Source organism: Salarias fasciatus, chromosome 4 (assembly GCF_902148845.1).
Source record: "Salarias fasciatus chromosome 4, fSalaFa1.1, whole genome shotgun sequence".
In the NCBI taxonomy this organism is placed as follows: domain Eukaryota; kingdom Metazoa; phylum Chordata; class Actinopteri; order Blenniiformes; family Blenniidae; genus Salarias; species Salarias fasciatus.
This window is the reverse complement of record NC_043748.1, coordinates 745,056-883,988: the sequence shown is the minus strand read 5'-3', so window position 1 is coordinate 883,988 and position 138,933 is coordinate 745,056. Positions and strand designations below refer to the sequence as shown.

The 138,933-nt window shown below is 48.4% G+C and overlaps 8 protein-coding genes across 13 annotated transcripts; 3 read left to right on the top strand and 5 right to left on the bottom strand.

Moving 5' to 3' along the window:
• Window positions 1–26,903: 26,903 nt before the first annotated feature.
• Window positions 26,904–36,873, bottom strand: eftud2 (elongation factor Tu GTP binding domain containing 2). The gene is made up of 28 exons (XM_030090179.1): window positions 36,747–36,873; window positions 35,862–35,977; window positions 35,602–35,764; window positions 34,920–34,998; window positions 34,677–34,752; window positions 34,400–34,465; window positions 34,273–34,308; window positions 34,071–34,161; window positions 33,698–33,780; window positions 33,442–33,608; window positions 33,237–33,361; window positions 33,084–33,147; window positions 32,904–32,994; window positions 32,639–32,774; window positions 32,324–32,451; window positions 32,020–32,213; window positions 31,830–31,941; window positions 31,593–31,733; window positions 31,402–31,503; window positions 31,184–31,266; window positions 30,920–31,006; window positions 30,214–30,340; window positions 29,475–29,562; window positions 29,282–29,400; window positions 28,987–29,081; window positions 28,750–28,903; window positions 27,269–27,376; window positions 26,904–27,132 (listed from the first exon to the last, which is right to left on the bottom strand). The coding sequence occupies exons 2-28, from the start codon at window positions 35,964–35,966 to the stop codon at window positions 27,037–27,039; spliced, it is 2,916 nt and encodes a 971-aa protein (XP_029946039.1). The 5' UTR covers window positions 35,967–35,977; window positions 36,747–36,873; the 3' UTR covers window positions 26,904–27,036.
• A 1,877-nt stretch (window positions 36,874–38,750) lies between these two features.
• phospho1 (phosphoethanolamine/phosphocholine phosphatase 1) lies at window positions 38,751–40,855 on the bottom strand. 5 transcript variants are annotated; one of them, XM_030090609.1, is made up of 3 exons: window positions 40,731–40,855; window positions 40,310–40,375; window positions 38,751–39,998 (listed from the first exon to the last, which is right to left on the bottom strand). In XM_030090609.1, exon 3 carries the CDS (start codon window positions 39,910–39,912, stop codon window positions 39,070–39,072), a length of 843 nt encoding a protein of 280 aa, XP_029946469.1. In that variant the 5' UTR covers window positions 39,913–39,998; window positions 40,310–40,375; window positions 40,731–40,855; the 3' UTR covers window positions 38,751–39,069. The 5 variants fall into 5 exon arrangements, with proteins under 5 accessions (XP_029946469.1, XP_029946472.1, XP_029946470.1 ...); XM_030090612.1 differs by having other exon boundaries at window positions 38,751–39,863; XM_030090610.1 differs by having other exon boundaries at window positions 40,310–40,521; window positions 40,731–40,821.
• A 2,041-nt stretch (window positions 40,856–42,896) lies between these two features.
• On the bottom strand, window positions 42,897–60,295 carry znf652 (zinc finger protein 652). Its single transcript, XM_030088912.1, has 6 exons — window positions 60,013–60,295; window positions 54,107–55,603; window positions 50,668–50,815; window positions 49,739–49,854; window positions 47,291–47,435; window positions 42,897–45,962 (listed from the first exon to the last, which is right to left on the bottom strand). Exons 2-6 carry the CDS (start codon window positions 55,160–55,162, stop codon window positions 45,331–45,333), a joined length of 2,097 nt encoding a protein of 698 aa, XP_029944772.1. The 5' UTR covers window positions 55,163–55,603; window positions 60,013–60,295; the 3' UTR covers window positions 42,897–45,330.
• Window positions 60,296–63,186: 2,891 nt separating this feature from the next.
• On the bottom strand, window positions 63,187–67,036 carry phb (prohibitin). 2 transcript variants are annotated; one of them, XM_030088921.1, is made up of 7 exons: window positions 66,933–67,036; window positions 66,343–66,436; window positions 65,446–65,607; window positions 64,737–64,879; window positions 64,412–64,528; window positions 64,222–64,317; window positions 63,187–64,133 (listed from the first exon to the last, which is right to left on the bottom strand). In XM_030088921.1, the coding sequence occupies exons 1-7, from the start codon at window positions 67,005–67,007 to the stop codon at window positions 63,921–63,923; spliced, it is 900 nt and encodes a 299-aa protein (XP_029944781.1). In that variant the 5' UTR covers window positions 67,008–67,036; the 3' UTR covers window positions 63,187–63,920. The 2 variants fall into 2 exon arrangements, with proteins under 2 accessions (XP_029944781.1, XP_029944779.1); XM_030088919.1 differs by having other exon boundaries at window positions 66,343–66,439; window positions 66,933–66,958.
• A 425-nt stretch (window positions 67,037–67,461) lies between these two features.
• LOC115386640 (uncharacterized) lies at window positions 67,462–70,503 on the top strand. Its single transcript, XM_030089041.1, has 5 exons — window positions 67,462–67,561; window positions 68,368–68,551; window positions 69,252–69,355; window positions 69,444–70,166; window positions 70,459–70,503. Exons 2-5 carry the CDS (start codon window positions 68,368–68,370, stop codon window positions 70,501–70,503), a joined length of 1,056 nt encoding a protein of 351 aa, XP_029944901.1. The 5' UTR covers window positions 67,462–67,561.
• LOC115386553 (uncharacterized) lies at window positions 70,153–73,127 on the top strand. Its single transcript, XM_030088913.1, has 3 exons — window positions 70,153–72,161; window positions 72,337–72,545; window positions 72,626–73,127. Exons 1-3 carry the CDS (start codon window positions 70,608–70,610, stop codon window positions 72,696–72,698), a joined length of 1,836 nt encoding a protein of 611 aa, XP_029944773.1. The 5' UTR covers window positions 70,153–70,607; the 3' UTR covers window positions 72,699–73,127.
• Window positions 73,128–75,154: 2,027 nt separating this feature from the next.
• vat1 (vesicle amine transport 1) lies at window positions 75,155–102,489 on the bottom strand. The gene is made up of 6 exons (XM_030088914.1): window positions 101,994–102,489; window positions 96,244–96,451; window positions 85,963–86,133; window positions 84,963–85,052; window positions 82,587–82,828; window positions 75,155–78,497 (listed from the first exon to the last, which is right to left on the bottom strand). Exons 1-6 carry the CDS (start codon window positions 102,414–102,416, stop codon window positions 78,225–78,227), a joined length of 1,407 nt encoding a protein of 468 aa, XP_029944774.1. The 5' UTR covers window positions 102,417–102,489; the 3' UTR covers window positions 75,155–78,224.
• A 5,399-nt stretch (window positions 102,490–107,888) lies between these two features.
• Window positions 107,889–136,865, top strand: rnd2 (Rho family GTPase 2). Its single transcript, XM_030088922.1, has 5 exons — window positions 107,889–108,235; window positions 108,616–108,703; window positions 130,011–130,120; window positions 132,447–132,581; window positions 135,690–136,865. Exons 1-5 carry the CDS (start codon window positions 108,134–108,136, stop codon window positions 135,957–135,959), a joined length of 705 nt encoding a protein of 234 aa, XP_029944782.1. The 5' UTR covers window positions 107,889–108,133; the 3' UTR covers window positions 135,960–136,865.
• The last annotated feature ends 2,068 nt before the right edge of the window (window positions 136,866–138,933 follow it).

The following is a 138,933-nucleotide window of genomic DNA, read 5'->3' as shown; positions in this document are numbered from 1 at the left end:
CTCTGCAATCAAAGATCAGGAGTTTTCCAATCATCACACATCGTCAGTGAAATGTCACCGTAATCCAGTTCCTCCGAAAGAAAGAAAGAACAGGTGAAGAACTGATGGGAAAGCTCCGGTTTAGACTCCGGCTGCCTTTAAGAGAAGAATATTTAAAGCTTCAGACAGACAGCAGGGGGTGCAGCTCAGCGGTACAGCGTTTAACTGCAGATCAAGAGGTTCCCCGGTTCAACTCCGGGTGCTGCTTCCATTATAACGGAGTTTTAAAATGAAATACCGAGAACAATGATCTGATCGTGAAATTTACCCGTCGAGTCGACGTAACAACTGTAACGGGGTCACTTCACTGGATTCGAGCATTTCTTTATCGCTGGTTAATCTATATTTTTCTTTGTTGTCACTAATCATTTCATGCTTTACTGGAAAAAAAAAATTGCATGTAATGTTAAAAAGCTTTTTTTTTTCTGAAACGTGTAGATAAGAGCTGATCTGAAGAAGGAACCTAATACGAAGATAGACATCAGAATAAAAGCAGCAGGAAGGAGAGAAGAACCTGTAGATTCATTTTACTCTCATAGTAAAGCTTCGTATAAAACCTCTGATGGGCGAGGCGGACAGGGATGGGGGGATGGGGGGGGATGGGGGGTGGGGAGGGATTTATTTGTGTACTTGCTGTCTGTCCGGAGCGGAAACCTGCAGACTTTCAGAGCCGACTCCAGTACAGTTTGACACCTGTGGCTGAAGTGTTACACAACGTCCTGCGCTGGATGCCAGGAAGCAGCGCTGCTTATTTAACTCAGATCTCCGATACAGCAAGCCTGCTTCAAACAATCCCTCCGCAAATTCAACATCTCGCAGCGGCAACGGCGATCATCGTCACCCGAAAGCTGCCATGCTCGTGACAGAGGAGCGACGGACCGGACGCCCTCCCCTCAAACCTGGTGGCAAAACCTGCCGTCCGCAGACAGAAAATAGAAACAGAATAACATGCAAAGTAGATTCCGAGGTGAATAAGACATATCTGAGCAGCAGTGTGGAAGAGGATAAGCAGACGTGAGATTTCCCTGATAAAGTTACTGTCCCGCCTGGACGGCAGCAGAAAGCCGTCACTGTAAAAAGAGGAGTCATCGGCGTAACTGTGGCTCTGGAGCAAAAAAAAAAAAAAAAATCATGTATTTAAAAAATATGAATGAATTAGTAATTCTCTTATTCATTCTGCATTTCTGTGCATTTCTTTTTTATGTAGCAAATATTGATTTAGTATTTTTTTATCTACTGACTCAAATAATTTTACAAACATCTGAACTCAGGTCCTGTTGATCTGCTTCACCGCTGACCTTTAACCCCAGCAACTCACTTCTCCAATTACCTCTCAACATATGTGCAGTCAACTTAAATATACTGTATATATGGTAATACATATGCATGCATGATATGGATGAATTAATTGGATATTTAAGCTAAATAGAGCACACTGGAATTGAATGCACGGTAAAAACTGTGTTTTGCATTCATGAACAAACAAACAAACCATATGATGCATAAAATGTATGATCTGCTGAGGAAGTTTGATAATAATTATGTTATATTCTACTGTGTGAAGAAGTCTTCTGCATAGTAAAAACACCATTGATGTTGTTTAAATCTTTTATCTGCAGTGTTTAAAAGAAATCATTACAGTGTGTGAATGTTGGCAACAAGCACACACTCATTAACATAAAAACACACACACACACACACACACAGGGCTGAGACGTCCAGAGGCTCGCAGCGTTTGATTAGTTAAATATTTGAGACTGAGACCGACGGAGGCTGCCTGCTTCCCTCAGAGGCTTCGATTCATCGTCAAACGACGGCTGAAGCCTCAGCAGTGTGTAACGTTTGATATGAGAGGCCAAAGCTAAGTGGTGAAACGTCCTCGTGTGACCTTCACTGACCTTCCAGTATAAAACGTGTGGTTTAGTTTCGTCCTCTGGCAGCACAGAGAGAGGCTTTAGGATTTATATGAAGCATTCGAACTGCGGATGCTCGTTTAAAAAGTAGTGTAGTTACTTTACATTGTCTGCACATTTGCTGCAATGCATCAGTTTGTGAGGAAGATGCTCTAAAATTTGTATTTTGTCTCTTATTGAAGGGGAAGGTAAAGTTGAATGTTAGTGTGATTATAAATATCTGAGTAAAACAGAATGGAGATGGGTTTTTTTTCTCAGTTTTTGGCAACAAATCATGAAAAAGTCAAGATAAAATGAAATAATTTCTATTTAACTAAAAGAAATAGTTAAATTAATGTAGAGAAAGACACTGTAGATGTTAAGGGTAAAAGAGTGGATGGTCTGTGCACTAAGAAGCTTCAAAACATGTGTTGTTTAAGGACCACCACTTCACCATCAGGGCTTTTGATTTGAAAATACAGGAAGTTAGGCATTAAACCAGAATTTATTTGACATGAGACAAACTGCATACGTGAGTGAGAGTCCGATGATTTATTGTTCCAGGAGGAACAACAGCGATGCTTCATGGGAAGAGACAGCAGCTCTGTCCTCCAGTCAGACTCACATGTAATTAGCAGCATTACAGGAGGAGCATCAGCTCGCGCTCTTCGACCGGAGCGTTAACGAAGCATTTAGCCCCTCCAACACACGAACATGTGAGGCCGGCTTGGTCATTAAAGCTCTCATCCCGCCCGGATCAGATTGCCATCTGTAATTAGCGTGGAGGAGAGGAGCGAACCTGAGGTGAGCGGAGGATACGGCGAGCACGTGCGGGTTACCGCACAGCGGCCTGCGTGCCAGGAAACACACAGCCATCGTCTCCTCGGGCTCACCTGCAAACGCAGAGGCTCATTAGAGGAAGGAAGGAGGAAGAGGAGGAGGAGGAGGAGTCTGCACATCTGTGTATGAATGAAGCCGATATCAGCGTGGGATGCATTGTGCACGTTGTTATTATTATGAATTAGACATCAAATGTCCCAGTAACCACGTTAAAGGCCTTTGGTAAATCAGAATGTGTTCCCGGGGGTGGAGGCAGACAGCCACTGCCAGTGTGTGTGTGTGTGTGTGTGTGTGTGTGTGTGTGTGTGTGGATTTACATGTGTGTGTTTGTGTGCACCTATGTGAGTCAGACTGAGAGTGACTCAGAATTAGATGTTTCTTGTTGTGTCTCCAGGCATGGATAGAGCCTGTGTGTGTGTGTGTGTGTGTGTGTGTGTGTGTGTGTGTGTGTGTGTGTGTGTGTGTGTGTGTGTGTGGGTATACGGTGCATGTGGAGCACCTTTGCCATGGGTGACAGGTTTAGAGGGCGTCCTAGATGTGTGTGTGTGTGTGCGCGCCTGCGTACTGTACATGTGTGTTATTCTTATTCATATTATTCAGACTCTCCGGGGAAGTGGCCAGTCGTTGGTTACAGTGTGTGTTCGCTTGTCTGACAGATCCGCTCTCCCGAGGCGACGGCTGCTGCTAAACATCACACACACCTGGATGCACAGCGTGAGCCTCCCTCCCCACGCCGCCGCCAACAACAACAACAACAACAACACACACTCGATGTTCCTCTTCACAGGTGACCGAACGTCTCGAGTCCGGGTTGCAGGAAGGGAGCAGAGGGACGGGAGGAAGGAAGCCTTCCTGATGTAACTCTCCAAATATCTCATAAATACCACGGCCGGTCCCGAAATAATCGGCAACTCTGTGTTTATGCCACGGCGAGTGAGGAATGGAAAAGGACGTTTGGGTCCGATTGCATAAGTGAATGGAAAATGGCTCCACAGCCGCCTGGATGTAAGAACTGAACGCAGGGCAGAGCGATAAAACTGGAACAGAGTTTAGATGCACGTCAACAATCAGCTCAGCGGGAGAGACGCTGGGATCTAACCAGTAAACACTGTCATCCAGCATAAAGCATGCATCTCATTCTGGATAGTTTTGCATGCTTGTTGACTTTCAACTTCAGCAGAGACACTTGGATCCATTAAAAAGAAGACCAGAGTTTAAGCGTGAGGATAGAAATAAAGTTTCAGGGACACAATAAATCAGAAATAAATGTGGTTGATAATAATCAGCAGTTTCTGATCACAAATAAGTTTTAATCAGAAACATTAGTAGTGAGCAAAACCTTCATAAAAACTAAAAAACATGGAGGATCTTTGTTGACTTCAGAGAAAATGTCCATTTTAGCATTTAAACTGGTGCTCAATTTAATATTTTCTGGATTCTTTGTTCAATTTAACTTTTTCTGGGTAAACTTAAAAAAAAATCAAACTACATAGTGTTTGTATATTAACTCATAAATGTAATTTCTATAAGATTTTTTTTTAGATGATTGTTTCATGTGATGGTGTTTGAACAATCATATCTGCTTTAAATTATGAAATGACTGAAATGAAGAACCGTTCCTCTTGAAACGTCCAAGAATTTCAGAGAAATAACAGAATCTGGTGGTTAAAATGGCTGCCAAGTAATATTTATTTACCTGGATCTGTTGGATCCATTAACAGGGAAAACATGTTCATATCAGTACTGTATGTTCAATGACACGTTAGAAAAAACGTCTCTCAATGGAATTTTTGAATGGTTAAAAAATGCTAATTACAGCATTTCTTAGCAGCTATTTCACTTTTGTTTGTTTGTTTGTTTTGTTCTAATTAGTGGTGAGTTCTGCGGTCTGGACAGAGGGGCGTGCTGTTGGTGGCCCGGGCCCCGGCCTCACTGACGGACTCCGCTAACCCACTTATGCAGCTGGATTTGCATCCAGTGAATCCAAGCGGAAGATTTAAATGGCATCAGTCTTGCTATTAAAGCAAAGCAAAACATCAGACAAACAGGGAGGAGCAGCTCTCTCTGCCTCTGTGCGTGTGTGCGTGTGTGCGTGTGTGTGTGTGTGTGTGTGTGTGTGTGTGTGTGTGTGCAGTGCTGTCCCTCGCCTCTGCTCAGTGTGTGCAGCAGCTGCAGCGCGGAGCCTCAGTCCACACTGTAGGGGCCATTCTGCTGTCTGAAAGACTGATAGATACAAAGAGGAGAATGGTGATGAGAGATGACTCCGAAGATTGCGCTGATGCTGCGTTTCAAACATCCCCCCCCCCACCCCCCTCCGTTTCCCTCCGTCTCCCTCCCCCGCCGCCGCAATTCAACATTAACACAACGGGCAAAACAAAAAAAAAAGCATGCTTCCAGGTCAAGGCCCTAAAATAAGCAGCGGCACGCCGCTTCTGGATGAGGGGATCACGAGTGGAGCGGCCATGTGAGTCTATGCTGATTTCACAGCTCCTGACCAGAGGGTGGGCAAATCTTGACTGGATTTGGAGGCGAGCTGTGCCCACCTCCTCCCTCCCCCCCTCACGCTTTATCATCTTCTGCTTGCCACACAGGGGAGGAAAAAAAAAAAAAAAAAAAAAAAAAGGAAAGGGAAGGGAGAACGGGCCTCCAGATGCTGACCCACGCCCGATGCACACATATGTTCCAGAGGAAAACCCTGCAAGCGAGGCAATCAATTCTCACACTCTATAGAAACAAACAGCCATGCATGCACACAGAGGCAGCTCCACATGCGCGGCACCCCCAGTCTAATGAGGCCCGATCGGAGCCGGAGCATGAATGGAGGGGTCTGTTTCGGCCCGTGGCGGCGAGCGGCGAGCGGAGGCACAGCTCGCGTGCAGCAGCGTCCCATTCATGGGCTGCATCCAGAAAAATGGAGCTGGCTCTCCAGAGTTACAGAGAGAGGGACGTCTCGGTGTCTCACCCCCCCCCCCCCCCCCCCCCCCCCCCGCCCCCTCCACGCTCCCTGTAGGCCTCCCACCCCCCGCAAATCCCAGCGCAGCCTCACCCATCCCCCCTCTCCATCCTCCTCCTCCGTCAGGCAGCGTACGGACCGACTCCCGCTCCTCACACATCGCATCCCGCTGCGCCCGCTCGCCAATTATCAGCTGGAGGTCATGTGGAGCGTTTACCACATAATTCAAACCCAAACATCCTGATGAAAAGAGAAGGAGAAGAAGAAGAAGTCGGTTCTGACTCAGAGCTTAAATTTGACCTTGATCTCTTCAGGTATTGTGACGCTTCAGCTGGAATCGAGCGCTTTAGTCTTTCTGTTATCTGGATTTTAGCCAATTATTCTACCTAAAAGAAAACTCTCCACTTCGCTGGAGTCCAGATAAATCTCTCCTTCTACCAATGACAGCTCTGGAAATGACCCTGTTATGTCCTCCAGTCTTTTAATCACAGTATACACACTCCTAAAAAATAACACTCTGTGTTAACACTAACTGATATTTTGACATCTATAGTTTGAAATCCTGATTCGTCGCCTCTCCAGTAAAGACCAGTAAAGCTTCAGAGGAACCAGTTCGTCTCTTCTTTTTGTTTTTGGGGAACAGCGTCACTCGTTTCACAGAAGCACAATAACATAAGCATGTCCATTAAAACTCTTCTATACTGTGAAAGTCTATATAAATAGAGATTTAAAACCAAAAACCAAACCGTCACACTTTTCAGAAATAATTGTTTCTGTTTTTCTTCTTAGGAGAGAAAGAATGAACTGTATAATAAAATCTTATCTTCACAAGGAAACCTCAGCCTCTCTTTTCTCATTTATCTGGAATCTATTTGTTTATTCCAGCCTTTTCCTTTCCTATCTTCTTTATTTTTAAGTTATTCCATATACATGCTATCTGATCTGTCCTTATGTGTTTGTGTTTTTCTGATAATGTTAAACTTCCAATATGGCAGACAAAACCGCTTCCTCTGCCTCATTAAATAAGAAATGTTGGTATTAACTACAGATCCCACTCAGCCGTCGTCCTTTTTCAAAAACTTTATAATTTTGTAGAAATCATTGAAATCCATGCAGATGGAGCTGATAATCCTACTTGTCATTATATTAGATTATGTTGTGATTTAGTGTGCGACACCTGAAATCCACACAATCCACAGGATATTCTTCCTAAATCAGCCTTAAAGCCTTTATTGATCCAATCACCAGATGTGATCACTTCCTCATTTTCCCAATGAATCATGTTATAAATTAACAGAGCTGAGAGACCACACTTGTTCTCATATAGCAACATGAACACGGTTGTGTTGGAAAAGCTGCCACTTCAGAACACAAGGTCAAAGGACTACTGGTTTATTTCAAGAAATCTGACCAAATATGAATATTTTCTTCATTTAATAAGCATAGTTCTGAATTTTGTTGCACATAACTGGACAGTGGAGTCTGAAACATGTCAAGGAGACTTTATGATGCATTACAGAGAGGAACATAAACCCTGTTTAGACACAATTTTAAGCTTTAAAAAACAAAAATATGCAAGATTTTGATCAAGTTTCACATGTTTCATTAGAAGTAAAGGGACATAAATGTAGTAATTTTGTCCTCAGAAAGCTTCAGGTAAACATTATGCTGGGAACAGAGAGTCTGACGGTGGAGCAGAGGAAGCCGGGTCGATCAGCGGAGTCCGGCTGGAATCCTGACAGGTTTGTGACTCGGTATCGATCCGTGCTGGCCGAGCTTCACCCTCCTCCTCCGCCTCTGAACACACCGTGTCTCTAAGCTGAGAAAATAAACGCTCAAAGGCACCAAATTGGGGCGTATTGTCAGGACAAGCATCCAGAAATGACTGAGGAGCCACTTGAGCGCCGTCCCGCACCGAGCTGGTGTTTGTGTTAGCGAGTATCCAAGGCCGCCGCGCCGCCTCCTGTTTTCCACTGTTTTAGAGTGAAAACTCAAAGTCAAAGCTCCGCCGTTCAAACGCCTCGCCGAGCGCCAGCCAGCAAACCGGAGGGAAAGGGTTAAGGAAGCCTTCAGCTGAGCGCAGACAGGGATATAAAAAGAAGGAGCAATTAAAGTGTGTTTGGTGTTAAGTTTGAGCCGGCGGCGAGACGCCTTCAGGTCTTCCTGGAACGCGCCGCCGGTTTCTAATGAGGCCAAAACGGCGCTGTTTAATGTCGATCGGCGGCTTTAAAACTTCACATCGTTAGTTTTTGTGTGGCCCCAGTGGCACACACACACACACACACACACACACACACACACACACACACACACACACACACACACACACTCCGTCTCGCGTCTCTTCAGCATTGCACAGAGACGCACAATTCCCTCACTTATTGATGAGATTGATTCCAGGTTCTCGGAGGAACTTCTGTACTCGGAGCTGATTAAAGAACTGATTTATGACGGACTGTGGATAATTACCCTCCCTGCTACATTAGAGGGGGGGGGGGGGGGGGGGGGGGGGGGGGGGGGGGGGGGCATCAGGGAGACGAGGCCAAAAGACCAGTGTTTAAAGCGGGACGGTGGGCAGCAGATGAAGGGACATAAGAGCATTCAGAGGCTCCTGGATCCGCTGGAGCTCGGCATCTCGGCCAAAGCAAACCTCAGAACTGCCAACCGGACTCAAACCCTCCCCCCCTTTTCCCTTTGTCAGAGCTGCCTCTGTCAACATATGCAAGACAAACACACATAAACACGGAACATAAATCTCAAACACGCCCCGGAGCGCGCCAGACAAAGCACCGAGGCTAATGAGCGCCTGATTAACAGCCGTCCCATTAAACACCTGACGTCTCGCTGCCGCAACTCCCGTAACCCCGGTGAGACCGGCACCCGGAGCGCGGCGAGTCGCGCTCGTCTATTCAGGGTGTGACAATGAGTCAATCAGCCCCGAACACGCATGACTTCCTCCAGAAATTAATTAGCATTGTGTAATGAAATGTGGCTTCCGCCCCGCGGCGCCCGGCTCTTTAAATCAGACATCTTGGAGGAGCGACCGTCAACCTCAGGATCCTCCTTTGCTCCAGTTGCTGCAGCTCCTCGCACACACATACTACACACATACACACACACACACACACACACACATGCTGCCAGGAAGGAGAGCGCACAGAGGCCAAATGCCACTGCCAGCCGCAGTTGAATTTGTTTATTCCAGATAAGTAGAGACATCCTTGCCATCGCAATGACTGAACGCTGAGAAGATGGTTTTGGCTGCGTTCGTGCATGCGGGGGGAGGAGGAGGGGGGGTGGATGGAGGGGTGGGGGGGTGGGGGGGGGTCTGTGCTTTCAGGGCTCACCGCGGCATGAATCTGCATGCCTTCGTGCACACGCGCGCACGCAGCGAGACGCATGAGTACGTGCAAGAGCAGCTCCGGCGTTATCGCGGAGGCCTCAGTGGGGTTAAATTGATGATATGACCTCCTCCACCCCCCCCCCCCTCCACCCCCCCGACCCCCCCACCCCCTCCAGTCATCTCCATGAATCTGCTCGTTGGCATGAATAATTCAGGTTGCACCACCTGTGGTGTGTGTTCTGTCTGCTCCGATGAACCATCTACCGTCAACTTCCTGTTTCTGCCGAAAACTTCAAGATTCCTCATGCCTCTGGACGGATTGAAGCCTCTGATCGATATCGGAGAGAAGAAGAGCGACTCGATCGTACAGAAGTGGGTTAATTCATCTGAGCGCCGGTTTGTTTGCTGCCTTGAGGGAATATTTCTCCTCGTACTTGGAAGCGTTTGGGCGAAGCGTCGAGCTCAAGGACGCTGCAGCAGATCCTTCGTATTGGCGAATAAAACACACAGTCGCACTGACACACACACACACACACACACAAACATCGACACTGACCCCGTTTCTCCTGACACGCCCACAGGGACATCACTCATCTTTATCTCCGGCCATGACTGACAGCGGACGAGGCTCTCCCGAGTTAATATACTTTAATAAGTGTCCGTCGGCGCGCGGCGTCCGTCACTCTCACCCCGGACTCCGCCGCTCGGCCGCCAGCCGGTTCAAGGTTTATCAGACGACTGTAAAGAGGGGAGAGTTGAGACGGAGTTCATCCATCACCGAGACATGAGGGTAAAGTCGTCCGCATTCAGAGGTGAGAGTCCAGAGCTGACAGGCCGGCGGCCGGCGTCTTCTGAACCGGCTCCACAGATTCCCACGACGTTCACCACCATTAACCACCAACTCTCATTAGAGGGTAAACAGATGGTCGCCGGATATTTTTTTCTACTAATTGCCTAAATTTAAAAAAAAAAAAACTCCTGAAAGCTCCCATCAACAGTGTTTCATGTTGATAATAATTCACTGAAGACGGTGAACATCCAGCAAAATGCGTCAGTTTGAGACATTTGGCACAAAAACACAACAACAAAACATTACTGCTGTTTGAATTATATCGATTTTATTCTGAAATCCCAGCATTTCAAGTTTGCCTCTTTAGAAAAATTGTGAGTCGCTGCAGAGTAGACTTTTGTGCATTCAGTCAAGAGACGTGTTTGAAATGAGTTTAAATCAGCTGAACTCCTCATTAGTGGAACTCCGCTACTGACAGGAAGAAATACATGTTTCTGTCATTTGCATGCAGAAACAGCCCAACAGCAGAGTTTCACATTTAACCCATTAATTCAAGACAAACGCTGTTGTTTACTTCTATTGTTCATCATGTCAACAATCATTTCCAGTGGGTTTTTTTTCATATTCTGTGTTTATTATGCACAACAGCATTGTCTATTGTTTACTACATGACCTGCTAGTGGTTTTTAGTGTCTGAATCTGGAAAATTTCAATGTCTAATTCAGGGTTTCCCAACCCTGGTCCTCGGGGAACACTAGCCTGCATGTTTTGGATGTTTCCCTCTTCCAGCACACCTGATTCACATGACCAGCTCGTCATCAAGCTCTGCAGAAGCCTGATAACAATCCTGATCATTGGCACACAGTCTGCGTTTGGATCAACATTCTGACCAAGCTTCACGCTCTCTCTGTTGAAACGTGTCGTCCGTCGACCGTTCTGCGGACCGAACCGTCGTTCCAGGAGATGAGAAACCGGCCGGAGATGAAACGGAGACGCAAAGACGGAGAGGAGGCAAGTCGGCGTGCGGCGCTGCCCACGTCGAGGACCGGTTCACAGCTGCAGGAGCCAAATCCAGCAGATGGCGAGTGAATGGAAACGGAACTGAGCGATCAGATTCCCCACAAAACACTCTGAGGACGCAGAGGAGAAGCCAGTGAAAAGGACTGGAGGAGCAGAGGAGGGAGGAAAGGAGCCCTGCTGCAGCGGCACGCCGCCGCCGCCGCCGCCGCCCGCGGTCACACTTGTTCCAATACAACTTTAATCATCCAGTCCTGCTCGCCATGTCAACTGACAGGTCTGCTTGTGCAAAAAATTGGATTTTTTTTTCTTTTGTTCTCATGCTGAGATTACATCTAAAGCCCAGAAATGAAAGGAACCGCGCTCTCAACGCCGCCTGGACGCCGTCGAGACGCAACAGAGGAGGAGATTCAAATAACCACACGGGACCCGCGTTGGACAAACAGCGTTAGCGTGAAGTAAATGTAGGAAGATGCAGTGTGGAAAGCGGCGTGCCGCCCGGGGCGGGCCCCGCAGGCCGCCGCTCGGCGTGTGACGGCGGTCTAATGAAATCCCCTCCATCACACTGAGGCCCACACGACGCCCTGATTACATTTCCCTGCATCAGGATGCAAACAGAGCAAAAAGCCTCCGTCGGTTCAGGGCGACGTACGGCTGCCATGGCCTCATAATGAAAAATCTGAGTTATGACCGTCAGATGTTTTGACTTACCCATTTGTGCAGCTGGAGCTTTTATTTTGAAGGTTTTGCTCTTTCACTACATGATTTTCTTGTTTGTTTCCCTCCACTAGTCAAACCAGGTGAACAGCTTCACAACCAGTATCATCAACAGTGATAGCAAAAGCGTATAAACTCACTTCTTCTTTTTTAATTGTGTTTGAACCCATCCATGAAGAGTTCACGGAGGAAAAACCGCCGGAAACTCGGCATTAATCAGCAGCAGTGGCGGCGCTGTGCGGATGACACAGTGGGACGTGTGATACATACTTTACGTGACAAATTATGCGCTCGCGTTTCATTTAAGTGTCACATTCGCCGCCGGAAGCCACGAAAAAAGAGAAACCCTCTTTTTCTCGTGTCTTAAACTTGCTGCTTCACATCACTTCGGGACGTTTTCATGAGTAATGAAACGAGACGGAGCGGCGGCGGCGACAGAGAACATCGCATGTCAGGTTAAACACCTGAAAGAGCCAGAAAAACATCCTCCACACCAACAAATCTCATAAAAACAACCACTCTGTTAATGCTAATATGAGTGGATTTCTTCTGAATGCTCCCAGGAGCGGCTCTAATCTGATGTTTGATCACTTTAGTGGAGATCGGCCTTTTTTTATTGGAGCTAAAACTCTGGAAGCGCCGAGCTTTAATGACGGATCCAGGCAGAGACGCATCCAGGGAGGGAAAGGTCGGCTTGTTGAGCTGCATCGTAATCAGCTCCACTCCTTCCCGTCCAGAATCACAAGCGTTAAACTGCACCCGGACTATTGATTACCACGTGTGAGTCGAGTCTAACCTTTGTTCAGAGAGAATCGGCCATGTGTGACGCTGTAGGTTTATCTTTTGATGCAATACGACGCAAAGAAAAAGCTGTAATTAACTGATCCACCGTGACGGAGGTGCAAAATGTTTGCAATACCAATAGAGCATAATATCAACAGAATACAAAATGATACTGATATGATACAACAGAGCTGCACTACTTCTGTATTGTTCTTCTGTACATCAGTCTATTTATCCATATTTATCTAAATGATTTGAGTACATCTGTATATTTATCGACAATTAATACTTATCCATATAATATGCACCTTCATGTGAGATATACAAGTATAAAAACATAGTAGTTATATGGTTTTCCGTTGCAGCTTTTGTTTCAGATGGAGCTCTCAGTTGATTGTAATATCCAGAAAAGGCATTTTTTGGGGGAATTAACTGTGATTAATCAGTTTTATTGTATCTTCTGGAGTATTTTTGCATTTTAGATTTAAGTTAGAAAGTGAAAAGCTGAGTCAAAACTAAAATAAAGAAAACTGTAAAGTGGCTGTAATTTAAACTTAAATGACTTTGGTGATATTTGAAGTGTAATTTACATAAGTTGTATTTAGCTGTTAGGAAATGTTTTAAAAATGAAACATGCCATTACTACACTGAAACTGAAGCATTTTTTTAAATGAGCATTTGACAAATTTCTTATTAAAGGGGCTGTATCATGCTTTTTTAGCTAGTCCCTAGCTTTGGCATTAACATGGTAATCGTTTATTTGTGGCGCTAAGGAAAAGTCATTTTGTGTGAAATAAAAGATCTTCTGGGGTTAATTCTGAAACCCGGAAGAGAAAACGCTCTGTTTCACTGAAAATCCCGCCTCTCCCCCTGTGGACTTTGACTGACAGCTACTTCAACCAATCGGAGCTTCAAAACAAACACGTCATGCGTTAGCTTCTCTAAGGGTTAGCTTTAGCTCTTTAGCTTTAGCTTCTCTACACGCAAGGACACGCGAAAATGTCTTTTCCTGTTAGAAACTCCCCAAGCGCAGACCCTTCAGAAACTTCAGACTCTTCAGACTCTTGCTCTTGCTTGATTGTTGCTTTCAGACGATGGTTAAAGTTTATCTCCGTCATCGGAGATACAAAAAGCGGCAACGCCGGGTGGGTCTGGGGACAAGCCAATACAAACTGCGTGCAGGGGGCGTTGGTTACTGCTATGACTGACAACGCACTTCAGCCAGTCAGCGCTTCAAAACAAATACGTCATCAAAATGTGTTAGCTTCTCTAAGAGTTAGCTTTAGCTCTTTAGCTTTAGCTTCTCTACACGTAAAGACACGCAAAAACATCTTTTTCTGTTAGAAACTCACCAGGCGCAGCCTCTTGTTCTTGCTTGATTGATGTAATACTTGGTATTTTGGCTGTAACTTTACTTATTGCAGCTTTCAGACGATGATTAAAGTCCGTAATCTCCGCTACGCACGGTGATGACGTCACTTCCGGTTTAGCAGCCGAAATTCGCCCAAAAAAATTTAAGAACAAAAAGCGGCAACGCTGATTGGCTCGGCCGTTTCATGGAAGAGCCGCATTCTCTTTCCATTGGCTTGTCCCCAGACCCACCCCAGATACTAAATCCAAATGTGGATGTGGAGTGGGCAGGGCTGGTTCACGAGGCCAGGGCTGCCTCTCTGAGCAGCAGAAAAACCAGGAAAGCTCAAACACGCAGGCACGAAGGAAAAAAACACTTTGGGGGTGTTTTTGGTGAGTACATAACTATATAACAAGGTTAAAACACACAAAAAGTGCATTTTGCATGATACAGCCCCTTTAAGACTGAATGGACAAGACAGGACAAGAACAGTACGGGTGCCTCAGAGGGACAAAATAACATTTTTCTTTTGTAATTGAGATGACTTCATTGTTTATCAGGCAAATTAATTCAATTATTGTGCTGCGATGCAACAACCTGCAATCAACTCCATCATGATGAATATCCCAACTATTCTGTTTTTTTCAACAATTTCACTAAAGACGAGTCAGAGGCCTTCAGATCGGCCTCGATCCAGACGATGCAGTGTTTTTATGATAACGCTGTGTTTTCTCCTCCCTCCTCCCACGCAGCTCTCCTGCTCCGAGCCAACACAGAACTCACAACGAGAACGTCAACCTTTGGACTGAGCCTCAAACCGACAGATTTGGTGTCGGGCGTGTGAACGTCGTGTCTGTCTGCACATCAGCAGAGGGACACGTCCCGGGAGGACGAACCCAGGACGGTCCAGAGCGGCGCAGGCGGAGAGCCGGGAGGAGGCTGAGGGCTCCTGACTGGAGCCGTGACGGAACCCAGGAGTTGTTCTACCGTGCCGGCAAAGAAGCCGCCGCCGCCGCTACACGCCATCGCTACGTCATTGTCATTCTCCCAACAGAACACGAGCTAATCTTTTCACTTCACTCTGAGAGTCCAGCACAAGCGAGAGGCCCGAACCAACAATCAGCAGGAAACACAAACAGCGCTCGGCTATTTAAAGTGGGGCCTGAAGCATTTCTGTCAAGTGAATCATTTTTTCTTCCTTTTTTTTTTGTGTGTTTTGTTTCAGACACGGGGTCTGAAAGCGTTAGCCCGTAAGGTTAACATCGCGGCTACAATAGCAGCATCTGCGGCGGCCGGGAGGCCTCTCTGCTCCCCATCACACCACGGCGGTCCTCGGGCCTCCTGGTCATGGAAACCCACTCATGTATGAATGTTACTGCGTTTCAACACGAATCCGGGAGGAGAGGCGGCGAGGAGAGGACAGAAGAGGACGGGACGGGACGGTCGGTGGTGGAACAGGAAATAGAAGGTCTTGCTTTCATGGCTTTAATGGTAACAGGCTGCAGTTAAACCTGTGTGTCGCAATGAGGATCTGGGAAGCTGGACCGGAAATAAACAGGCTTTTTATTCAATACGACATTTTTCTAAATGTTTCACGGTTTTTACATCAACTCAAAACTCAATTTCAGACCAGCTGTGACAGAATATTACAGGATCCTGGCTTAAATACATTTAACATATTTGAAAATATGGTGGAAATAGCCTGACGTCATTAGCTTAGCGTTAGCTTAGCCTATATACTGTACCAGCGTTCCTCTCATTTGCATGAAAATAAAAATCAGAAACAAGCAGCACTTCATCTCTTACCCTTTGTGAGTTAATTAGTTATTTTTGTCCAGATGTTTTTGCTCCGTCAACTCTTTTTTCCCTTCATGTAAACACTCCCAACTCTACCGTGGGGATTCCTCAAATCACAACCAAACCCGGTTTAAAGACGTTCCTGTTTGGCTGAAGGCGCAGTTATTGATCAGGTCTGATCCACACCTGAAACACCGTGACTCCTGTCTCCGCTGCTCGCTGAATCCAGACTGAGCCGGACCAGATCTTCCTATAGCCCCAGCGTAACGCAGCCTCAGGTACGGACCTCCACAGGAAGCAGTATAAACACGGAGCGTGACCCTGGAGCATCTTAGCGTCTGGAGGAACATGTTGTATATGGAACAGCGGCTAAAAATAACCCCGGTGTCAGCTCGCCTCTTCCTCCCCTTTCATTAGTCCGGCCCACTCGTACGTGGCGGCCTGAATGAAACCACGAAGAGCCACCCCCCCGGTTTACATTTCAAAACAGAGCGCATGCACCGAAGAGACAGCGCCGCCGGGCTCGGACGCGTCAACACCAGTCAGTCCCGGCGTCGGCGAAGGTGGGAGTGAGGTGAAGGAGGACAGGAAATGGTCACGGCCCTCTGCTTTGATCACGACCTAAATCACCAGCTCTGAGGCCGAGCGGCGGAGGCAGTGATCTCTGGGAAAACCAGGAACGTAGCATCAGTCGACACTGTAGCCATGAGCCTTCAGGTGGATTTCAGACTTATTTTTGTGTATTTTCTCTCCTCCGCGGTCCAGATTTCCCCACAAGTCGCCCGGTGTGTGTGTGGCGGCGACGAGGTGGCGGGGTGTCGGCCGCCGCTCAGCTCCGCCCGTGACGGAGAGCGAGGGGGACGGGGACACGGCCGTGTGTTTGCTGCGATAGCGGCGGCGGGGCCGGCGCCGCCTGTGCCGACGCTGTTTTTCGCGGCGTCACATGGAGGAACAGCAGGCTTGTGTAACCTGTGTGTGGGCGGACTGCTGGAAACCGCTGCCAGCGAAACGCACAACCGAAGTCCTGGTCCGGAGAGACCGGTTATCCAAACTACAATAATTGAATCTCCCGAGAGTCTCCGGCTTGAAACTTGAGTTTGTGTCGCTTTGTTCTGACCGAAACAAGCCGCTGATATGAAGCGTGCGGACGGCTTCTGTCGCCGCCGCTGCCGGGACGTTCCTCCCATCTGACGCTTTCACGTTTTGGCTGCTTGCTGTGAAAGAAAGCATGTGTGGTGTGAGAGCTGTGTGTGCGTGATGTTCTGCGAGCTCAGCGACAGAGGGGGGGGGGGGGGGGGGGGGGGAGGTGGAGGCGGCTGGGGGGGCTTTCCTCATGCTTCCGTGCACGAGACCAGGGGTCAGCAAACTGCTGCTCCTCTGTCGTTTCTCACTGAAGCTTCAAAAACACTTCATGTAAAGGAACATTTTTAATGCTTTTCCTGTGATGGCGCTAGAAAGGTAAATAGTAATGGAAACATAAATACAACAGACGGAATAAAAGAAGGAGGAACAGGTGAAGAGTCGAGGCGCGTGGACGGCAGTCAAAAGGCTGAAAGTGTTTTCTGCCTCTGAAAAGCGGAGAAACCGTCTCTGTGGGTCGTGAAGGTCGCAGACTGAAGCAGGATCGTCAAACCGACGCTTCAGAGCCGGCGGGCGACGAGCGGCGTCCAGCAGGTAGGGGGTCACCCGGGCGGGTCCGGAGCGGCGCCGGGGCCCGGGACACGAGGGGCACCGGGGGAACGGCGGCGTGGCTCCGTCACGTTGCGGCTCTGCCCCTCTGCTGACCCGAGGGAAGTGGCATAAGACCTGTCACCCCGAATCACGGCGCCGGCCGCGCGACATGGAGATGTGTCAGCGTGCGCACGTTGGCGAGCCTGACGTATCGCTCGGCAACGCGCGCGCACGGCGCCGACTGGAGCGTAAACAGCCGGGCGCGCGTCCGAGCGGATCCCCGGCGCCGAGCCCTGACATTCCCCGTGGGAAGGAGCCCGGCGACGGTTCCACCGCCCGCACCGCCGCAGCCTGGCTCAAAGTGATGCGGGATTTCAACCACGCACAGCTCCGTTTCTGCAGCCCCGCCCCCCCAAAACCCTGCTGCTATGGATATTTATTACTGACAGTTTTATTTTTTTATATACCAGAAATAACATAAAATCAGTATTTCACTACTTGTTTATTGTAATATATAGAATTTTACTCTGATTTGAATACTTTGCTGCATGTACAATTTTTTAAACCCATAATTTGAATAATTGCTGAAACCTTTTAATCAACATCTTTTTGTAAAAAACTTTTATGAATACATTTTTTGTCAAAGTTTCTCATTGGGTTTGAACCCTTTGGAACGTATTCAGTACAAAACTAGTAAAGTTTATGATTCACATTACAACTAAACACAGTTAAAATAGACATAATGTACCTAAATTTGAAGGAACCGTCAGAAGCAGCTCAAAAAGAGGCGAAATCTCCGGAATATACAGACTGATTATGTCCAAATCATTAGAAAGCTCGCTGGAAAGGTCGAATGCATGGAGAAGTAAATCTACTGAGAGGGAGGAAGGATGTTTTTGGGAATGTCTGGAATGAGGACAGAGTGATCTGATCGGAGGAAACTGACAAATTCAAGCCTTGAACTGAAAAATGTCTCGGATTATTCTTGTTCTTTTGGTCTGACAGGGTGTAAAGCTCCACGTCTCAGACTGCTCAAGCCTTCATATTTACTTAAAAATGTTAAAAAAAAAAAAAATTCTAATTAATAATAAAATTATAATCTGAATTGATTTGGAGAAGTTCTTTACAAAGTAGTGTTTCATAACTGCTGTATACTTTAACTTGTAATGAAAGTTTAGCAATACGACAGCCATGTCTTACTTCAGGAAACAATATATTGGCAAATTTTACCAGTTTAGTCTCTAAATTATCAGATTATTACAAAAATAACACAAACATTTCATTGATATTAGCACGAAATGGACAAATTCCATAATTTTTTACCATTAAATTGGTTCAAAATAACGTTTTCCTCATTATTTGATTTCATCTCTACATGATGAAAGATATTCTGACTGCATTACAGCAGCAGATCCACATGAATCACGGCGTTCAGGATTCCCTCTGCAAGACGCTCTCAGACACTGTTTATTTGTTTTTTTTTGGGGGGGGGGGGTTGCAGAGTTGGGAGGTCTGCTGTGGCATCAGGGCGACACGTGCACCCGGCTGGGGGGGGGTCGGGGTCGACTGCAGGGCTCGGCTTCCTGAGGAGTCATCCTGAGTCAGAGGGAGGAGGAGCAGCACCCCCATCTACACCCCCAACCCCACCAGCTCCACCCCCCCCCCACCCCACCACCCCAAATAGCTCGCTCTTGTGTAATACACAAGGTCTCCCTTAAAATGTGAACAACACGAAGGTCACTTCCTGGTGGTTTTCTAGCAGTTATATGTTTCCACAGTAGTTCACCTCCGTCTAATAGTTGAGAAGCTGTATAACATGAAAAACTCCGATCATCTGACGTGGAACAGACCATCCAGAAGCTCATCGACTTGCTAAAGGAGGGGAAACACATGAAGGTCGGGATCTCATCTCATTTCATGGCTCGCACCGTGACGCCCGCAGCCTCCGGGTTTAATGACGATCTAATTAAAACACTTCTAATCTTTACACTTATCTGAAGACACCCGGGGCTCTCCTCTGCAGACAATTATTTTCATATCAGCGTCGTGGAACGCATTCCGCTGGATTTTCACTCAATCTCTGAAACTCGTTCCCAGGACTCCACCGGGCCAGAGTCGCCGCCACTCGACCCTGCAACACCTCTGGTCGCCCGGTGATTCCAAACCGAGCGGAGCGCCTTCCCCCGGCCGTCGCTTCAAAGTCCTTCACTGGCAAAAACGGGGGGGGGGGGGGGGGAAGGCAGCAAGGCGGCGCGGAGCGGACAGGATCCAGACTGGCTGGCAGGCACAAAGACACAGTTTCCCCTCGGTGCGCCGCTCTCGGAGGATTAGGCCTGGCAGCGTGCGCACGTCTGCTCAGCGAGATACAGCCGTAATACCTTGATGTTTCGCGGAGCGGCGGGGGATCTCCCGCCGCCGTCGCTCGCCAGTCGCTCTGGCGGTATCGTCACATGTTGATGGTTCCGCGCTGCACGGCACCTGCTCTTCCCAGAGCGCACGTGGGGACGGTTTGCTGGTTTTTTTGGGGGGGAAATGTTGAAGCTGAAAAGCATCAAATGTGCCTCTGACTGCACTGGCTCCACATCACACACTCCGAACGGGGGAAACAGGAAGCGAGCGGCTGGATTCATTCAGAGCAGCTGCCTGTAAAGCAGTGACTGACTTAAACACGAGCCGCAGACGTCTCACAGTAATGGCAAACAGCTGATTTCACTGCCAGTGATTAACAGAAGAACCAGAGCAATAAAAGGCACCAAGGTGGATCGTTTGACTCGCTCCGAGTTCCGGTGACGCTCAGATCTCAGAGGAAACCAAATGAGGGTGTTCAGAGCAGCAGAACTGCTGTTTACGACTGGAGCCTTCACCGAGGGCAACGTGTTCATCAAACCGCGTCTTTCTGAAGGTTTTACCTCTCCAGGAGTCTCTGAGAGGCTGCAGGACGATCTGATTAACAAAACCTCCACCGGAGCGCCGCTCTGGCTTTTAACTGTACAGCGAAGGAGGACCGGGATAATAAATTCCACCATGTACAGCGGTATTGATTTCCCATGTCTGGCCGCTCATTAGGAATTCAATAGCAGAGCGTTTAAGCCGAAGTGTCCTCAGGTCCATTATGGAGCTCTGCAGCAGGAGAACCGAAAAGACCGATACCAACGAGCCACCTGGAACCCAGTTAGCTTCTGAACTGTAACACAAATGGACTCAACAACTTTCTTTTGGTTTTTCCACTGGAGGTCATCAGACAGGTTTGGCTTTTCCAAACATGTTTTCTTTTAAAAAAAACTCAATAAAAATTGATAACTGAAGAGCAAATGTATTATTTATTCAACAATGGCACACTTTTAAAAAGGAATCAGGAGTTCTGCTGTTTGCTGTCACCTGTGAAGCAGGTCAGAGGTCGTTACTCTTCACGTCCAGTGAGACTGCATATTAAAATACTGTTACTGAACTGGATTGATTCCAATTTCCATCGTGGAATTGCACTTTTTCTTCCATTTGGCAGCTTTTAAATCCTATTTTCTGCACATTTAGAGCATGAAAATGATCTATAAAAGTGGTAGTTCTCCAAATTAGACAAACATTAACAGCTGAATTGTCCAGAATGCATGCATGCAAACATTTGAAGAAGCAGAGTGGGGTTTTATTTCGGTCAATATGTTCAGTTGATTCCTAAATTATCGAGAAACTTTCTCCACAAAATGTGACTTTGGTCCATTTTCAGCAACATTTAAGAGAATTGTTTCTTTGAAGTTCAGGTTTGATTGGAAATCCAGACGCTTTTCATTCAGCTTTATTGTTTAGCTGGTTTCCATTGACTGATCAGTTTCTTCTGTTTTCCTCACATCCAGAAATCTACTGACTCTGCAGCTACGGGGGAAGAATTCACATTTCTTCTGCTTTTCTCAGACGCCTTCTGGTCATTTCCTCAGCATCCATCCACAATTCATCACTTATATCTGCCAGATTATGAGGGTTTTTTTGGTGGCCAAAAGCTGATTTCCAATTAAAAAAAAAAGCGGAGAGGGGTATTTGTCATGATATCAGGAAGTGAAGGAGCGTTTTCCGGCTGCCAGACCGAATCTGCTCCTCATCTCTCTCTGGGGCTCGACTTCCCCTCCTCCCATATTGATATAAGGTCTTCCCCCCAGTGCACGGGCAGTGGAATAATGGCCTGAGGGGGGAGCGCTGGCCGCTCGGAGGGGGGTCCAAGGTTAACTGGATGGGAGGAGAAAAAGTTCATTAACTCTACAGCTGAGAGATATCCAAACAGCATCTCATCTGGAAGACGGAGCGGAAGGCAAATGGAGGCTGGTCGTGCTTCAGCTGGCGGCTCACCAGCCAGCGAACTCACAATAAATACCCAGCGTCCATATGCCATGCAAACAGAAAGCACCGCTCGGGAGAACAGATCTGGCAGCAGCCCAAATCCATCACCGCCGCCGTGCACGTAGTATACGGGCGGATTTTCTGGAGAAACTCATTACGCAGACTCACACTGGAGCCATTGTTGGAGGGAAACGGACAAATGCTCCACACGGCGTGGCGGATTTCAAAGACTTCCAACACAATGGAGCGCTTTCCCGTCAGGTGATCCGCTTTCAGTGAAATGAAGAGATAATCATTGATCCAGGGACACTCTGCATGTGTGTGTGTGTGTGTGTGTGTGTGGGATCAATAGTTGAAGCTGTTGTGCAGATGCAGAAGGATTTTCCTATAAGCTGGGACATCATTAGGAAAGACAGCAGAACTAACGAGGGTTGTTACGTTTTGCAGGTTTTCTGTGCAAGAAGCAAGACTTAATTGGCCAATTATGTATCTAACAGTCAACCTCAAACACGCAGTCATTCATATTTGGGATCTGAATATTCATGGCAGAGTGGAGCTGCTTCATTGTGATTAATTCACCATTAAAAATCTGCATAATTCAACACTGCTGGTTTAAATCCAACACGGGGAGCCTGCAGCTCCATCACGATTGTTATTCTCCTGTATTTTCCTGATAAATGTGGAGCTTCCAGGCCCGCCAGTCCTGATGCGAGCAGCAGCTGCTGGAGGAGAGTCCCTGCGCCGCCCGGCGGCTCCGCCTTCCTGCTCCAATCAGCGCAGAACAAAAGGTTTTTGGGCTTCAGCCGCTGAAACGCCGCCGCACGAGCCCTCCTCCTCCTCCTCCTCCTCCTCCTCCTCCTCCTCCTGCACATGCCTCCAAACTGACGGTCAATGATCAGCGCGTGTCAATCAGGCGCGCCCACGTCGCCGCTCCTCTTCCCAATAAATAAATAAATTAATAAATAAATAAAAAAAACGCACCAGAAGTTGATCTCTTGTTGCGCGCTGCGTGGCCTTGACCCACGTGTTACACACACACACACACACACACACACACACACACACGAGCGGTGTCAGGCTGATGTGAGGAGGGGAACGCGCGTTACGGTGCCAAACGGTGCGTCCGCGACCCCCGACCATCCTCCTCCTCCTCATCCTCGCGCCTCCTCGCAGCCTCCTCGCGAACAAAGATGTGATGAATGAAGCCGTGGTACTCACCGCTGCGCGAGTCTGTGAGGATGCCTTAAGGTGTAAGATGGTCCTGTTCTCTCGGGGGGTCGCGTTGGACTTGGGGAGGTCCAAACTTGAATCCGGCCGCGTGAGGAAGACGAGGGTGAGGATGAGGGTGAAGCTTCACTGCCGCGGTCTCATTCTCCTCGTGGCATCACTCCGAGCCGTGTGCGTGTGTGTGTGTGCGTGTATGTGCATGTGTGTATTGTGTGCGTGTGTGTGTGTGCGTGTCCATGCCAGCCGCGCTATTCTTCCGCCTCCGACCGAGCCGCGTCGGCTCTACTCCTGCTGCGCTGCTGCGTAAAGCCGGTGCCAATGTCCGCGCGGGCCCGTTCCGTGACGCCGAGGAGGGACAGCGGTCTGCTCATGGTGGCGCGCGGCGACGCCGCTCCGGGACCGGGGACAGCTGCGGAGCTCGGCGGGCTCGGAGGGTGTCTGCATATCAGAGGCTGGAGAGGAAAATGTCAGCCGCTCGCTCACACGTGCCATTTGGCTCCGGCGCTGCCTCATCCCGCCGATCTGTTGATCCTGCTCCTCCTCCTGCTCTTCCTCCTCCTCCTCCTCCTCCTCCTCCTCCTCCTCGCCTCCGTGAGGGTCGCTCCGTCTCTCCGGTGACTGACAGCTGGGTTTTTTCTTCCGGGCGTCCGCCGCGCGACAAGCAGCGAGGAGCGGGGATGCTGCGCGTACGCGTCCTTGGCGGTGCGCGCACCCGACAGGTCACACATCCATCCCGGGGTCGGTAAACATCCAGGGTGGGGTGGGGGGGGGGGGGGGGGGGGGGGGGGGGGGGTCAGCATCAGCTGATCAGTCACCAGCCACGTCTGAAGCAGGAAGAGGCTGAACGCGTTTTATTAGAAATGTCGCCTCTATGGACAAGTTCCAATTAATGCCATTTTTATATCTTACCTCGTGAAGGGACCCTGCAGGGGGCCTCTTTTGGCCCATGAGCCATACCTTTGACATCCATACCGAGGAAAGACTGGTCCTTCCTGGTTTTGTCCTCCGTTCAACAACAAGAGTCGTTTTTGGTCTTTACAGAGAACAGAGGTGACCTCGAACTGAAACGTGTGTTTCGCTGTTTCTATCAGCAGTGCAGTACTATCAGTGTTATTATTTTAGCTATCTTATTATTTTAGTCAAATTTGTGATTTTCTTAACTGTTTATTCTTTTAGCATTACTTTTGATTGTTCAAGAATTCCCCTTCACGTATAAAATCCAGTGAAGGTGGATTTTAAAGGTGTGATTAAACACTAATTCTTACCTCACTTTCATTTGGTTTTAGTTTTGTTAGGATTTTTTTTTTAACCTAACTTCTTGTTTGAATCCGTCTCTTTCACTTCATTCGTCGTTCTCCTTTGTATTTTTCCCTTTCCTGCGCTCACTTTTTTGTCGTCCTTCCTGGTTTTGTCCTCCGATCTCGTGATCGCTCATCCTGTCAGCCTGCATGAAAACTGCAGGATGAATAAAGTTTGATTGACTGCTTCCAGTGATACACACAGCCTCATGTTCACATCTCCTCAGACACAACTCTGACTGTCTAATGACTGGCTGGATGTGTTCGGTTTTCCAACATTTAAGAAACACTTCCAATAAGAAGTCGGTAAACGACGGCGAGCGGCTGGACGGGCCTCCGGAGTCGAGACCATTTAGGAAATTGAAGAATCGTCACTCAGACTGTAAAAAATCTGTTTGCTCGAAGCGAACTGCATTATAACAGATTACCTTTGTTTATTCTGCACGACAAACAAATGGAAGCTGATGAGCTTCAGGTAATAAAAGAAATAGACTGAAATCAGCCGAGTCGCCTTCGGGTAGAAGCGAACGAACGAAACGAGCGTCAGACGGTAACTGAACGGTCAGAGGGCAGAGTGTCTCCTCTGGACGTCCGGTCCGCGCTGACCTCCTGGTAGTTGTGTAGCTGTGTGTCTTCCTCAGGAGTTGTGTTGTTGTGCGTCTTTGTTTGGAGGCTGACTCAACCTTGCTGGTCGGCCGGCGGAGGCTCGGGTCGTTAGCGCGGCGCCGGCCGGCGTTCTGGAGGGAAACGGTCGCCCGTGACGCTAGCAGGAAGAGACAAGTGTGATTGAGTCACGGACACATGGCAGGGCCGCAGAGGTGTGTGTGTGCGCGCGTGCGTGTGTGTGTGTGGCTGCAGAGATGTAGGACATGAGGAGGCGGTGGGAGCAGAGGACAGATTTGTTGGGGTTATAAGGTGAGCATGACGAGGTGTTCGGGAGCAGATGGAGCTGCAGAGGAAGAGGCCTGACTTACAGCATCACGGTGCCCCCCGCCCCCATCCCCCGCCCCCCCACAGAGTCTGGCTCCAGCCTATATTTAGCACGGGGACCACAGATTGTGAGCGGCGCTCGGGGCCCTCGTGCTCAGACCGGCAGGAGCTGCTGCCATCCGTCTCGGCGCCCGGGGCCGAGCACGATGCCGGAGTGACGGGCGGGGAGGGGGGGGGTCGGGGAGGGAGGGGGGGCTCAGAGCGCGCCCGCTTCACACGTGCAGGGCGCGTGACGCCGGCCGAGGCGACGGGGTTCAGGCCTGCCCCAGCGTGAAAGGTGCCACTGCGGCCATTTTGGGTTCTGGTCTTGATTCTCCTTCCCCAGAGCTCCCCGAAAGGCCAGAGCGCCGCCGCCGCCGCCCCCCTCCCCCCCATGCTAGCTGCACTTGTCTCCCTGGACAGGATTGACATTCAGACCAAATGTCAAAAGTAGCTGAAGCCGTTTTGGGCTCTTCCGGTCCCCCCCCCCCCTCCGCCTCCAGAGCCGCTGGGGGGGCCGGCAGCGCCATGGAGGACCGGTCCAGAGTCCTCTGAAGGGGTCAGCAGGCTTCAGACCCATGATCCAGTGGACACACACACACACACACACACACACACACACACACACACACACACACACACACACACACACACACACACACACACACACACACACACACACACACACACACACACACACACACACAACACACGTCTTCACACAGATGGGTGTGACTGGGTTTGTTTCCTTCTTATTGATTTTTTTTTCAGTAAAATTAAAAACTGTGCCACAGAACTACGACCGCTCCTTTTCTCAAAATGAGCAAAATGTTTCACAATGAAAAAAAACCAAAAAATGACTTTATTTCAAGATAATCGGAGCGATAAATCTGCTTTAAGAGGATCTTAACCAGCTTGAAATCATATCAGACACAATAACTCACTCCTCCTCTGCAGAAGAAGCCATCAGGAAACGACTGACAGCAGCTCTACGTGACAGAGGAGAAGAACTCTGCCGAGGATTTCGAACATTCACACAGAAGCCAACGCTCGAACCGTGAAGCGAGCCTCTGCATGTGACGTTCCATCTGTTGACGGATCCTTATTAAAGCGTTTCCTCTGCAGGTCAGACTCCAGATGGACTCATTAAACAAGAGCGTGAAGGTATAGAGGAGGAAAGCTCAGCTCTGGTCCTCTTCCTTACATAAGACTGGTGTGGATCTTTACATAAGACCTGCTGCTCCTTCTTCCATTAGAACTTCTAAAGTAGATGATCCACACGGAAACGCTCCTTCTGGTCTATAAAGCTTTGAAAGATCTCTTGTAGAATAAGAAACCTCCAGTTTCATCTTGTTCATATAGTTTTAATTGATTATCTTATTTATTCAGTTTATATCATTCTTAATTGCTGTTTAAATGTATTTCTTTAAGCTCTGAGCTGCTGAGTGTCTGAACGCTGCTTTAGAAATAAAAGAAAATTTGTTTCTTGGAAATATAATTTTAAAATCAGACATTTATGGCATTGTCAGCTGAGATCAGTTTGTTAAATTGCCATTTTAGATTATTTAGATTACTTCATTGATTTATCAAAACCTGACATCCTGTCGTCTGAACGCTCCTCTGCTGTTTAATGACGTCTGTCTGCTCTGACGAGCCGCGGCGTTCCCGGCGTTCCCGTCCTCTGTTCTGCAGCCATGTGACCTTCACCTCCGCTTCCTGTGCGCCTGCCTCCAACCATCCGGCCGCCCGTCCGTCAGCGGCGCGGCGGACACACGCCAATCAATCAGGGCTCAGCGCTCGGCTCGTCCCGCAGACACGTCTCATCTAAATGTCAATTCCTCCAGAGCGGCGGCGAGGAGAGTCAGCGGAAAGCAGGAGAACGCCGTGACGTCCGGGTGTCATCACATCTTTAATTCAGTTACCGTCTACAAAAACAGTGAGTTTGTACATATAAAAAATAACAATACAAGAGGGGAAAAGGAAGAACCGATCCGTCCGTGGGGTTGGGGGTGCGGCCGCAGCCTCACATGGGGTAGTTCAGCACCACGTCCTGTTTGGCCAGCTCCAGCAACATGGGGTCGTCGAAGAACTTGCTGATGCTCACGTCTTCGCTCAGACCCTGGAAACGACGGCGGAAACAAACACTTTTAACCTTTTAATAAAAACGTTCCTGATTAACCCAGATGTGCACATAAAGCTCCGTTTCTCTGCTTCCTGGGAGTCGGCGGCGGTCTCGGCGTTCACCCGGCGCTCACCTTGCGCCGCCGGGTCTTGATCATGAACTCCCGGGCCAGGTGGGGGGCGGGCTGCGGCTCCAGGGGTCTGATCACGATGCTCTTGTCCAGCGGGTCGCCGGGCACAATCTGCAGGGAGAACCGGCAAAAATCAAGAGGAGCGGCGAGGCGGTGGCGGCGGCGGCGGCGGGAGAACCCTCCCGGCTGGTCTCCTGCCAGCGGCGCCGACGTGACGACACGAAACCCGTCAAAGTTCTGAGCGTTAACAAGCTGAGTGGACGCTTCCGACGCCGGCCTCGACCTCTCCTCAAACGCCTGATTCAGCTGCCGCCGCGTCGCCGCCGCCGCCGAGTCAGGCGCCCGTCCATCAGCCTGATGAGGAACATCAGCGTGCCGGCGGTTCCTCGCCGTGCGGGAAGAAAAACGCCTTCGCGGGCTTTTAAAGTGATTCGGTAAATCCATTATCTTATGAGGAGGCTCGCAGCGTGACCTTCAGGGCGGCCCGCCGTGACGGGACGAGGCGCCACGTGAAGAAGGCTTCCCCAGCTGCTAACGGCCGCTATGCTAGCACGCCGACACATGAAGGAACTAACGAGGCGCCTTGACTCTAATGGGACAAACGAGCCGACTCGGGGCCGGATCGATGGCGTCTGTCAGGGGGCCGGACCGGAGCGCCGATCTTATCGGCGAGACGGACGGCGGCGGCGATTAGAGCTTCTGGGAAGCGACGCGGCTGTACGGACGGAGTAAACCGTCACGGTGACGAGGCGCTGCGCTGTCAAACCGAGCCGCCGTTCGTCCTCCCGTCTCCTCGTCCCCACAGGATCAGTCTCAGCGCCACATCTCCCCGTCTGGACAAGCATGTTGAATAAATAATTCATGGCCGCCGTCTTGTCGGCCCGTCGTATCCTCACCTCGGGGGGAGGAGGATAAACCGCCAGCGACACGGAAACAACATGAAATATTTGCAGTGTGGAGACACTCCGATTCCCGCTCCTGTAGTACTAATGTTCCCTGAGCGGAGCCGAGTGGAGCTAATTCCCGGCGACGCGGCGAGCGCGGCGTGCGCACGGCCACGTGTCGGGCCCGACAGCTCGGCGGCTCCACGCTCGGCTCCGTTTAGCCGGAGTGGCAGACGTGTGCACGAGGCCGGTCAGGCCGCCGCGTGCGGCCGACGGGACGACGACAAACCCTCGTTTAGACACACTCAGCAAGAATTTAAGCACAAAGCCACCGCTGGTCAACGGTCAGTAACTAGATCCTGGAGATTAAAGCAGATAAAAGACGGGAGGAAAGGCGGCAAACGTAAAGTCTCACATGAAGGAACAGGAGCATAAATAAGTCAGACACTCCTCCAGGGGAAACGCATTACAAACACTTCCAGGACGGGAGTTTTCTATTTGCTTTCTGATCTGTAGAAGCTACGACTTGACTGGTTTATCGGTCTTTGACTCTCCGGGTCTGTGAATCAGATTCACACAGTCCTCGGCGTCCGGACTCACCTGCCAGTGGTGGAAGACGGACAGGGCGAAGGCCTGGCCCTGGGTGTGCGTGCGCAGGTCGGTCTCGAAGCCGAAGGAGTCGATGGCGGGGATGAAGGCCTTGATGGTGTAGAGCGGCGAGCCGGGGATGGGGGCGTCCTGAGTGACGTGGCCTCTGCAGAGACAAAACCCGGCTTTTCTCAGACGATCCTTCGAAGCAGAAGGTTTCCGTTCCTGAGAGGATCAAGACGGACGAACCTCCTCCGAGCCAGAACGGTGTAGACGGCAGACACGCAGTCCGCCGGGGCCTGGACCTCCACAAAGTAGTACGGCTCCATGAGCCTCGGCGTGGCCTGACACGTCAAGAAAGAACATGTTAGTGGAAGGACAAAGGGTTCCCTCTGGAGCTACGAGGAAAGCTCCACGGAGCCAGAAGACGAGGAAACGACGACACTCTGCAATTAGAAAGCGCCGACGCAGCAGAACGGCCGGGCTGTAATCGCAGTAATGGATCGTGGGGGGGATGGCGGCGCGGCGGCGGCGGCGGTCTCACCATGAGGAAGGCGGAGTACACCACCCTCCTGGCCGTGGGGATGACCTGACCTCCGCCCCGGTGCAGCGGCTCCTGGGCGATGACGGCGTCCAGGATCTTAAACTTCACGTTCCTGATGGCTGCGGGCGGCACAGACACGGCGGTTAGCGGCGAGACGCGCAGGAAGCTGGTTCTGAGGGCGGCGTGCACTCACGCTCGTCGCACAGCGGCCCCTCCCTGGTGCCCCACTGGAAGCCCTGCACGATGCTGTCCTTCACCGAGCCCAGCAGCGCCTTGTCCACCTGCAGGACACACACCACAGCTTTCACCTCCGGACCCCCCTTCGGCTCTGCTCAAATCAGAAGCCAACGACTCACGATCGGCTCATAAATCATCCTCCGCTTTAATTAGCGTTTAATCAAAATCATTCAATGAGAAAATCAGAAACTTAAAAAAAAAAAAAAGGCATTTTATCTTCCATTCGATTATATTTCATGTTAATTGATTGATGGTAGAGTCGACGATGAGCTATAAACTCACAGATTGCTGTTAGATCATCTCTATAAGGAAGAATAAAAACTGTCTGGCAGGTTTGTTTGAGTGAAATCCCATCATGCTGAGGGAAGGAAAGCCCAGAGACACATGTGAAGATGTGAAAAGATAAAAAAGAGCTCGAACAGAAGAATCTGGCTGCCTACAAACTGTAAGCGAGGTTTCTGGACTGATACTGATCACATGTGAACTGATGCTGATTAACTGTAAATTAACAAACACCAACAAGCTCAAAGTGAAAATATTCCCACTTTTCCTCATGGAGCTCACGTGATTCCAACAATTAACCGCTGATTATCCCGTCAGATGAACACAGAGCAGTTCTGACACGTCTTATTAACGTCTCCCCCTCAGAGCGGCAGAACCCGAGCAGCCAGCGGCGATTCTCCCACTGGGCCCACCTCAGACGGCAGCGTGTCGTCCACCAGGATGTTGGGCCCCGTGGTGTCGGGCCCGAAGGCCCAGATGGACCTGGCGGCCAGCAGATCCCAGTCGTACTTGGTCTGGAAGAACTCTCCCAGCTTCTTCCTGCGGCGCGGAGACAAAGCGTCCGGCTTTACATTCAGGAGATTGGAAGGGCAGAGGGGTTAACGGAGGAGGAGGAGGAGGAGGAGGAGCATGGCCGCCCCGTCCTGGCACCGCTGGGTCCAGATGGCCTGGCAGACGAGCCGAGTGCCGACGCGAAGCACGGCTCGGCCGCGGAACAAACCCCGCCGGGGAATCTAAGCATGCTTTCGGCGCACGACTCAATTACTGAGAGTGAACTAATCAATACGTGGAGCAGGACTTACACAACACACACTGAGGCTGAATACTGGAAGAGACAGACGTCAGTTCTCATATTACTGATCCAGACTGGACAGAACGGGGAGAAGAGGACGGTCACGTCCACGTTTTCATCCATTCTATATCTATTTAAATATCTAAACTGCAGCTTGGAAAATCTACATTCCTCTCCCTTCTTCAATTTCACATTTTAATTCAGGAGCCAATCTTCATTATGAACCGTGGACTCATTCATCCGGCTGCTTCAGAGGAAATGAGAGCGATCGATCCCGTCTGATCGCCAGCGAATGATGGAGAAGTTCTGATCGATCGAGTCCTCACCTGTTCCATGTGATCTGCACCACCTCGTTCTCGATGTCCTCGGCCAGACCTTTCTCCAGGGGCTCGGCGATCATGGTGATCTTGTTCCTGTCGGTCGAACCACACACCCATCAGGCAGTGGGCCAGAGAGAGGCCGAGGGAGGGGGGCTCCGACAGGGACGACAGACCAGACGGAAACTAGCAGGCTACATCAGGGATTGTGTCTGATAAGGTAAACAGAGATGCTGAACGGGTGGAAAGAAAACAAACAACAAAAAGACTGACTTTTTGTTGGGCGTCTCGGCGAAGCACTTCAGAGACGACGTCTCCACGACCGTTTCACAAAACGTCACGACCGGATCGGCCACCTGAGAGAAGAGGTAGAGAACATTAAATTACAACATCAGAAAAAACACAACTCTGACCTCTACGGAACAGGAAGGAAAAGTCTTGAAGAAGCCTCTGTGAGGAAATGTGCAGCTCAAGCAGGAAAATGAAGTTACTTTAATGTCGATCTCGGAGTACATCTTCCTCAAGTCGTGCATGACGCAGTCCAGGTAAAGCTCTCCCGTCCCCAGAATCACGTGTTCTCCAGACTCCTCCACCTGAGAGACAAGCGAGCATTCCTCAACCACTTCACTCAAACATACACGCATTCAAAATCTGCAGAAGTTTTCAGATTGTGGCGCCGTACCTTGGTGGTGAGCGACGGGTAGCTCTTGTTGACCTTCCTCAGTCCGTCCAGCATCTTGGGCAGCTCTGACGGGTTGACCGGCTCCACCGCGATCTTTATAACCGACGCCGTGTTGAACTTCAGAGGACGGAAAATCTGAGCCTGAAACACAGAATGAACATTTCCAGCCCAGCTGGCTTGAGAAGGCTGTTTTCTTTTCAGATCACTGAGACTTATCGTCCCACACTCATCTCCCACCTCCTCGTTCCCTCGGGGCTCTGTGATGGTGGCGGTTTTGACGATCGGCTGATCACAGCCTTCGATGAGAACCCAGTTTCCCGCCGGCACTCGGTTCACCTCCACCTGGTACCTGCAGCGCAGACGGGAGTCAGAGTGAGAGACGCTCGGCGGCCGGGGCCTCGGCGGCGGGACTCCTGCGGGAACGTACCGGGCTACGGATATCCAGAGGCGGCCCACGGTGCAGACCTGCGAGTCCTCCTCGTCCTCCAGGGTGTAGTTCTCGCCCAGCACCTTGACGGGCTGGCCGGCCTGGATGGTGCCGCTCAGCACCCGGCCGAAGGCGTGGAACTGGACGCCGTCCTCCGTGCTGTACATCTTGGTGGTGTGGCACATCAGGGGGCCCTGAGAGGGACGACGGGCGCGTGAGGACCGCAGGAAGCAGGGGAACCGGGAGGAAACGTCCCCTTTAACGTGGACGTTTCTGCTTTTGAAAGCATTTCCACTGGACTCACCTCAGGATCGCACTCGGCCATGGCCTCCCCCAAGTCTGAGTCCAGGCCGCCAGTGTAGGTGTGCTCGATCTTGTTCCGGGCGCCCTCTTGAGGTGAGGGGATGTGCTGCACGCACATGTCCACAAAACCTGCATGAAGAAGGTCAAAGGTGGAGTTTAAAGGAAGCTGTGAAGGGTTTAGAGTGTTCTCCACAATGGTAACAGCGTCACGATTCTGATATCGGCAGGAAGCAGGAAAACACGGAGGAGTGAAATACGAAGAATCAGCCCAGAAATCACAAAGAGAGCAAAAGAAGAGAAAGAACCGGAGCCACACCTGTGAACTCTCCGAAGAACCGGTTGCAGACGAGCCTGAGCAGAGGTCTGATGTTCAGCTTCAGCTCCTCCTTCGTCAGGTGGATCCCCAGCTCATCCAGAACCCGGGGCAGCGACGTGTCCACATCCCCAACCACCTGGGCACAAAGAGGATTTGGGGAGGGATTACAAACTGAGCTTTGCAGGTTCGGCCTGAGCCTGACGGCGGAACGGGAAGCTGAGCGCTGCCTCATTAAAAAGAAAAAAAAAAACCCCAGGAGTCTAACCTGTGAGAGGATCTTGTAGAGCGGCTCCAAAACAAATTCCACAAAGCTGCGCTGGGAGTTGCTGCTGGGAGCCTTCTTGGTGAACTTCCGGCTGGAAAGAGAAGGAAACGGGTGTTTGGTTGAAGCCGAGTTCAGAGACGAGGAGACAGAAGACGCCTGGAGTCCTGATCGGCTGCTCACGTTTTGGGGTTGAAGTAAATGTCACCCCACAGCCTCTTGGCAAACTCATTATAGTTGATGTCGCCTGAAGAGGAAGAGACGGCAGGAAAACGCAGGAAGTCATGAGACGATGCTGCGATTTAGAGCCGAGTGCTGAAGACGCGGACGTCTCACCGTAAGTGTCCGAGTAGATCTTTGCGAAGGAGCCCAGAGTGAAGCAGATGCTGTACTGAGAGCTGGCGAAGCAGACGTTCCCCAGCAGCGGCGACACCACCAGGTTCTCGTCTGTGGAGTAAGTGCTGGAGAACGACAGAGATCAGAAGTCTAAACCACAGCAGGCTGGAGCAGCGAGTAAATTACAGTCAATGTGAAGCGTTACCTGAGCAAACCGTTGACCTCGTCCACGATGTGGCGCAGCTTGTAGTAAGCGTCGGTGGGCGGCAGCTTGAGCTCCACGATCAGCCGGTCCACCTTGTTGATGCAGATGGTGATGGCCATGCGCTCCTGCACGGCGTGTTTGATCAGACGCTCCGTGTTCAGCATCACCTGGTGGGAAGGCACGAAAACAAAGACATCAAAAAAAAAAGTCTTGGACTGAAAAAACATTTCAGGACCGAGAGAGTAAACGGACTCACTCCTTCAGCTGCGTCGATGAACAGCACGACGCCGTCTGAGATGCGGATGCTTGATGTAACCTCGTCAGAGAAATTCACATGACCTTAGGAAGGGAGTAAAACACCGGGATCAGTTTTACACCGAAGCAGAACAGGCTGACGGGGATCTGAAATCATTCTGGATACTGATGGACCTAAACAAAGCAGTCTAAATGGGAAGTTTGGTACAGTGAATTTGGTCATTTTCAAAATAAAAACACCCCGTGTTGATGACAGAACATTCTTTTACATAAATTAGCCTCATCGTGCTGCCAGTCCCACAGAAAGGTCAGCAGATAATCTGAATTCAAGAAGATTCTCCAGCAGGAGCATTTAGTCCACTACAGTCGAGCACCTGGAGTGTCCATGATGTTGAAGAGGTAGGACTTTCCTCTGGAGTCGGGCAGGACCATCGTCACAGGTGTGCTTTTGATGCCGACGCCTCTCTGTGAAGTAAAAGCAGGGAGAAAACTTATTGGTGTTGTTTTCATGTTGATTTCATGACGATACACTCTTGGAAGAGGCGTCTGCGCTGACAGGCCGACCTCTTTACTCACCTCCTGCTCTGTGAAGAGGATGTCTGTGTACCGGAGCTGAAAAGGTTTTAGAGGATGAGTTCGCTTCTTGATTCACCACCAGGATGCAGTCTAATGAAGACATTAATAACTTGTATGTAACACTCACGTCCACGTCGTCCCTCTTCCTGATTTCTGGGTGTGTCTGTTCAATCAGGCAGTCCACGAAACAGGTCTGAATGAAAGATGCATCCATTAGCTCCCGGCGAGCCGCAGGCCAGCTTCAAATGCAGCCGTTTCATTAGCATAGTTTCAAGACATCTCTCTCCTGCTGAAACTTTCATCTGAGGAACACATGCTCCCTCTGGCAGCCTGCCGATAAACAAGCCCCGCTCTGCTGAGGAGCTCCCAGACTGAGCCGGAGGCGGCCAGAAGGCGTCTCTCACCTTGCCGTGGTGAAGGTGACCACAGAGCGTGACGTTCCGGATCAGCTCGGGTCCGTCCATCAGATCAGCCAGAAATCTGTCGAGAGAGAAAAAAACAGACACTGCAGCTTGAAAAAGCAGGCAGACAGCAGAAGTTTATCACCGCCAGCGAGCTGCTGCTCACTCTTCTGGACTCAGGCTCAACGCCGGCATCTGTGGTTTGATCAAACGCCCAAAAAAAAAGAGACGATCCAGATTACTCACTCCATGTCGTAAACGGTGGCAGGTAACTCCTGCTCCATGAGGGTGAACTGCCGGCTTCTCACAGGCTTGATGATGGGCTCTGGAAAGAGCAGGAACAAAACAGTGATGACAATTTGTATCTTTACACAAAGTGTATACAAAGACATGTTGTCCTCTAAGAAGATCCTATGAGTTTACTGAGTTACAACTTACTACTTGATAACAACATCTACAAATATTCACTTTATGTAAACAGTGCAAAACAAAAATTGAAGACAGTCTATTTGTCAAGTTTGATATGAAATGGAAATGAACAAAAACAACAAATGCCACATTTCAATAATGACTTCTTTTAAAATTAAACAGCTTACAGTAAATCTGCATTTGTACTTGGATTTGGCAATAAATCATTTTTATGTCTCTGAAAATCTTAGAACTGACCTCGAAGTTGAAAAGTAATAAGAGAAAACTGTCAAAAGTCCAGTGTATTTTATGTTATCATCATCCTGTTACACTCATTTTCACACCAAATCCTCATTCTGTGATAAACTTAATCGATCTCGATCTCCACTGAGATGCATCTACAGAAGCTTTCCATCTTTAACAGCACAACTTAGGGACAGACCTGGATGTTTTTTTTTTTTTTTTTTTTGTCAAAGACACACTGATGATTTCTAACTTCGTAAATCTTCCAGTTTCTAACCTGTCAGAGGTTGAGTGTCTTCCTCCTGGACAATTGTCTCCACCTCCGGACCATACACCTCCTCTGCGGTGGGGTAGTACTTCTTGTCCTCGTGCAGCACCACCTCCATTCCAGGAACGTCATCGTCAGCATCAGCGGGCTCGTCCTCATCGTCCTCGTCACCCTGCCAAAGGTACACAAGGTGGCAGGTGTGAAAAGCCTGAAGGAACGGCTATAAACACAGCTGCGTGAAGAGCGATGGCTCCGGATGTGAAAAGCACCTCGTCGACGTCTCTGTCCTCGGCGTCCAGATCATCCTCATCATCGTCAGAGTCCAGCTCCGGACCGATGTAGTTCCCAAACTCGTCATACAAATCAGCCTCCATCTCTCAGAGAACTGAAAGACCAGAAAAAAGTTAAGGGATATTCAATCACGACTTGACTACTGACAGAAGTGATCGCCTGAACCGTCAGGAGCATCAGTCTTCTAGTAAGAACTACTGCAGCTGTGTGCCACAATATTACTATCATATCTACATTCATCTATTCGTTTGTTTACTTTTATTATTATTATTATCTACTACAATGTGTCGATACAGACTACAGCACAGCTTTTTCTATATGTAAATTCCCCTACAAATCAGATCTACCATTATTAATGTCGTTACAGTGTGAGTTACCTGCATTTGCAAAACATTGAACATTTTCAGTTCACTGTACTATATTTTTTAATGTCCACACGTTTAGATTGAAATAATGCCACGCTCTTCTATTTTAACATGAACAATTTTGCATACACTGTAAAACTACTATCATACGCCTGTTAAATTATCAGGTGAAAAAGTTACCATCCCGCACTCTTAAACACAGGCTAATGCTAACACTGCGTGTAGCACACAGGCTGAGTCAGAATATGATCATCTAACAACATTTCCGTTTCCATCAAATCTGCGCTGCAGGTCGTGTTTGCATCTGAGCTTTGTAAAGGTAAATAAAATCAGTTTTTTTCTGTGTTTTATCACCATTATCTACATTAAAATTAGCATGCTAGCTTGCTAACGAGCAGAGAAATGAATGAACGTTTGAGTTTCGTTCTAGTTTTGAGACGCGAGTAAAGAGAGCTCAGTGCGTTTACTTATAACCTGCACGGTGCTAAATACACGTACCTGCGTGTCGTTATATTCCGCTCACCAAATATAATCTTATTGAAGATAAAAAAAAATGTATTTGCGTTTAGAAGAAAAATAATGCCTCGAAGAGCGCCATGCGCGTGAAATATTACTTCCGGTTTTCTTCTTCCCTTGATGAATCCGTCAAACAGCGGATGGCTCACTAGCGCCTCTGTGGTCTGTTGCAAATATTGCACCCAACAACTCAACGTGGGTAAATCAAGATTTTTTTTCTTCTTTTTTAATATTACTGATGGGATTTTATTTCTTCTTATGAAGATTCTAAACCCAGAATTTTATTAGCACTTCGGATAAAAATTGTATTTACCTTTATTTATCAATTCACAAAACAAAAACGTATTTTTGTTTCTCAGATGCAATCCTGTTCTTCAATAAGGATTAATATGACAGTCTATATTCCCATTTCGACATAATCCACAAATGTAATAATTATAATTGCTTTTTCATTTAAATAAGATCTTCATTTTAGTACAGTGTGCCATCATCGCTTTTGTTTAAAAAAGAAAAAAGAAAAAAGGGAGGAAATTGCCTTTTCTTTCGCTTTCCTTTTCTTCCTGAAGACTGAGAAGTCCCGGTCGGTAGTTTTATAGGTTTTCTCCATCATGAAATATAGATCACCTGCTCTAGAGTTGATTTGGCTGTATCATTTGAAAAACATTATCCCATTATCCTATTTATATAAAGTTGTAAAATAACTTAGTTGCTAGACAGTTAGTTAGACAGTTTGTTACTGTAATTAAACATTTATTAAATTTTAGGCGGAATTCGTGATCTGTTTGCTTCAGTTGATAAATCTATAATGATGATATGATAATGATGGATTTTATTATCGTAGAATCTGAAGACATCTGTACTCTATTTGAAGACTTCATTCTGTACCACTGAACTCCTTTAACCTTCAGACTATTATACAAAGCTTCAAATATGCTAATAAAGGGCTTAGAAAGGAAGAAAAATCATTTCATGGCTGTGAATGGTTGCAAACGCTTTTTAATTCCCTCCTGATACATGCAAGATCCATCGCATGCATTGTTCAAAGATACATTTTCTCATTATTTCTTTTTCTTTTTACCTTTTTTTTTTTTTTTTACATTGTATAAGCTTTAATTCCCCTGGATTACCTTTTTACCAATTGAGGTACTTCATTGATTTTTACTTCAGCGGAGACCCTCTTTAAAACATCAGTAGGCACCATTAATATCTGTATTTTTCAGGTTGAAGAAAAAAAATATCTATTTGTTCTTCATGCGTTCATTCTAATTTCATTAATAATGCAAATCTCGACACGCGTCAAATGAGCGACATGAACTTGCCGAAGCCCCGTGTTGTTTCGCCTTGTAGCCACCAGGGGGCAGTAAACACCCGCTACATAGCAACGTGAATAAACAAGGTATTACTTGGGTATGGCTGCTGTCAATCCTATGATCAAAATCTTGATTTTTATTTTCTTTTCATGGAATGAGAAGTTCTATTTACTTTCGGTGCCATGGACAGAATAAATAAATCAGCAGACGGACGATCATATCATGTATGTTTGTGTTTTGTTGGTATAAAAAGACAAAGACAGGTTCAGTTGATGGCTTTATTCCTGCTGGTGTTCAGATTTTTTCTTTTTTTTTGTAGGTAAAACCTACACAATAATAGACAAAACAGAATGAAGAACTAAATGGAAAAACAGGAAAAAACAATATAAGGCGGGGCTACATTTTCAAAAATAAAAACAAGACAATGATAAAAACAGAAATAACGAGCAGTTTGGTCGACTTCAATGCCCTTTGCCATCTAATGGCAATCCAATTATTTTACTGACATATAAAAATCAGTGATTTACAAGAAAAAAAAACACATACATGATGTTTTACATCAGCCACTCAGTTACAGGGTATTGTGATCAATAAGTAAATCCTTTTCCCTCAGATAGATATTTACTCTGTAAGTGCTGCAGACAAACAATTAAAGCTTTCTTTTGTAATTATTTTCCTCTCATCAGACTGAGCATCAGATTTCTCACGTTTTCTCTCTCTCTCTCTCTCTCTCTCTCTCTCTCTCTCTCTCTCTGTGTGAAAGTTGAGCCCTCCATAATCATTAACCTGTCTGTGTTGTGACCTCCAGACGGCCGGCGGAGGGGCTAAGGCACGTGCTGGCAGGACGCCATGTTTACAGGCGGCACACGTGGGGATATTGCCTTGAATACTGGTTTCTGGGTCTTATTTCTTCTTAGTTAACCTGAGAACATGATATTTGTGTCAGCTGCAGCGCCAGTCTGGGTCTCCATGTCAGAAAGATGGCGAGCAGCCCTCTACTCGGCCACCAGCTTCCTCAGACGCTGCGCCACCTCTTCGGCGCTCTCCCACGGCACCGTGACGGCCTTGAACTCGCCCGGCCGGGCCTCGTGGGTCTCGGTGATCAGCTTGTGCATGGGGAAGTCCCTCCGGGGGAAGGCCACGTCCCGCGGCCCCAGGGCCAGCGCCGGGCAGAAGTCGTTGGCGCCGTCGCCCACGTAGAAGACCCTCTGGTAGGGGCGGCCGCGCTCCTGCGCCCGGCGGGCCACGTAGTCCCGGACGATCACCTGCTTGCACATGTTCTCCGGGCAGCGCGGGCAGTCGTGGGCGTGGAACGGCCGCAGCACCAGCCGGCCGTCCCGGCTGAAGGTGGCCGGGTTGGACAGGACGCGGTGGAAGAGCTGGCGGGCGCCGTTGCGCCGCAGCCACGACTCGATGAAGAAGGTGTTGGAGTCCGACACCAGCACCACCTCGAAGTCCTGCGCCGGCCGGGCGCGCAGGAACTGGAAGAGGTTGAGCATGCCGGGCGTGGCGGGGATCTTCTCCATGACGCCGCGGATGTCGCTCTCGGTCACGCCCTGCTCGGCCAGGTAGGCCAGCACGCGCTGCATGTACTGGTTGTAGCGGCCCGGCTGGTAGGTGTCCTTCAGCCAGGCGGGCAGGTGCTGGCCCGGCGCCGTCTGCACCACCTGGTCGTCGCTGGTCTCATCCACGATGGTCTCGTCGAAGTCGAAGAAGATGAGGAAGCGCTTGTCCGGGGAGACGTGGGAGGCCATGGCGACCTCCGACCCGCTGGGTTCCTCCTCCTCGCCTGGAGGGGGGGGCGGGACATAACAGCAGGTGAAGACTGAACCCCCCATGATTCACAAAGCCCATCAAATCTCCTCCCACGCTCCTCCGCTCCACTGCGTCCCACGCAAGGCAGGTCGGTGGAGGCGAGGGCTTTCTGGGAAACATCAGCGCACGACGCACAAGGGGGGGGGGAGGGAAACACAACCAACACACATTTCAGAGAAGAAACACACAAATCTAACATCACAGCAGTGGAAAATATAAAATGCGTTAAAGCAGAGCAGCCAACCAGCAGCGTCCGGCTCAGAGGAGGCAGAATTCAGCCGCTTCGATCCAGAGGTTCGGATTAAGAATCTGATGCAGAATCAGAAATAGTTTCTATAATAATCACACTGAGGGAGACCTCCATGGCTTCGTGCAAGCAAAGCAAGCCAGATCCTGGAGTCCTGCCTGTGCGGGTCTTACCTGGATCTGACAGCAGGCGGGGAGTCCTGCAGGAGGGGTTTCTTCTGCTCCTGAACCAGAGTCTGTCTGTGGTGAAGACACAAGGAAAACACTGCGATCAGGCGGAGCGAAGGCTTCCTGCTGGGTCCCTCTCCGCCACAGTGACACAGCCGGGGGGGAGCGGCGTGCACGGCTCATGAAGCTCACATCATCTGCTCATCTCAGGCTGCAGGCTGTCAGAGAAACAACAACAACAGGGGGAGTTCGGCTGTTCCCTCTCCGGCTGTTCTGCCCTGATTACCCCGAAGACAATCTTCCGTCTGATAACTTATCTTCCGTTAAAGTAACTTATTTCCCTGACTGGAGCAGCGTGCAGCCGCGGCGAGGGTAAAGAAACAAAACAAACAAACAAACAAAAAACAGCTGTAAATAGAGAGCGTACAGGTCTGAGGGGACGCGGGTTCGATTCCCGGTGCCAGGCAGGTCCGCTGCGGTCCGCTCCGCTCCGGTGTCTCGCGCTGCAGAGACAGAGATCCGCCGGTCGGCCGCTGTTACGCGCATTTTTATACGCTCCCGAGAAACCACCGGAGGTGCGTCAGCGGGAGCGCGCCTCCGCGTCCGCCCCTGTAGCAGCCTACTGCGCGCGTTCACGATACTTTCAAAGAAAGAAAGAAAGAAAGAAAGGTTCTTTTTCTCAATTTATATAACTGATATTTAGCGTTACGGAAAACTCAGGTCAAATTTAATGAATCTAATGCAGGATAAACCCGCACGAGGCTTAAACCACTTTAGAATAACAATATAATAATCTAATAACACATTAATAAAGATGGATTAATTATAGTTTAGTTTTGCATTAAATCTTAGTTGTTCTCAGGTATTTATCTGTCATCCTATTTTATTTTGTATTTAAATGTGAGTGCTGATTGAAAACAGTAACAGGGACTTGTATAACTGGAGAATGGAGGTTACCAGCAGTCTCTCACTCTCTCTCTCTCTCTCTCACACACACACACACACACACACACACACACACACACACACACACACACACACACACACACACGCACAGTCTCGTATTTCTATCCTTGTGGGGACCTTCCATTGACTCCCATTCATGTCTAGCCCCTAACCCTGACCCTTACCCTAACCCTAACCCACACCACAACACAGCCTAACCCTAAAGAAATGTTTTTGACCTTTTACTTTTTTCAGTAACAACAACATGGTCAAGAAAACACTGTTTCTCCTACTTAAAACCGGAAAAAGGTCCCACAAGGCACGTCGTTCCACGTTTTGCTATCCTTGTGGGGACATTTGGCCCCAACAAGGATAGAAATACGAGAACACACACACACACACACACACACACACACACACACACACACACACACACACACACACACACAGTCCATTGATTGGAATAAAACACACAGTCGTCATGTGGATCTCGGACTTTATGCCACTGAGAGCTTATCAGCATTTTCCTTCGACAGGATGAGTGGATTTAGGTCAGTGTGGCGGAAAGCAGCAGAGAAGGCCTCGATTCTGCTCCGGAGCTCCGGTCTGGGCTGCAAACGAAGCATTGTACTACTTGCTACCAGGTGGCTGCAATAAAGCTACTAAAATGGGTTAAAATCATGAAAGTAAACCTGCATCTCTCCGAGTTTACTGCAAGGAATCGTTAGCATCAGTTTGCAGCTTGTTTCTCCACTTAAGTGTTGTGGACTCAACCCTGTAATAACGCTGTGACAGGCGAGTGGCGCCTGGAACCTGCTCCTGGAGGAGGATTCATGACCCCCCCCCCTCCTCTTTATCTGCCTGCTGACAGCTGCAGCCTCCACCCTCCTCGACACCACCAGGCCTAATGACTAACAGCTGGAGCGCCGACTATTTTCAACCCCGAGTGGGAAAGGAGATGTACAGACGGCGTGTTATTATCTCCTCTGCTCGAGAAGTGAGCCTTGGTACCTGACCACCCACTCACCAGCAGTGACTCACACACACACACACACACACACACACTAACACACACGTCTCTCCCCCTCCTCTGCTTACCTTCCAGGGTTATGTGACTCAGTGGTGCGCCACTTGCATCCACCTCTGGCGATGGAGGGGACGGATGCTCGGGCTACAGTGAACACCTGGATGTGACCTGAGAGTGTGTTCACAGAGGAATGAAAAGTTGGCTGAGTGGAAACTATTGACTAACAAAGGCCTGCACATCCAGTCGGGGGGGGGGGGGGAACCAGCATTTCTCTACAGCAGTTCTTCTGTTGCTGGATACCGTCAAGGCAGACACTCGGCTTGTACATTGGGGAAAGTGAAATTATCAGTTTGCTGCAACACAAAGCAAGAACTGAAACACTACGAGGGCCGAAGCTGCGATCGTCACACTTAATGTTTTAATCACAAATTGACACAGTTCCTCCAATTCTTAATCAAGATGAAGTGGGATGAAGTGCCTGATGTAACTGAGAAATCCCTGTCACCACAGCGGGGCATTAAAGAAGTGAAGTCCCGTCAGAAAACAGGAAACACGTCGGTCTCGGAAACCCGTTTTCACCAAATGACTCAGAGGAAGAGAAAAGACTCCAGAAGCGGCTGGTTCATGGCTACTTGTTTTTACTTCTCAAAGTTAGCAGTCAGTTAAATGTACATTATCAAAAAAAGGCCCAACTTGTTTGTTTTTTTTTCCACTTCTCCCCCCCGATCTCCGAATAACATACAAAATAAGGACAAACCAGGACATTATAAAGCTGCACATTTTGTACCAGATACAATAATAAAATACGCAATGCTACATTAAGTGGTTAAAAATACAAAGGGGAAAAGTATATTGATTTTTTTTTTTTTGTTTAAAACATCTTTAAAGAATATACAATGTTATTTTTCTGAACTACCCAAGAAATTTAGTAGAAAGTGCATTCTATATAACAAAGAAAGGAGGAGGAGAATCGTTCTGTGGACCGAGGAGACGAGACACCGAGAGACACATGATTCCAAGATGGGTTTCAGACGTTGTGCGGAGGAGCTAGTGTAGAGTCGCCAAAGCAGGAGCATTGCTTTTATTTTTGAAAGGAGGTCGGCATTAGAGCAAATATTTATTCCTTAGACTAAAAAAAAAAAAAAAAAAAAAAAAAGCAGGTAGAAAACGTAGAAAGAAATGTCCTTTGCTTGCCATGGTCCCTTCCACACTACCCGCCTCCTGCCGGGATTCTCCTCCTTTCCTTGCCTAAAAACATCCACCCAAGCGTGGCGGCCTGCGCCGGCCTCCGCGCCGCCACGACTGCACTCCGTTCCACAATGCGTCGTCAGTCCCCACCCTCCCCCACCACCCGCCCCCTTCCCTGCGCCTCGCCCACGCAGCAGTAAAGTGCAGAGAATACACACAAACGAAAACAAAACAAACAAACAAACAAAAAAGGCTTTTTAAAAACAAACAGTTACAGATCCATACTGCAAAAAACGCTGAACGGCAGCGGTGAACCCGAGGGGACAGGATGAGAAGCCAGTGTCGCAGTGCTACTGAAACCTGCAGGACGAACAGGGGGCGGGGCTAAGCTACTGAGCGCCACTGCTTCGGTTTGAACACCCATCAGAGTGGGGAAGTGAGAGGAGGAAAAGAAAAGTTAACCTTACTGCTATTGTCCATGTCAGGTTCTCCCACACACATACACACACACACACACACGCGGCTTGTGGTGAAGGAGCAAGACAGGCGACACGATCAACACCGCGTCGACCCTGTGGCGACCGTTCCCACCGCTGCCTCACGCCAGTTTATCTCCAGCACAGAGCCGTTCGTTAGCTTAAAACTGAGACGATTATAATAAAAAACAAGGTGTGAGCGCCTGGCGAGTCGCTGCTCTGCTTTAGGCAACATTCAACAGGCTCGGTCGCGAGCGCGGCCCGTGTGGATCTACGAACGCCGGTACGATGAGAGTCCAAGAGGAGCCTGTGCGTCGCGACGGCCGCCCCGCGCCGCAACACTGGAACATCGGCCGAGGGCAACGCGCTCCGGTCCCGGTCGTGTCTATACTGTGTGTTTGTCTAATGACCTTTAACATGGTAACCCGTATCGATTTCGACAGCAGCGAGAGAGGTGGGGGTAAGTCCTGATGGGGCCAGGAGCCTGGCCCCTCACAGTGGCAGTATTCATGACAGTCGTCCATCTTTAAGAAGCATCTGCTGACCAACAGTACTGAAAGCTTGAGGTGGCGCCGATCACAGTGGGAGCATCAGTGACGGCTGTGTATGTGTGTGTGTGTATGTGTGTGTGTGTGTGTGTGCCTGCATAACTTGAGTCATCTCCGTCGCGAAGTATTTGATTTCACCGTAGAAAAGTCCTGCTCTGTCCGACACCGTACATTTGTTGCTTTGTATTTCATACAAGTGAGGATTAAAAAATAAAGTCACGTTAAAGCAGAGTTAAGAGACTGATGTTCTGGAATGGAAAGCACCTTTATGCCACGACAGGAATCTCAGACTTCGTCCAGATTCAGGAACCATCTAGAAAAACCGTCCCTCCGCCCCCCCCCCTCCCTGTAACCTATGGCACTGCAGCTTCCTCGGGGGGCGGGGCTCAGGTAGAACCAGTTCAAACATTCATTTTAACACGTCTGTGCGGGACAGCCAGGAGAGCAGGTGGAGCATTCCTGACCTCGAGTCCGCTCAACACGACCGGCGATACTCCGGCGACCTGTGAAGCTCAACACGCATATCAGCAGCTTTTCATGAAGACTCGATGCTCGACGTACAGAAAACTCTAGAGGCTGTAATGTTACAATCAACCGGGAGCGAGGACAGCGCGGCTGCAGCCGGTTTGACGGCGTGTCTACACAGGAAGCCTCCTCCCAGTCGTCCACCTCGTGCTCGGCCGGCGCCGTCGATCCGGCGCTCTTGTCCTTCACCTCCGCGTTTGAACGCCTCCAGTGTGTCCCGCTGCGTTTGACGCAGGACTTCCTGTGTAGACACGCCTAAGAGGAGGGGGTGGGGGCGGGGCGGGGCGTGGCGCCGGCCTGCAGGACCCGGAGCCCGGCTCAGTGGTGCTGCGGGGCCCCGGGGGCCTTGTCCGGGGGCCCCATGTGGTGCAGGTAGCCGCCGCCGCCGTCCTCGTGCCCGCAGTGGTTCAGCGGCTCGCTCTTGAAGAGGGCCGGGGGCGGGGGCAGGTGGGAGACGGGCGGGACGGCCAGGTGGTGGTGGGGGTGGGGCGGGAGGTGCTGCTGGGGGCCGGGGGGGTGCGGGTGGTGGTGGGCGGGCGCCGAGTGCAGCTGCACGTGGGAGAAGGCGTGTCCGACGGGGCCCTGGGGGGCGAGCGACCCCCCGGCGGGGCTCAGACCCAGGGACGCCGCCGCGGTGGAGGGGGGGGCGGCGGAGGGCCCGGCGCCCGGGGCGGAGGACGAGGACGAGGAGGACGAGGAGGAGGTGGAGGAGAAGGCGTTGGCGAAGATGCGGACCGGCACGGGGGGGCCGCTGGCCTGCAGCACCACGGGGCTGGTGACCCGGAAGCACTTCTCCTTGTGCGCCTTCAGCATGTTGGAGAAGCGGAAGCGCTGGCCGCACACCTCGCACGGGTACGGCTTCTCGCCCGTGTGCGTGCGGCGGTGGCGCTTCATGTTGGGCCGGCTGGTGAAGCTCTTCCCGCAGATCTCGCAGATGAACGGCTTCTCTCCTGCGTGACGGGACGAGAGATCCACACGTGAGGAGGACAAAGCAGCGAGACGACAGGAAATGACGGCGCAAATCACTCGCCGTCAGCGGTGACGGCCCAACACTAAAATCAAGCCTCCGTTCCGCGGAGTTAACTTTGTTCCCCGTCAACAGCTCTCTTTTGAGAGCGCTAATAGGCTGCCATCTTAAATTGAGGGTCGCCGCTGTCAACCCACCCACTCCACGGGAAGCTATTACAATTCACACTCTGAGGAGGGGAGATGTGAAAGTGAACAGCGGCGGCCGCCCCGCTGGAACGGCGCTCTCATTAACCTCCCTCCACGGAGCCGCTGGATGTGCCTGCCGCCGCCCACGCGGCCGTCTATTAACAGGCTGCTGAAGGGCTCTCCAAACGCCGCATCCTGGCATGATGCGAAGCCCCGCCACCACACATGAACGCTAATGTGGCGGTCTTCTGCGACTGCTACGTTACCTTCACTCCTGATTATCCCCCGGTAAAAAACCTGCGGCGGGCGACGGCGCTCGGGGTGTTTAGCGTGTATTACAGAGCTCCGCTGGGTGTGTCGTCTTATGGAGGAGGCTAAATTGGCTGGTAGCGGCGGGGACAGGAGAGGGGAGCATAATTACATATCACAAATAGAACTGAGAGGGCCCACGGAGAGTGTGTGTGTGTGTGTGTGTGTCCGCCCACAAGCGGCACGGCTGGAGAAAGAGTGAAGGACTTGCAGGAATGGGGAGTCAGTCGGGTTTTAGAGACGGAGAGAAAATCAGAGGGACGCTGCAGCGCAGTGATTATAAACCACGATGTATTCCAGGCCCTTCTCTGATGTACAGCGTCCCTCTCATTACTGAAAAGAAGCCTGCTGCTCTTTCCGCTGCTGGAAACACCCAGCGTCCAGTGGGTTTTTTTCCTTTCAGGATGGAGACAGGCGGGAACACTGATGTTTAGTTTGGTCCACTTTCTAAAAGTGCCTGCTTTGTTTTCGTGAACGGAAGGTTAAAAACGGCCTGAACAGCTCCAGGGACTTCATGAAGGAAGCACAGGGAGTCGTTTCTAAACACTGGGGTTTCATGTCTGGGATTGTTATCCGAAGCCTTCCTGGTGTCGTCACCAGGCTCGATTTCAGCAAACCTTTTCTCGGTTATCTACGGTCTCTTACGGTTTTGCAGCTGACCTGAGCCAGCAGAGTGCAGGTGTCACTTTCTCCCCTGTTGGACGCTTCCTGCTCAACAGGAAAATCTAGTAGAGTAGAAGCTGAAGGGGCAACACGACTACAAACGGAGCCAAAAAACCTGAGTTGGGAGGAAGCGGCGCTGGACTGCTCTCACCTGTGTGCGTCTTCATGTGCTCGTCAAAATACTGCTTCATGTTGAAGTCCTTGCCGCACCACTGGCACATGAACTGCTTGTGGCCGATGTGAATGCTCATGTGGGAGCGCAGCTGGTACTTGTACTGGAACCGTTCGTCACAGTTCTGCAGACGACACAGTCAGAAAACACACACACACACACACACTCAGGTAAACACATAAAAACACAGACATGTCAACACAGAAGAGCTGCAGCCTCTCAGACTTTACGTACACCGCTTACAAAATGTTCTTATTTTGACGCTGTGAATTGGAGGTTGTGAAAATGAGAAGTCTCCTCGGAGCCTGGAACAGATCACACACCCCACAACTCACCCGAAACATGCTCTGAGCTGAATGCTGGATCTCACCAAGTTTTTCAAACACAAGAGACTTCTCAGGATTCAAAATGAGATAAAATCCACAACTTATGATGAGAGGATGATTTCATTTTGAAACACCAGATAAATCTTCAAGAGACCGTATCATTCTTTTCCAGACCTGCCAAAACAACAGGGTATTTTAGCACCCCGAGCATCGCAGAGTACTTTTGTGTTACAAAATATTAGTAATTCTATCTGTTGTGTTTACACCTTACATCGGAAGCAGCAAAACAGCGCTGTCACGGTGAGCAGAGACATATCACTCATAGACCCTGCCATGATGGGAGAATCATACATCTAATAGGTCTACATTGTACATGTCTATGATGCCTCCGAGCTGCCACCTTGTGGAGGTTGTCGGTGAAGCAGCAGAGCATGAAAGTCTACGGAGGCAAGAAGTTCTCCTAAAGAACGCTACGATGCTGCACGTGTGTATTTATCACTTCATGAGGGGATCAAATTTGGGTCTTTTTACCGTACTTTTTGTCTTTATGATTTTCTGCCTCACAAACGAAAGTCTTGTGCTATGTGAAGGCGTCCCAGCTGAACCCGAGTGTTCCTGCCTCTGCACTTCGCAAATGAAGGCCTACCCCACACCGAACACACCTCATTTGAACTTATTTTAATGGTTTAACCTGCTTATTTGAACATTTTACAGCCACAACAAAAGCAAAACAAATCCAACTTATCTTTTTTCAAGATAAATATGTGGCAGATTCATGTCACTGTAGAAGTTCTACCGACGTTCCCCTGTTAACTTGTAACATCTTGAAGCCCTCTGAGGCAACTGTTGTTGTGATACTGGGCTATACAAAAATAAATTGATTGATTGATTAACTTATGTAGGAAAACCATGTTTCTCCTCCTCGTATGCATGATGCTTGGAGAGAGAAAGTCAGTCCGACAGGCTGAAGACTGGGTGCATTTAGCAGCACTGTTTGCTCTCCCGGTCGGGTGAAGAGGTATTTATAATGTCAGTGGGCTCACCTGACTAAACAGAAGGCTGCGGGGGAAAATCTCCGGCAGTTTCCAAAGTTAGGAAACGTGAGGCATACATGTTTCAGGGGCTTAACATGCGTGTGATTACATGCTGCATATCTTCTAACATTTAATTAGAGCAGCTCCACCCATAACCACGGTCCTGTGTGCCCTGGAGTGGCCTGAAGCAGATCGCCGCCTACTGGCTCTCCTTGAGTCACCCAGTGACATTTGGTTCAGACCACGGATACACAATGTGTTGAAGTAGTGCCAAATATGTCCTGATGTAGACAAAACCTAACCTAACCCCCCTGGACTGAAGTAGATCTAAAAATCAACACCAGAAACATTTAGGCTTGTTTCCTAGTAAAATACTGACTGAAACGTCTATTTTGGGACGGTTTTCAACCACATGGCACAGATGTTCCTCTGCACTCGAGGCTGTTTTCTAAGAATAAAACAAGAAATCTATTTAAAACAAAACAACAACAACAAAAAAACAGCTCTTTCAGCCATTCCGCACAAGAATACAGCCACTTAATATTCAAATTCAGCTCAAAGTAACGACTTTCGGGAGGTAGGACTGGGAATAAAACACAGGTGAGGCATTTCGGTGTGTGTTCAGCAAAGAAAAGCAACATTTAAGTCGGCGTTGACCTATTTATTCAGAGGCGTTTTGAGCTGGAACGTAAATTTACTCCATGACCCCGGGGAGAAACCCTTCATTCAGCCCAGGAATTTATGGTAACGACACTTGAAAAACAGAAAAGACTGAACAGACAAGTTTCATTCAGCTCCGAAATTCCTCTGGGTGCACGCCGTTCTCACACACACAGACACACACACACACACACACACACACACACACTGGGATGTTTCCAGTGTTATTCAGGGACGTTGGTTGTTCACTATGTTCGCAGAGAGGGAGATCAAATGAGCCCATTAACGGCAGTTTGCATAAATCACAACAACGTTTCAGGCTTTTCAGCCCACGTGTGAGTGAGAGCGGCGTTTTAAACTCCGGCCTGATGACTGTAGAGCCGCACGGCCCGCCGTGTGCCACTCACCTCACAGCGGAAGGGCTTCTCTCCAGAGTGCTGCAGCGAGTGGACTTTTAAAGACATGCTGCGTTTGAACGACTTCCCGCATGTCTCACAGGTGAACGGCATGTCCTTGGTGTGGGCTGCGGGAACGGACGAGAGGCGTTTCAATCCACGGGACGCCGCAGGAGGTAACCGTGAGGCGGCCAGAGTCAAATTAAACATTTACCTCAGGATTATGCAAAGGACAGTAACAAGCCACACATTTAAAAAAAACACCAGTAAAGCCACACAAGAGAGGAAAACTGGTTTTGGGTGATAAAGGTGGTGAAAATACAACAGGAGAATGTTGAAATAAACATAAAAATATGAAAATAAAAGCTGAAAAAAGGAAAAAAAGAAAGGATTCTGTAGTGGCGAGAAGTGCAAGCATGGAGTTTGCATGTTCTCCCTGCAAATACCGTGGCTTTTGTTCAAGTCCTCCAGCTTTCTCATGGTGTGTTTTATTCATAACTATGTTGATCATTGACTGTGTGCGTGTGTGTGTGTGCGCGTGTGTGTTGTGATGGACCAGTGATCTGTCCTGTGTGAACTCAATAACCGGATCCGGAGCCTCATGGCCATTCCTGCTGCCTGGATGAACTCAAAAGGCAGAGATATGGGGCAAAAACCCACAGAGGTGCTCTACATTTACTGTCTACTCAGCAAAATGAGTGTGTGACTGGTTAAAAGAAAATAAAAAAAATCACAGGATGCAAAAAGATGAACTGGAAAATGACTTACATTTAGTAATACACATTAAGACTTTACCATAAAATAAAAATGCACGAGTAAAAAAAATGAAGAGTTTGCTTTTGATTTGGGGGGTTTGTCGTCATGTGGGACTCACTCTTTTATATTCACAACAAAACATCATGAAGTGATCTCCGAAAGTAAAACAGAAGGGCCCAACTTACCAACCATGTGCTTGCGAACATGAGCCATAGTGTAGAATTTCTTCTCACAGATCTCACATGAGAATTTCTTCTCTGCGTAGCCGTGCACAATTTTAATGTGCTCGTGCAGCGACCACAGCTTCTTAAAGGACTTGTTGCAGGAGACGCACTGAGAAAGACACAGGAGACGAGAGAGAGAGACGGGTCAGGATGGGATCCAGCTGCTGGAGAGCTGATGTCAAGTCACTGTTATACTGCGGCGCCCTCTGCTGGGGGAGCAGCAGACGGCACCAGGCTGAAGCCATGTACAGTAGAAACATTATGGAAATCTACCATTTTTACCTGCATGTGCATCGTTTCATTTCAAATCCACTGTTTGAAACACTGAAAACGGCCTCAGTGTGGTAAAATTCACAGACTTAACTGTAACTACACTGACCAGAGGAGAAGCTTTCCAGCAGCCTATATTAAATATGCCTCCTGGACACTAATTGTTCTGGTCTCCTTGGCGAAGCTGCACTGCTTTGGACCAATGTCCAGCTCAATCTCTAACTTGGCCACGAGCAAACATTCACGTTGTTTTGAAGCCAGTCCTGCCTGGCTCCAGATTTACGGCAGGGGTCGGGGAATAAATCCACTCTTCAGAGACGGCAGGTATCCTGAAGGCTCCAGGAGCCGTCCTGCTGCCACCAACAAGCTAAACACAGCATTAAAAACACTTAGAGCTTGAAAATCCTGGATTCCGTCTCATCAGATTCTGCCCTCTTTCCTGGAATCCCCCCCAGCCCGGGAGCGAGTGCAGGCCAACTTATCATGTGAGGATTTTATTCCTCTCCGAGTGTCTCGCTCTTTATTTCAGTAACTCGACGAGCTCTCCGCACTTTATCTAACATGAAGCCTCCAGTGTTTCCTGTTGCCACGGGTCCTGAACCATCGCTTCTGTCATTAAAGCACATTTTCTGAATCACTCCTGGGCAAACACTCCTTTGTTTGCCCTGCTTTTCATCATCAGTCCCTTAAAAAAGGAATATGGCCCCACACTGATCATTGAGACTGATGTATGAAGCACACGGTAAAGCTTTACACTTCAGCTGTTGCACAGCAGAAGGTTTCTTCTTCACCCACGTGAAGTTCATTCATCCTTTTTTCCCAACCCAAAGGGGCCAAAGATGTAAACTGAGGTGATCGCGTGGCTCCATAAAACTATTTAAAACTTTTCATGCCATCAACAGCCTTTTCCCTCCGACTTTTAACGATTCATGATCAAAGGAAATAAAAATAAAAGCCCAGGCTGAAGTTTTCTTCAGGTCAGTTTCTGTTAGAAATCCCAAGGTCCAGATAAACAGAGATCACCCACAGTCAAAAACCCGCGTTTATAAATAAAATTTGATTCAATTTAAGAACCTTGAGTACTAAGTCCCTGAATGAGTTTTCCCTGTTTTAGACACATTAAATCACAAATGGCTCCAATGCTTCCCAAACTGGGGTTTGGGACCCTCACTGAGGTCTTTAACGCCTCTATAATCAAAGACAGACTGGGAACTGCCCACTGATTGTGTTTTGGAGTGTCCTGCTTCAGCAGGGTGTGCAGATGCAATTTGGATGCAGGAACAATAAAAGGATTCAGTGACAATTTGTTGGGAAATTTATTTTGGTCAACTGCATTGTGAGCTTAAGTACGTTAAACTTCTATGAGTCAAGTTGTTAAAATGTTAAAGTTAACAGCTAAAGACAAAACCTGATTAAATGGCCTTTTTAAATATTTGCAGAATTATTAAATAACGTAACAGTTCCAATCCAAAAGGACAGTGCCTTGTCCCCCTGTTAAATCTTTAACAGTTATTTCACGTCTTCTCCTCTCGAGGTCTTTCTTTTGACCCTACTGACATTTTGTAGCAGAGCGTCTGATAGTTCTGTGATCACGACAGAATAACTTTGTAATTTTAAACATGTTGCTTCCCTCTGAAAGATTTATCTTTTCCCAAGTTCAGAGTTCTCAGAGACTAATGTCTTTTTTTGTCCGATTTTGTCAGAGGGAAAGAATCTACACACTTCAACATAAGATGTTGATCTCATGAGGACACACCCTACCTGATAAAAACAAATACCTGGTAGATTCAAATCCAACAAGCAGTCACACTGAAACAGCTTGGAGCTGGAAAACAAGCAGGAAAATGACCAAAGTACTCGCTTGGCTAATAATTCTACACACAATGCATTGGTGAGAGAGACTGATGACCACCAGGGAGAATAATTTGCTAACCGCTGGAATTAAAGAGCTCAGTTTTTTCTGGTTCTTCTGCTACCGTTTCATCAAGATGACAACTGGAAAACGTCAGTGAAATATTCAAGATGCATTACGTTCTTGTCTGACACAGAGGCAATCACAACTATCTTCTACACTGACAAATTCCAGGGGTTTTATGAAGCAACATGAAACGCGTTTCAGTCGTTGGTCGAGGCAAATCATTAACTTTCCAAAGCCATTCACACGGATTCTCGCTCCATAAATTAGCAATGGTATGTTATAATTTAACCTTCATCCTCAGACACATCTACAGGCCTCCAGACACCAATGGGAGTTTGTGTTTTTTTTGGTGTATGACGGTTATTTTTCTTTCACTTTCATACAGAGCTTGTTCAGTTTTTGGATGAAGGTCCAGAACAAACTTCCTACTGAGGTTGAACGATGCCAGTATTGGGTCTGGTACTCTGTGTGGCGGTACCGCGTTGGAGCAGCTTGATGACAACAAGATCAAAAACAACCACCAAAGTAAAACAGATATAAAATCATGCAGTGGTTTTGTACTGATTGGGGAGCCTTACATATAACAACGGTTCATTAAGTCTATCTTTTAAAGCTGTAAGGAGGAAAAGTGAGACGGGACAGGTGGAAAGTCGTCAGGGGCGCTGGAGCAGTTTGAGAGTGGTTAGAACTTAGTGAAGTGAGTGATGAAGAGGAGAAATAACTGGAAATGTTCGAGTGCCTCTAATGAAAAAGGGTGAACAGCTTGGAAACGAGTAGCATTGTTAAAGTAACCAAGTGTAAATCAGTACTCTCTACGGGAAACTATCAAAATTGAAGTATTCATTCAGGAAGACGAGGCATCTGGTCCAAAAAGCCTCAGGAAACTCTGTTAGCAAATGAAACATGGAATATAGCTCAGTCACGCCTCGGTAACATCTCCACAATGCTTTCAAAATGAGCCAAAAACACTCTAAAGTGGATGTTTCTGGAATCTCTGTAAGAATTGGGTCTGTTTATTCAAATGAGGAGCGCAGCTCTAATAATAGGTGAGGCTGAAGCTATTTCTTTGGAGAAATAAGCTCATCTTGATCTATTTTAACGGATTCTCTCTGACTGCTTGTGTGAACTGCTTGGCTCGCCGCTCCTCTGTCACGCCCTAATCTCAGACAGACCTGCCTCTGTTGGCAGTGAGAGCGGTGAGCTGGTCTTTACCTGGATGTTCTTCTCGCAGTCCGTCTGCTGATGCAGCGCCAGCTCGCTCTCCAGGACGAACTTCTTGCCACACTTGTCACAGATCTGCATGCGCCTGTGCGTGACGTTCATGTGCTTCTCCAGGTACCAGCGCGTGTTGAACACCCGCGGGCATTTCTCGCACGCCAGCAGCTCCTTCTCCTCCACCTCCGCCTTCCCGCCCGCCGCCGCCGCCGCCGCGCCCCCGGAGGAGCCGGCCGACCTGGCCGACCGGCGCTTGCTCTTGGGCGGCTCCATGCGCTTCCGGCGGCCCCTGGTGGTCATCCCGGAGGTGGCGGCGCTCAGGGCCGCCCGCAGGCTCTTCCTCCGCGGCTGGCTGTGAGCCGCCGTGCTGCCGGCACCACGGCGGGCTCTCTTGGAGCGCGGCCTCCCGCTCTCTAGCTCATCCTCCTCCTCCTCGTCATCGTCCTCCTCCTCTTCGTCGGGGCTGTCTTCGTCCTCCTCCTCCTCCTCATCTTCGTCCTCTTCCTCCTCCTCGTCCTCGTCGCTGGCCCCTCTCTCCGAGTCGTCGGCGGGCGTTCCGGTTTTGTTGTCCCCCTTGGACACGTGAAGCGTCTGGTTGTTTAAGTTCACCTCCACGATGATCTGCTCCCTCTTGAAGCCCTCCTCCCCGTCCTCGCCCTCTTCTTCCTCCTCGTCCTCCTCTTCCTCCTCCTCCTCCTCGTCATCCTCGGTGTCGTCGGAGGAGCCCTCGTTTCCTGCCTGGGAGCCCTGCGTTCCCACCTCCTGACCCGCCGTCCCCTCTCTGAAGTACTGCTGCGGAGCGGCGTGCTGAGCGGGCAGCGCACCGATGCTCTGATCTCCCATGGAAGACTTGGCCGCCATCTTATTGTCCACCAGCACCGAGTAAGGCTTGCCGCCGACCTCCCTCTTGAAAAGCTTCCCCGTCAGATCCAGGTCAGGGTTGGGAGAGTGGAAGTAGGACTGGGACACCGGAGCCCTGCGTCCTTCCTCCTGTGACATCCCGCCAAGGCCCGGGACGGAAACCTCCTCCTTGAGGCTCTGGCAGGATTTCATGAAGAGAAGGAGGATGTGGAGGGAAGGACTTGATGGGCGCAGAGAGGAAACGCAGGAGAGCAACAGCTACGGCAGACTAGTCCACCCTACGAGGAGGGGCAGGGGACGCCACGCCAATCCCCCGCCCTCCTTCGACTGAAGAGACAGGAAGGAGGGGACGAGGGGACACACAGTCAGCCCGATTCAAAGAGAGCATCCATGTTGTCCGGGGGGAGAAACGCAGCTGGAGAAACATGCAAACTGCTCCGATGGCTCGTCCATACGTTCGGAAATCAGACGGCTAAATCGATGGCGTCGCGTCACCAACGGTGGACATGTGAGACCAGGTGTCCGATCCGGCCTGCGAGGTCCCGGGGCCTTCAGGGTCTTCAGGTCAAGATGCCACGACCGCTGCGAGGATCGCTGCGTCTCGCTGGAACGGCCATTTACCGCGCGACACACCTACGACAGAAGAAACGAAACAAAGAGGAACAAGGTTGAGATTAGGCGCCGAGCTCTTCCGCTGCCTTGCCTCCCTCGAGAGCCGGTGACCTGAAACCGAAGCCGTAATGTCAGGTTTGATACTGCGAGTGCTACATGTGCCCACAGATGTTTCAGCGTTGTGTGTACGAGCTGAAAAACCGCAGCTTTCACAAATGAATGTGTCTGTGTGTGTGTGTGTGTGTGTGTGTGTGTGTGCATTCAATTTCGGCAGCAGAACACGCTGCTTAATTCTAGACCACAACCGAAACACCTCACAAGAAAACAAACAAACAGCGAGCCTTCACAAATACAACTTTTTCACAACAGTTTAGAAAAGAAACTAAGCATCTTCTTTGCACAACATCCTTGCAGAAAGCTGTTCTGTTGCACACGCACATATATATTTGGAGCCAGGAAACTGGTCTTTACCCTCACAGTTTCATATCCCACATGGGGGGCTTTGTGTCTGGAGTTTGCATGTTCTCCATGTGTGTGGTTTCTATACAGGCAGTAATTAATTGGTAACTTTAAAATACATCTGAGGCCAACTGTTGACCATAAATTCCTTGTACTCTGTCTCTGGAATCCAGCATCTCATCCTCCTCAAGTCAACAAGAAAAACTGACTTGAACAGCAAAATCGAATGTGGACCACTGACTGCATGGCAATGATTTGCACCTTTTGGCAACCAATCAATAAATAAAAACTGGCAAAACTGACAGCTGATCGCTGTTGCTTGTGCTACCTAATGCCCAAAAGGGGCATTTTTTTAAATGCGAGACTCTGCACTTTTTATAAGACGAGCAGATATCTTTTAACATGGACAGTGAAACCTGGACGCATGCACAAACCTCTGTTCCTGTGCAATAAGTGTTTCAGCTCATTTGATGCAGTTTGCAAAAAAATCAATCTCAAAGTTCAGCATCAAGCTGCTCTCACTCCATCTTTAGCATCAGATAATTTTCACCCCTCCCATTGACTGTTGGAGCGCGTAGTGTAACCACAGCTCAGGAGCATGTATTGCACACAACCACAGGAAACTGTATTTCAACCTGTTCGTGAAGCCTGAGCGCTGCACTTGTTACACCCGACCCTACTATTATCATGTCTATAGAAAGCTAAGCAAACATTACACTGGAGCGGACGGTTTCAGTGCACAGGTGTACTGTTCAATGCTGCGACATCCGTGGACCGACGGTTAGGTGACCTCCCAACAACTTTACACCCCAAAAAACTGCTCCTGAGTGCACAACAAGGGCGTTTCGCTCACCAGAATACCCCTCCCTGAGCGCCACACAAACAAACAAAACAACATTTCCTTTCTGGGAGACAGCAAACATCCTCTCCTCCGAGTATTCACCAACATCTCTCACTTTACTTCCAGCCTCCTGAAGCGCCACCGTCTGCGAAGAAAACATAAATAGGCCAGAAGAGTCTTTGATACTCAACCCCACCCGCCCACTCCACTCTTGAAGTCTACTTTGTTCTGATCTTTAATTTACTGCCATAATTACCGTGAAGAGTTTGAAAGAGTGCTAAAAAGAGCCGTCGAGCGCGCAAAAGAGGAAGCGGCAAGTGAAAAAAAGTAAACACAGACACAACACTGTCGCTTACTTTCTCCAACGCAATCAGAGCTATTAGCATTGATTACTTTAGTGTGATCTTTTGACTCCCTTTCACTTTCTCCAGATCGTTATTCGCCAAATAAAAAAGCAGCACTTTCACTGCCACTGTATTATCCAGCTTTCAAATTCGCTCCTCTGATTCAGACTGGAGATGATCTGAAACGGAAGAAGAATGGCTAACGGCAGATGCTTTGATGAAAGATTAATTTGATGACTACTGTAATGTTTGTTCATTGATCTGCCTTGTTGTCAAAATGCACTTCAACACTCATTTAATCTGTCTGGTTTTATTATTATTAAAGGAAGCAGGTTTCCTTCAATTCTAGTCAGGCATGCACACGTCCGTTTTACATAGTTCTGCAACCATGCATGAAAGACATTTTCTGCAGCCGATCTGCACATATAAAGACACACCTGTCTTCCTTTGCACGCTGATCCTTTCTGAGAGTTGGGCAGCAGCTCTGAGAGCATTAAAACCACAGGGGGAGGGTGAGCTCGGCACTGACAGAGCAACTCAACTCACATGCTCGTCCCGGACACAAAGCCTCGTAGATTATCCTGCATCTCGATGACGGAGCAATATAAACTGCTGGAACCTCACTTAACATGCAACTAGTCCAGCGGGCTCCAACACGGCACGCTTTAAAACGTCTCTCCGCTTCAAAACACATGACTCCAATCATCAAGCTTCTAAAAAGAGGACTGAGGAGCCCCTCATCGCACCACTAGGCCTCTCAGAACAGGGTTGAAGACCCCTGCATAATGCACTTAAAATAAATGACAAACCAGCTATGTTTAGGGTTGCATTAACGCCATGATTCACTTCTGAAGCACATCAGAAAAGAAAAAACAGGCTCTTGAAAACTGAAAACAATGCACATGTACAAACAAAGTATGGTTATGCAACTCGTGTAAAGTAAAATCCTTCCACTCGCATATTATCACTGATGACTCATTTCACTCACTGAAATATTGCAGCCCTTTGATGTGGGAAGCAGGCAGAGCGCAGCCTTCTCAATATCGCTGGTAATTAGTCGACACGATCACCTAGTCAGATCAGGAGGTCAAAACTATTTAAATGATGATCAATGGTGACTTTTTTTATTGTTACTTTGGACAGCTCCTCACACCCCGATGAAAGAAAAGTAAGAAGTGCCTCAATGAATGTCTCTCTGACAGCACATTTCAGTAACCCAAAGCATTACTAATGCTCAGCAAAAACTTGCAGAGAAATCAAAGTTCCTCCAGCAGTGGCTGATTTAAAGTCTTCTACAATCTTGTTTCAGGGACGTGATGAGAAACCAAAACTCATTTCAAAGTGGGTGAACCACAAAACCAGTCACAAACCGGATGGATGCTACTGTGCCTTGAGATTTCTAAGACACAGGATGGGAGCGTCAGTGCAACGGCCGCATCCAGCAGCACTAAATGGTGCACATGTTCACAAGCACTTGGCTGAACTCTCGACAGCAAAGCAGATGAGATCTGTGGAGTCAAAATGCGTCACGTTCATCCCTCTATTATGCAGCGCTGCCACTCAAATCCTGCATCCTCTCAAGTCTAGACTTTAAGGAGCTTTCCCTTTTGCGGCTTGTGCGAGAGTTCACATTCCTCACTCTGTCCAAACTCATAAGACTTTAACCAGCTCACTGTGCTTGCACTGCAGGGGTGCTTGGTGCCCCTGTGGATGTTTGGCCATCAAGCCCATAATCAGGTCATAGAGCCTTACCTGGAGTTTCAGAGAAGTATACATCAAGATTTCAAAGAATCCCTAATCTTCTGTCCAATATTAAAGTTTATAGGGCACAAAATGAGTTCAAATACTTTCCAGATGATTTATAATAATGGCATACATCATATCTAATGTGCATTATTCACATTAGTGACTTTTCACTCTAGATTAAGGCTTCAATAAGATTTCGAGTAGCAGTACATGTCTCAGCACTGTTTGGCTGCATTCCTGGCTGCAAAAGTGTCCAAAAGTGAAGCGAGGGTTCAGACCCGAAGTGAAGAAAGGGTTAAGACGAAAAGGTGAGAATGTTTGGAGAGCAGCAGGAGCGCCGCGCAGGCCTGACCAACTTGGGCTACTTAGCCAGGCAGCTAGCGGCGGTCCGTAGGTAGGAACCTGTGCACACATGACGAGCTAGCGTGGCTACATTAGCTCAAGGTGCAGACATGGGAGCTGTTAGAGCAGCTAAAGCTCACTCTGCCCTGAAACGCGAGCACAACACCTTGCACGAGTTCGACCTGCCTGCGGCTAGCATAAGCTGACATGCACCACCAAAACACACACTGTGTAGTTTCACTTTTTTGTGCGTGTGTCTTTTGTTGAGCCCAAAAACCGCCCAGATTGGGGGCTAGTTAGCTTCCCAGCTAGCACCAACGTCAGACATGTAGCTTTGACGTTGCAGTTAATTTCGATGTGGCGCTTTCAGGGGGAACCGTGACAGCGGAGAGACGCGCCGGACGCCGGGCGAAAAGCCCGAGTCACGGCTCGCCGGCGGCGCTCCTCCGCTGCCGCGCGACGGGAAAAAAGCGGCGCTTTCCTGCCCCCGAACCCCGGGCTGCTGTAGCGGGCAAACCCACTCAACTCGACACTGTCACAAAGTCGGTGCTTTTCCCAGCCGGGCTCACGGAGCCCTTCTCCCCCGCGGCTCCGGGCCACCGGCGGTCCCGGCGAGGCGGCTGTCATGCGGGTCACACGTGCAGGCGCACCAAATAAACTCCTAAAACGACATTTCGCTGCGTGTTTCGGTGGCTTACCTCCGTCAAGAGCGACCTCCCTCCTCTTGCAATCAGAGTTGCACAGATTCAGGGCTGCACTCGCTCGCCCTCCCTCCCTCCACGGTCGCGGATGTGCATTTAAAGACGGGGCCGGTGCCAAGTGGTCTTTGTGTGCACTTCTTTTTTTCTTTTTTTTTTTTTTTCTTTTTTTTGCGGGAGAGTGCTTGGTTGCGGTGCGCTGCGCCGCGGGCCGCCTCAGCCCCCGCTACGTGGCCCAGCCGAGCTGTCGCGCGAACCTCCGCCGTCCCGCGCTCATCGCAGGCATTCAGGGCCGCTGTCTGGGCAGGCGCGCGGCCGCGTGTCTGGGTCTGGATTCTTTTCGTCTCCAAAGCAAGACAGAGCGCGGCGGGAGCGCGCACACGCGCACCGGGCCCAGGACCTTTGATTGATGGAGTCATAATGAGAAGACCCCCGAGGAGCGCTTCATCCCCCTCCGAGGAGACGCTCCGCGGCGGCAATTAATCCATCCCGCTCCCATCAGCTACTCGCTGCATTTAATCAAACCCATCTCTGCACCATCACGTCTCTGCTTTTCACTCTTTTTAGATCATATACATTCTTTAACTTCCCTACTGTCTCCCAAAGCACTGAAGAAAATTGAAACAGAATAGAAAATCAGTTCTTATAATCGGGCTCCTCTTATACAGTCTTGTTGACTCACGTTAAATGTATGTAAAATTCAGTTTCTAATGGTTTTATAACATAATAACCTGTGTATGAGGTCCTAGACTAAAGAAAGCATAACCTCCCTCACTTGCTCGCTCCATTCTGTTCTCTGGTGTTTTCCCTGTAAATTTTAAACATGCAGTTGTTCAACCCCCTCAGAAGGAACCTGGCCTGGATCAGGACCTCCTGGCTAATTATAGGCCCATCTCCAAGCTACCTGTTACTTCTAAAACTTAGGAGAAGGTGTAATCCCTGCACCTGATGACCCATCGGGACAATCACAACCCCTGCTAGTCAGCATTACTCAGGGTTTTAACAACATCCATGGTAATTCCATTCAGCTGAACCTAACTGCTGATCTGACGCTGTGGATCACAACGTCTTGATATCCAAACTGCAGCACTTGGTTGGTATCAGTGGTTAAGCAAGATAAAGCCGTGTGTGTTTGCCCTCCTGGCTCTGAATCCTCCTCCTCTCCTCTGTCTTCTGGGGTTCCACAGGGCTCCGTCTTAGGCCCTCTGCGTTTTTCACTCTTTGTACTGCGACTGAGGGGCGTCTCATTCCTGTCATGTGGACAACGGCCAAATTTATGTCCTGCTAAGAAAGAGAGAAGTACATGTGTTTTCTGCAAGTATACTTTAGGTACCCCCTGCAGTCTAAATACCAAAACACATGATGTGTTCTGGTAAACTATGGTAACTTCACATAACTAGTCTGTGTGTAAAATACTTGTGAGATAGAAACAAGCCATACTTGAGTATATTGGATTTTTTTTCTTGGTTGTTTCTGAGCAGCTGCATGTTGTTAATGAGAAAATAATTTAAAAAAAAGTTAAAAATTAACTACATGATTTATGTAACACGGTTGCTTTTCTGTTATATTTATGTTATTTTTCCAATATATTTAGTAGCTCCTACTTTTAACCCAACAAAATCTCACTCATATTAAAAAAGGAAGTGATGCAGAATTCACAGTTTTTAATAAGACAGTGCAGTGGTTTTATTTATGTTTTTTTTATAAGAAAAGTGGTGCATAGCTTGTACAAAGCTGTTCATGGAATACAAATTGAGTAGCTGTTAACACAAAAAACACTGAGAAAGTTACAACTTGATTGATCCAGAGCAGTAACAGCATTATAACTCCTCCTAATGCACTATATTCATATTAAAATGAATTGTCTTGGTTTTTTGTATTTGGCCCCTTGGGAACTTTAACTTCCCTATTCTAATTTAGACCATCAGGGATCTTAGTACGACTTCACCTCAGCAGTGTTTATTTATTGTTGTTACTAAAGTAGAAAGAAAAATATTAAAAAAAAAAAATCTTTTAAATCTGTGCCATAGACCACAACATCATAAAATGTGGCTTCACTGAGTCACAGGAGAAATTGTGTTTAAAAGAAAACTTCTGGAGTCAGATTTACAGATGAAACCAACAGAAGACCAGAAGATTTCACGTTTACTGCTGGTTGGTTTGTTATCGTCTATCTGAATTTATTTCACACATATTTGGCCAAAAGGGGCAAAGGCTCCAATAAAACAGTGTTTGTGACTATTGATAACTTCACTTCACTGATCATATTCACTTATACAGCACAGTAATTCTTAAAAGTAAAAACATTTGAGGAAGTGAGAGATGCAGAAATGCTCAAGCCAGTTTGTGTGGGACGATCTGTCACGACGGGAGGCTGAACGCATTCATGCATCACTCTGCTCGTTTCATTGATATTTTGTTACACAAACTGGAAAGATTCAAAAAAATGTAGCAATGAGTATGACCATATTAAAATCTCTACTATATTTGCTCTCCACCTTTACGTCCATCAGCAGTTGCATTCTTAACCAAAATGTCCTCCCGTACTTTCTCTGCACTTTTTAACTCATGCATCACAGTAAATCAACCAATTTATTTTTGACTGCTTAAAAAGCCTATTTAGCTGCAGCTATTAATTTCAATGTTAATTGTTAAAACTTTTTACTGGATGATAACTATCAAGTTATAGCAATTATATATAATCCAGAATATTAATATGAAAGAGGCATTCACATTAATCTGAGACGTTTCGAGTGTAATTTATATACCAATCACTATCGGTTTTTAAAGGAACTATTTATACCAGTTATTAATGTATTTAAAGATTTGTTTCATCATTTGGACACTTGGTGGCAGTAGTTGGGCACAGGTTACAGATATTTGAGGGCAGAGGTCACAGGAAGAACAGGGGGAGAGAGCAAACAGTTCTCCCAGAGAGGTGCAGTCTCCTCAGGTCGAGCATGTGCTCAAGCCTCACCGGCTCAAGGTGTGTTAAATTCACCCGCTCATCTGGACTCAGGTTTTCTTTTTCTTCCAAGACATATGATCAAGTGAACTTGCCCCCCCCGACCCCTTCAAACTGCTTTGGGATGATTCCTGCACTCTCCTGTGGCGACCACGCCATTTAATCCAACATTCACCTCATTCCTGTACAAACACGAGTGACCACTGGGAGGTAGAAAGACAATTTTATTGTAGAGCGATCTCTGAGCCATGTGACGCACACTGTCTTCATACAAACTACAGAAACAGCAGCAGCTGTACAGAACGACGGGTCTTCCTCCACTGTCCAGTAGGCACATTCCAATCAACACGCTGTAGAAATATCATTTATGAATGCTGTGCTAGAGAATCCATCCTTTAGCATATCAGAACATAGAGACAACTACTGGGAATGACTTCTAATCAGCTGTCTTCAAGAGTAAATTGGAAAGACATGTGAACTGCAGAGGTTATCAGCACAGAATTTATTTTCTTTTTTTTAGCACATCAACAGAATTTATCATCTTATTTGTGAAAGGAACCAGAAGTGTTGCTTTCTACGGGTGCAGTGCTCTGCTCTCTCAAACTTTATAGCACTATTAGAGTTTACTGTGTTGCTGATTTTTCTCCAAAACAAAATCATTTATAGATACACAGGTTGCTGCAGACGGTGCATTTAACCCCTTCACTTCCTTACACGAGGGTGGACTTCATAAATATATCCAAAGGCAGACCTCTCACTGTGTCCCCCACCACGCTGCTGTCAGCAGAGCCCAGTCCACGGCTGGTCAGAGAGAGAGAGAGAGCGAGAGAGAGAGTGGGAGGATCTGTGGAGTGATCCTCCAGCCACTCCTTCCACGGCTCCGCTGAGCGCTGGTGGGATCCAGAGTGAGGGGGGTGCGCTGACGGGGCGGGGCGCGGCGTTCTCACTGCGGCAGCTGCAGCAACGTGCCCTGGCCCGAGGGCAGGTAGGTGACGTTACGGGACCGCGACAGCTGGAAGGCGATGTCCTCCGCCGCCTCCAGCTTCCGGAGCTCCACCAGGCCGTCGCCGGCCTCCATCAGGGAGTTGGCGATGAGCAAGGCAGCCTGGGAGTCGCCCTCGGCCGAGATGATGGCCGCCTGCTTCTGCTGCTCTGCCTGAGATGATTCAGAGGAGTGAACGCTGTGTCAGTGTTTCACTCTTAGGTCAACAGACCACAATCACGTTTCGTTTTAAAGTAAATACCTTTTCTACAATGAAGCGGGCCCTCTCTGCCTCCTGCTGGGCGACCTGTTTCATCTCAACAGCTTCTGTGAATTCTTTACCAAAAGTCAAATGTGTCTACGGGGCCAGGAAAAAAAGAGAGAAGAAATTCTACGTTAATCTCTACCCATGTAACAGAACCTGGCAACAGAATGTGTCAGCAGCTTCGTACCAGGGAAACATCATCCAAGATGAGGCCGAAGGTGGAGGCTCGTTCTGTCAGGTCCTCGCTGACCTGCCGGGACACCAGCTCTCTCTGAGTGATGAGTTCTCCAGCATCGAACCGAGCCTGACAGGAAGAGAAGTGACACTTCATCAGTAACGAAATAAACCTGGGATGAAATCTAGCGTGTCCAAGTTACACAGTGGAATAATCGATGGATGGATTATTTGGGAATCAATGCCAGAAAACTGGACACACTGCGTGTCTGCTGTCCAGCTATTGCTGAGCAAACCCATGTAAAGTGCAGCTCAATCGATAACTGATCCATACTCACAACTACAGCCTTTAAGACTTCTGTGGTGATGGAGGGCAGCACTCTCTCGTCGTAGTCTTCGCCGATGCTGGTGAAGATGCGAGGCAGCTGAGTCGTCACCGGCCGGAAGAGGATACGCAATGTGATGTTGACATTCTGCAGATCTGTGGAGAGAATGATTTAAGAGTACCGAGAGAGCAAATAATGGTTCACAAACAACTATTTTCATACATTCAAAACTTGTGCATCTGCATTTGTCAGGTTTGGTCCAACGAAGATGAACGTCAGAGCAACTACTACAGTATCAGTCTGGTTCAGATGTGGAAGAGAGAATGGCATCAGTTTTTAAATCAACTCTGGTGAGGTTTGACTGAAGTTCACCTGAGTCGTAGCACAAAAAAAAGAACACCATTTGGCTACGAAGTGATGTATCATTAAAGCAAACTGTAAATGGTGTTCACAAAGGAAGAACTCTTGCTGTTATTTTAAACATTTAAATTTTCCATAAGCTGTTCAGTAGTTCCCAGCTTGTAAAAATCTCATAAGTGTGTTTTATTATGACAAAAATATCAGTGAAAGCACACTAGTATATCAGACTACAGAGGCAGCTTTCTCCCGTTTCTCCACTTCAAACTGGGCACCACACTATATTTGTGAACAGTTCATTTTAGAGATAAGAACCGTGCACGTCCAAGTGAGAAGACAGCAGCTCTTTAGACTATCTAGATACCTTTGCTGCCTGTGATGACGGGCACGTTGCGTGGACGGGAGCGGCAGTCAAAGATGATTGGCTTCTGAACCCAGGGAATGAGGAAGTGGGTCCCTTCGCCAACGACAGCCTCCTGCACACCTCGAAACCTGTCGAATATCACAGCCCGGTGCCCTGCATCGACTGTAGCAAAGACAGAGGGGGAAATCATCATAAAAACACTCGAAAGCCATCTCTAACCTACATCAAACCCTAACACAGACCGAGGACAAACATGTAAGGTGAAGTGACGCAATGGAATTGTTGCACCTGTAGCTGACACACCAGAAGCAAACACACCAATAAGAGTGGGAGCTTAAGTTAAGGTTAATTAACTCTCCTCTCTGATTGAAAATTGGCATCACGTAGCTATTGTGTAAATTGAGGGCATCCAACAAAATTCCATCTATTTAATAAGACCTTATGAAGTCAGACAGGATCTTTGTGGATGATTCCCCCTTTATTTTTTGCACCATTCTGTCTCTGAAAATATGCAGGATTACACAGGCAGCTGCATCAAAACAGAGCATACATAATCTAGTATTATCTGATGACATGGGTGCAAGTCTTCATGACCTTGGCTTGGGGAAAACAGGTGTGGGGGACAGCTGCATGGACACAACGTTTTACTTTCAAACATTTAAGTGCTTTAGCTACAGATAACAGTCCAACTTCAACGTCACCACTTTTAATAGTCCTTACTTTGACACGAAATGGATAGGTTAAAATAAGGAGTTTGAGCCTCCTATTTCTCCGGCTGATCGCATGCTAAAACGTTTACATTGCAGAGTAACGTAGACAGTCATTACTGGAGTAAAATGACACACGTAGAAAGAGAGACTTGGCGAATAAAGATGCTTGTCTCTGATCAGTACTCACCGTTAAACAGGGCTGAATTCACAACACCGCCACCAACAGCCAGGGCGAGCCCCAACTTTCCAATGGACTCAAATAACTTGGCCATGACGGAAACCTGCAGGCAAAGAATAAACCTTTAAGCTCATGTGGCAACAAACTTCACCCCAAATCCCTGGAAGCTCAGGCAAAAGACCGCCTCTCCAGAAAACACTGAGCTTTGGCCTTGAGCTGGCTGATGCCAAGGCTAGTGGGTGGGAGCTAACTTAGCCAAGAAGCTAGCATTAGCATTCCGGCTAACTGTGACAAATGACGAGCCACGCTGACTAACCGAGCGCTGCAGCTTATATCCAAAGGCTTTTAAATACTACGATAACATATCGCAACAACAATAAAATAATGTGAAAAGCCAGAATAGACGGGAACACGCCGGGTTACTGCACGCATGTTACCTGGCAAGCAGTCGCTCGTGCTCGCTATCCTTCAACCACGAGATCTAAACAGCATTCACGAGATAAAACCTGGAAAACCTCCCATTCGAAGTGTAGTACCCGTTCTCCCGAGGTTTACATGACGGTCAGTGTGTCAAGAGGACATTTTATGCCATTACTCACCTCAGATGGCTCAGTTGTCTGTGACCTCCACAAGACTCCGCTTACCACACATGAAGCAGCTGCGTCAGTGCGCATGCGCAGTGGATGCAGCAACGAGGCCTCTGATTGGTCTAAACACGGAACTCTTCTTCTTCGGATAATAATACTGCTGAGTGCACTGCCCCCTACTGTTTATATCGACGACTCATGCTGTCTGCATGAGATATTTTCATCTCCAGTTTAACTGTAGTTATTATTTCTATAAACCACACCCTCAGGCTAATTCAAGTTTGTTTCCTCCGAGGAAAAATAGCAACAAGAAGCAGATCAAACAAACCAAAACTACAAATAAGAAGAAAAGGGAGGATGTTTAAGTGACTTCCTGCTCTCTGACTTTAAGGTAAAAGTCCCGCTCATCCTGTCAGAGATCAAACCCACCGTTCCAGCAGGAAAACCTGCCGGGCAGGTGTTATCAGCTCCGCTCACCTGCACGAGCCCCTCCACCTCTCCTCACGCGGGGCTCCCGCTCGCCCCCTGTCGACCAGAAAAGACACTACAAAACAGAAAGTACTTTCATTTCTCCTCCGCGGCTCCTAAACTGTGACGATGTTTGAAAGTTAGCGACAAAACCGACGTGAAACATTTGTAAGGTCAGTAATGATCACGAGCCGGCTCGATATCCAGTCAGTTGTTTTGCGCACAGCCCGAGAAGAACCGTCGATCCAGCAGCAGTCAGTTGAGATGTGTGTGATTTTTTTTTTTTTACTTCCTCAACACTCAGCTCTGCAGTGCGGCTTTCAAACACACATTTTAACAGCACACATCCGCAAACACTCGCGTTTTATTGACGACTGGCGACTAGTTTGAGCAGATACGTCTTTAAAAAATGAACACAATCGGCGGCATTTGTAAAGTAGTTACTTGTAAAAATCTATTTGACCGCTAAATATCTAACATGCACAAGTTGTCTGTAAATCATCAAACAGCTTTAGAGTCGACGGAGGAAGAAGAGTCACTTTCACTACTTGTTTAATTCATCACACGTTTCACTGCTATTATTATATTATTATTCATTAGTATTGTTTTAATATTCTGCAGCAGAGGGGCAAAAATAATCTTTTCAAAATTGCGAGTGACAAATCATATGCTCATAAAGATATTGTAATGGAAATTCTTTTTTTAACATGTTGATGTAGTGTCCTGGTAACCTCCAATAGATGGTGTTAGACTATCAAATATGCCCGTTTCGATTTTCAAGGGTGGGGTCTGCTGGTTTGATTGATATCAACACTGACAGCTTTGTGATCATCTTTTCATGTGTTTTGTTCTCCTCATGTTGATAAGCACATTCACCATTTCTACTGGATTCAGACTATTTATTCTCTGTGGCATGTATGTCTTGCTGTAAGTTGTCTAGTTTCTCCGTCACAGCATGTGAGTGTGTTTCCTCCGGCAGATGGCGGAGCCGGGCAGGACTGTGAGAGTGAGCGGTCTGCCCACAGACATCGAGGATGACAAGCTGAAAGACCAGCTACTCATCCACTTCCTCAGAGCCAGGAATGGAGGAGGGGAAATCGACTCTGTCATCATTGTCAAGGCGACGCCTGCTTCTGCCCTCATCACCTTTGAGGACAGCAGAGGTCGGTGGGGTCAGGCTGCACTCATGTCTCTGCATTCAGAGTGGAGGGGAGGTGGCTTTCCCCCTGAATTATTAAATGATTCTATTAAACCAGCACACTGACATGAAAATACAACCAAGTGTGGTATTTTACTGAGGATAGACACGCTCTAGTCTCACTGTGCATTAGAAAGACTTCAGAATGTGTGTTTAGTTAAGTGTTACACTGGTCTGATTCGGTTATGAAGTGTTTACGTTGGGAGCAGTGTCAATCAGGACCCCCCTCCCCCACGAATTAATGTAAAGTTGCATTTGTTATTGTAATTGTATGTAGTTCACTGTGCATAACTGAAATCATTGCTACACTATTTGATGATTGAAAAATGTTGTTTTGCAACGCTATTCACCAATCTGTTGTAGTATCTTATTGACTGGACTGAGGATGCTGAGGTCAAACAAAACAATTCATCTAATGGGAAATCCATTTATCCACCCATCTTTGATACCACGTCATCCAGATTCTTCATTTTTTTCTTGTCATTTCTTCATACCCCCCTGTGGCCCCCCTTCCTGAAAGCTCTCTGGATCCGCTCCTGCTGCTATCTCCACACTGAGCTGGAATGTTGGCATGAAAGTCAATACAGAGGCCAATAGTGAAAACGCTTAGTCAGGATGCTTCACAGACTGTGATTGATTCCCCTCTGATGTCCCCTCTCCCACAGTGGCACAAAGCGTTATTCATCATGGCCAGCACACTCTGGACATCAATGGAAAGAAGTATCAGCTCGCTGTGGCAGAGCACCACGAAAGGCTGGATCCAGATCAGGTACATCTCGTCTCAGTGTTGTTAACAGGTAGTAAACTCTCAGGAAGATTCACACGTGTTTTTTTCTTTTTGCCTTCCATGATCCCAGGTCGTCCCTCAGTTGTCGGCTACTGTTCGGTACAGACAGCTTCCTGGGGGAATCATGGCTGTGACAAACGTTTGCAAGAACCACCGTGATATTGACGTAAACTATGTTGCGACTGAAGACTCCTGCATCTTATCTGGTGCCTACTCCAAAGTGCAGGCCATCTTGTCACAACTACTTGGACATCAACAAAGCTCGGAAGCAGCGGGAAGTAAAACCACAAGCGAAGCTGCTTCAGGGGTTTCGAAGCAGCAGAAGCCTCCTCCACCGGACCCAGAGCGTCAGCGGACAAAACCAAATAAGCACAAAGAAAAAAATCACATGGACAAACCACCTGTTGAACATAACTCAAGTTCAGACACAGACCTGCCACCTGATGGTTATGACTGGAAGGACACTGGCCAGACAGGAAGTGCAGCTGAGCCTTCCACATCAGTAGAGGACTTCTCGCTCATTTTAGATGCAGACATGTACCAGTATTTGAAGAAAAACTGTCAGGAAGAACTCCAGAGTATACTCACTCAGTATGATGTGGATGTGGCGGATACGACGACCCAGGGAGTGACCACACTCTTTCTGCATGCCGCAGCAGACGGGAAGAAGAGGCTGGGCGTCAATGAGCAGGAACGATTAAAGATGGCTAAAAACAAGATAGGTGCGTTTTACCAGGAGAAGGAGAGTAAGATACGGCGAGCTCAGGTCCCGAAGGATATCCTGCCCTCTAGGGCAGAACTGAAGAGAATAATAGAAACAATATGTATCAGTCATCCTGAGGTTCTTCTGAACGAAGACGACCAAAATATCTATCTTATTGGAAGCAGTAGTGATGTGTCCGATGCCAGGCAGGTTCTTCTGCTCGATCACAGTAAAGTGAAGGATAAAAAAGTGGGTGGAGCGAGCGAGTTTCCATTATATGCTTCAGGCTGGTCAACTCTTGCTGCAAAGGAGAGTATTCCTCTCACTACATCGTCCATCGGAGGATTTTTGGATGAGAAAACGGATCGCCTGCTGAGGCCAGACGCAGATGACAGGAGAGCTGAAGGAGCTGGACAGTATAAAATAGCCGCGAGGTTCAGAGGTTTAGGCTCAGCTGCACTCGGCAGTCGAACATCTGACTTCACCTCACGAACAAAGTCGTCTACCAGCAGACATAGTCGCTCCGGGCCAATGTTAGGGCACGACGTACTGTCAGATTCACCGAAGATTTCTGGTGAGGCGGTCTCAAGAGCAGCGGCCCAAAACACTGGAGGGGATATTTTGTTCAAAGGAGAGTATGCTCTGCCTTCATTTGCATCTCTGTCCAGTAAAACCTCTTTAAACCCAGAGGTGATGGATGTCCGACCGAGGACCTCAACCTCCCCCGTCAGCACTGCTCAGACCAGCTGGTCAGGGAGTGCTGAGATTTCACCTGCTGGGTCTGGAGCCACCTTGAAACGGGCCAACAGTTTCTCTGGAGTCTCCCAGAAGAAGGCTCAGGTCACGGATCACAGGAGCGAGGAGAGTCCCAGCAAATCCAGCGTCAGACCCAGAAGATCTTCCAGCTTCAGCAGCCAAACGCAGAAAGTTCAGACTGCAGAGCTCACAGTGTACTCGGTCATTTGGCAGCACATAAAAGAGGCATACAAACCCCTAATAGATGACCTGACCTCCGATGTGCAGATGACAGAGAGGCCCTTGGAGGGAAACAGAGATGTGACTCTCTCTATAAGAGGGGCCACCTCGTCTAAAGTGGAGTCCTGTCAGCAGGCTTTACAGAGGCTGATCGACTCAGTTAACTTGGATTTCTCCGTGCAGGAGCTGTCTCTTTCAGAGCTCGGCATTGCAGAACCAACAGATGAAACCCTGCTGGCTTGTTTTTTAGAGATTCGTAGCCGTTTCAAGAAGGTTACCATCCAGACATTTAAGGACAAAATGTATTTTCTTGGCCCAGTAAAAATGTGTACTCAAGTGTGTGCTTCACTGCGCAAAGTCTTTTCTGGGGATTTGAGGCAATCGTCTGCGCAGTACCACAGCTACAGCCTTTCTACTTCTCAGGAAAACGTCCTTCCTTCTGTTCAGAACAACAAAGACCAAAATACTAGTCCTTACTTAAATGCTATGTCTCAGGCTATCCCGGAGAGCAAAATGGGCAAAGCTAATGGGACTTATCAGAATGAGGAGTGGCAAACAACCTACAGCAACGACTTCTGTGATAAAGGTCCTGTGAATGGATTCATTAGCCCATCATCCGTAAAAAAAGACCATGTGATTAAGGAGAAAGTGAAAATTACTGATACAGGTGGAAAGGATTGGAAGAAGACTAACTATTCATCTGAAAATTATTCAAGTTTGAATGTTGTCAAGTCAGCTACACCCTGGGTTGAAACAGAGGGAGCTGTTTACACCACCCAAGTGGACCATGTAGGGCGAGAACCGGCAAACAACCAGAGCCCCAGAGAGGAATGCCGGTCAGGTCAGGAGGGCTCGGCGGCACTCTGTCTCTTGTGTGAGGCAAATCTACCGTCAGTGAAAACAAAGTGTGGCGTCGCCATGTGCTCCAAGTGCCAGAAATCCAAGCACAATAAGTGCAGAGTTTGTAACGAGACGGAGCACAAGCTGGAGCAGAAACCACCTGGAATTCACGGCCACATGAGCCAAAGCAAACTATCCATCAGCTTACCTGGTTACAACAAGTTCTCCACCATCAAGATCACATACCACATCCCGGATGGCATCCAAGGGGTGAGTCTCTCCGTTAGAACTGATTTATGCCTGTTACTAATGGAGCCAAACATTTTCAAACCTGTCACTGTTGTTTTTCAGCACTTCCTCCACACATTTACTGAGATCTGCTATCAGATGGATCGCTCGTTGTGTTTAGCGTCTTGCTTACGTTATTTGCCCTCTGCTCTATCAGGAGGGTCACCCATTTCCTGGAAAGCCGTTTCAGGGAGGCGTATTCGAAGCCTTCCTTCCTGACTCCAAGGACACGAGGAAGCTGCTGCCCAGGCTGGAGAGAGCCTTCAGGCGGGGACTCACCTTCACCGTGACGGGCAAAGACGCCGAGGCCAGGATCAACTGGGACTGCATCCCGCACAAGACCAGCGTGCAGGGCGGCAAATCGAAGTGAGTGAGGCCACCCAGGAAGTCCACACAGCCTCGTCCACCGCACGGGAGCTGAACGGTCTCCTTTCTGTCTCTTTCAGGAACGGTTATCCAGATGCCACTTACTTGAAGCGCTTGTCCGAGGTCTTGACCCAGCAAGGGATCGAGGAATGAGCGTCCGAGCCCTCTCACCATTCTCTAGATTTCTTTCCACCTCTGTCTTATAACTTTTCACACTGTGTTTCCATTGGACTTGGTGCCAGTACGGGTTGGTCTCCTGCAGCAGGTTGATGTTGGAGTATTGGTCCACCCAGTAACTGAAATCTTTTCTTTCTTTCTCCTTTAAGCCTATCTCACTGTTGATTAAAAAGAAAATAATTCAATGTTGGACTGTATTTTAAGTGACCAGTCATCATTACTGATAATATACCACAAAACATTCCTACATTAAACTTATTTTATAACAATTTGTATTGTGAAGTTTGAGCTTCAATGTATAAGTTTACTTTTTTTTAAAGCTGAATGGTTTCAATAATTAATGTTTTGTAAAAATCCCACTTTGACTGTAAAGTGTTGAAACAGTAAAATAAAAAAAAGCACATTTCCTGTCTTTTTTTTTGTTATGCTTTTTTATTAGTCCTGGAAAACATGTAAGGCATATGGTAACATTACACACTGAAGCGTTACAAGCTCTAAAAGGCCATGTGGACAACATGGCAAAACGCAGTAAACCCAGAGTCAAGCACAGAAGCAGCATCAATTCAAAGGGTTTAAAAAACAAAGTCGAGATGAGGAGTGCGATCGCGACCAGGAAAAACCAACGGAAGGACGGAGCGTGTGAAGGGGCTGTAGAAATCAACCTGCTGGGCGTGCCCTGCAGAACATGAGTGGATTCTGAAGAGGAGGGACGGCTGTGAGGAGAGTTTCTGAAGCTTCCCCAGAGACGGGTGAAGACGTCTCTGGCCCAGTCTGACGGGATGAACAGGGACTCTGGTGTTTTCTCCTTCCTCACATCACACCACCACGTGACTACTAAACTACCTGTACACACACATATGCTTTCTTTAACAGCGGAGACTAAGCATGCATTCTAGTACTTTACATGACAAGCCCAGCCAGGTTGTACTTTCGTAGCATCTACCCTTAAATGTGACTGCCGGGGGACACGAGAGCTGCAGACGGATGTGGCTGTTTGGGTTTTCTGTGGACGAGCGAACGCCGTGGCTCTCAGCCTGGAACCGGGCCACCGACGGATCCACTCCTTCTGGGTACTGAAGCCAACGTGAGACATGGATGGTGCGGAAGGACGTCGGTGTGACAGACTGTGCAGCGAACTTCTGTGAAACTATTACGCTGTGTGTGTGTGTGTTTGTGTGTGTGTGTTAGTGAGCGTCAGACGGTTCTCTCGCACGAGGAAAAGCTGCTGTTTGGAATGACCTGAGAAACCATGGAAAAGAAAGAACTCCAACCTGGGCGTGTGTGGGGGCCTTCAGCTACACGGGGAGAAGCTATCGTACGCTGTCTCAGGCCTAAAGCGAGGACTGTTAATCAATACTATTAAATCCAAGGCTGCAAATGCTCAGAAAACGGCCACGCCGTCTTGACTTTGAAACTCTGCTTTTCTGCTGTGCATCGCTGAGTTGCGAAGTACTCTTGCATAAGTTGTCTGGAATGACTGGGAGACTTTTTTTTTTTTTTTTCTTTTAAAACGACGTGCACTTCAGCCTCGCTGTGGTGGAAAAGCTCTCAGACGGCAGGCCGACGTAGGAAGGGGCGGGCTCGAACCCCCAAACCCAGACGTGGAACACCCGTCCCACTGATTGAGTTCATCTCAAAGGCATCTCAGCTCAAAGGAACCAAGGGGAAAATGTCGTAAGACGAAACAGAAAAAAAAAAAAAAAGATTTTAATCTGTTTTCCACATGCACTCCAATGCATGCAATTTCAAATTCCAGATGTGAAAGTGATGTTTTATTTGGGAGCGGGGCCGATCATGGAGCGGCGTTTTGGCTGCTGCTGGCCTCCCACGCCGGCTGCGAGGCTCTGTGGATGTGGGACAGGAAGGGAGAAACGACTCCAGCGATCCGGCGGCGAATTAAGATCAGCTGGGAGGCGGAAACGCTGCGTCTGCGGCGGACCCGGGCTGAGCTACGGTCAGCCACCGACTCAGCTGTGCGAGAGCGGCGGCATTCCTGCCCAGCTGCGTGAAAACATCTGTTCACTGTCCCGCTGTACAAAACCAGCGTAAAACAGGCCGAAAGGTCAGAAATCCACAGCGAGTAACACGCTTTGGATTCCAACGGAATTCATGTACTTCTGTGACTTTTTATGTGATTTGGTGGCGTTTTAAGCCTTCACTGCACCGTCTTTTCACTGCGATTCTGATGGTATGGCGTGAGCTGCTAGAGCGCAGTGAGAAGGTGGAGGGGCCTCAGACGGAGGTAAGGATGCGTGCACGGCGACAGGCCTGCAGAATCTACACGCTGTGGAAAACCTTTAGTAAACTGCAGCAACAGAATCACAGGAGATCTGTGAGCACCCGTGAGCATCTGAGATACAAACTCCGACGCGCTGTGAGAACGTATCTGTATTTGCATCATGAAATGCATCCAAAAAAACAGATTTTTTTTTTCTTGATATTGTTTTTTATGCACTGTTAATATTCAAAGCATTGACAGAGGAATATACATACAGTTTGGCACACGTGATTTGGACCAACAGAAAGACTTCATCACATTTAAAAAGGAGTGCAGATTGGCCAAGTCCCCACATCAGAGTATGAGCTTTGAACTTTTAAACCCTTGGAGAACAAAACGAACAAACGAAAACAGAAAAAAAAAAAAAAAAAAAAAAGTCAAGGTAAAATTAAAATAACATAGTAAGTAAAACATCTTTTTTTTTCTTTTCTTCTTTTTTTCTTTACAGAAGCGTTTGTTTCTCACATGGCACTTGGAACAGAAGCACCGTCCACAGGTTCACAAAAGGGAGCCCAGCAGATTAGAACAGAACACTAACCAGAGGCTGACGGGACACAGTCACTCCCCACACCAGTGTGGCGCTCGCACTCCAGCCCAGGCCGCTCGCGCACGGCTCCGCGTTTTACGCCTGGCAGCCCCGGATGGACCCGACGCTTTGATTTTAGCTGCCTCCCGGGAGGAGTCGGCCCCTGCAAGCACCACTGGCAAGCTGAAAACCAGGGGACCTTTGCATTGTGTGTGAGTGTGTGAGTGTATGGTGTGAGTGTGTGTGTGCGTGCCACCTGTGCTTTCAGTGAGCTTCAGCAGATATGCGTTTGGGAGTGCATGATGGGAAGCGGGCAGCGGCGGCGAACCGGGAGCAGAGCCGGCGTGGGACTGGAGTGCCATCGCCATGCTTGCAAGTGCATTAAGATCAGCGAGCAGAGTGCAAAATACTAATACCACTTGTCCTCACAACACAGGCCTCTTATCAGACAGGGGGGGTCGAGTGAGGGGGGGGGGCGCTACATGATACTGTAGCAGAGTGGTAGTGTGAAGGGAGTGTGGGGGGGTGAGGTGAGGGGCGGGGGGGGGTGCTTTTAAAACCTGACAAACGACCTGAGGACACACACGTCTTCACACACAATGGCACACCACACACAGCACGAGGGAGGCCACTCATGCTAACACAACAACTTTTTTTTTCTTCCATTTTTTTTTTTGTCCCGTTGAAACTTTTTGTTGTTTTTTTTGTTTGTTTGTTTGTTTGTTTTGTTTGTTTGTTTTTTAAAACAAAGTCACAAGTCACCATCTGAGTCTCGACGCCAAAGGCCGGACTCAGAGACAGGCAGCAAGGCGGGCAGGGGGGGGAGACGGACAGGAAGTCCACCCACTTGGTTTTTTTCCAACGAAATACTGAGGATTACTCTTAATGAGCTGAGAGCAGTTAAGAAAAACTCCCACTGTCCATTAGGGGGAGCGGTGCGCTCGGGTTAAAGCCTGCGCACCGCCGGTGTTAATTTTTAAACGTGTCGGAGTGAAACGGCCCTGGAAACTGCTTCGCGTCCCCGTCGTGTCATCTGGAATTTTTTAATACACTTAACACCTGTTCAAATACTGGTCGGCAGCACCGACTGTGGGCAAACAGAGCTGGGGAGAGCAGCGATGAGAGAGGGAAGTGGAGGAGACACACACCACACAGCCATCTCCGGCGAGCCTGACGCCTGTTGCTATGCCGACCATAGAGAGGAGAATGGAAAGAGGAGGGAGAGAGAGAGAGAGAGAGCGAGAGGAGAGGCGAAGTATGGACGACAGCTTGAGCTGAGCTCTCATCTCTCAGGTCGGGGTGATGGACGGGCGAGTGGCCACTGTGAAAGAAACAGAATGGCGCTGGAATGTGTGGAGGAGGAGGAGGAGGAGGAGGAGGAGGGGGGGCGAGAAAAGAACTGGTATTCACCTTCTTAACTTGCTCATTTCAGGCGCTTCACTGTCTCAGCATGACAGTGCCTCTTTCATCACACTCAGGGTGTGCATATGTGTGTGTGCGCGCGAGCGTGTGTGTGTGTGTGTTTGAAACAGAAACACATTCCCTCTTAATTGGCACGGCGCACTTCTTGCCAACAGTTGGTCAGCTAGAAAAATCTGTAACTAAGGAGAAGGAAGCTGAGCGATGATTTCTGCCTCGCTATTCAGCGCGGCACAGAAAGGCTCATTATGAGGGGAAATTCATATTCAGGCGAGAGCAAAACTGCAGCCTCCGATATTAACTTCACAGAGCCGTTTGGTGGGAACGTTTATCGAGCGGCTCCCCCCTCTTCCTCCGCCTCGCTCCGACACCGACACGGGCTCCGACCACGGAAACGCCGACCAATGTGAGGCCTTGTAGCGGCGAACGCCATTGTCGGAGCAGTCGAACGGCGTGATGCAAATATCTCCAGGGGAGGTAAGGCGCATCAGCCAATCACGGGCATCTCTGACTCATCCTCAGTGACATAACTAATGGTTGGACACCAGGAGAGCAACGTGTGGGTGGGCGTGGTTCTCGGCTTAACTGCCTGTCTTTGTGCCTGTCTGTAGGTCCGGCCTGTGGGTGGGTGGACTAGGGGGAAGTGGAGGTGTGTGTGTGCGTGCGTGTGTGTGTGTGTGTATGTGTGTGTGGGAGGGGAGGGGGGGACTCAGCACAGTGAAGGGGGGGTGAAGAGGAGGTGGCAGGTGGAAGTCAGAGCAGAACAATTTAGCGCAGTGGGAGGTGAGGGAGGTGCGCGGGGGCATCGGGGGTCGAGGGTGGGGCCGGGGCTGGAGCGGGGATTACGGTTGTCAGGGGAAACAGTAATTTGCCGCAGGCCTGGGCCATACCCACAATCCTCCTTGGCCCTCCTGTCTCCATCACTCTTAACAGGAGAAATCTTGAGGCTCTTACCACAACATTCTGAGATGAGGAGGTAAGCTCGGAGCTTACCACAGGTTACATGTGACTGAATTTAATTTTTTTTAGATGTAAATAGAAGAAAGTGGGTGTCGGAGGAGGTGGGAGGAGGAGCCAGGCCTGAGGGGTCACTGCTACATGGGACAGGAGGGGTGAGGCAGCGGGGCAGAGGGGAGGTGATTGACAATAAGTGTGATCATTTTCTAATCTATCCTGACTCCCTCCCGTCCTCCCTCACCCACTCCCGCCCCGTCCCCCCGTCCTCCCACTCTGCAACCCCCTGCTTGGTCTGCTCGACTATCCATCCCTCCCTCCCCGCTCACTTCTCCTCCTTCTTGGCGTCCTCCTTCTTCTCCTCCTCCTTCTTCTCCTCCTTCTTGGGCTCCTCCTTCTTCTTGTCGTCCTTCTTCTCCTCCTTCTTGCCATCGTCCTTCTTCTTGTCCTCCTTCTTCTTGTCCTCCTTCTTCTTGTCCTCTTTCTTGTCCTCCTTCTTGGGCTCCTCCTTCTTCTCCTCCTCGGGCATGGGCTCCGTGGTGAGGATCACTTTGCCGATGTTGTTCCTCTCCTGCATCTTCCTCATGGCGTCGCCCACCTGGAGGAGGGACGGAGGGGAAGACAAGAGCTGAAGTCACTTTTTCAGCTGCGGAGGAATGAGCAGCACAAACACACTTCCACAACAATAAACCCCGCCGTGCATTCTGGGCCGACGATCGTCTCTTTTGATACCGCATGCTTGGGGATTTTTCGCTCTTCAAATATCACTTTAATATTCACTACATAAGAAATTAGATTGGCTTAGATGAGACTTTAATAACCTTCAAAGGGGGGAAATGAGACTGGAGCTGCAGCACTCAGTGAGGATAACAAAACTAAAACCAGAGCAAACATGTTTTCAATATGAGAATAAATACCATGAAAATGTTGTCAAATTATTTAAGTAAGAAAGAGATGGAGCTATGGAGAAGAATGTTCTGCATAAAGGTTTCAGTATTGTGAACAAACAGATTTTCTCTCGTCTCAATGTCTCATCTGAGTTTATGTTGAGGCTTAAATAAAGCAGATTTCTTGAAACCTGAAGGAGATATTGGAGTTCTGAGCTGACTTTAAACTTAATTCTGTGAAGAAAACTTGTTTTTATGAATGAAATCTTCTTTTGAGAAGTGGCTCAGTCAAACTGAATATGTAAATATGGGTCATTTAAAGGAAAATCTCAATTCTCTGCACATGTTTTTGGAGTTGTCTGTGTCAAACTTTCTTTTGAGGCTGAAGGAAATGAAAGAAATGAGTTTTAAAAGCCACGGTCCCTGTCACAATAAGAGCAAAGCTATGAAAACAGACTGTATGTTCAAGAGAAAGGGTGTCAAACATGTGGCCCATGGGCCAAAACCGGCCTGCTAAAGGGTTCAGTCCAGCATGGAGCAGGATCCTGGAGTGTAAAGAGACCTAAGAAGATATCAGGGGAAACATTCCAACGAACTAACTGGAGTCCAGTAGACAGTCCGGGGCTTCCACTTGAAGGAACCTTCACAAACAACAGCTGTGAATAATTCTGAGAACCTGATTTCTTCAGGCAGGATCTTCCAGAGCAGAGAGCATCAAAATGCGACTGTGGCCACTTCACACAAAAGAGGGACAATCATGGTAATGTCTTTAATCCTGGCTGACAGTGTCAGGACGTTTACGACCGTTTTATTACACCGCACAGATGAACTGCTGCTACCAGTTACAGGAACCAACAACCAATGACAGTGTAGCAGAAAATGAGGCTCAGATGACTCCAACAAAACAGGAGCCGGAAGACTCCTCAACTGAAGAAAGGCTGTAGTTCTGCTGCTGTACGAGCTGTTTCCACTAAAAGAACAAGTGCTGATTCCTGTTTTGGTTTTGTTTCATGTGTTTCACTTCCTTGAGGCACCGGTGGCAGATACCTAAATGAGATGGTGTCACAACGTGGTGTGTACCCAAGTCTGCTCCCTGTGGTACTCCAGTTCATGATCCTCCTCATAGTGCAGCAGGTCTGAAACTTAAAAGACTGTCACGATCACTCGGGCTGCAGGAGCCTCAGTGTTGAGAGACTGCACTGTCCGTTCTGAGGAAAAGATTATTGAGCAGGTAAAGGACAAGAAAAATACTGGCTCTACAATATCGTTTTCCCTGTCAGATAAAACGGTTTCATTTTTTCCCCCAACGTTTCTGAAACAAGAGTAATGTCTCATGTAAGTGTGAGGGAAACATTAGAGGCTATTCTAAGGAACCTGAGGACGGACTGTTTATTAAAACCTGCAGGAAGCCGAGAACGCTGATGATAAGAGTCGGTAATCTGGGGTTCATTCCACAAGCTTCCTGTCCAGAGTAAAGCATCTTTTTTCATGAGGAAGGACATTCTTGTGACGACAGCCCTCCCTGCGCTGGCGGACGCACCGACTGCTTCATGATGATGAATGGAGAATCCCAGCCAGATCGGCCCCACCCTCTTCTTGACCACCGAGGCCCGGCCGCTGTCTGCTCCCGTCTCCATCACGCCCCCACCCTTTCTACCTCCACGCTTTCTTCGATCCCACTGTTTGCGCGAGGCAGGCAGACCACCTAACGACCAGCGCCACGGCAACAGGGCCATCTCCTAGCAACGCAAAGCCCGGCTGAAACGTGGCCCTGACGATTTCAGACACATGGGGAAGAGGGAGGAGGAGGAGGAGGAGGAGGAGGAGGAGGAAGAGGAAGAGGAGGCGGCGGCAACTGGTATCCCTCAACTGAAGAGCAAGCACTGAAAGTGTGCGAGAGGGGGGGGGGGGTCCGGGAATTATAAGACTCATCTTCAATGTGAATGAAAGACACGGTGTGAGAGCGATGGTGGCTGTTTTCACGACTCCACCCACTTCCACCCTTCGCTCCTCACAGATCTGACAAGCTCTCCGGCTCCCGGGCATCTCGGACACGAGCGTGCTATTTGTGGCCACCGACACCACCATTATCCTCCCGGGTATCGGTACAGATGTGGCTAATGAATCAGGAGAAAAACCAATGGGGGGGGGGGAGTTGATTTTTAGCCCTGGGCTTAAACATGCGTCTGGGATTTCTCTCCTAAAGTTTGATTAAAGAAGGACAGGTGGAAGTGTATTGATCACCGGGACAAAAACAGAGCCTGACAGAGGGGGGTGATGGGTAATATCGGACGGGGTCAGGCCCTGACATTTGCACCCACACCGGCCCAATCGATCAAGCGTTTGATTAAACGAGCGCAGAAGCCAGAGGTATCTTGGTTTGCATGGGAACCGGAGTGAGTTCTACCTTCCTCTCGCCTCTGTATTCCCACTCTTTCTCCGGCATCAGGGCCCCTCCCTAAGACGGACGCACACGCCGACTAAAGGATGTCGCCATGGCAACAAGAGAGCAAAAAAGATACACTGCGAGGAGGGAGACGGAGAGAATCCAGCGAGATCGAGGAGAGACAGAGAGGGAGTCAATAACCTAAAGACGAGGGAAAAAAGAGCGGGACATAAAGAGCGGACAGATGGAGGGGCAGAGAAAGAGTGTCAGATGGCGGAGAAAGACAGCGGGTGTTTCTCTCTGGCCAAAACACTGGCCGGCTCCCACTCCGACAACAGAAGATGTCAGCCTCGGACGCTCCCTCCTTTCCACCAGTGTTTCTTCACACTCCCTCCATTCATATCTGGTGGCAGTGTTAATTTTGCCGGCGACAATCTGAGTCTGTCTGGCCGAGCGAGGAGACACGGCGCCGCCTGTGCGCCAAACTTTCCCCCCCGCTGAATGGAAGTGTAGCTGAATCGGAGCCACACCCAGCGGCTCCCGCAGCCTCAGGTTTTCAACCAGAGAAACACGACCACCCGACATTTACGTGCATTTCTGGGTGACTGGGCTGCCAGCGCATGGTAGAAATGATAAGAAAAGAAAAGAAGAAGAAGAAAAAAAAAAACAACCCTGCCAGTAATTCAGGTGTAAATGCACCCGTGTCAAAATGAATCATCCGGTCAGTCAAACTGAGGCGCACACAGGGATGGATTTAGTCGCAGTAACAACCAAGAAAATGGATCTGAAATCCAAACAGAGAGGATATCTAATGGAAATTCCCCTTTGAGGGAGAATTCAGCCAAAAAGCACATTAAAACAAAAACACGGGCAGTTCAAATACAGTTCAAAGGAAATGTTTGGAGTAGAAAACTAACAATGTCAGCTGTAAATAACACGGCTGATAAGAATCTGTAGGTACACGCTGTATTATGATAGTGATCTACTGTACACGGCGACATGAATCCCATTAATGACTGGTCGAAAAAGCTCTCCAGATAAAACAAATGTGGATGTTGGCTTTTGGCTGAACTACACTTACATGTGTATCCTCACTCCAATTCCAGAAAATGCAAAGTGCAGGACCACACCACTTGCAATGGACTCGCTCTTTAAAAATAAATAGTACAGCAATGTATTCTCCATTTAAATATTTAGTCCTCCCGGGAAGAAGTATGCAAACTGAACAAGTTTGTCTTAAGAATACAAAAGCCCCAGCTGCAAAATAACAAGTAACAGCGTTATCCGAGTGTATTTTTATATGCTGTAATATAATCAAACATATTAAATAATGTTATAGAATCTGCAGGAGCCTATTCAGTGTAATGTGATCACAGGATCGGAGGCAGAAACAGAGAAACAGATGGACACCAACCTGCTCCAGGTGCCAGGTGGAGTCAATGCGAGGCTTGATCTTGCCCTGCTTGTACAGATCCAGAATGGTGTTCATGGTCTGCGTGATGAGCTCCGTCTCGCCGTCCAGGTAGCCCAGGTGGAAGCCGCACACCGACTTGTTCCCCTGGATCAGGCTGAGCGTGTGGATGGAGAACTGGTGGTACCAGTTCTTGGCCACCGCCAGCAGGTTCTTCTTCTGGCCCGCCAGCATGTTCGCCGCACCTGAGGAGAGGAGGCCGGCGGAAGGTCAGGAAAACAGAAACCTGTTGGTACCGTCACAGTCGCCAGGCGCGGCATGATCAGAACAGGTCCCGGCGTGCTCGTGAACGTGTCAGTGCTTTCATTTAAACCCTGGTGTGAAACACAACATTGGTTAAACTGGGGGTTTTAGTTTGGACCAGTTTGCACAGCCTGTTACACACAGTATTAGCTGGTAAATCTGTGCGTTTATATGGGACTTTTTATTCCTCTACAAATCCGAATAAAGCCTAATTCCACTCTAAAATAAAAATGTAAACGCCTGAAAACATTATTTAGAATAAAATTCAAATCTTAATAGACCAGAGGGTTTATTCTCCTTTGGAAGCAGAATTTTATGCTAATTAATTCTGGTCGTTCTGCGCATGCTCTGTCGTGATGACGCAATTTTCCAAGATGGCGGCCCGCGGTCCGCGTCTCGACTCGTATGGAGACGATTTATTTAACGGCAGTTTTAGAAGAATTGGATATAATGAAACGAGCGGATCAACGGGCGCTTACCAACGCGGACATTTTCAAAGCGGAAGCGTCAAAGTTAATCAAGAACGAAAGACGAGAAAAATGCTGTTTACTTCCGGGCGACGTCAGTACGTCACGGCCGCTCCGTCCAATCAGAAGGCTTCACAGACTCCGACGTAAGAGAGGATTTAATTCCTAGTTTTTCCCATGTAAATACGAAGCTCATGAATAAAATTCTGAATTACATAATTCAGAATACCGTAAATCAATTCTGAATTAAAATCACCATGAAACCACACTCACTGCTGCATGTAATGCAGCTTTCCGTCCTTGTTCTTCACCAGGAGAGAGTAGCACACGTGTAAACGTGGCCTATATTCTTCATGCATTAAGAAATAAAGATTACGAGCATATCTTAATCCTAATGTATAATTAACTCACTAAGGTGTGAAGGTTAATTTACCGGCAGGCATGTGTCCCCATACACCGCCTTGTTTCTCATTTGCAGTGACTTTAATCTGTCTTTGCTCAAAATTGATTATCAGCTTCTCTCTTAGTGGTGAAACTGCCGCTTCTCAAATGAATGGGAAATAATAGACCAGCCCTGCGATGCCAGATTTATCCTTTGAGGGTTTTAACGAGGGAAAGTGGCAAAATTTGGTTAGTATCCGCTTTGAGGAGGGGAAGTTTTATCCTTTTGTCTGTTTTACGGCACTATAAATCGTTTGACTCTACTCAGCCACCATTAGCCAGACCAAAAAAAGTGCAATCTGATGGTATTACAAGATTTCTTTTATAGCATTTTAAAGGCTGGAGAGGCACTTAAAAAAATAATAGACGGACAAATTATTTGTTGAAATGTCAGCGTCAGGGTTGTTAGTTCTGCCTGGTGTGCTGGATCCTGCTGGCCTCCCCGTTCGTTCGCACTCCCTCCCACACCTCAGCAGCCTCGTTAGCACTTGAGATGTCATTGTCAGTGTATCTATCCCCTTCCTACCCCCATCGTCTGCTCCCTCTGGGGGGGGGGGGACACAAAGCACGCTCAGAAAGAGGAGAGGGACCCGGCTCGCTACATTCAGACACATTCCAGGTTCCGTGCGGATAGGACTGGCATTGTTCCTGCACGCACGCTGCCGATAAGCTGGAAGAGAAGCAGCCGGCGCAGAGGGATCGGGAGGGCGGGGCGGGGAAGAAGGGGGGGTATTCTGGAGGGTGAACGGGCGAAGGTGGAGGGCACCATGCTGGGTGGTGGGCCTCCCAGCAACATGTGAAGGCAAGGCCCTGTTCTCCGTGGATGCCGACCCCGCCCACCCGCACGGTTCCAGAGCCGGCGTGAAGGACTTCCCACGGACGGCACGCAGAACTCTGAGGACACGGCGCTCCTCCGGGAGGCCACACTGCCCACCACAGAGCAGCTCCATGTAGCCATGTGAAGCGTGTAACTGGACGCTCCGGCGTTATTTGATTTTGAAAGTAGCTGCTTGAAAACTTTGATTAAATCAAGAAATTGGCGGAAGCTGCTTCGGGCTGGAAACCAATGCTGATTTCCCTCCTTTGTGGCGGAAAGCTTGTTTCTGAGTGGTATATATCACCATCCGCTGTGAGTGCTGCTGTATGCAGAAGAGCTCTCCTCACTTACCATAGGTGATGAGTTTCCCCATGGGCTTGAGCAGGTTGTAGGCCTTATGGGTGTCTGAGCCTCCGAGAGGGTCCAGGATGATGTCCATGCCTGCAGAGGAAGGGACACAGTTACTCAGTTACTTAGGAGATCATACCTACTCCAGGAGAGGAGACTCCATCTTTTCATTCATGTCACTGATAAGGCAGGAAGGATAAAATAGCTTCCTGTTCCCTTCCTGGAGTGTACAGCGAGCTAATAATGATCAGATTTTTTTTTTTTTTTTTTGGCTCAGCTTTAACGATGCTCCTCCAGGCCAGAGGGGACTCTTCAGATTGGGCCGGCCCTCCTCCTCGTTCCAGCCCGGCTCTGTCGATGGCGGGAGGCTCACAGCAGGACTCGACCGCAGCACCGATGAATTGACTGAGAGCCGAAGACGGACGGGAAGGTAGCGAGCGGGGGATGCACATTGATCCGGAGCCTCTAATTAGATCCATTCTGTCCGAAGTGTCAGCTCTGGCTCTGCTCTGATCCGTCTCCATCACGCCTGGCTGTCTGTCCGCTCCGGGGCAGCGAGACGGGCTGCAGGCGGAGCTGTGAACCAGCCTCCGTCCAGCTGGGAACACAGCAGCAGGCCAAACGAGAAGCAGGAAGCCGACATTGTTTCACTATGCTGGAAAGCAGCAGTTTTTTTTTTTCCCCCATCTCCATAAAACTGAACGGAGGCATTATGGGCGATGGTGAGAATCCAAACAGTGGCTGTGTGCTGAAAGGGAGTTCACTCTGGAGGCAGAATAACTTCCAGTATGCTGCCAGTCTGGTGGCCGTGACAGCCAGCACTGCTGAGAACAACAATGAGAAGGCACCGTCTCGCTATCAGCAGCTTGTCCAACAAGTGCTGCAGCCGAGAAAAAAACATCGAACCAGGCGAACCGGAGAACGGTGTTGGAACAAAACATCCATTTATTCCTCATTTACGGGTTTGGAGCGCGTCATGAGGGCAGAGGAACGACCTTCTCACCTTTAGGGCTGATCTTACGCACTTCCTCCACGTAGTCCTTGGTGCGGTAGTCGATGGCGTGGGTGACTCCGCCCTCGCTGATGGTCTCGTGTTTGCTGGCTGAGGCCGTGCCAAAAACCGTCACGTCCTTCACAGTCTTGCACAGCTGAGTGGCTGCGATGCCCACGCCGCCTGGAAGAGGAAGAGGAGGGTCAGGGCTATCTACGGGGTGCGGGAAAAAGCACACGGACGCAAGGAGAACATGCAGACTCCACTTCAACACCGCGCTCTTAAAACGCGCACTTGTTACAAAACAAATGGTGTTTTGTATATATCTTATAGAAAGTAGTTTCCGACTGCGATAAATCATGATGTTTGGGGTTTCGGCTCTCCGGGAAATGTTTGGCTGTGAATACTGAACCACCGAACAGGAGCACTTAAAAAAAAAAAAAAAAAAAAACGAAGCACACTCCCGTCCTCACAGTTTTTTTTTTGTTTTTTTTTTTGCGCGTGGCAGGTAAATGCGATTTGCATTATTTATTGTCTCAAACAATCAAGTCAATAACAGGGTGGATGCGATTTGCTCAGGGGTATGTAAGAAACGCATTAAACACAATCACATTACTCTGACTGGCCCGGAGAACACACACACACACACACACACACACACACGCACAGACACACACTGAGGAGAAAGTAGCCATTGTAGCCCCAATGACACATCGAATTTTGTGGTTAGTAAAATCAAGACCGGCCTGCCTGGAATTCCACAGGGGAGAAAATGTAGCTGAGCTATCTGCTTTGTTTGGAAAAGCAGCAATTGGATAAAATTCTCTTGCAAATGATACAAACGCTGCTCGGTATGAGCTGAAAGCAGAAAGTGCCTCATTGTCCGGGACTTGAAAGACGGAGTGGGATGTTTTGGATATCTGTATTATTGTCGACTGTTTTTTTAAAAAGTGTGTGCACGGTTCGCGGCCAGCGTCCGCGCCGGTGTTTGCAGAGAAGTAATAGGTTACTGATAAGCAGGGGTTTGTTTGAAATGGAGGCCGACTTGAGGACCTGAACCGTGAGACGTCCATAAAGGTCATTCATGCCTGACCGAGAGGAATCTGATCTGATAGCAGGGAGTAAAGCAACGCGTGCGTTTAAATAACATCCATTTTTAATGGCATAGCTGGGATGCCTGACTGCCACAATGGTTTGAGGGAAAACAAAAAGAAAGATTTGCTTTCTTAGATTTACTCCGCACAGGAAAGCAGGAAGAGAGAGACACATGAGGAAAAGTTTGATTAGAACCTTAACATGGTCGCAGAGTGTGACGTAAATGTAAAATTATTAGCTTTAGATGTGAAAATGATGTGAAAAACAGTTTTTGTACCAATTTTGAGCAGCTATCTTTGTGGAGCAAAGGCTGAAACCGAAGCGCGCCTGAAAAATATGAAATCCGCCGGTGTGTGTCGTGTGAATTTCCTGCAAAACATCCTGACTGTTACTATCTGAGGCTGCACTGTCATGTAAAAATACGAGCCGAGATCCATTACAGAGATCAAGGCCAAATGAAAATAGCTCCATCCAGGAAGCGTGACAGTGTTCGAAAGCTTCGGTAACGCTGAATTATTCAACGCCAACCTTTGGGCTAACCTTTGTTTCAGAGTAAAGAGCAGAATATAGTTTTTGTTTCCCTATAGCTGCTCCTCAGAGGGCTGAGAGTCTGCTGACACTGAAGGGTAGAAACGAGGAGAAAACCAAATCAAGGCTGCTGCTGCTGCTGGATGTGAGCGCCGTGGCGGCGGCGGCGGCGGCGGCGGCTGCGTCGGAACGGCACCGTCTCCCCTCGTCCTCTGTGAGAAACCAAGTTTGCGTTGCCAGGGAAACCTGGGCCAAATTGCCGGCGATGACTGAGCAAAGGGAGCCATTTTGTTTCACGGACTGGCCTTTCTTTGGGCGCCAACCGGGCGTCGTCACAGCTGGCGATCGTCGGGTCGCCGCCGGCTCACGCTCCACACTACAGCCACACTGTACTTAAACTCTTGATGGATTCATTTAGAGCCTGGTTTCTATAAAAGATTATCAAAATACCGTACACATTGCATATTTAAAAATGAAAACACAGTTACTTTCACTAATTTCATATGCAAATCGCATATGACAGAAACTTTTCTTGTTCCAAGAGACGGGTCAATTGAGCTGAATTATAAACAGATACTTTACTGAAGAGACAAAATCCAGCATGGTTTCCGTTATTATCATGCAAATTCCAGAAATCTTACACAGGCTGCAGCTTTCTTGATATTCACAGCAGCTATTCAATTAGATCAGCGTTAATTTACTGGCGCTACTTGGGAGCAAACAGGAAGAAATGCAGAAGTTACCAAATATGGCCAGTTGCACAACAAAAGAGTGGCTGCCAGCAGTGGTGCCACTTCCACACACACACATACACACAACAGGAAAATGTGTGTTTGCGCTTCACACAAGCAAACAGTTGATGCTCGGTGGAGGGGAGCAGTGGAAAAAAAGTGAGAAAATAATGACCACGCGTCGTCTGAGTGGGCGGTTTAATACTGTTTTTTAAACTAAATTTGCTTTGTCACATAGTAGCACGCCTGACATGAACGCGTCCAACAGGATGATGAATAAATGCATTCACAAATCTACAGACAGACTCCGATATTAACATCTAACTGATGCTGCTGTGGTAAACACAGTGACAGGAGGGCTGAGAAATGGGGACCACCTTCACTAAACAGCTCTTCACTGCTAATACGGCACCAAGGATTTATTTTCCCCTCCCTTAAATAGCTATTTGGATGAAAACAGTACGAGGAAAATCAATTTCCTTTTTTTCAGTGGGTAAAAATGTTTGCAGGCAGAGAGATATAGAGGTCTGACAGGGGGGAGGAAAAAAAACTACCTGTTTCTGACTCCCATGAGAAGAAACTCCTGATCTCCCATCACAAGACTGCTGAGCTGCGCCAAGAACCCCTCACTGCACCTCACTACACACACACACACACACACACACACACACACACACACACACACACACACACACACACACATCCATACAGTGTTGAATGCTCACTGGTATCTACTAATCTCCACAAATATGCAAAGATTAAAATACGAGCCTTTCATTAACCGCCTGTTTTCACCGCCGTGTTTCCTCAGCTCTATAGAAATATATTTTCCTCCAACATCTCCACCTCGGTGTCAGGGGCCGGGCGTGATTGACGACCAGCCACCAGCACTTAACCCGCTGCTGAGGGAAGAGAGCGCAGCTTAGGCAAATTCTTGTTCCTGATTGCATTTGTTCTCTGTGAAATTCAATTCGACGGTTTTCACTTGGAAATTAGCAGAACGTCAAAAAGCAGCCACCTATTCTCTCTCTCTGGATCCCTCCAGAGAGACCTGATACACAGAGGGGTTTTGTCTTTCCTTGAATCCGTATATTCTCACATTTTGGCACCGATCTCACTTGGCTTCCCCATCCTGACTGTTTGGACTGAAGAGGAATTTCCCTCCCAAAAAACACATCGGCATCCAGAAATGCAGCCTTGACACTGAAGCCACTGTTGCTGCTCCACACCCACAGCTCCACAGCCGTCATGTACGCACGTCCACTAGATCTATGAAAACAATTCAGACCGGGGACGGATGTCATCTTTCTCACCACACTGCTCGGTACTAACCCCGAGAAGAGCTCAGATCGCAGCGTTACTCGACCCATGAGCCAGACTCTGGTCTCAGGTGCGACGCCGGGAACAGATTCCTGCCGTCAGCACCACAGGACGACTGCTCCCTCATTCCTCCACTCCACGTTGGTGTTTTTTATATTTTCTTCTGCACTGATCTGCACATTTCCTCAACCTATCATTAGCTTGCGGCCGACAAAGACCCAAACTGAAACGTGGACCGGAGCGCTTCTTTTACATGGCAAAGCGACAAGACCAACACGCTGGAGCAGACACACCAGGATTGCTGTGAGTGAATCCAGTGAGTTCCTCTCACAAATGCTTGCAACACATACAAAAAGGAAAAAAAACAACAAAACCTGTATATCTAAAATGCATTTCTCAGAAGTAGGACCGTGAAAGAAAGGCTGCCGCTGCTCTCACACCGCGGAGAACAAAAGACAAGCAGGTGTCCCAGCGAGGGTTCCGTCTACACCTGCGACTGCGCGCTGTGGTCGGGGTGAGGGGAGACGGGGTCACCAGTCAACGGCTGCGGCAGCCGGAGCGATGCGATTGGCGGGCTGGGTGAGACGCTGCCCTGGTTTCCTTCCCATATCAGCCCCGCTGATCTGCCGGCGGCGGCGCCGGGCCCCGGGAAGGCAGAGACGGTTCAACGGCGCGGCCCAGCCGCCCCGCTCGGTGGTCAGAGTGAATTAGCATTTTCCCCACAACTAGGGTAAGACCTCCCGAGTAAACAGACAGGAAGTGAGGAGAAGTTTTCGCGGTGGACCAGAACGGATCCATAAAGAAATGTAAGCACACATGAGGCGGTGCTGGAACGGCGAGGGGGGTTTGTTCGGCTGTTAATAATGAATGAGCGCAATAATCTCTCAAGCAGTCCGGGGAGAAATAAGACACCCAGACACAAATCTTTAATTCTTTCCGCACAGCTCACAGGAGTCTCGCAACCATCCAACCTGGAGAGCGTTTTTCTTTTCTTTTTCTTTTTTTTATTTCCTGAGCTCGTCACTTTTCCTTCAGCTGTGCGCCGGGGGCTGGTACGCCCCAGGCCCTGCCTGCAGGTCTGACAGCAGCCATGAGGCTCTGCAGCAGGACGGGGTCCTCGTCAGTCACCGAGCCGCAGAGAGAGCCAGACACCTGCCTCCAGCGCTCAGGGCGCAACGAGGCAGGGATACGCTCAAGGAGCGAATTCCTTTCTTCTTTGACTAAACACAGCGAGCAGATAATTAGATTGTAGTTTCAGAGCGAGTAAACATTCTTTCCATGAATGAACGTTACTGAATCCCAGCTGGCGAGCCTCTGAGGCAAAATATGACAGAATCTCAAACACTTATCAGCTTCTCCGCTTGTGATGGAAAAGGTCGGCCGGGTGTCACAGTGCAGCTGTTCTGACTGCAGTCTGAGGTTTTGTTTGCATGGTGTTAGTTCTGAGATGCCTGGTGACCTTTCACCTGCGATCTTTACAGTAGAAGCTGTGAAAGGTGGATGGATAGAGCGATTCTTAGAGTTACTCAGGCGCTGAAACCTGCAGCTCTCCGTGGTTCACATGCTTTTGCTTGCTTGCTCGTGTTACTCGCTGTGAAGCGAGTATCGGACCATCTGTCGTGCCACACACAGAGAAAAACATGATTTACTCTCAACAAAGCCATTAGAAAACTATTAAATGGTGATCCCATCAACATATAGTGTTATTGAATTATCTGAGCGCTCTAAACCACAAGAGCGACTGGAGGACTTGCAGATGCAGAAATGACTTCCGCCGCCGGGGTCTCGGCTCTCCCGATCGCCATTCACACGAACCCAGCCTCCTCAGCTGAGACCGTGCTGTCACCCACCCATCCCCAGGTTGTCCTCCGCCCGCCCACACACAGCAGCTGGGCTCGTCTCACATGAAGCCCTGACAGCTCGGTCTCAACATAACTTCCTCTATCAGCTGGAAGAAGAAGCAGCTGTAAGGGGAGTGAAGCCGCTGGACGGGCCGCTGGGAAAGCAGAAATCTGACACACAAACCCCCAAACACACCGCTGTGGAGCTTTACGAGGAGACGACTGAAAGCATACGTTAGCTAATAGGCCGACGCATCTTACCTGACACCGTCGTTAGCCTCTCTTCGCTACGGTGAGTGTGGTTACATGGTGTTTTCAATTCGGAATTGTTTTATTCTGAATTAGGTAATTGCTCAGCTTGGTGTTTACATGGGAAAAACGAACGATTAAATCCTCTCTCAGGCCGGGGTCTGTGAAGCGTTCTGATTGGACAGGGGGCGGCCATGACGTACTGACGTCTCCCGGAAGGAAACAGCGTTTTTCTCGTCTTTCTTTCTCGATTAACTTTGACGCTGCAGTTTTGAAAATGTCCGCGTTGTTGAGCGTCTGTCGAGCCGCTCGTTTCATTATGTCCAATTCTTCTAAACCTGCTGTTAAATAAACCGTCTACGTATGAGTCAAAACGCGGACAGCGGGCCGCCATCTTGGAAAATTGCGTCATCACGACGGAGCACGCGCAGAACGACCAGAATGAAGTCGTCTATTTAGGATATAATTCCGCTTCCGAAGGAGAATAAACCCGCTGGTCTATTCGCATTCAAACAAAGCGTTTACGTGGTCATTTTAGAGCGGAATTAGTCATCTTTCAGGATTTATAGAGGAATAAGAAGTCCCATGTAAACGTGCGGATTGTTACAGCACCTTTGTATTCACATTACGCATTCGTCAATCCGTGACAGTGGAGCTCATAAATAAAACAGGGCTCCACGTCATTGCTGGAAGCCGCCGAGCAGAATATGTATGCAGGAATCCGGAGAGTGGGTGTGGTGGCCGAGCGCCTGGCCGGAGTTCATAAACATCAGGGCCGGTTCAGGGAGAGGTCACAGGAAGAGCAGCCGGCCCGGTACAGCGGGAAGACCCACAAGACGGATCCAAATGTCGCTCGGCTTCCCGCCCAGGCCCTCCGGGGGAAAAACAAAAGGGAAAACGTGCACGCGTTCCCCGATGACGGGGGACTCGAGCACGGATGCGGGGAGGTCACGAACGTGGAGGGGGGGAGGAGGAGGGAGGTTACGGAGGGCCGAAGGGGGAGGAGGACAATGTAGATGAGGAGGATGCAGATGTGTGGCGCGGCGGAGAAACGAGGCACGATGGGAGGAAGTACAACAAGCTATTGTTTGGAGAGGAGAGGACCGGAATGGAGCCACGAGAGAGGCAGCACGGCTCGCTGTCAGGACCGAGAGCCGCCGAACATTCCTCAGCGGCTCAGCTGACGCTGAGAGGTCAACGCGCTTTGGAGGAAACTCTGCTCTTTATGTTGATGTGACATTACCTGCAGCCAGGGAACAATGGGGAGGCGGACGGCCGCCATCCCTCACAGCCGAGTTCAGCGGGTCAGTCGCCATACAGAGCGCCATTGTCGAGGTTTACATCAGCAACGGTGGGACCGAGGTGACTCGGCGCAAAGACATTTTTCTCTTTCCTCCATTTCCTCAACAGTTTGCCGACCAAACAAAGAGAAGTCCACAAAGTTTCCATTTTGATGATATAAATATGAAGCCGATGCACAAGTTGATTAAAAACTCAATGACTTGTATATCCATCCATCCATCCATCCATCCATCCATCCATCCATCTATCTATCCATCCATCCATCCATCCATCCATCCATCCAACTTTTCCATTGTTTAATGACCCCAATCCCTCCCATATCATGGACCACAGATTGGGAAACAGCTTGAGAATGTGCTGTCGCTCTACATTACGTGACATAATCGAATACATTTTTCAAAGAAAATCAGTTCGGACCCCTGACTCGTGCTTCTTGTCTACATGTACATTCATTCATTCATTCGTTCTTTGCTACATCGTTGGAGGAAACCAGAGTACCCAGTGAAAACCCAGAAAATTCAAACTTCACATGGAAATTTTCCACCACGCCAGGCTGCTGCCCTCAGAAGTATCTTCCCTCAGTGGTGTTTGTTAAAAACTTCTCAATCCTTCAAGCATTTATTTACTTTTTTAGCTCGGTGGTGCAAATAAGGGCAAAAACTTACATGATTGTGATCTCCAGTAGAAATACAGACCGTGAAAACAGAGCCTCACCATCCCTCTGACTTTTTTAGTTTTCAGCAGAAGGTGTGAGAAAAGTTTCCACGGGGATAACTGGCTTGTTACAGGTGTTCAGTGTGGCTGTTTGATCCTTCACTGTCGGTTCTTCCTATAATTCCTGAGTGAAGCTTTTCTAAAGTAAGTAGAAAATTGAAGTGACCTTCGACTTTCCGTGCAGAAAAACACAACTGGTGAAAACTATGAGCGGCCATTCTGCACTGTTTGAAGTGACTCTCACTGGATTATCGTGACTTCTACTATCACACTGTGTCCAGCTAATACAAAGCATGGATTATATTTTGATGAGGTACTGTGAGCTTGTTTAAAAACGCTAAATTCTTGTAAAAACAGACCTTAGTTCATGGAAGAATCAAAACAGGCCGACTGCAGAGACACTGATGGTGTTCAGCATCGTCATGTGAGACTTTACGGGCAAATAAACGCTGCTTCAAATGGACGGGGCCTGCTAAACGTCTACGTAACACCAAATAATATCAGTGCCTCATGAAAACTGGTCCTCCCCCCAATGCATTGTGGGTCTTTCCCTCACGACGTGGGTTTGAGATCAGCTGGTGACTTTAAATGGCATGGAGGTGTGAGTGTGTGTGACTGTTTGTCTCTTTGTGTTTGTCCTGTGATGGACTGCTGGAGCCTGCTTTGCTGAGCGGCGGCTGGAAAACACTCTGGTTGTATCTTTCTTTCTTTTTTATATATATATATATATTTATGTCCATAAGGTAAAAAATAGAGTAACACTGTCCTGAGCTGCTTAATTTAACTAAACGTTTGTGTAGCGTTGACATCGGGTCACAATGAGAGGTTTTTGGGAGCGGAATACGTCGAGAGGGAAATATTTGAAACTCTGGCTGCAATTTCCTTCATCTTATTAAAAAAATGTCAGACTTGAAACGACGGCACGGATCCGCCCAGACGCACAATCGCAAACCCCCCCCTGTCCCGCTGGCCCCGTCTCAGCAGACGCCTTTGATCCCTCTAATCAGACAACATCAGGACACTTTTTGACAGACTGGGGGGCTGGGTGGGACCGCCCAACACACACACACACACACACATCAACACACCATCCAGCACCTTGTACGCTGTGCAGCTTCACAGGCGATATTAAAGAGAAGGAAGCGCACGTCTCTCACGCCGCTGAGCCTCCAGCGCTGTAATTATTTACACATGCGGGGGGATGACAGGCTGCTCAGCAAATGCTTTTTGTCTCAGGCTCAGTAATGTGCTTTTACAATCCTGATGTCAGGACAGCTGGCAGCCCGCCCTGAGAAACCAGAGACGCCGCCCCGACCCTCCCGGACTGGACCGGACCGGACCCGACCGGACCCGACCGGACCGGTGGGGAGAAGAGCCTCACATCCCACCTCCACATCCCTCACACCAAACCTCCACTCAGGAGACCAGGAACCTGCTGGCTCCAAACAGTCTGGGGCTTAATCTTACAGATTTGTTCATTTTTGGTCTTAATGTCACCGGATACATCCACCTGGGTTCGTAATGTCCCAAAGCACTTTGCCTATTTATTGTTTGTTTCTCATTTCTTAAACGCAGACGGATCCAGTTCTGTTTCCCTCTGCGCTGCAGAAATGGCCAAACACAGAGCCGTACACCAACAGATAGGGAAAGAGAAAGCGGGAGCGATCTCTCATTTTCTCCAGCTGGCCTGGCTCTGTCAACACAGCGAAATCCAATGCTCTCAGGCTCCAGTGCATCACACCCCGAAACAGGTGCTCTTCCTCCCTCGATCCCCGTCTTTCTCCCCCGAACCGCGACCTTACAGCGCTGGAGGCAGGTGCTCTGCTGTTACTGCAGTCCTACAGAGAGGAAAAACACTGGGCCACATCTCATCCCAGTGAAGAGCAGGACTTCTGCCAAACGGACATAATTCATACAGAAAATCATAAGAGAAGCAGGGAAGGACGCAGTCCGGCACTGCTCAACATTCAAGACAATCCCTCTGACGTCAGAATGAGAGATTTTCATCTTGCTTAGAAGTTTGCCCTTCTTGCTCAAGGCAAAATTTTTCCAAGTTTTGAGTTAAAAAATACAAAAATACACAGCGTTGGTTCCAAATCTTTCTTCCCATGAGCCTTTTTCAAGAGAGGATTTAGAGCACTTCGAACAAAAGCATCATGGGAAGTTATAAAAGACATTTCCCAGGTGCGATATCGTCTAAACTTGAGCATTTGCACCTTGAGACTATAGGTTATGAAACTTTGGCTCGATCTCTTCAATAACAGAGTTATGGGAACTGCCTTTTTTGATTCACCCTCCATAAAATAACGTCAACAGAGTGGATACTAACCATCAAGCTGTTTGCACAAGATACTGATCTGAACGAACTAATAAACTGGTTTTCAGATGCGCATTTTTCAAGACACACTCTGTTATTACAAATCTATGCAGACTGAATCACACGGTCGTGACCTTTCATCGATCCAGCCCTACTCAATATTGACGTGAAGCGGTCTTGATGGATGGCGTCGTACCTGCAGCGGCGTGGATGAGAACGCTCTGGTTGGGCCGCAGGTTGCCGAAGTCGAACAGCATCATGTAGGCGGTGATGTAGTTGACGGGGAGGGCGGCGGCCTCCTCGAAGCTCATCCCCTCGGGGATGAGGAAGGTGTGGCTGGCCGGCGCCACCGCCACCTCCTGCCACAGCCCGAAGCGGTTCAGCACCATCACCTTATCGCCGACCTGGGAGGTGGAGGGAGACGGGAGATGACACAGCTGGAAGGGAAAGCGCTCGCTCCGATGCGTTCCGCCTGCTTCTATTGATTCACAAAACGTCAAATCCCAGAGACAACGTGAAGAGAGGGTCCAGCCACTTGAGCATGTTCAATAAAACCCTACAAATAGCAACACGAGGAATTCTCTCAACAAGATATGATCACAAGTTTGAAGAAAAACCAATTAGTCACGACAGAAAAGAAGCTAATGGATCACAGGGAAACCACTGAAACCGATGGAGGCGCTGGTCCAAACGACTGAAGCTTTCATTCATCTATGTCCATTTTATCTTCTTTTACACATTGGAAGAGCTGATAAAACCCTGGAGGCTCGCCAGTCCATCACAGAGACGACTGAAGAGTATGTGTGCTGTTCGTATCAGTGATGGACGGCTGCAGCAGGTTAGGAGTTTAGGGTTAGGGTCTGCAGAAGAACGGGAGTGAGATATTTGTGCTTTCAGTCTGAAATGGTCCAGAACCATGTGAACGGTTTTACACTGATGGTGGGCGTGGTGCCATCCCTCCAGGCCTCCATAAATACCCTCTTTTGGAACCAAATACAGCCAAACTCACTAATTCCCCCGTTGGTTATGTTCTTTACATTAATGGCTGTAGCTACAGGTAAGACCACAAGTGGTTTTCTAAACCACGCGTTGCATCTGGGGGGGTGTGAACCACGCAAATCACGTAGGAAGACCAGGATAACGGAGGCGTCACACTTTGCATACGACAACAGCTGACATGCAACCGGGCAGCCGCCTCGTGCACAAAGCGAGCCTGACAGCAGAGCAGCGCTGCGGTAACCTATAGTTAGAGTGAGAAAACGGAACCAAAGCTGCACAGACTTCTCGGAGAAGAAGAATGAAGTGGGTGAGGAGTCAGGACGGGAGGGGAACTGGATCACGTATGATAGACACATCGGGATCAGAGTCCAAGTGGAAAAACGATGAGGAGTGGCTGCTGCTGTGAGCAGATCTGGATGCTGTTTTATTGGATTTGCAGTGAGCTGGGAAAGCAAACCTCCATAATATGTAAAAAGAAATAAAATCACTGGTCGTGTGCCAGATCTGCACAAAAGAAACCTTTGTCTCGCTGAAAGTTGGGCAACAGTGAAAACGTCAGAACTGCCGACAATGTGAGAAGCAGTATTTGTGCTCTTAAAACCATATTCTTCAGACTCCCAGCAGCAGATCGTCCGGTCCTGCACCCAGTCTCTCCTTATCACAGCAGGACCCTCATCGTGTCTTTTCTTGAAGAATGAACCGTGATATAAATTCACCCCCCCGGGCGCCGGCGCCAGCCAATCAGAGCGGTCCACTGGAGGGACACAGGAAACAGAGACGACTGCAGCATTATAACTCTCTTCCTGTTTTCTTCCTCCCCCTTATCCACCCCCCCCTCCCCTCCCACCATGTTTCCATTCTCCTCACTTTTTTCTCTTCCCTCCTTTCTCTTTCACTTCCTGACTCCTTTTCCCCTCTCAACTTTTAGAACATCTTCCTTCCCCTTCGCCGCGCCGCCTCTGCTCCCCTGTCTCTCCCCGTCCCCGTCCTCCGCTGTCTGGCTTTGTCTCCGCCGTCCTCCGTCCCGTATCCCCCTCTCCCTCGTCAGCCAGACAGGACAATGGGGCCCATCTTCTCCCCTGGCTTCCCTCCACTCATCACGGCCGCTGCCAGATTCTTCCCCATGGCTGAGCATGAGACAAGCGCTGTCCTCCTGGGAACGGGCCCTCTCCGCCCGGGCCTCTCTAATGGTCCGGAGGGAGCCGTGCGCCTCGCTGTCTATCCTCTCCAATTAGAGAGATCTTCCTCTGCTCTTCCTCTTTTCAGACCCTCGTCTTTCTGTATGAGGCCGAGTCATTTGGTTTATTTCAAGGCTGCAACTTTCACTTGTGCATCGTGGGCCGCTCCTCTTCCCTTTGTTGCTCGCTCTGGCGAGCTTTCACATCTCTCTCTCTCTCATCAACCACAGCGGTTTAATTGGGGGTACGTCGAGGTACAAATCGATACGCGGGGGAGTTACAGGAAGCCGGCGTGACTCACGCCTTTGAACGCATCTCCAGCGACGCCGCGCTCCTCCTCCTCTGCCCATGAAAAGCGTGTGAGCCGCTGTCAGTCACGCAGACGCCGGGCAGGAACGTTCAAGGCCGCGAAAACAGGCCTTGTGACACTTCTGGTACAGCGGCTTCACAATGTGACACACAGGCGTGTTGTTTTTTCTTTTTCTTTTTTTTTCCTCCCCCATCAGCCTTCATATATGCATCAGAAAGTCACAGCTGGGGTCAGGGGTGTGCGGCGGCGAAACAAAGGCACTTCCAGTTAACCGTGTGCGAAGAGACTTAATCATATGATGATTCAGTTTGACGGCATGCGGGACTCCGAGTCAGCGGCTTCGCTTTGGGGATCTCAGCAAAAAAAAAAAAAAAAAAAAAGACTGATCAGGTAGACAAACTAAGTTTGCAGGAAATGTGTGACGCAGGGTGAGAGTGCAGAGTCAGGACGGGGCTAAAGGTTGAGGTGAAATGTGACGCCTGCACGCAGCGCTGCAGGAGATAAAGGATTTCTCTGAGTCTCTATTCTTTAACTTGGTTTGTGTGAGCAGATGAAGGCCACGCCCTGATCGCTGACCGCAGATCGCTGCATTATGCTGCATCACTGATTATGTAAATCAGCCTCGACTGGCTAATTCAATGATTTTTCATCTGTCTTTTTTTAATGGAGTAATAAACTCTAAAAGCTGGGGACATTTCCCCAATTGAAGAAAAAGCTATGGATCAAAAGCCAGGCTCAAAAAACGGTGAAATTAAACCCATATGGTGAGATCTAACCAGGACTCACCAAGGAAGGGATTTGTTTTTTCTCCTTTGTTTAATATTTAAAAGGCAGGCCTGGAGAGGCAGGGAAAAGTGCTGATGTTTGGTATCATGGGAGCTTCGGAGTGATTTGTGATATTTCCACCCCCCACCCTTCTCTTACTCACTCCGGCGGCCCCCCTTCACTCCCCCCTCCAGGTCATTTGGGGTGATCTCACTGTAGTGGTGCTTCACTCAGCTGGATCGTCCCGGGAACAAACGCTTGTTTGCAACAGTTACAGCCAAACAATATGAGATAAGCAGTGGAAAATACAGACTCGATAAAAAATAGAAAAAAAAAAAAAAAAAGCATCTGTATTCAGTAAATCAGCAAAGGGACCAAGGACACGAGCTGAATGAATCAACTGTTGAATGAAAAGTACCTTACTTTGAAACTTCTGACATTCATTTGTATAAATATATGCGTTATTATGTAACAGTTTCTTAAGGCCACAGTATTAATAACACACACACGGCTGCGTGGGGTAATTGTGCGATCGCAGGTCTGCTTTGTCAACCCCTCAGACACACCCACTCTGGGCTGTCTTTGTGTGCATCCCTGGGTGTGTATGTGGGAAGGATGCAGAGATAAGCAGGCAGACAGACAGACGAGCGCAGAGTGATGAGCCTCCCTAAAACCAACAGGGTCAGCGCGTTCCCTCCCTCCCAGCCCGCTGCCAGAAGATCTCGCGGATCTCCATCCATTAGGAAGATTTGCTCTCGGTTCTCTCAGCTCGAAGCCAGAGGACGTGGGAGAGTGTGGACAGGCTGTGTGTCTCTGCATGTGTGTCGCCTCTGACCTTTGAATTCAATAAACAACACTGCCAATGTGGAGAGAAGCAATAAAGCATCCTGGGAAGACGGAGGTCTCGGAGGTTTTGATGTATGGCAGCCGTTCGGATCAACAATCACACTCTTGTTAAGCTTCATAGACTGCCCAGCAGTATGGACGCACACACACACACACACACACACACACACACACACACACACACACACACACACACACACACACACACACACACACACACACACACACACACACACACGTGCCACTCCCTGCCAACGTCCCTGCCCTGGCATCACACGTGTGATCGGAGTGGCTGTGAGTTGGCCGACGTGAGAAAATGCGGTTCTCTTACAAGAAACAGAGTGAGTCATCACTGACTTGTGTGTAACATTTTGGTTTTTGTAGTTTTTGATTGCATTTCAAAGGCGTTACCGTGGCGATAACGCCAGGAGATATACAGCCCTGACTCACCACACAATGTAAAAAACAAAAATCCAATAACCCTCATGTATTCACCGTGTTTGGAGGTTCATTTGCATTTTATTATAATTTCATTGACTTCATTGATTCCATCGTGACATGTTGATGAGTGTGAATATTTCCTGCGCGCAGCAGAGGAGATGTGTTATCTCCTGACAAAGGGGGAGAGCCGGTCGCATCTCTAAACGCGCTGCCGCCGTCTGGTGCGTCGCGCGCGCCTCGCCCTTTCCTTTCTGCGCGCTCGTGCGCCACCGTCGCTCCCGGTAACAAAAGGCGTCGGCGGCTCCGGTGTCCGCCACCGGCGTCAAGCCCATTAATTACCCTGGATTACATCCACGTATTTTCAAAATAAAGTCCTTTCATTAATCCACACAGGGAAAAGCGATGACTGGCATCTAATGGCTACAAGTCATTTGAATCGAATTTCTTCCACTTTCAGTCTGAGTGACTTTAATTTTGATATAAGTGGAAACACACCAGCAATCTCTCTCTGTAATTTACATTTTAATTTAAGATTCTGCCACTGATGCGCTTCCGTTGCGTTTATTTATTTAATATATCCCTTTAATTCTTACTTCTGTCTCTCTTCTGATTAAACAACACAACGTAAATTCTTCATCACCGTGGGAAGCTATGATCGCTGCTGTAATTCTGAAAGGAAAAGCAGTCTAATTTCCGGTCTTAATGTCGCGATTGCCGTTTAACTTCACGCAGAAATTACGCACCGTGGCGCACATTAAAGCGCACCGCGTAGGCGCAGCTCAAATGAAAGGCGTCCCACATACAGCCACGTGTTTAATTAAAAATCGATCTTCCCACATACATGTTGGATATGAACCACAGATTCAGCTCGGTTTCATTTATTACTCTGTGCGTAACTTGAAGTTCTCCAGTTTTAAGTGCGCTTCTGCAAAAAAAAAAAAAAAAACCTGCGAGGCAAAACGGGCGACGCCTGCTGCTGAATGAACTGAGCTCAACATGAGTCTTTTACACATTTTGGGGGATATTTAACGCAACATGATTCAATTAACATGCTTATATTTATTCAACTTTAGGTTAACAAGTGCAGTGTCCATTCTGCGCACACGCACCACATAAATGCAGGAACAGTATTTAGACTCGCATTGCATGTCATTCTGAAACAATAGTTTGATTTCTGTCTTTGTTCCAGGTTGATAAGACGCTGTGTGACACAGTGATTCTGAATGGATTGAGAGCGTGCCGGTGTTCGCCCCTGTGCCACACAGCCTCCATGCCTGACACGCCCATGTCCAGATGCTCGAGGCGCGCACAGCGCTCACCACTTTCAATTCATCACACACTGCTAAACAAATCATAAAAATGTGTTTTTTGTGACTGAGAGGACGTGGAGGGTGGTGCATTTCTTACTTTTCTGTCTGTCACCTCCTCGCCCACAGCCTCCACCACCCCGGAGCACTCCATTCCCGGGGAGACCGGCGGGGACGGCAGCCGGTCGTACAGCCCCTGTCTGGCCATCAGGTCGGCGAAGTTCAGCCCGCACGCCTTGACCCGCACCAGGACCTCCCCGGCCTTCAGGGCCGGCTTCCCCTTCTTCACCTGCAGCTTGACTTTATCATAGCCCCCGTAGCCGGTGAGCACCAGCGCGCGGTAGGTGAAGGTCTCCTCCTCGGGGGCCTTGTCGGCGGCGGCCGGCGGGGCGGCCGCTGCCTCGGCGGCCGCGGCCGGCGCCGGGTCCGCCTTGGGGGTCTCGGCTTTGGGCTCCTCGGCGGGTTTCTCCTGCTTCTGGTCCACGTCGTTCTGCTGCTGGGCAGGTGCGTCCTCTCCAGACATGGTGCGGCGCTGCGAGACGGTGATGAAGTCTAGAAGAAAGGCTCGGAGGCTGCTGTGCGCGACCCGTGCGTCTTTTCTTTTTCCCGCTGCGAACTTCGCTTTGCGCAGAGAAGACGAGCTGGAACTCCGGAGCTTCTCCTTCGGCACTCTGGCACGCAGGCAGGGACCCTGGCGAAGTGGGCTGAGCGCTGGACAGTGGCTGTCAGCTCCGACTGTGCGCGGTGTGAGTGGGACGAGGCGCGGGCGCGGCGGAAAACACGGAGCGCTCAAACCCGGGATCGGCTCGAGAGGCTGGGCGGGGGAGAGGAGGGGAGGGGAGGGGAGGGGAGGGGAGGGTCACCCTAACCCCGACCCCTCCAGGAGGACCAGAGGCTCACAAGTAGGAGAAATATTGGTTCTCATGCAGGATTTCTCTCAATTCATCCTTGATTAAAAAAAAAAAAACAGCTCACAACCTTTATTCATTTGATTGAAACACACATTTACATTGTTTTCTTTATTCATTTCAGACGTGCCAAAAACATGTCGTGTGTAAGCACATACACATACAGATAAATACATATGCATGTACTGTGAATAATCTAATAATTAACTCTATATTTCATAAAAATGTTCACAAATGGGGGTAATATTCGCCCTGAGTCTTCCCCACACACGCTTTGTGCCACATGAATCAGGTGACAGCATTGCTAATGCATGGGCAGGAAAGGCCCAATGTTTCTGTTCCAGTTGGTTGTTTTTAAGGCTTTACTGGGAGTTCAATAAAATATGACATCCAATACTTTATAAACGTTTGTTTTTGTGCCATATACAGGTGATAAACTCATCAAAAAGTATTACCGACCAAATTGCTGATTTGGTTTAGTTTAAAAAGTCTCTAAAACCTAAAAAATTCTCACTGAATTCATGTGGATACTTGGCTAAAAGCTATTGAGCACAACAATCCAGTTTCATGTTGCATTCTGTATACTAACATAATACATAAGCTTGAGAAAACAGTTCTATGTGTCAGTGCTTCTGTAAAGTTTAACATAGTTTATTTTAGTCAGATGAAGTGACGGACAGGAACAATTCACCAGAGCAAAGTGAGAACATATATATGAATCCAGCCTAACTGTATAAAGGTGTATTTATGTGATCATATTCAAAGTTCAAAATTCACACGAAGAAATGGAAACATTACCATTTTTTGGTTATTTTACCAATAAAGAGTGAATTTAAAATATCTCTTTAAAACACTTTATATGCACAACAGACGACTATCTCAACTGGTGCTCAAGTGTTTATTTCCATTATTAATGTTGATTTTATCATTTTGATTGGTCTCTGTTCCATTCTGTGTTCATAAATTACAACATCCACGTATGTATTTTAACAGGATTTATTTTCAAAAAATGAAGAAACATTTTAAATTCACGTGAAAAGCTTCACCCTGAGCCCCAGATTCTTCCTCCTGCTGCAGCCCAGCACTGTTCGAGGACAAAAACACCATTTCAGACACATAGAAGCTTAAAGCTTATGATTCATGCAGAATTAATAATTCAATCAGAGAAAGAACACAGAGCAGATATTCAACGGGGCTTCACTTTGGAGCACATTGTTCCAAACCTGCAGCAGACACACTGAGGGGCTCAGTGGAGCTGGAGCTGGAGAGACAGTTAGTGAAATGGGAAGTGATTCCAGCAGCGCCTGCTGTGTGTTGGTGTTGAGCGCAGAGCACCAGGAGCCGGAGGAAACGTCTGTTTACGCCGCCCGTTGTGCAGCGGGGTCTGCAGGAACTCTGGACCTGTGTGCTGCTCATTGTTGGAACTTCCCCGCAGAGGCGGCGCAGTAAAATATGAGCTTGTGTTGAGGTCAGGCCAGTTTTCTGATAAACGGCCTGACCAGGGACGGGGCGGGCTGACCTCTCTGCTGCTGCTGCTGCTGCTGCTGGGATAGGGAGCCACGAAATCCACAGTGAACCTGGTGAGCGGGACGGGCGAGATGTAAAGCTCCGCTCAGCAGTTCTGAGGCCGCAGTCAGCTCCGTCCCAATCGATGCCCTCCAGCATCTTAACCAAATGGGATGCAGACATTATCGATGTGCTGCTTTGACACAAGCAGGACGCCACAAGTGGGACGTCTGCTGGTCCCAGTATGCTGAGGGTTTCTGGCTCCCGGCTCGGATAATAAGGCCAAGTCGGTGAAATAACCAGCGCAGACTGCAGGCCCGGGCCTGGAAGCATCATTACTGAGGAAGCATGATGCAAACAGCTGCTCTGCGAAGCCAAGAGGACGTTCTCAGAAGCTGACCCAGCAGCTGAACAGGCCGAGAAATGAGTCCGTTTCACTGGGGTGAAGGAAAAAAGATGTTCTGAAGGGACGCTGCTGTGTCTGAACACCTTAGGTCACTGAAATACTGCACACACACACACACATATACACTCAGGAAGAAGAGGAAGTGCAGAGGTTGGTGCACTCTTGATTTCACTCTGAGGATGTTTCTGTGTGTTTTTCACAGTAAAAGCTGGACTATGTGACACTATGTGGGAGTTTCGTTATTGCTGTGCACTGAATGAGACGTGAGACAGAGCAGTGTGACTAACGTCACCTGTTGAACCTGAAGCTTCCTGAATGGAACCGTGGCAGTCTGAGCCACAGTCTGACCGCTTTCTGTTTAGATCAGTGTTTCCAAACCTCTTTATGTCATTAAGTAATGCCCTCCTGGACCTTGGTGAAACCAGCCAGCACTTTTTCTTCTTCTTCTTCCTCTTTCCTTGTTCATTCACTCTGCTGCTGAATGATCTGGCATCTCTGCTCCGTGCTCCAGTCTAATGGATTTCTTTTTTAATAGAGTAATAGAGCTGGTATTCATTAGTGCATCAATCAGCAGAAAGCAGCCTCTGATTTACTGCAGCACGGCGGAGCAGAGCTCTACACCCACCTGCTGGCTGCTGCAGCAGGCAGCACCACACACTCCCTGTAAACACAGCAGATCTGTTTTACTGTCCTCACAGAGCGTCCTGCTGGCTTCTTCTCTTGCTAAAACTCTTGCATCTGCACTTGTGTGAAAATCTCTGCTTCATCTCGACATTTATTCACAGGAGAACAAACCACAGTGTCAATTTAACTGGACCAAAACTTCAGCAGGGAAACAGAAACTGTTTCCACCTGTGCCTATATCACACTTTTAACTGTTTATTTGAAGAATTCAGCTGAAAGGGGCCCAGAAAGACATTATATTTATTGAGTAAAGTGTATTATTTTAAACCTGCTTTAGACCTTGAGCAAAGATTTCTCTCTGTTAAACTGGAGTTTTTCTTTTTCTCTGTTCATGTTGAATTGTTGGGGTTTTTTTTCCTGTAAAATTGCCTTATTGAAATGACTGCATTGTTTTTGGTGCTGTATAAATACATCTGAAATGAAATCATTTGGATTATTAAGGTATTTAAATTTTTACCAGTTTTCTACAAACTTCCTGAAATTGTGGCTAATTTCATTTTTTTTTTCCATTTTCATTTCATAATTTACATTTTACTCCTGTTAAAAAAATACCTGTTCTGCGGATGGATCAATACTGATTCATGATGTAGGTTTTATTCTGATTGTCGAACACCAGCTTACTGAATCTGACTTATTTTATTCCTTTACTGAGCCGTTCAGCAGTGGGCTCCCTTCTACCCCTGATTTTAATCTGAATTCCTCAACTACCCCTCGGGTTGGTCAATAATAAGCATCCTGTCTCTTCAGTGCTCTCTTTAACGACGGGAGTTTCCTTGTCTCAAAAATACAACCTGAATTCCAAAAATGTTGAAATGGAAATGAAAATAATTGAAATCTGATATTAGAGAAAAATTACTCCAAAATATTGATCCACGTCCAGACTGGAGCTGCTCAGTACATTTCCATATCTCAGACACTCTATAATACTTTTTATAACAAGTTGCTGAATTACCATCAAATTCTTCTTCACTATTTTTTGTTTGTTTGTTCCACTTATTGCAATTCAAACTAGAATTGGGGAAATAACAATTACATCTGATGCAATATGTCTATATCAACTTTTTCCTTTGTTTACTTTTAGGATTCAACTATTGATTAGCTAAATAATTAACTCCACAGCAGAGACTGGTTATCATAATAATAAATCCTTTTTCACCCCATGTAATACAATATATGTCCAGCAGAGGGCAGTGTTTCCCTTCAGATCACAACAAGTAACCTGTCGCTGCACGAGCTGCTGCGTCATTTCATTATCTCATTCACAAAAAAACGTGAAGCCCCCTGCGGGGCGCGCGCCTCTGCGGAATATCAACTGCTAGAAAGACTGGAGGAGCCATAAAGAGCGCGCGGTCACCTCCAGATACTTAACTTGATGGATTATTTTATCAAGGTACGCTGCATTTATTGTATCTCCATTAAAAGGTCACTGTGGCACTCCATCAACAGGCAGAGTGTGCAGAGCGCTGCCAAAACTGAAGAGGAGAAGATTTGCATGAATAAGATATTTTAAAAAAGACAGAAAGTTGATGTTAATTAAAATGCACGAGAGAAATTACAAAATATTGATCCAAACACTTAAAATAAAGTCTGTCCTGCAAAGAATAAACTAATCTGTGATCTTAATTAAGCCATATTTGAACATTTTAAAGGAAGAAAGTCGCATTTATATCAGCTACATGACCAGAAATTATTTTAAGCTGATTCTTTACTATGCTTTTAAAGTGAATCAGTCACTGAATAGTGAACCTTGATGAGAGCCAGTAAAGAAAGTCACATAAAGTCAGATCATGAAGGAGCTCCACGATCCATCACGAGTGAAACTACTGGGAAAAGACTGATAGCCTACTTCATTAGTGTGTCCCATTGTGGACATCATAATATCACAGATGTTTCATAAATAAGAAATCTTCACGTGTCTGATAAAACCCCCAAATTCTTTTTTTACCTAAAATTCATTCTTTTTTTGTTTCTTTTTAATAAATGCATAAGTAAACCTTCATATTTCTGCATTAGCGCGAGTAATGCAAATTTAAGAGGCAAATATTCATTTTTTTTTGTCCAAAAGACGCAATTTTTGTATTTTCATGTGTTCCTTAGTGCAGTCTTGTGGTTTTCTTCACCTCGATCAGTTTATTATAAAGATGATGAAGAGAAGGAGGGATTTAAGGTCGGTGTTTAACCTTTAATTTCCCATAAGAGCAGTCTGTCACAGGCAGCTTTGTTGACTCAGACATGAATATTAGGGAGGCGTGGCCAGCCATCAACGTGCCGGAGTTTCCAGTGAAGGCAGGCACTCAGTCAGTGCGCGTCCTGGCTGCGGTGCCAGTGTGCGTCTTTCACTGCGCGTCCTGCCCTGACTGTGGTGTAGTAGGTGCGTCCTGCGTCGTGCGTCCTGCCCTGGCCGTGGTGTCGGTGCGTCGTGCGTCCTGCCCTGGCCGTGGTGTCGGTGCGTCGTGCGTCCTGCCCTGGCCGTGGTGTCGGTGCGTCGTGCGTCCTGCCCTGGCCGTGGTGTCGGTGCGTCGTGCGTCCTGCCCTGGCCGCGGCTTCAGTCTGTGAGCGCAGCAGCGCCGGAGCGCAGCAGCGCGTCAACCGGACCGCGGGATCTGGATAAAGCGCACGGACGCGCCGCATGTATTCCCTCATTTTTCCCTTCTCTCTTCGATCCCGCCGCGCCTCGTATCGGATGCTGGATGCGATCCATCCCCGTGTCAAGAACATCAGTCTGACGGGCGCATCATGGACAGCCTAGGCAGCCGCTGTAAGATCGTGGTGGTCGGGGACACTCAGTGTGGGAAAACGGCGCTCCTGCACGTCTTCGCCAAGGACTGCTATCCGGAGGTGGGTGCGCGAAAAGTCTGAAGTTCGTCTCTGATTTTTATTGACTGGAGGAAATAGATTTGGAGTTTATGAGCAGATCTGGCAGGCTGCATCCACCTGCTTTCACTCAGAAAGGCTAAATCAAGACCGGACTGTGATGATAGTCTTTTATAGGCTGAGGTCTCCATTAAACCTTCAAGCTTTTACCTGCTGTAACCCTGATGAGCTCCTGGGCGATAAATAACCCATCTCCAGCTGAATGATCAGTTTGCTCTTCCATCACTCTACATGTCAGCCTGCATGATTCTCAATCAGCTGTTCCCCTCCCTGTATTCACCCTGGAAAACACACACAGTCACAGATCATGTCCGGGCTGACTTAAACTCACCTCTCCCTTCCAGAACTACGTGCCCACGGTGTTTGAGAACTACACAGCCAGCTTTGAGATCGACAAGCACCGGATCGAGCTCAACATGTGGGACACGTCAGGTAAGACAGCTTCATGTCTCCGTCTGCAGCTTCTCCAGAGGCTGACATGAAATCGATTCCACCCCGGGCCCCCGGGACCCCGGTCCTGGCCCCGGCCCGGCCCCGGGCGAGGTGCTGCCGCTGTGGGAGCGCTGCCTCCAACTCCCTTCTCCTCCTCTTTCCCAGCGCTGACAAATTGCTTTGACCCCGAGACGTTCAGGAGTCTTTTGTTTTTAGCCTTCTTCTTCTCTTTGAGCCAGAGGCGTCTGCTATTTATGATTGTTATCTTTTGAGAGAAACTTTGGTGTCTCGTGTTTGCATTCCTTCCCTTTATGTGTGTTTGTGTGTGTGTGTGTGTGTGTGGCTGGCATTTCCCACAAACTGGCTCGGGGTCAGAAGCATCAGTAGTTACGGGTGGATCTGAACGCGTCAGGTTGTTGACTTGGTGTTGAACCAGATATTGTTTGCTTCTCTAGTTTTGTCACATTTTTTTTTAAGGTGCTGATATAAAGCCCTGCATCCCCGGGCCGGCACATTTTATTCATTGGTTGGTTAAAGATTGATGTGAAGAGTTGTTTTTGCAGAGTTTACCCAGCTGGCTGAACCACTTTCCTCAGCCCTGAAAGAAATTCGTTCATCATGCTTCGTTTTCGTCCAGATTCATTCATCATGTTCCGTCGGAGAGTTTCTCTAATGTGTCATCCTGCATGTGTTTTTATGAATCTCTCCTGACTCTGAAAGAAATGCAGAATCTAAACATGCTGAGATGATCGAAGTAAACGCACGCCGCTGACGTCAGGGTCGAGCGTTGTTGGACTCTTTACAGAATAAATCATCTTTAGTTTGGTGTAGAGATGTGAGGATGAGGACCACCGACTGCCGTGCCTCGTCTTTCACTCCAAGCAGATATTTTTGATTGAATCACTAAGCAAAAATTTTCCCCATTATCAGATAATAGCTGGAGGAGCCATATGTAATAAATTCCTATTAGATGATTTCAATTTGATGATTTAAAAGAAAAAAACGTAACTACTTAACTTGATTAGTTACTAAAAATGCGAAAGGAAGAGAAACAAGCTGACCTTGGGTCCGTCTCAAATCTGCTACAAGTGAAGACACATCACATCAGGTCACGTCAGTTCATCTGTCGGATTACCAGCGCAGAGCAGATAATACAAGCCAAAGAAGTCAGATTACTGTAACCATGGATCTGGACACACTTGAGTAGTAATGAGAAGTAACTAGAGTTTGCAAAAAGACATTCCCTGTGTTTACATGGGACTTATTCTAAATATAAAAGGTGATATCAAAGGTATGAATGTAATGTTGTTTTTTTAAAAAAAAGCCTCAGATCTGTGAGAATCACGACATTTAATTTCAGTTCTAAAACCTGTTTTGATGCATGTTGATAGTTTTATGTTCCGCTTGGTGGGAAAAGGCAGCCCCATGACCCCCGCTGCTCTCTCTCAGGCTGATTTAGTGACGTCCGCTTGGGAAAAGTCAGTTTTCTTGGGATGCAGTGGTTCAGGCCTCGGGTGGGGGTGAGGTGGGGGTGAGGTGGGGGTAGGGGGGACTCCAGCGTGGAAATCCTCGCTCTACATCCCAGCCTGGTCAGCCTGGGTGGATTTACCGCTCTGATCTGCCCTGAGATCCTGCATGTCACAGTCATGTCGGGCCCGAGGCGCCCGGCAGCCCTCTGAGCGGCGAGGCGGCCGGCGGGCCGGGCGGGCCGGGCACCGGGGGGGAGTTTCCCAGAGGGATTTATTTCTTTTACCATAAACATTCCCAAATGTAAAACTATCTATTCTGGGAGAGGTCTTCCGTGTGTGTGTGTGTGTGTGTGTGTGTGTGTGTGTGTTTGTCTGTGTGTGTGTGTGTGTGTAATGTGATCAGTCGGTGAAAGAATGTTGTTTTCCTTCCGAGCTCACGCTGACCCCGAGAGTAAATCTGTCAGTCAGAGGTTGGAGTGCTCGGGCCCCGGGGCCCGGGGCCGCCGCCTGGAGGAGTTTCTTATCTCTGTGCTGTAGCAGCGCCACGCCGCTGTGGGAACGTTGTGCTTCTGTCCGTCCCTAAAACCCCAAACCACCTCTGGCACTGACCGACTCTGATCTTTATCCAGGAGCCGACCAGCCCACAACAAACATGACGTCAGCCAACCCACAGGGTGTGTGTGTGTGTGTGTGTGTGTGTGTTCAGAGGTCCTTGTGTTGTGTGGCATTATTCACTGATTCACAGCAAACACAGATGTTCATATTTTCCCTCAACAAGAAAAATAATTGGCTCACACTCCAGTGGAAAAAAGGAAAAGAGGCTTTCATCCGAAGAAAATAACACGTCTCCCACCGTTCCTGTTTCAGGGTGTAATTTTTTATTGCTTCACTCCCTCACTCCTTCAGCTCCATTTTGCTTTTCTTGTTTTTTTTGCCGTGCTTGAATTTCCTTCGTGTGCGCTGGCAGCATATTCGCGCCGCTCCCAGGTGAAGGACCGGGCTGTTGGGACTCAGACCTGCTGAGAACTGAGCTTCAGATACAAACAGCATTGACGTACATGTAGTCAATATAACTAGAAAAGCGCAGTTACATAACAAAACGCCGTCCTTTGACAGTTACACTCTGTCTCTTTATCCAAATTCCAACATTAGCCCAAGCTGCCATCATAACAGTTACTATTTCAGTAAACTCTGACTATAATCACATTCATGTCACCTGAATTCATTCTGATGTTATGATCGCATTGTTAGAAAAATGTACTGTAGAAGTCTTTGAAGCACCCAAAGCTCCGTCTTTGTGCTTTCTGGTAGTTTTTCAGTCCCTGTGTTCGTCACAGTTAAATAAAACCGTTAAAGAGAACCTTTTCATCCCAGCAGCGGGAGTTTTTCTCTGGCTCGGTCACTGAGCATCTCCTCGTCAACGGACTGAAACCAGCCGTTGATCCTTGCTGGGAGTAAACTCCCACCTGAATCCGCCGTGCGCTTGTCTACAAGCCGTCTTGACAGCGTTGACCTTTTGAAGGAGCAGAGAGTCCAGAACGTGAGGACCCGGCACGAGGAGAGCCCGGCTCCGTCTGGAGCCGAGCCGAGCCGTCCTCCGGTGGGTCTGCGTCACTCGGCCTGCGGCGCCTGCTGCTGCTACTGCCGCTGGATGTTTTCATTCTGACCTGACATTTGCGTCAATCAATTCTCGGCCGCGGTCCTTTCCCGCCTCGCACTCGGTGTCTTCACACGAGCAGCCGTCTTCCCGCTAATTGCAGGTGAAGTCCGCCTGCTGCGGTCTGGCCTCCGCTCACAAAACATTATTGATCCTTGTTTTGTTTTTTTTTGAAACAACTCACAACTCGCCCAGTCCGCTTTTCTCCGGTATGATGGGAAGGAGGAAGTAGCCGGCGTTCGCTGGAAGTCAGCCGTTGATTAGTTTGGTCTCATTGATTGAACCAAATCATTGATTTAATGTTAAATAAACAGATTTTTTTTGACTGGATTTGAAACAGTGATCATTTTAGAATTGTGACATTTTGATAGTGAGGATGAATAAAAGTACGACAGGTGAGGAAATGCACAATTATGAATTCCTTCAAAATAAAAGTCTTTTTTTGGACAAGACTCCTTTAAAGTCTTGAGATCTACTCCTCAAGATTGAAACTAGATATTTCATTTATAAACCTGTACATTAACTGGATTCAACGTGGATGAGTGTGTGTGTGTGTGTGTGTGTGTGTGTGTGTGTGTGTGTGTGTGTGTGTGTGTGTGTGTGTGTTTGAATGAAAGAAGCTAAAAAAACAGCTGATATGAGTTTACAGGTCCAGGTCTCGGTCCTCTGTGGTCGTTTCGCTCTGCGATGCTCGTCTGGAGGCCGTTACTGTTCTCGGCGACGCTCCGGGGCCGTTTCCAGCCGTCCAGGCTGGGTTTTCCCCGCGCCGGAGGCATTGATGCTCTCATCCCGTCTTCCCAGTATGGCAGTGATGCCTGGGAAAGCCTCGGCCTGGGAATCGTCGGGAGCGAGCGCTGCTCGTCTTTACGAGCGGAGTAACGACAGCCCGGGTTTCCCCAGACTTCCTCCAGCAGTTCGCTCACGTCTCTCTCAGTTTCTCCTCTCTGAAGCCTGACCTGATTCCCACATGAAGCCCCCGGACCTCTTGCATGCTGTTTTGTCATGCCGGAGGGGGCGATCCGCAGAACTCCGGCGCTTTTCCTTTCTTCTTCTGCTGATCTCCTCGCCGCTAATCACTCCCGCCGTAGCCTGTTTCTAAATATATTCTTCCTAGAGATTACCTGTCCTCCGTTGCTCTCTTCCCGTGGATGAAATGTGAGTTTCTGTTACTTTCATCCCGGTGTGATCCGTAAAGCTGGCTCCGGCTTTCCCCCCTCTAACCATCTAGAACTTTATTTATTTCCAAACAAAGTGCCGGTGCTGCTGGGAACATGAAACGCATGGCTGGCTGTGCTGTGGAGGGTTGTTTCTTCTTGTTTTTTTTCTCTTCCTCCTCCAGCAGACCTGCCTGGCACCGGCCGGGCGTTCACAACAGAAAACACATGAAAGCTTCTTGAAGCGGCTGTGGCTGCGGATCGCTGTAGTGCTGCTCCGGCAGCGACGGAGAGGAGAGACGCATTTGTCTGGAAGTGTCAGGGATGATTTGTGAGTCTTTTTCTCATCATTTGTCGTGTTTTTTTTTTTTTTTTTTTCGTGTGTAAAGCTTCCTCGTGTTTCCACATTGAGAGGCGTGATTGTTTTCGACTTCCCAGACGATAACGAGACGCCGCCGGTGCGTAACGCCGCTCTCGGGCTCGTCTCTCAGCCGCTTCCCAGCATTCCCGGTGCCTCCGCGCTCCCGGGGCTGGGATTTCTGGACGCAGCCGACCGGCAGGGCGTCCAGCGGCCTGTGAAAACACGCCGGGCTCGGTGGGCTTTCCCTTCCTCCACACTCTCCGCTTGATCGGCCTTGACCGGACGTGGAGTGAACGACTGCGCACAGCTGAGGAGAAATTAGCAGGCGGCCCTTTCGCAGAAGTTCTTCTTCTTTTTCAGCAGGATACGTTGTTAAGGCGAGTGGTACTCGGCAGAATATTTTACCCCCGCACTGTAAATATCCCCCGATTGTTTATTTTCGTCAGCATCCTAAAGGGAGAGAGTGACGACATCCTTTCAGCCGCTGCCTGTTTGAGTCTCGGCTCCCGCTCGCTTCCTCACCCGCCCCGGGCGATAACTGCCTCAGCCAAACCTGTTGCCCCCCCCCCCCTTCCCGCAGAAACAAGGCCTCCATGACAGTTTGGGGTAATGAGTAAACAGCAGATAAGCGCTCGGTTGGTGAAATGCTGGAAGAGGAAAAGGCTCTTTGTGTCTGTCTAATTAAGCCACAACACAAATATTGAAGCGTTTTCATTTCGCCCACCGCTTTGTTCTCAACTTCCATTACTGAACCATTTGAAAAGACTTTGTTAGATGTCAGACAATAGTTGGAAATGTTCACACACAGTCCGAGCCTTTACGTTTCTGACTTTGTCAGCTGAATTCCAACAGACTGAAACAAAATAAGGTGAGCATCAGATGTTTACTGCAATATGAGGCTGTGAGTTCACTGAAAATGTGGCTTTTTTAGGACAGAAGAGTCAAACATTGAGTTATGACAAGCAAAAAAATAGACTTTTAATGGTATTTTGTTGCCATAATTTAGTTATTTTGTGACATTTTTTGCATAAACCTTGAATTTTTATTGATAAACACAAACAGTAAGTAGTTACACATAAATATATTGGTAAAACAAGACAAAACACTTCCTCTAAATGAGTGATATTGGTCAGCTCTTTGGTATCGTCATTATTTTCCCTGATCGCAGGAACTACAGTCTGTAAACAAGTACATATGTAACAACAAAACCTCTAAAAGGGTTATTCTGGTTCTGTTTGAGTCAAACATCTGACTCAAAAATGAATTTTATTTCAGTAAATATTGATGTTATAAAAGTAAAAAGAGAGATAATGATCCTGCTTTGTCCAAACAGTGGTAACTGGATTGATCTGAACATTTCTGGACCTCAGACAGCGAATCAAGACTTTGGTGATCGTTTGATTTTTGCCACTGTTTTATCCAGCTGACCAGTCCTTAAAGGCTCTGAATGAAACATGGCGGTCGGCTGAATTAGCTCGGATCGCTTTGTAATAATTACGATCGCTGTCTGCTTAATGAGCGCCGTGTCGGAGCGTCTGTTTGCCACTAATGGGGTGAACGAGCTAGAAATCGATTGGAATCAGTCTGTGCGGCTCAGAGCGGCCGGTGACGGGTGGAGAGACAGGTCAGGTGTGGCGGCGCGCGTTGAGTCGCGTTGTGCCCTTTATGCAAATTTAATGGAAGTTTCCGTTTCCAGTGTGTGAGCTGGAGCATGAGGACAGCTGAGGTCCGGTCCGGTTTGGGTGCAGCGGTGGTCGGATGTGAAAGTAGGTCGGAGTGCCGGGAGGCTCCAGACTCCACCGAGTGGAATGCTCGCAGGGGTATTTCTGGACGGCGGACACACACACACACACACACACACACACACACACACACACACACCGCTCGATCCTTACAGGCTTTACAAGCTTGATAAGGGAATGACAGAGAATCTTTCGCAGCTCTCCCTGCAGGTCGTCCTCTCGGCGCTGGGCCTGGGATGAGCCTGCAGCCTGTAATCCACGGGATTACAGCGAGCGCTCAGACGTCAGGCTGCCAGCCGGGAACACTTCACGTGCCGCTGGAGATAACCGCCGACAGAGGTGGACGTGACTGACCTTCGAGGCGGTCGCACTCAAATAATACAAGCAAATCTTAAAAATGAAGACTCAAAATGACCTAAAATAGAGTACATGGAGGAAATACAGGAAGAACATGCAAACTCCACCCTAACCTGACCGTGAACCTTCAGCAGCGCAGCCCACTGGTGTTCATCAGAAACAAACCAACTTCTCCTCTTAGCGAATGATCTTCTGCTCTAAACCTCTTGAAAAGCGGCGAGCTCTCGCACGCCGCCGCGTCTGTTTGTGATGTTCTGGAGGTGAAGTGGGCCGGCTGTCTGGGTTCTGGAGCAGGCGAGCGGCGCCGTGCGACGCGCGTTTCCAGACCGATACGAAGAGTCAACACGCTGAAAAATTGAAGCGGCTTCTCATACATCTCGGCGGCTGCGGGGGAAACAAAAGGAAGCGGAGCAGAGAAAAACTGCAGGAATCATATAAAACCGCAGATGAGAGGAAGTCGTCGCCGCCGTGGAGGCGGGCTGCAGGTAGCCTTCCTCTGTGCTGTTTGGAGCCTCGTTATTTTCTTTTCCCTCGCTGATTTCCTTCATCTGTGATCGGCCATTAGTGGAGGGTCACCGGCAGCCGGAGCCCAGAGCAAGCAGAGTGGAGTCACCACACACACACACACACACACACACACACACACACACACACACACACGAATCACCTGCGCCGCTGTAGAAACCAAAGGTGATAAGAGTGAGCGTCAAGTGGACAGAATTAAGGGAGGTTTTAGCTGCTGCTGCTGTAAGGAGAAAGAGCACTGCAGGTTTTGACGAGTGGGATCAGGAAGCCTGCCGCGCTTCACCACTGACTGAAGGAACCTCCGTTACTAGAACGACTGGAGGAGAATCAAAAGACGAAATTAGGGTTTGTACTGTTTAGGGAGCAAGTGTGAAAGGAAATGGACAAAGTGAAGCACGATATTGACCCGAGTGGTTTATTAAACCCCATTATTGAACCTCCCTTCACTTCCTGGTCGTGTTTTCACCGTGTTCCAGTCGTGCTTTGAAGCTGGAATTGTGAGTTTTCTTTAGAGTTGAGACGGGGAAGTTTCGAAAGACGCTTGAAGTCAGAATTTCAACTTGGAGCTTTGAGGGCTGGGAGTTTGAGGAAAAGTTTTGCTCACATTTCAATGGGTCTTACGGCGCCGCCGCCACGTCACGCCTGGATCAGAAGTCACGGCGCCGCTCTGAAGCCGTGCCATGCATTATCTTTAGAACCGTCCTCGTCAAGACTTTACCGTCTTCTTCTCCAGAAAATGAATTCATCACAGCAGGGTTTAGTGCAACACGGAGGAGTTTGTTTGTTAATAGATTCACCTCCAGTATCGAGTTTGTATGTGAAAAGTGAATTAAAGCTCCAAAGAGTGGGCTGAATGTCGTCCTGTGTGGGCGTGCGTGCGTATGACAGCCCCCTCTGCTCTGACCCCTGACCCCTCCCATTGATTCTGGGGCGTACTGGGGGGCTGTGGAGGGCGCCGGGGGCACAATGAGGCTGCAGAGTACATCTGCTGAAGGAGCAGCGAGCATTCACTGGGTTTAAAACTTGGAAACAAAACAACTGAAAGGCAGACAGAAGGAGTTCAGAGGAGGAGAAGTGTGCATCTGCGCTTTTCCCACACCACCCGAGGGACCCGACCTACTCGCTCCTCGGGGAAACAGACGCACCAAATGCCAACTGTGTCACGTTTGAGAGCTGCTCCAGCTTCCAGTGAGATCTATAGAGAGTGGTGGCAATATAAAAGGCTCCTTTTGAGGATTTAACGCCGGTCTTTGTTCTGTTCAGAGAAGAGGAAACGCGGCGTAATTGTGAAGCCTGTCGTCGATGACCTGAAGTAATTTGATCTATCGCACAATGCAAAGGACGCCACCGACACAGCAGGAAGCTATTGTTCATAAATACAGCCAAAGCATTCTCACTTTAAATGTTAAGTGTTTTGTTTTGTGATAAATATCCGATTAAACACTTGCATTGGGGCGTGTTTTCCTCGGAAGTGCCTGCAGCAGGTCTGATCTGGTCACAGGTTATATTTCACAAGGACGCCGTCTGCTGCTTTAAATCCCCGGAGCGGCTCGGCTTATCAAGCGCCGCCGTCCTGTCCTGCCGCCGTGTGCTCTGTTTACATGATTTATTAAAGAGAGGCTGTGCTTTATGGAGCCAGATCTCTATCAGACAGAATAAATACGCGCACAAGTATTCACAAAGACATTTTCAATCCACGCACAAACAGATAAATAGAGAAAATGCACATATATTACAGAAAATAGCTTTACAGTTGTATTTTTAACGCCTCTATCTCGCTGGTCTGTGACAAACTGCAAACTTCCACCAGAGTTTCAAGAGTATCTGCAGGAGTTCCCGATCTCCTCGCAGATGTTTTTAGAATCTCAAACATGTTAAACATCTGGAACACAACTTTTTTTCTTTTTAATCTTCAACTGTTGTCAATAAAGTTCCAACAGACTGAATGAAATAAGAAATAAGTGTGCCAATCTGGTCTTCATAAGCAACTTCTGCTCTAAACAAGACACTGCTGGACTGCAGAAAGACTCTGTTTGTTGGATATAATGTTGAAATCATCAGTCACATGGACAAATGTTGAGCAAAGATCATGAAACCTACATTCCCTGCAACATTCTGACAACATTTGTCGTAGCTTCAGTGTGACTTCATGTCAAGATTGTTGTAAAAGTGTGTTTTGTTTGGCCTTTTCTTCACCGAGGCGCAGGCTGTTGCAGCGGCGTGAGAGAGGCAGACGGTTTGCATGAAGGTCGCTGATCCTCATCTCCACTGTGACGTGCAGCAGGACTGTTTGTAAGCCTGAATGAAAACATTTAGGATGTCCTTGCAGTTATTTTCAAAATGATGCTTTTAGAGAATGTGCTGGTTACTTTCATTAGACCTGACTCCTTCGTATTTTCATTCACATGAGCGTGAATGTGGCTCAGAGGGTAAAGTCTGGCTTATTGGTGAGTTGACTCCTCATCTCACCCTTTCCTGGCGTCCTCAGATAAAGTCTGTCCTCAGTGGTGTGAGAGCACAGCGCAGGGCAGCTGACGCCGAGCAGGAAAATGTCTGCTTCATCTCTAAAAATAATCATTCTCTCAAGTCTGATGTTGTTGATTTTGAATCATAAGTCACAATAATTGCTTTTAGTAGTTTTAATTAGGGTTTAATTCAAACAACACACTGATTAAGTGGAAAACAGGTTTTCAGAGACGCAGTCTCCAGGAAACCAGCTTCAGAGCTTCACGCTGCAGCCGAGTGATCAGAGCAGCAGGAGACGTCCCCTCACTAAAGCAGGCGTTTGTTGGTATTGGGGACGGGGGACGGGGACGGGAATGGGGACGGAGACGGGGACGGGGCAGACAGGAAACCCACCCAGGGAAGCGTGGCTCTGTGTGTTTTTCTCGCGGTCCACTCCCTCCTGCGACGGCAGCGGCGCCCGATGCAGCGCCAGCTTTGATCAGCTCACTTCAAACAGCCACACTGACTGGTTCTGCTGCTCCCAGAGCTCCGGCTCGGTCCCTCCGGTCCCCCCCCCCCCACTCCCCATCACCACCACCTCCCCCCACTCCCCATCACCACCACCTCCACAGGCGCAGAACCCTCTCAGCATCCGTCTGCTACCCATCCGAGCGTGAGGGGATGCGGGGAGAGAGGACCCCCCCCCCCCCACCTGCACCTCCCTCACACACTTCCCATCATTTATGGATGACTTTATTTATAAACAAGATCTCCCCGCGGCTTTTGTGGAGGTGAAATTGCACTTGAAGTAGTGCCTGGCTCCCCCCCAGGCGGCCCCCCCCGGGGGTCTGCAGAGTGGGCTCCGGGACACAGAGCGCCATGATAGGGATGCGTTTGGATGTCTGAGGATGTCTTTTCTTTCCCCCTGCTCACACATTTTTCATTTCGCTGACCGGATCCTCTCGCTCGCTTCCAGAACCGGCAGGCGACGTTTTCACAATGGAAATCTTCAAGTGGGGGTGCAAGTTTCAGAGAGAGAGCATGAGACGGAAAGATGTGAGGCAGCGGAAATAAAGGTTGTGATCTCCCCTTTTTCAGAAGCAAAAAGGAGTCGAAAGATGAATATGAATACCTGTGTGTGCGCGCGAGTGTGTGTGTGTGTGTGTGTGTGTGTGTGTGTGTGTGAGATGTGTCCTTTGAGGCTTTTCAGAGCAGAATTCACTGCGGCATGGAAATCGCCGGTGGTCAAAGAAGTAGGGCACCTGTGGGGGAGAATCCAGAAACACTGATGGAGATTTGACTGAACTTAACGCCTCTTGTCTTTTACCTGGACTTTGGCTTTCTTGGCGGATGGAGATGATCGTGACTAGACCGACCCGAGGAATGAGAAAAGGTGAATCATCATTTTAGCTCATTAGATTAGTGAGTCTTCTGATCCAGAGACGAACGGCCCGGCGTCCCCGTCACAGTGTGTCCCGTGCAGTGTCCTTTGGCAGGACTCCAGACCTCGAGCGTCCTGCATGGCGGACATTCCTCTGAGACTGGTTATGTAAGGAGTGTTGAGGCTGCTGTAGCAGGTGGATGTATTATGTCAATAAAATATCTATTTACCATTACAAAAAAACAGGAAACATAATGATCTGCAACACCAGACAAACAGGAACAGATCGGTTTCAAGTTCAACCAAAGTGCAGCAAATTATTAATATTTCATTGAATTGTATTTATGATTTGTTGCTTTCATCTGTATTTCCATATAAAAGCTGGATCATCCCATAATATTCTCCTCGCACATTTGTCCTCATTTCTTTGTTTGCTTATTCAATTTGAGTTAAATCAAACCGTGAGCCGCCGCCGCCCGTCTCCCAGCATCCTCTGTTTGTTTGATCTCAGCTGCTTGGTTGGATCTTGTCCAAACAGTCTGCCGCTCGCCGTCGCCGCTGATTCGATGAGACTTTAGCGGCCGTGGTGAGCCTGAAGAAACACGGGAACAGAAAAAAACAGGTTGCGCTGGTTGCTCCCGGTACGGAGGCAGAGCTCCTTCACAGCTGTTCGACTCCCCCTCACAAACACACAGCGGGCAGAGTTTGTCTTGTAACACTTGAAGACGCGTCTTCGAGGAGTTAGGAGGGTTGTAGTGTATCCCCACGCTCCAGTCTGTGGTCATTCCTGTGTTTCTGGGCCTGAGAGCCAAGCGGGCGCAGACTACATTTCTAAACTACGACGCTAAATGTGAGCTCTCGTCTCTGTGGTCTGCATCAGTCTGCATGTAGGTCCAACATGTTGAGCTAACAGACACATTCATGCTAACACTTGAGGGTTGTTTTTCCTGCAGAACATTGTCTCTGCTGGCTTGATTCTTACTTGATATTGTGCGCACAGCTGCCATCTTCTCTCTTTGGTAAATCACCCGTATACAGTCAGCCTTCCTTGTAATGTGAAATACGTGATTCATATTTTCAGCAAGACTCTTCTCTCAGGGAGGACCACAAGACTAACAGTCTACATTAGGTGTGTGTATTTTACGAGTAATCAACTAAGACTGCTGATAGTTGATTGGGTGGAGTGTTGAGAGTCCACATGAGAAAATGAAATGAGATAATAATGAGTTGGATGTCTTGCTACAGGAAGTTATGAACTATATCGCACCGTCGCTGTAAATAACTCCAAAATCGGCAATAAAAGAAAAGAAAATTCCAATATGGGAAATGATTTGTCACAGTTCAAAGGTGTTTGAATAAAAATATCAATGCCAGACGTTTCAGAAATACTGCAGGGTTCAATAGGAGGGATCACACTGAACATGTCTTCTCATAAAGTCCACAAAGAAAAGTCGTGTCGAGCCAGCTGAGGAAATGACTCTTCGCATTAAGAGCTGCCTGAGCCAATTTGCACCACATTTATCAAACATGCTCAAAGCAGACTCAACCCAAGCATTTTCAGACGTTGTAAATCCCGTTGCTAAATGGATTGTGAGAGTTATTTTACAAATCAGAGCACCATGTTAGTAGCCCAGGTTCACTGGATCTTGAATGTTAGTCGTTCATTAACTGTTCTTCCTTCACCAGTTTTGGGTTGACACTGTCCACTGTGCTCAAGAAATAGCTGTCATTTGAAAATACACTCATCATCATCATCATCATCAAACCGCCAGACGTTTCCTCCTGTCAGAGTCACCCAGATCTTTACATCCACCTGTTTTTTTCTCCTTTCAACTTGAAGCTCTGACAGCTTCCCTGCCACCTGAAACATCCCATTCCTTGACAAGTGACAATGTCATTCTCCTCATCTGTCAGTGGTCTTAATGTTTTGGCTGCTTGGTGCACAGATCAACAGAGGGAGTGAGCGACAGAAGCAGAGCTGCCTTTAAAAGCAGAGCGCAGCATGAACCAGAGCTTTGGACAGAGCCGGAGATCAAACAACAGGAGATGAAATAAATCGGAGCTGTTGCCCTGGTGAAGCGAGTGTGTGTGTGTGTGTGTGTGTGTGTGTGTGTGTGTGTGTGTGTTCTTGTATTTCTATCCTTGTCGGGGCCAAATGTCCCCACAAGGATAGCAAAACGTGGAACGACGTGCCTTGTGGGGACCTTTTTCCGGTCCTAAGTAGGAGAAACAGTGTTTTCTTGACCATGTTGTTGTTACTGAAAAAAGTAAAAGTGCAAAAACATTTCTTTAGGGTTAGGCTTTGTTGTGGTGTGGGTTAGGGTTAGGGTAAGGGTCAGGGTTAGGGGCTAGACATGAATGGGAGTCAATGGACGGTCCCCACAAGGATAGAAATACAAGACTGTGTGTGTGTGTGTGTGTGTGTGTGTGTGTGTGTGTGTGTGTGTGTGTGATTATAAAGGAGCAGCTCAGGGTGAGGAGAAGCTGGAAGTGGACACACCACTCCATCTCCGTCCCCAGCAGATGAGCAGTAATGCAGCTCTGTCCGCCGTCCGAGCTTCTCTTCTCAACCCGCCATTGAACGACAGACGGGGACTTGAAGTCGGAACGGATTCGCATGAGGAGCCTGACGCCCTTCAAAGCCTGCACTTCCTGCAGGGGGGGGGGGGCGCGGGGGGCTTTGATCAATATCTGCCATGTGAAGGCTGCAGACTGGGAAGGTTAATGGCCATTTAACCCGGAGTCACCTCCTCCGTCCTGGCTGTGTGCTCATGCTTTGAAAACATGACACAGTCATCTCTATTACAGATCAACAGCTTTATCTGTGTGTTCACACACGTGTGTGTGTGTGTGTGTGTGTGTGTGTGTGTGTGTGTGTGTGTGTACACTTCTCTTCTTTAATGTCACTGACAGCAGCGGAGCCTTCATCAGGAGCTCTGAGCTGCGTTATTAAAACACCTGTTCCACTTTGCGTTTTCTATTTGGCAACTTCACTGTGTGACTGTGTGCCAGAGAGAGTGTGTGTTTGAAGAGTCTGAGCTGTGAATTAGTCTCTTTACGCAGCTTTTACTTGTGCTAATGTCTTGTTGCAATGCAAATATTGCAAATGCAACATTATTCTAGAAATACTTTCAGTTTACAGCCTTCCAGTGTGAGTTTTACTTTCCAGCAGCCGAAACGATGAGGACGAGATATTTTTATGACAGCGCTCTCTCAACATGTTAATCAGGTGATTAAAAATGCATGGATTCACTTTTTACAGTGTGACTCAGGAAACTGTGCCACGCCAGTGAAATATCAGTCTGAGAGCTGTGGACTAAAAGCGATGGAAACTAAACTCCAGCAGGAGGACGAGGAGGTGAAGAAGCTCCAACAGGCTCTGCCGACCAGGGGAACCGGCCGCAGACGCTCTGACGCAGCGCTGGCGTCGGAGGTTTAACAGTAAAGCGCAGCAGCGGACTGCAGAGAAGGAGGCTCTCCAGAAACACCAGGACGAGGTGGAGACCAGGCCGACCTCAGAAACCCCCTCCCTGGAGACATGGAGGGAGGACAAGACGCAGGCGGTGTGTCAACGAGTTTTAAGACTTCATCAACACTGAGTGGAAAACCAGGAATCCACTCTGCTGTGTGCTGTGGACTGAGTTCAACATCCACTCAAAGTTTTAGAGAGAAGTCCAACAGTCATTCACGCTGCAGAATGAGGAGCTAAACAAAGCCTGTCTTTCATATTTAGACAGAGAAACAGCTTCAGTCCGTCAGCAGACTAAACTTTTTAACTTTTAAATTGGTTTAACTTCTTAAACATCCTCTGATGGCTGACATTTCATTAAATCAATCTCTGTTTTCACATTTTGTGACAACTCCAAATTGAAATGTTGCTGCATCATTTAAACAAAGGTTTGACTTTCATCATTTACAAATAAGAACATATATGGACTTGGAATTCATCAAATAATCGTTGTCAGCTGAACGTCACGCTGAAAGCAGCCAGGCTACAGGAGTTCCCCACACAGATCTTTTACTATACATTTTTAGAAGAAACTCTGGCCATGCCATTAATAAGAGGAGGGTAGATTGACAGATTTTTAGTGTTTAAGGTGAAATATGAAGAGTAGGTTTCCTCCGGGTGTTCTGGTTTCTCTCTATTTGGAAAGAATATAAAACATATAGTAACTCCCGAACTGCTTCAAATCAAACTGAGTTCTTCTGGGGAACAGATATTGGTAAATCTGATTCTGGTAGAATCAGAACCCGGCGCCTCACCGCTTGTCTCTAATTAAAGTTTCTGTATTTCCTGCAGTACAGAGAGAGAGAGGGTCAGCAGGAGTCACAGGGATGCCGGAGCCAAGGCTGACGCACGGATACAAACATAATAATCATCACCTCAGTAAAAAGGTTGCTTTTGCATTGATTAAGGAAATCATGAAACTTGAAACTTCATTATGCAAGTGACAGAAAATGGAACATGTTTTAAACATATTTCTGGATGAAATCTCTGACTGACTCGTTCATCTCAGTCGTGGCTGAGCGGGAGTCGCGCCATTTGTTCCTCGCCGTCTCATTCCTCGCCGTCTCGTTCCTGTCTCTGATGCTCGGTCTTCGTACGTAGATCAGCCTGCCGCTGTGAAGCTACTAGAATAACACACTCGTAGGAAGGGTTCATGAGCTTAGTGTAGTAATATAGATGTATAAGAAGAATGTTTTTAGCGAGTCTGGGCTGTTCGGTGTGGTCTGGGGGCGGGGCTTAGCTGAAAGAGTAACTTCCTTTTCTCTGTTGGCAATTTGTCGATTTCCTGTAACTTTTCAGTGGATAAATGAATGAATTTGAAAATTATCAGATGGTTCAGTGACGAATTAGAAGTTTGCAGTAGGAAATATAGAGCGAGGACACAATCTGAATAGTATACCGAACATCTTTCTGTTGAAAAGTTCAGACTCCATCCCCACTCCGTCTGCGTTGGGAGGAAGGTCAGTGTTGTTTGAGAAGTTTTTCATTCCCTTTCATTTCGTTCCCCGCCTCGTACAGTGGAGTGGTGCAGGGGGTCAGGGGAGCTTCACGCCGTCTCGGCGCCGTTCTGTTTACTCCTGTTTGAGCTGATCCCTGATTGAGATGAAATCATGGCGGTTCGGATCGTGGTTGACCTCTGAGAGGCCGGAGCGCAGACCCTCTTCTTCTCTCCTGCCGTCATCAATACGGCGGAGCGCCTCCACAGTCCGCACGCCGCCGCGCTCCTCTTTCTCGCTCCGCACAATGGAGCCGTTTGCATCCCTTCAGGTTGCTACGATACTCCGCCGACCCGACTTGAAATGTTTTTGCCTTCACTTTGAAGGTGAATTTCAAGAGGAAAACAGCTGCGGGAGACAAGAAAAGATGGGGAGACTGGCTGTTTTCGCTAATTTACTGATGCGGTGACATTTGTGAGGCTTTTTGTGGGCCCGCCTTTGTGTGCATGGCTGTTTTTCAGAGTATCTATACGGCCTAATGAGGCTGTTAGCCGTTGTTGACTCTCCGCCATATGTGCATGCACACATCAAAGTGCCCCGAGGCGACGACGATTCTCTCCCCCTCGCCCGTAATGGCTTTCCTTTTTGGCTGCGTCGGCATTGAGCACGCAGCAAACAGAGAAAGAGGCAGGGAAGGTTCCCGCTGCGACGCTACAGATTAATGCCGAGACGACCGGAAGGCTTTGTGAGACGGAGATATACACTCGATTACACACAGGACTCCCCGAGAATCCCATCCGGTCCAACTGCACCGTTCGCGTTTTCACACAAAACTTTATTTCATTGTCGACACTGAGCGTTTGACCGAGCAGATGAAGAGCCGCGGCGTCTCGGGAAGCAGAGATGAAGTCGTAGCTCAGACCCTCAGGCCTGATTGCTCCACATTAGCACTGGGCGAGGTTTCGGCGTCCTCTGGGACGTTTGATGAGGCTCGGCTGACGGCCGTCACCTCTGCCCGCCGACGCCCGCTCTGAGGCTAATTAGCCCAGTGGAGGTAAAGGACGGGGAGCCGAGGATCGACGGCGCTAATGGAGGCTAACGCTAATGCTCAGGCAGAGCGTGTGAGTGATGGTTTCTCGCCGTCCTTGGCTCGGCCCGGCTGGGTCCCGCTCCCTGCCAGGTGTGACGGTTTTCCTCGTTCTCTGCCAGGCCGAGGCCCCCCCCCCCCCCCCTCGGCCTGAGGCCCCCCATCCGTCTCTTCCCGCCTCTGTCTGAAATTCAATTGACCTTTTGTTCCACCTCGCGGTGAATGGGCACAGGCCGGCCTCGCCGACAGCCAACCCGGAGCGCTCATACCTCTTTATTTGATCCGTCCTGCCGAGTCCGCCGCTTTCATTACCTGCCCAAACACCCACTCCCGCCCTCGCCTGCACTCCTCCACCGCCATATCTTCTTTTATCTGAGCTCAGGCCTGCTTTTAGCTGCTGAAAATGGCAGGAGAAGACGCCCCTCCACTCTCTGGTCCTCTTGCGTCTGACTTTGCAGAAGTGCTGATGCGGCTGAGGCCGCCGCTCGGCGAGGGAGGAGCTCTGAGCCGCCGCTGTGGGACCGGGCCCCGGCGTGACCGTGACCTGCCAATCACTTTGATCTCTGGGATTGACAGATTGATCCCAGCGGCCTCATCCCAGCCTCTAATTACATCTGGAGTCAAACGAGCGCCGTTGTCTCAGCGTTCCCCGTCGATCCGCTCATCATCGAAAGCTGCCGCACCTTGTCCTCGCCTCACCGTCAAAGTCATTAGATCTTTCTCTTTCTTTTGCGCCGTCGCTCCACCTCCTGGTGCTCGGCCTCTTCTCCTCCTCAGCTCGTACCTCAGCGCAGGTCTGCCGCTCCGTGATACATACTAAAGACCAGCTTCAGCAGCTCCAGCTCCTCATGTGTGACCACTACCAATCACAGCTCGCCGCCGCACAATGCCAGCTTTGCTGACGGCTGGACTTCCTGTGATTGGACTTTTTTTTGGTGTGTGTGTGTGTGTGTATGTGTGTGTATGTGTGTGTGCCAGTCCTGTGCTTTGGGCAGGACAGAACAGAGGCGGTCTGGTGCTAATAAGACGGAGAGGAGTCTATTTGTTCCTGATAATTTCTTGTAAAGTGTGGGCTGAAATTGTTATCCGAAGCGGAAAATATGATTACTGCCTGTGTAATTTAAAGGTGTTAAAAGGGGATTGTTAAGTATCTCTATCAGAGATTATTCTCGGCTTCCTGAGTTGTTGTGCAACATTTAAATTGAACACCTCCGCAGGAAAAGTTTGTTTGGAACTGCAAAATATGTTGAACCTTTAAAAGGACACTAACACAGTTTGAAAAGTTACACAGTTTTAATTATATATAATTAAACTGTATCATGTGTAAAATTTCAGAAGAATGTGAGATATTTTAGAATTATCCTTTTTATATTATTGCTTTTTGGTGGTTTTAGTGTGTTTTGTTTCATCTGCTCTCACAGTTTTGGCTCTTTAACACAGGCTCCTTTTTGTTGTTGTTTGATAGTTTCTCACAGCGTTGGCTGTTTAGTTTATTTTCCTTTTTTTCGTGGTTTTATTCATATTAGCAGTTTTAGCTGCAATTTGCACACATGAAGATATGCATGTATAAAAACTGTTAAAAATCAAAAAACTGGCATTTGTTCCCGTAAGAAGGGAAATGATTGTAAAAATCCATGGAAGGAAAACAGTGAAGAAAACAATAACTGTCTGATTACAGTCTATTCCTTCAGCGCTCCACATTACAGCGTTACACACATTTAGAAGTGTAGAAAACCTGGTGAAAACTCAACTTTCTGACTCAAACCTTTCTTTTTAAATGTCGCTGTTCAGAGTTTGCCTTTGTCATCGGTGTTTTGCACTTAATTTCTTTTCTCTTTGGTTCAGCAGCTCTTCTCTTCCTCTTTTGTCTGTTTTGTTTGAGTCCGCCATTTTTTGCTCTTTGGGGCATAAAATGTACTGATAGACACATAAATCAATGTCTTTTCCGTACTGTCAGGAGGATGTGATTCTGCAAAATTCAATAATAGAGTTTAATGGAGTTAACCTTGTAGGTTCTCTTTGAAATACTTTTTGAAGTTTAGTTCGTGAAATTCTACATCACTTATTCTGAAGTTACAAATGTGCCATTTATTTCATATAAAGTCTGTGAGGAAAGTATATAACTGATGTGAAATTGTATGAACTTCATGATTTCTTGCTTCTAAATTGGTCTAAACGGGGATTTCCATGATATTATTGGCCTAAACATAATCCGTCATTTATCACTGTGATTAAATACGTTGCCACAGTTTTCAAAATAGTGGGAGAAAGAGTTGACGTTTATAGGAAATGATTGAAACATTGCGAGCATTTTATAGACAAAATAATGTTTATTTGTTGGACTAAACTGAAGTTTCAAGTCTATAAAATTCAACACCATTACATTTACTACATGTGTTATATGGTTCCTGTAGGTTTCCACCAGTAACTTCAGTTAATGTTAGTAATGTTCCAATATCGAGATTAAAAAATGTTAAAGAAATATATTGTCCAGAACTAATAAGCTCGAGATGCACAAAATACACAGCATGTTCACCGGAGTGTATAAAGCGCTAAAATTCACTCGCTATTAGATAGATCGTTATTTTTCTATTGTTTTATGTTGAGTTTTTACTTTAAAAGACATTTTAAAGTGATTTTCTCAGGACGATGAAGGGAATCAGAACATTCATATCAATTAACTCTAAATCCAACTGCTGTTTGGAAGTTTTTACTGTTAAACTAAAGGCTCCAGTCAGTCTCTGTGTTGAAACTAAATGTAATATTTGTTATCACTTTGCATAAATTCTTACTAAAATTTGCAAATCTTTGTGTTTTATTGTAATGAGAATTCACATAGAGTTTACTCTTGATAGTGAGAAATGAGTTGCTCTGACTAAACTCACTTCCTGTGGTATAAAAGTTTTGAGTGTTTCTCCTGACTGAAAGTGAAAGTGTCTGGCGGCGTCGCTGAGTGGGCACGGCACATATTTGTCATTCTTTTGATGGTAAATGAGGAACTCTGTGAGAATCAGGCTGCAAACAGAACTGCTTTGCTCACTTGGAGGCAAAAGAAAAAACCCAGAGGGGTGAAGTGAAGACAGCCTGTGGCAGCAGATCGCCACCGGACAGCCAGCTGCAACGCCGTTCTGTGGGCCCTAACAGACAAAAACACGCGGCGAACTAACGAGCTGTTTGTTACGTCAGGTTTGAATCCCAATCAATTATTTACAACTGAATCCTGCTCAAGTTTTTTTAAAAAGTGTCTGTTCGTCTCCAGACCTGTGGGCTTCTGGTGGCTCTTGATTTATTCCGTGCAGGAGTCGAGGTCCTTTCGGGAGGCCCGCCGACGGCCCCGCAGCCACACCCCTCCCAGAGAGCCCAGATATTTTCACAAGGCTCCTAATGAGAGCCGAGGGCGAGCGGGAACCGTGCAGCCGGGCGGCGGCCGCCGCTGCACAGGCGCCGCGCTGCCTTCAAATTTGATCAAGGTGCAGAAATGAAAAGCGAGAGCGGAGAGAAGCGCGTGGGAGCGTGAGAGTCTTACACATCCAAACGCAAATGGAAAAGGTTTTTTTTTTTTCCCCCCCTTCTTTCTAAACAAGGGCCATTTGCTGGAGAGACAGAAAGAGGGATGAGAGCGCGGAATTAAGGGGTTCAACCTTTACTTTGCCCTTTGTGCTGGCAGTCGCTGTCGTTTGAGGATGATTATGGATTGCGTGCGCGAGTCGTCCGGTTCTCAACCCACTGTAATTCACTTGTGTGTGTGTGTGTGTGTGTGTGTGTGTGTGTGTGTGTGTGTGTGTGTGTGTGTGTGTGTGTGTGTGACATTCCTGGTGAAGCGCTGTGATAACGGGAGGCCACAGCTGCGCGTAAAGCCCGAGAGAGCAAGACACACAAATATGTGCGCATTACTGTTTGGATCAGTCCTCATTTGCATCAGCGGAGTGCAGTGGAGCCGAAGCGTGTCCGAGCGCATGCCCCGGCGCCCGCTGTAATATGTTATTCATGTATCAATGACCTTTAGGCCACCTTCCAGAGTGACGCGCGGCGTGTTTTAATTGACAGAGGGAGCCATATGGTCATGGCAGCGAGGCTCTCGCGGGGGTTAAATCCGGTTAAAAACAGGTACTGGCAGGAATTCCTTTGAAGACGCCGTGACCTTATGCCATCTGTGTGTGTGTGTGTGTGTGTGTGTGTCCGTAGGTTCCTCTTATTACGACAACGTGCGGCCGCTGGCGTACCCCGACTCGGACGCGGTTCTGATCTGCTTTGACATCAGCCGCCCGGAGACTCTGGACAGTGTCATCAAGAAGGTCAGTGCTTTTATTTCCTCTTCTCCCGTTTCGTGTTTCCCATTTTTCAGCGCTTCGGATCAGCGTTTAAAATCTGCTGAAAACAATCAGTTTCTCCCACCATCAGCATCTCGCGCCGAGGCAGATTTCCGCGCCGGCAGCTTTTCGCGGCTCAACAATAGAGCAAATCAGCACCGAGGGTGAAGCGCCCTCCACCAAACCCCCGTTCCTTTATCTCATAAAGTCCTCCATGGATACTTGACCCACGCCGCTCTGAGGAATCGGAGGTCAGGGAGAAGAATCAGGGGCGAAGCTTTGCAGCCAGGCGAGTTCAAGAGGAGCATCAGATATGCAAATCAGCCCCAGAAACCATATCAAAGAAGCCTCGGCGCTTCCTCCTGAATACCAGAGGCAGACTCGCTGTAACCGTTTAAAGTTTAAAGCACGGCGTTTATGCAGAGTGGCTGGCCAGATGTGGGTAGTGAACATTGGTAAAAGGTGGCTGATGGGTGGAGATGGGGCGGGGCTGGCGATTCTGCGGTCTGGGATGTGTTTTCACAGGCGCAGACCAAAATACCTGCGGTGCATTATACGCCCGGCCTAATGGGCTTTCACTGAGGCATGTGTGTCATGTAAAACAGGCCCGCGCCTCCTCGTGCGCTCTCATCTTGACACCATGTGTGACTGCGCCCGCCCGCCTTTGAACTGCGCCCTGCGTCGGGCCGACGGCGGTTCCCACGGCGGCCCGTCGACGTGTTTAGTGGTCTGAGGGGAGCTGCCAACGTGTCCTTGCAGACTGTGTAGATCTAACCCTCGACACCATTTTCGTAACCCATGAAGCTCCTTGCGAGCCTCAGAGGACCTGGAAGGGGGGGAGGGGGGGGGGCAGCAGCGCCGCCAGCCAGCATTAGCCTTTCCCATGCATCACTGGGCAGGGGGTCGCCGTGACCCCTGCTCCCTGGTTGTCATCCCGCTAATCCCTGAAACTGAGGGCCACACGGGGAACCTGCTGTCCGGTCGCCATCCCGAATTAGACTCTTGACCGGAGGTCGCCAGGGGTGCCAGATGACAGCTGGGGGAGGAGACGGGGTTAAACAATCAAAGCTTCTGATTGGGCGCTTTTTTGGAAGAATGGGGACGAGCCGGAAAGGTCGAAGGCGGCTGCCCGGGTGAAGGTTGAATGGGCGCCCTGACATTCTGCGCTCGGCATGTGGAGTATTTCAGGGCCGCCGAGCGCCGAGGCTTCTGCTGCTTCAGAAGTGACATTTAATCTCAGGGTGATTTCAGGAAGAAGGCCGCTCAGCCGTTTTCTGTGAGGAAACCTGAAATAGATTTGTTGACGGAGGCTGGTTGAGGGAAAAAAGTAACACACTTCAGGCACCGCAGGAAAAACCTGAACCAATCTAGCACATAAAAATGTCATCCTCATATTTCTGCAGCTTTTCCAGAGAAACTGTGAACAGTGCAGCGATCTGGCAATGTGACATAAATGGAAATACGTGGAAATTCATTAGAATTTAGCTGCTTCAAGGCAGCATGGTAACCTGCTCTCAGCCATTTCTTCCAAAGTTTTTAACTACGGAGACAAATACGTGCAAGTAATGATCAATTAGGAGTCTTATACTGTGATTTTGGAAATTATGACACCATTGGGAACTGTATGAACTCAATAAAGCTAGGTTTTGGTGTTTGACATTGGATCGGTTGTCAGAAACTTCGTCAGAAGTGTAACACTGTCACGAACCTTCCAAACAGTCCTGGTTCTTCTCGTCACCGTGTCCATCTGCGGCTTTTCCCTTCTTTTGTCCTGTGTGGAAGTAAACCCCAGCTTTGTTGAATGTTTGCTGGTTTTTCTGAGTGCTGTGTCATGATTTCCCCACTCCCCGCTGACCGCCGTTTAAAGAGTCCAGTCACTGTTTAGTTTAGAAAATGTGGTCTCCATCAAGTTGTCTTCGAGTTCGGTGTTTGGTCTGAAGCGGCGGCTTTCGGAGTCTGGGTGGGTTTCTTCACAGGAGTTCACGGAGTGCACAGCAGCAGCAGGTACATGGGCTTTTCACTGGATATGAGGAACGGCTGCATAAAAAGACTTACCTGATAATTTAAATTAAAAGCCTTCAAGTCATACGAGAAATTCTTATCATTGCCACACAGTCAACTTCACAAATGCTTATCCTCTTTTGCCTAATGACAATTAAATTAGTTGCCCTTTTCGTAAAACACTGTAATACAGGAGAATTAACAGTTTGACAAGTTCTTGAAACATCCTCAAGAGGTTTAATCTCCAGAACGCTGCGATATGAAACGTCAGAGAAGCCAAAGGCTGACGTGTGGCTTCATGTCTCCGCAGTGGCAGGGAGAGACGCAGGAGTTCTGCCCCAACGCCAAGGTGGTGCTGGTGGGCTGCAAGCTGGACATGAGGACGGACGTCAACACCCTGAGGGAGCTGTCCAAGCAGCGCCTCATCCCCGTCACCCACGAGCAGGTGAGGACGAGCTGCCCAAGGATATCTGGGAGGGAACAAGAGAAGAACAGGCTGAGACGTCAGATTCGAATGCAACAGTGGAAAAATCCATGATGTGGGAATCCAGTCCGGTGTGCATTTATTTATTCCTGTCTTGGATCAGCAGCGGCATTGCATCACTTTTGTCGTCCCACGGGAGCAAAAAAGGTGCAAGACGGCTCATTCGGACGCGAGCAGAGTGAAGTAAACCCCCTCCGTGTTGCTGCCGTTGGCGTTTTGACCAAAATCTTGCTGACAAGCCATGTAAGCCGGAAGAGTCTAGGCACACATTCTTACCCCAGAAAATGAAATATTCATGCAGATTTCAGGATTTTCTCAATGCGGGATGAATAGAAAATGGACATTGATAAACGAGCGAACCCTTTTATCACCTGCCGCCATGACCTCCAGTCCAAAGGGGGGGGTGGTGATAAAGTGTTCTGTAAACGTGTGAATTTTAATTATCCCTCGCTGTGTTCTTTTGGTGCGCTCCCCGTGTTGGACATGCAAAAAGTGGAGAGGGGCTTTTTCACCGCCACACAAAAGCCCTCGAAGACAAAGGAGCCTTTCTCCCCTACTGTCTGAGAGCCCGCCGGAGGCCAGCAGCACGCCGCTTCCTCCCAAATAACAACACAAAAAACACGCCGTTCATGTAAATAAGGCACACAAACAAAAGACAGAGTGACGAACCACAGCTCTAATGTGGAATAGCTGGGGACCGTTCGGTTCCAGGCCGGCATTAAGCTTCTCAGACTATTTTGGTTCAAGGCAGCTTCTGTTTGTCTAATATGCCCAGAAAATGTGTCACACAGCAGACGCCAACGCTGCGCACAATAAACATTTCGGCGCTGTAATCCAACAGGCCCGCGCCGTTATCCTCGCGTCGATCTCAAATTGAATTCCAGCAGATCTGAGGCGTCACCAGCGAGAGTGACCACCAGCTGAACTCGCCGTATTTCCGCCTTAATCTGCCTGAGATTTGATCAAGCCTTTCCTTCTTGTCACGACAATCTCTACCTCAACCCCCGCCACCAACCCGCCCGCTGCCGCCCCCCGAATCCAAATCTTGCTGTTCCACCTAATGAGGAGTTCATTGCTTCTTATACACGGCTCGCTGCACAGCCCAGATAAAAATCAAGCCCCGTCCACCGGGGATGAAAAGCTCTCTGTGTGCCGGAGAGCGTGCGATTTTTCGAGGGTCATGGGAAATGCAGTCCCGTCTCATCCGTTCCAACCTTTGTGCCTGTGTTGATTCTTTGTGAGCCGCGGGTTTTCGAGTGCGATCGCGAAACCAGAGACGAGGTCGCGTTGCGGCGGGATCGCAGGGAGGGAACGAGGGACGCCGAAATTAAATTCGCCTCTGATTTAATCGCAAGCAAACAATTTACAGTCTCAATTAGCTGTGTGTATTATAGCATTACTCAGGGGTGAGCCCCAGCGCCGGAGTGGAGTCTCTTCTCTCTAAATAGCTGCAGAGCTGATGTCAACGTTGGCCCAGTGGGCTCCTGCTCTGATCTCTCCCTTTCACCGCACACCGAGCAGTCGGCATCTACATTATTCAAACAGATGGAGGAGCTTCGTTTGTCTCCACGCCTGTTTAGATCATTGACATTCAGTCTACGGTTCGGATCAACATCTTCGTCTCAGAGCTCCTGTCTTCTTTTGTTTCGGCGACAGACGTTTAGCCTTCTGCTGCTGAGACGCTGAGAAGCCTGTTTATACCGCGGCACAAAGAGAGAGCGTACGGGAAGATTTAATTCTCCCTGCCAAGAGCTCCAGTCGCACACATTCAGGTCTGCAGCTCAACTCAGGAAAGCCCGAGGATTCAGAAGATAAAAACATGTGTCACTGACAAGAGGTGTGGGACAAACGAGGATGAATGCAAGTCAACTGAAAGAAGAGAGAAATCTGTAAACTGAATGCTTTTGTAGGAAAGTTGTGCAAAACATTATCTGATGGTTACACACATGATGGATGGATGGATGGATGGATGGATGGATGGATGGATGGACAAGATCAGTGGATGGATGGATGGATGGGTGGGTGGGTGGGTGGATGGATGGATGGATGGACAAGATCAGTGGATGGATGGATGGATGGGTGGGTGGGTGGGTGGATGGATGAATGACAAGATCAATGGATGGATAGATGGATGGATGGATGGATGGATGATGGATGGATGGATGGATGGATGGGTGATGGATTGATGGATGGATGGATGGATGGATGGATGGACAAGATCAGTGGATGGATGGATGGATGGGTGGGTGGGTGGGTGGATGGATGGATGGATGGATGGACAAGATCAGTGGATGGATGGATGGATGGGTGGGTGGGTGGGTGGATGGATGAATGACAAGATCAATGGATGGATAGATGGATGGATGGATGGATGGATGATGGATGGATGGATGGATGGATGGATGGGTGATGGATTGATGGATGGATGGATGGATGGATGGATGGGTGGATGGATGGATGGATGATGGATGGATGGATGGACAAGATAAGTGGATGGATGGATGGATTAATGGATGGATGGGTGGGTGGATGGATTAATGACAAGATCAATGGATAGATGGATGGATGATGGATGGATGGATGGATGGATGGATGGATGGATGGATGGAAATGTAAAATGGGTGGATCGGTATGGGACAAGATGAGTATATAGATAAACGCATGGATGGATGGATGCTCAAGGTGGATAGATGGATGAATGATAGATGCATGAATGGATGGTTGTAAGGAGGGATGCACTGATGGGTGGTGGACAAGATGGATGGATGGACAGGACGGTTGATGGATGGATTTTCAAGAGGGATGGATGGATATGTAAGATGGGTGGATTGGTAGGTAGACACGATGGGTGGATGGATGAACGGATGGATGAATGATGGACAAGCTGGATGGATGAATGGATGGCTGGATGGGTGGACGGATGGATTGATGGACAAGCTGGATGGATAGACCAGATGAACAGATGCCTCCAGTAGTGTAACTGTGTGTTCTCGTCACGTATTGTTGTGTTTTCGCTCCTCCTCTCCTGGATCTGTTTGACCGGTTCTCCTGGACCTCCCTCCGTTCCAGGGCAGCGCCATCGCGCGGCAGATGGGGGCGGTGGCCTACGTGGAGTGCACCTCCAAGGTGTCCGAGAACAGCGTGCGGGACGTGTTCCACATCACCACGGTGGCGTCGGTGCGGCGGCCGCACAAGCCGCAGCTGAAGCGCAGCAGTTCCCGCCGGGGCCTGAAGAGGGTGTCGCAGCTGCCGCTGCCGCCGCTGCCCGGCCGGACTGAGCAGCTGGACCAGGCCCCGGCCATGAGGAAGGACCGGGCCAAGAGCTGCGTGCTCATGTAGAGACCCCTCTGAAATATATATATAAATATATATATGTACATACATACACAGAAATCTATAAAAGAGAAAGTCTATTTATTATTTGCGGATTTTCCCCTTTGTGTTTTCTTTTTTTTTTTTTGCACTGCAGATGAGTGGGAAAAGAAAAACACATCAATGTGGAAACAAAAAGCTTTTTTTTTTGTTACGTGGGTGTTTTTGCATATTTCATAAGTTGTTTACATATTTGTGTAGTTTTGAAAATGATTGCAAATTGGACTAAGTCCCACGGACACGAGGAAGCCGCCATGGTGGAATTAAAGTGGAATTCATTTCCTGTAGCGGCTCTTATTAACGGGGACGGCACGGCGGCGGCGGCGGCGGCGGCGTGACGCACTGCCGAGGTGAAGCCGTGCCCAAACAGGATGTCTGAAGATGAAGAGTGTTGTTTTCAAAGGTGGAGATGTTCAGCGGACTAATTGTCTGGCCTCCGCTCGCTTCCTGTCGCCTCGCCGGGGAGAAAAACCTGTTTGTACAGTGACGCTGAAAAAGGGATGGACGGAGGCTCAGCCGGAGCTGGAAATGAGATTCTGAGGGACTGCGTGAAAAGAGTGTGTTTGTGTGTGTGTGTGTGTGTGTGTGTGTGTGTGTGTGTGTGTGTGTGTGTGTGTGTGTGTGTGTTTGTGTGTGTTAATACCACAAGTGCTTTTCAGGAAAGAAAGAAGAAGAAAAAACGAAGAAGTCACAAAGGTATCCAGTTTTATTTTTGCCTGTTTAACACCGTTTTCCTCCTTGACTCCAGTCGGATTCATTTGATCCTCTGATTTAATGCCGTTGTCGCTATTTTAAAGGTGTTTCTTTGTGGAAAAAAAAATAAAGTGGTAAAGCGTTAGGGCTATTTTGTTGTACTTTCACTAAGTCTAAAAAGAAATAAAAGAAAGAATAAAGCAGCAGTTCGATCGTAAAGAGAAAAACTGATTTGTGACTTTTATATTTTGTGGGACATGGCCACAATGAACCTCACAGTGAGAAGAGCTGGGTTTGAAGTTTGCATGTTCTTCCTTTTCGTGCTGGTTTTCATGTCATCCATCGTGGCTCCTGCGCTGTCGGGTGTTTGTCTTACGATTCATTATTCGTTGGTTTTGTCTCTGTGTTCTCTGTGTAATCATATTAAAGTCTTGGTTCTGATCCATGTCTGTCTTTACGCTGCTCGTCTCATGGTCTCCTCTCATCTCGTCGAGCCTTTCCTCCTCCTGTGTGTTTCCAGGCGTTCGGTCTCTCCCTGTGTTTGTCTTTGTAGGTCCATCTGCTCCGCTCCCCTGACTTTTCATCCCTGTAGATTTTTCCATCGTCTTAAATAAAACATTACTTTTGGTTTGAGCTCATTAGAGTGTTGGCTCGTCTGTCGATGCTCTAACCTGCCTCCAGCTGTGTGTGATGAAGTTAGATGGATGGATGTAACTGACTGTCTTCATGTGCTATTAGTGACGGTGCAGCTGAATCGTCCACTTCGCTCTTTTTTCCCATGCGCACGGCCCAAACGAACACTTCCGTTTCCCTGTGCGTTCCTCTTCCAGCCTTCAAAAAGAATGTATCCGTAAATTGGAGCTATTCTTGTGATAACGCGCCCTCCTTGCTGTTGTGTCGTCCTGCAAGTCAAGCAACGCTGCAGTCTGAGCGGTGAGTCAGTGTCTTCAAGGTGGCGTGCAGCAACGTGCGCAGCTGGAGGAAAAAACACGATTGAACTGCACTGCAGCAGCAGCAGCACAGCTCCACGCGCTGTTTTCTCAATGACTGACTGCTTGCTGTTTCACAAGCACTCCCAGGATTCTTTAATTGCCAAACAGAACAATATCTCTCTGTCCTGCAGATCTGAGACCGCGGAGCGTTCAGTTACTGCTTTTTTTCCCACCTCTTCTGAAAACGGCCGACACTTCCTCCCCAGCAGGAAGACTTTCTGTCTGAAGTGTTTTGCACTTGGCGAGCCGCTGCATCCTGACAGCGTCTGGTTGCGTTTGAGGGTTTAGAAGTCCGCTTCCTGTAAGTCAAGCCGCTCTGCCAGCAGCGAGGAGCTTCACCTTTGTAACTGCAGGTGTTGGACGACAGCTCAACCTCTCCCGCTGAGGCGCTGAACCTTTCATGAGACGGGTTTGAACGGTCAATACCAGTGGAAACAGAGCAAAGGACGGCAGAAAACATCTATTTTGGTCTCTTACAGGTCAGAAACTTGCTAAGCAAACTAAACAGGGAGTGTTGAATATCCACTAGAAAGCCCTTTTCAGTGGCTCACGAATCAAACTCAGGCCTGGAGATCAGACCCAACATGAAGTCAAGAAACTCTGAAAAGTTGGGGGGGAAAATGGAGCAGAAAATAGAGGTGGAACATTTCAGGACGGGCCCAGGAATGGCAGGACGCTGCAGGACGGAGTTGCCCAGGGCAGGAAATGAGCAGTGGAAATGAGGCCAGCGCCCACAGCGGGGGCGCCGGACCACGCCGCGCTCCGGCAGCTCAGACTGACACTTGAAGGGATTCGGGTTTTGTGTCCAATATGGTGTGTCTTTTTGTGTGTGAGTGTGTGTGTGTGTGTGTGTGTGTCTCTGTTGCACCGGCCTGCACGTCCATCAAATAAAGCAGTCGAGCTCATGTTCTGCGTCCGCCGTCAGATGAAGGCAGATCTCGCTTTGTTTGTATAATTAGGGCTGCATGGGAGTTTATCTGGACCGTCGACTCCCACTCACCGGCAGGTTTATTACCGCAGGATGTCTCGCCTCCATTTCAGCAATCTGATCAGCCGCTTGCCCTTTACCGCCGAGACGCCGGGAGGATTAGAAGTACCTTTGCGGGTTCGCGCTCTGATTTTGCATTCTTGAGTTTCCTCCGCCGTTCCAGGCACAGAGAGGCCAGTCATCCGGGCCCGACGTCACCTGACACAGGAAACGCACAATCCTCAGTGTTCCTGCGTAATTAATGCGACTCGCAGGTGGGGTTGCGACA

Coding starts and splice junctions, on each gene's coding strand:
- eftud2 (XM_030090179.1), bottom strand. CDS start 35,966: ATGGAGGCTGATTTGTATGACGAGTTTGGGAACTACATCGGTCCGGAG. Junction 31,942..32,019: donor CTCTGGATATCCGTAGCCCG/GTACGTTCCCGC, acceptor TCTGCGCTGCAG/GTACCAGGTGGAGGTGAACC. Junction 27,133..27,268: donor TCAAGACCCGGCGGCGCAAG/GTGAGCGCCGGG, acceptor CGTCGTTTCCAG/GGTCTGAGCGAAGACGTGAG.
- phospho1 (XM_030090609.1), bottom strand. CDS start 39,912: ATGGGGGGTTCAGTCTTCACCTGCTGTTATGTCCCGCCCCCCCCTCCA.
- znf652 (XM_030088912.1), bottom strand. CDS start 55,162: ATGAAATCCTGCCAGAGCCTCAAGGAGGAGGTTTCCGTCCCGGGCCTT. Junction 50,816..54,106: donor ACTGCGAGAAGAACATCCAG/GTAAAGACCAGC, acceptor TGTCTTTCTCAG/TGCGTCTCCTGCAACAAGTC. Junction 49,855..50,667: donor TGTTCGCAAGCACATGGTTG/GTAAGTTGGGCC, acceptor CCGTTCCCGCAG/CCCACACCAAGGACATGCCG.
- phb (XM_030088921.1), bottom strand. CDS start 67,007: ATGCGCACTGACGCAGCTGCTTCATGTGTGGTAAGCGGAGTCTTGTGG. Junction 66,437..66,932: donor AGACAACTGAGCCATCTGAG/GTGAGTAATGGC, acceptor CTTTGCCTGCAG/GTTTCCGTCATGGCCAAGTT. Junction 64,529..64,736: donor AAGTCTTAAAGGCTGTAGTT/GTGAGTATGGAT, acceptor TCTTCCTGTCAG/GCTCGGTTCGATGCTGGAGA.
- LOC115386640 (XM_030089041.1), top strand. CDS start 68,368: ATGGCGGAGCCGGGCAGGACTGTGAGAGTGAGCGGTCTGCCCACAGAC. Junction 68,552..69,251: donor CACCTTTGAGGACAGCAGAG/GTCGGTGGGGTC, acceptor CCTCTCCCACAG/TGGCACAAAGCGTTATTCAT. Junction 70,167..70,458: donor AGGATATCCTGCCCTCTAGG/GCAGAACTGAAG, acceptor TGCTGAGGCCAG/ACGCAGATGACAGGAGAGCT.
- LOC115386553 (XM_030088913.1), top strand. CDS start 70,608: ATGTTAGGGCACGACGTACTGTCAGATTCACCGAAGATTTCTGGTGAG. Junction 72,162..72,336: donor TCCCGGATGGCATCCAAGGG/GTGAGTCTCTCC, acceptor CTGCTCTATCAG/GAGGGTCACCCATTTCCTGG. Junction 72,546..72,625: donor GTGCAGGGCGGCAAATCGAA/GTGAGTGAGGCC, acceptor TGTCTCTTTCAG/GAACGGTTATCCAGATGCCA.
- vat1 (XM_030088914.1), bottom strand. CDS start 102,416: ATGTCTGGAGAGGACGCACCTGCCCAGCAGCAGAACGACGTGGACCAG. Junction 85,053..85,962: donor GCGTAAGATCAGCCCTAAAG/GTGAGAAGGTCG, acceptor CTTCCTCTGCAG/GCATGGACATCATCCTGGAC. Junction 78,498..82,586: donor CCACCTGGCACCTGGAGCAG/GTTGGTGTCCAT, acceptor TCCCTCCTCCAG/GTGGGCGACGCCATGAGGAA.
- rnd2 (XM_030088922.1), top strand. CDS start 108,134: ATGGACAGCCTAGGCAGCCGCTGTAAGATCGTGGTGGTCGGGGACACT. Junction 108,236..108,615: donor CCAAGGACTGCTATCCGGAG/GTGGGTGCGCGA, acceptor TCTCCCTTCCAG/AACTACGTGCCCACGGTGTT. Junction 108,704..130,010: donor CAACATGTGGGACACGTCAG/GTAAGACAGCTT, acceptor GTGTGTCCGTAG/GTTCCTCTTATTACGACAAC.